Source organism: Pongo abelii, chromosome X (assembly GCF_028885655.2).
Source record: "Pongo abelii isolate AG06213 chromosome X, NHGRI_mPonAbe1-v2.0_pri, whole genome shotgun sequence".
In the NCBI taxonomy this organism is placed as follows: domain Eukaryota; kingdom Metazoa; phylum Chordata; class Mammalia; order Primates; family Hominidae; genus Pongo; species Pongo abelii.
The window spans coordinates 52,774,381-52,917,757 of record NC_072008.2 but is presented as its reverse complement, the minus strand read 5'-3'; the positions used below and the strand labels follow the sequence as shown (position 1 = coordinate 52,917,757).

At 43.6% G+C, this 143,377-nt stretch overlaps 4 protein-coding genes and 3 pseudogenes across 6 annotated transcripts; 4 read left to right on the top strand and 3 right to left on the bottom strand.

The window, feature by feature from the left end:
- Positions 1 to 37,629: 37,629 nt before the first annotated feature.
- LOC112128549 (protein SSX3-like) lies at positions 37,630 to 46,592 on the bottom strand. Of its 2 annotated transcripts, XM_054544225.1 has the most exons (8): positions 46,524 to 46,592; positions 45,970 to 46,084; positions 45,298 to 45,393; positions 43,405 to 43,454; positions 41,172 to 41,307; positions 39,556 to 39,633; positions 38,689 to 38,793; positions 37,630 to 38,226 (listed from the first exon to the last, which is right to left on the bottom strand). In XM_054544225.1, exons 1-7 carry the CDS (start codon positions 46,590 to 46,592, stop codon positions 38,693 to 38,695), a joined length of 645 nt encoding a protein of 214 aa, XP_054400200.1. In that variant the 3' UTR covers positions 37,630 to 38,226; positions 38,689 to 38,692. The 2 variants fall into 2 exon arrangements, with proteins under 2 accessions (XP_054400200.1, XP_024096381.2); XM_024240613.2 differs by lacking the exons at positions 39,556 to 39,633; positions 41,172 to 41,307.
- A 504-nt stretch (positions 46,593 to 47,096) lies between these two features.
- Positions 47,097 to 51,439, top strand: LOC112130727 (ornithine aminotransferase, mitochondrial-like; annotated as a pseudogene).
- A 22,667-nt stretch (positions 51,440 to 74,106) lies between these two features.
- LOC100449851 (sperm protein associated with the nucleus on the X chromosome N2) lies at positions 74,107 to 75,667 on the top strand. The gene is made up of 2 exons (XM_002831668.4): positions 74,107 to 74,533; positions 75,179 to 75,667. The coding sequence occupies exons 1-2, from the start codon at positions 74,459 to 74,461 to the stop codon at positions 75,584 to 75,586; spliced, it is 483 nt and encodes a 160-aa protein (XP_002831714.1). The 5' UTR covers positions 74,107 to 74,458; the 3' UTR covers positions 75,587 to 75,667.
- Positions 75,668 to 82,704: 7,037 nt separating this feature from the next.
- LOC100449492 (protein SSX4) lies at positions 82,705 to 90,970 on the bottom strand. Of its 2 annotated transcripts, XM_024240806.1 has the most exons (8): positions 90,929 to 90,970; positions 90,665 to 90,669; positions 90,067 to 90,203; positions 89,290 to 89,385; positions 87,393 to 87,446; positions 87,254 to 87,261; positions 85,194 to 85,317; positions 82,705 to 82,805 (listed from the first exon to the last, which is right to left on the bottom strand). In XM_024240806.1, the coding sequence occupies exons 1-8, from the start codon at positions 90,968 to 90,970 to the stop codon at positions 82,705 to 82,707; spliced, it is 567 nt and encodes a 188-aa protein (XP_024096574.1). The 2 variants fall into 2 exon arrangements, with proteins under 2 accessions (XP_024096574.1, XP_024096575.1); XM_024240807.1 differs by lacking the exons at positions 87,254 to 87,261; positions 90,665 to 90,669 and adding an exon at positions 90,801 to 90,810 and having other exon boundaries at positions 85,194 to 85,333; positions 87,401 to 87,446; positions 90,067 to 90,181; positions 90,912 to 90,970.
- A 473-nt stretch (positions 90,971 to 91,443) lies between these two features.
- LOC112130728 (ornithine aminotransferase, mitochondrial-like) lies at positions 91,444 to 94,316 on the top strand (annotated as a pseudogene).
- An 8,078-nt stretch (positions 94,317 to 102,394) lies between these two features.
- On the bottom strand, positions 102,395 to 119,318 carry LOC100450586 (ornithine aminotransferase, mitochondrial-like; annotated as a pseudogene).
- A 519-nt stretch (positions 119,319 to 119,837) lies between these two features.
- Positions 119,838 to 128,838, top strand: LOC100451712 (protein SSX3). Its single transcript, XM_054544224.1, has 7 exons — positions 119,838 to 119,906; positions 120,366 to 120,480; positions 121,057 to 121,152; positions 122,998 to 123,047; positions 125,130 to 125,265; positions 127,656 to 127,760; positions 128,223 to 128,838. Exons 1-6 carry the CDS (start codon positions 119,838 to 119,840, stop codon positions 127,754 to 127,756), a joined length of 567 nt encoding a protein of 188 aa, XP_054400199.1. The 3' UTR covers positions 127,757 to 127,760; positions 128,223 to 128,838.
- The last annotated feature ends 14,539 nt before the right edge of the window (positions 128,839 to 143,377 follow it).

Genomic DNA, 143,377 nt, shown 5'->3' with positions numbered 1-143,377 from the left:
CTCTCCCAGGTCATGCCCTGTTTTTTCATCCTTTTAAAAAGATTTCTTGCAGAGCACAAGTTTTAAATTGGATGAAATCTAATTTATTTTTTTCCTTATGGATTATGCTTTTTGAACCGTTCACTATGCCCTAGATCTCAGATGTTTCTCCTATATTTTATTGTAAAAGTTTTCTTTTAGTTTTATATTTTAGATTTAAATCTATGATCCACTCGAGTTACTTTTTTGTATAAAGGTATGAAAATTAGGTCTTTTTTTTTTTTTTTGGCCTATGTCTACAACACCTCCAGCACCATTTGTTAAGCAGACAATCCTTCCTTCTTTTTGTTTCTTGGTAAAAAATCAGTGTGGGGCTATTTCTAGGTTCTCTATTTTGTTCCAGTGATCTATGTGTCTATTCTCCCAGTACTACACAGTCTTGATTCCTGTAGCTATATAAGAAGTATTGAAATATGAAAGAGCCATTCCTCCCACCTTATTCTTCTTTTTCAAAAATTGTCTTAGCTATATAAATATTTTTTGAGATGGAGTCTCACTTGTGTCGCCCAAGCTGGAGATCAGTGGGGTGATCTTGGCTCACTGCAGCCTCCACCTCCCATGTTCAAGTGATCCTCCTGCCTCAGCTTCCCGAGTAGCTGGGATTTCAGGCGCGCACCACCACACCCAGTTAATTTTTGTATTTTTAGTAGAGATGGTGTTTTGTCATGTTGGCCAGGCTGGTCTCGAACTCCTGACCTGAAGCGATCCGCCCATCTCAGCCTTCCAAAGTGCTGGGATTACAGGCGTGAGCCACCACTCCCAGCGTTGTCTTAGCTATTGACAATTTGTTACAGCAACAATCAAAAATGAATATATGTAGAAACAGATTAGTGTAACAAAATAGAAAGTCAAGAAACAGACTAATTTATATACCAACTTCTGCATGCATTTCCAAACAAACAGTGGGCAAAAGATAGGTTGTATAATAAAGGATTGGTGACGTGTCTATCCATTTGAAAAAATGAAGATTAAATCCTTACTCTGAACCACATAAAATAATAAATTCTAAAAGTTCAGAGACATAAATGTGAAAATGTGAAGTCATAAAGAACTAGATGAAAATTCAGGAAAATATTACAGTGTAAGACATCTTGAACTGGCATAAGCAATTCCTGACATTACACCAAGGCTATAAACAATTAATCTGACATAGTTAAAGATGTAAAAATTAAAGTATCATCTAAGTCAAAAGACACCATAAACAACTGTTTAAAAAGGCAAATTTTAGGCTGGGCGCGGTGGCTCACGCCTGTAATCCCAGCACTTTAGGGGGCTGAGGAGGGCGGATCACGAGGTCAGGAGATCAACACCATCTTGGCTACCACGATGAAACCTCGTCTCTAATAAAAATACAAAAAATTAGCCAGGCACGGTAGCACGCGCCTGTAGACTCAGCTACTCGGGAACCTGAGGCAGGAGAATTGCTTGAACACGGGAGGCAGAGGTTGTAAATTTAAGAGGAAGGAGAAGATTTCAATAAGCAATGGTGAGGAGAAAAATACTAGAATTTATTGAAAAGTGTAAAGTTTAGATTGTAAATTAAAAAAATTATGGTCTTGAACTAAATTTGCAGGTATTATAAACATGGAAGATGGGAGGAGGGACAGAAAAGAAAAGAGAAGTTCTTTTGGTGTTCAAGGAATGGATACAGATACTAATGAATGACAGAATGGTAGGATGGTTAAAAACACGAGCATTTTATTTTGTTTTATTTTAGACAGGGCCTCACTGTGTTGCCCAGGCTAGAGTTCCATAGCACAATCATGGCTCAATGTAGCCCCAGCCTCCTCAGCTCAAGTGACCCTCCTGCCTCAGCCTCCCATGTAGCTGGGACTTCAGGTATGAACCACCACCCCTGGCTAATTAATTTTTTTTGGTAGAGACAGGGTCTTGCTATGTTGCCCAGGCTGACCTTGAACTCTTGTCCTCAAGCGATCCTCCCACCTCTGCCTCGCAAAGTGGTGGGATTACAGGAGTGAGTCACTGTGCCCAGTTAACACTAGTATTTTAGAGTACAAACTCTGGAGCCAGACAGCTTGGGTTCAGTTTCTGGCTTCTCAACTTATTAAGCTATGTGACCTTGTGTAAGTCATATAACCTTTCTGTGTGTCAGGCTACTCAAGAGTAAACTGGGAATAACTACATTATCTAACTCACTTGATTACTATGATTAAGTGGGCAAATACATGTAAAGCACTTAGAATAGCGCCTGTCATGTGGTTAAGTGGTATATATCTTTTAGTTGTTGTTAGTAATGACTTCAAATTACTTTTAAAATGTAAAGGCATATCTGGTTCAAGAAGAAGATAGTGAACTAGGAATGGCTGCTGGTTTCCTTCCCAAACCAAACCTTGCAGATGCCACAGAGGAGGTGGGAAGTGGTTGGAGTTCAGAACAGTTCCTGTAACAAAACCCTTGATGGTTTGGCCCCACTGGGGGATGAGACGGCTTAGAGTGGGAAAAGGTCAGAGGCCACAGATGGAGGATCAGCTCAGGTGGAGCTTTCTAAGTTGCATTCTTGTTTTCTCCTTGTTTTCTGGAAGGCTTATTACCTGTTCTGTAAACATATAGAGCAGACATTTGGCAGGGCTGGCCTAGTGCTAGCCCAAAGTGGCGTGATAACATTAAGGAATAGGGGGCTTGGAAAGCTCCTAGAAAGAGTGCAGACTCATCAAAGCTGGCCAGTAACTGAGCATTCCTTTCCTACCTCTTCCTCTGCCCTCTGAGCTAGGCAATTACAACCAATATCACCCACCCGTAGACTCCCTCCACTCTGTAAGGCAGAAATCCCGTAAGTGTCTCTGGGGACTAATAGGCTAGGAACTGGAAAGAACTGGCTCAGCTCAGCTCTAGAGGCTCTGTATCCTATGACCTATCAATCCAGAAACCCTAAAACTCACATGTAGTTTCTGGGGTGACACATTTTTCCCAGGGACAAAGAGTTATATAGAAAAACTATCAGATAGGCCAGGCGCGGTGGCTCATGCCTGTAATCCCAGCACTTTGGAAAGCCAAGGCGGGGGGATCACCTGAGGTCACGAGTTCGAGAACAGCCTGGCCAACACGGTGAAACTCTGTCTCTTATAAAAGTACAAAAATTAGCCCGCTGTGGTGGTGTGCACCGGTAGCCCCAGCTACTCGGGAGGCTGAGACAGTAGAATCGCTTGAACCCGAGAGTCGGAGGTTATAGTGAGCCAGGATTATGCCACTGCACCCCAGCCTGAGTGACAAAGTGAGACTCTGTCTCAAAAAAAAAATCCTTTCTTTCAACACTTTGGAGTTATTACACCATTGTATCCTTGCCTCCAGTGTGGTATTTGAGAGACCCGATGTCAGTTTAATTATTTTTCCTCTGTAAGTAACCTGCTATTTCTCTCTGATCATTTTAAAAACACTTTTTCTTCCTTTCACAATTTTACATTTCACTGATCCTGTGTGTGTGTGTACTTATAAATACCTTTAAATCTTAAGTCATTTTTCTAAATCTGAGAAATTCTCTTTCATTACTTATTTAAGTACACTCTCTTGTTTAATGACTATATTCTCTTCTTATAAGGCTACTATTAGATGTGTTTTGACATTTATTCTTTTATCCTCCCTATTAATTAACTTTTCTTTCATTTACTTCATCTGTGTCCATTACCGATTAGTTTTATGAATTCTTTAGACTCATTTCCTCAGGTCAGCAATTGCCTTTTCAACTATATCCGTTTTAATATCCAACCTATTTCACTGAATTATTTATTTGAGCATTTAATGTTTTCATATCCAATCTATCCAATAAGTTATTTATTTTTTTATTTATTTAGGATGGAGTCTCGCTCTGTCACCCAGGCTGGAGTGCGGTGGCGCGATCTTGGCTCAATGCACCTCGCCTCCCGAGTCCAAGCAATTCTCCTGCCTCGGTAGATAATTTTAAAAAAAAAGCTGCATTTGGTGGTGTGTACCTGTAGTCCCAGCCACTCAGGAGGCTGGTGAAGGAAGATTGCTTGGGCCCTGGAGTTTGAGGCTGCAGTGAGCTAGGATTGGGTCACCGCACTCTAGCCTGAGTGACAAAGTGAGACTTTGTCTATGAAAATTAAAAAAAAAAAAAAGATCGTAGGCACGATTTTACTCAGAAGGGGGAGTACTATGAGATGTACACGGGCCACTGCAATGGGTTTTTGTGGCAGGAGAGATATTGGGATCGACTTGGACTCCACCAAGGACAAGTGGGGATTTATAGTCAAGAGTAGGGTGGCGGGGAGTGGGATCAGAAGATGGGAAATTACTTGGAGGAGACATCAGGTGCAGGGGGATTCTGGCCAAACAGACTTGACAGGAATTTTGCTGAAACAGGCTTAATGGGCAGAGTCCCTGGATGGGGAGGTGTGAGCCACCTCACCTGGCCAACAGGCTTTGTTTAATATGTCAGTTTTCATAAGTAATCTAGGTATAATTGTTAAAAAATGAATAAACGAGGTAAATGTGAGATACAGGTTTATAAATGAACTTTTCATGTAATTGGAAATCTTTTTTCTCTTGCTCTTATCATAGGAAGATGAAATATTAAAGTTATGTTATGTTAGATTAAGTAATAGGTACTCATTAAATGTCGGGATCATTTCCAACTAAGAAAACAGCTGAAACAAATCACTAAACATAAATACAAGTTTGTTCTTGGCCCTTAAGTTTTATAAAACACAAAAGATATTTGGATCCGTTAATAAAACGCCCTGTTCTACATTGAAAATCGTTCTGGCTGGGCGTGGTGGCTCACGCCTGTAATCCCAGCACTTTGGGAGGCCGAGGCCGGTGGATCACAAGGTCAAGAGATCGAGACCATCCTGGCCAACGTGGTGAAACCCCGTCTCTACTAAAAATACAAAAATTAGCCGGGCACGGTGGCGGGCGCCTGTAGTCCCAGCTACTTGGGAGGCTGTGTCAGGAGAATCACTTGAACCCGGGAGGCGGAGGTTGCAGTGAGCCTAGATTGCGCCACTGCACTCCAGCCTGGGCGACAGAGCGAGATTCCATCTCAAAAAAAAAAAAATTTGTTCTATAAAACTATTTTTAAAGATTATAAAATATATATTCATGAGATGTTAATATATAACAGTTCCAAACTACTTTCTAGATATTTACTAAAAATTAAGGTTACAGCCGGGCACAGTGGCTCATGCCTGTAATCTCAGCACTTTGGGAGGCCAAGGTGGATGGATCATGAGGTCAGGAGTTCGAGACCAGCTTTGCCAACATGGTGAAACCCCGTCTCTACTAAAAGTAAAAAAATTAGCCCTGTGTGGTGGCCCGCGCCTGTAATCCCAGCTACTCGGGAGCCTGAGGCAGGAGAATCATTGGAACCCGGGAAGTGGAGGTTGCAGTGAGCCAAGATTGCATCACTATATTCCAGCCTGGGCAACAGAGCAAGACTCCGTCTCAAAAAAAAAAAAAAAAAATTAAGGTTACTAAAAAATAAAAGTTCTTAGTATACGTAGTTCCATATACAAAATGTACAGAAAACAATTTTTATATCAAAAAATTTTGTGTGGTCTGAGTGATAAATATATTTTCATCCTGAAATAAAATGATTGGTTGCCTTAGTATAAAAAAAATAGTTTAGCCCAGGTGCGGTGGCTCAGGCCTGTAATCTCAGCACTTTGCGAGGCAGAGGTGGGCAGTTCCTGATGTCAAGAGATCGAGACCATCCTGAACAACATGGTGGAATTCTGACTCTACTAAAAATACAAAAACGAGCTGGGCGTGGTGACTCTTGCCTGTAGTTCCAGCTATTTGGGAGGCTGAGGCAGGAGAATCGCTTGAACCCAGGAGGCGGAGGTTGCAGCGAGCTGAGATCGCGCCACTGCACTCCAGCCTGAGATCGCGCCACTGCACTCCAGGCAGAGTGAGACTACATCTCAAAAAAAACAGTCTGTGGCCATACCACCTGAATATAATATGCCAAATTTTGTCTGATCTCAGAAGTTAAACAGGGTCAGGCTTGGTTAGTACTTGGATTGGAGTCCAATATAAAAATGAGAAATTATAGGACTAAGACTGGGGGTAAAAACACGATGGAATGTCTACGCACGTTGTTGACGTTTATGAAGGATGAGCCTTGGGAAGGAAGTCTTATATATGATCAGATTGGTTGGGATTGAAAATAGATGGTTCATCAATTTTTCTAAAAATCGAACATTAGTGTCAAGGGTGAACTGAAGCAGGGTGAGTCTGCTCCTCTAGGTTTGAAATAGGTTTTCTTAACAGGTTGATCTATTTTTCTTTATCTTTTAAATAATCAGTCTAAAAAAACAGGGATTTTCTTTTAAGATAGTTTCTTAACTGCATTTATTAGGTTTTTGTTTTTGTTTTTGTTTTGCTTTCTGAGACAGAGTCTCGCTCTGTCGCCCAGGCTGGAGTGCAGTGGTGCAATCCAGCTACTGCAGTGAGCAAGGTTGCTCACTGCAACCTCCATCTCCCAGGTTCAAGTGATTCTACTGCCTCAGCCTCCTGAGTAGCTTGGATTACAGGTGCCCACCACCACGCCCAGCTAATTTTTGTATTTTTAGTACAGACGGGGTTTCACCATGTTGGCCGGGCTGGTCTCGAATTCCTGACCTCAAGTGATCTGCCTGCCTTGGCATCCCAAAGTCCTGGGATTACAGGCCTAAGCCACTGCACTCAGCTATAATTAGCAATTGTATAATAAATTTAGTTTGTACAATGGTTTTGAACGAGGATCCCAAGCCTAGGGGCCACCGGCTAAGCAAATCTAAAGACTGTGGGGCAATTGAATGAGACCTCTTATAGTCTTTGAGTAGCATATTAGGACTGGGTTGAATTAAAGCAGAGTGCCAACTCTATAAAAGGGACCACTAGGTGAAGGAAAGGATTTGGAGATCAGGTTCTGTCAAGTGAAAAATGTAGACATTCAGGGGGTAAGAGTCTCATTGTGATATGAAGACTTATTCTGGCATCTTGGGAAAAACTGTCTATAGTGTGGAAACAACTTCTCATCCTGATTTGTCGTTCGAATGTCTCTGGTTATGGCATTGGACAGTTTGGTGAACTTTTTGTGTGGTCCATACATCAAGCACAAAACTTGTTCTTTAAAATTTATGCAGTTTTACCTTATAGGACTTGTAAATCAAAAATAAAATCCTAAGCTCCCTGCCCCCAACCATCTGAATATATGTCCTCCTAAGCCAGGGCTCTTTTAAAATTCAACTGGAGAGATGGTTTCAGGCCATGACAGGAAGTGGGAGTCAGGCATGCCTCATTATACCTCTCTGGCATCAACATCAACACAGACTTGAAGTGTGATAAGAAACATGTTGGCCGGGCGCGGTGGCTCACCCCTGTAATCCCAGCACTTTAGGGGGCCAAGGAGGGCGGATCACGAGGTCAGGAGATCAACACCATCCTGGCTAAGACAGTGAAACCCCGTCTGTACTAAAAATACAAAAAATTAGCTGGGCGTAGTGGCACGTGCCTGTAGTCTCAGCTACTCAGGAGGCTCAGGCAGGAGAATCGCTTGAACCTGGGAGCCGGAGGTTGAAGTGAGAGGAGAAGGAGCCACTGAACTCTAGCCTGGCAACATAGCAAGACTCTATCTCAAAAAAAAAAAAAAAAAAAAGAAAAGAAAAGTAACAACCTGTTCTCTCTGAAGCGTAGTACCTGAAGGCTTCCTCTGCAAATAAGAACTTAAAAAAAACTAAGAACGACTCACTTCACATAATCAACTTTTACAATGATTAAAGCAGAGTCCCGCTTAGCAATGCACAAAAATTCTCCTTTGTGATCCATTCATTTTACTGCTGTTGACTTTCTTGCTTATGCTTTCAGACAGAGTCCCTCTCCTTTGACCAAACTTGAGTCGGGCTCCTCTGAGTCCTGTTTCTGACTAGGTCCCAACCTCGGGCTCTGTCCTTCATCCAGGAACTCTGCCCATTTAGCCTGTTTCAGCAAAAATCCTGTCAAGTCAGTTTATCCAGAATCCCCCTGCACACCTGAGTTTTCCTCCAAGTAATTTCCCATCTTCTGACCCCCGGCTCCTACTCCCTGACTACAAATCCCCACTTGTCCTTGGTGGAGTTGAAGTCGATCCTCATATCAGTCTCCCACCGTAAGACCCCATTGCAGTGGTCCCTGTGCCTATCACGGTAGTGCCCCCTCTGAGTAAAATCGTCCTTACGATCTTTTTTTTACTTTCAGAGACAAAGTCTCACTCTGTCACTCAGGCTGGAGTGCAGTGACCCAATCCTAGCTCACTGCAGCCTCAAACTCCAGAGCCCAAGCAATCTTCCTGCCCCAGCCTCCTGAGTAGCTGGGACTCCAGGTACGCACCACCATACCCAGGTATTTTTTTTTTTTTAATTATCTACAGAACCAGGAACTTGATACATCCGTCTAATTTTTGTATTTTTTGTAGAGAGGGGGTTTTGCCACATTGTCCAGGTTGGTCTTGAATTCCTGGGCTCAACCAATCCTCTTGCCTCGGGCTCCCAACATGCTGGGATTACAGGCATGAGCCACTGCAGCTGGCCCTTCCTTACAGTCTTTAATAAGTGCAATAAATACTTGCTTGCTTTAACATTTCCCTGTGTCTTCAGTCTCCTGAAGTGTTATATGCCTGACATTGCCTTACTCCACCAAATATAAAAATTCCTTTCTATCGCTGGGTGCAGTGGCTTACCCCTATAATCCCAGCACATTGGGAGGCCAAGGCGGGCAGATCACCTCAGGTCAGGAGTTCGAGATCAGCCTGGCAAACATGTGAAACCCCATCTCTACTAAAACTACAAAAATTAGCCAGGTGTGGTGGTGTGCGCCTGTAGCCACAGCTACTCAGGTGGCTGAGGAGGAGAATCGCTTGAAACTGGGAGGCAGATCATGCCACTGCACTCCAGCCTGAGTGACAAAGCAAGACTCTGTCTCAAAAAAAAAAAAATCCTTTCATTCAACACTTTGGAGTTATTACACTATTGTATCCTTGCCTCCAGTGTGGTGTTTGAGAGACCCGATGAAGGTTTAAATATTTTTCCTTTGTAAGTAACCTGCTATTTCTCTCAGATCATTTTAAAAATATTTTTTCTTTGACTTTCACAATTTTTTATTTCACTGTTCCTGTGTGTGTGTATGTGCATGTGTAGGGTGGCCCTTTTGAATCTTAAGACATTTGTCTAAATCTGAGAAATTCTCATTCATTACTTTTTTAAGTACACTCTCCTTTTTAATGACTATATTCTGTTTTCATAAGGCTACTATTAGATGTGTTCCAACATTTATTCTTCTATCCTCCCTATTAATTAACTTTTCTTTCATTTACTTCATCTATATCCATTACCGATTACTTTTATGAATTCTTTAGACTCACTTCCTCAGCTCAGTAATTGCTTTTTCAACTATATCCATTTTAATATCCAACCTATTTCACTGAATTATTTATTTGAGCAATTAATGTTTTCATATCCAATCTATCCAATAGGTTTTCTTTTTATTTATTTGTTTGAGATGGAGTCTTGTTCTTTCACCCAGGCTGGAGTGCAGTGACTCCATCTTGGCTCACTGCAGCTCTGCCTCCTGAGTCCAAGCAATTCTCCTGCCTCAGCCACTTGAGTAGCTGGGACCACAGGCGTGTGACACTATGCCAGGTGAATTTTGCATTTTTAGTAGAGATGGGGTTTCACCACGTTGGCCAGGCTGGTCTCGAAATCCTGACCTCAGGTGAGCCGCCCGCCTCAGCCTCTCAAAATGCTGAGATTACAGGCGTGAGCCACTGTGCCCGGCCTTTTTTTTTTTTTTTTTTTTTCTTTTACAGTTTCACTATTGTTGCCCAGCCTGAAGTGCAATGGTGTGGTCTCACCTCACTGCAACCTCCGCCTCCCAGGTTCAAGTGATTCTCCTGCCCCAGCCTCCTGAGTAGCTGGGGTTACAGGCATGCACCACGACACACAGCTAATTTTAGTAGAGATGGGGTTTCGCCATGTTGGCCAGGCTGGTCTCAAACTCCTGACCTCAGGTTATCCTCCCGCCTCTGCCTTCCAAAGTACTGGGATTACAGGCGTGAGCCACCGTGCCCGGCCTATCCGATAGTTTTTCTGTATAACTCTTTGTTCCTGGGAAGGTGTGTCAGTCCAGACACTCCACGTGAGTTTCAGGGTTTCTGGATTGATAGGTCGTAGGATACGGAGCCTCTAGAGCTGAGCTGAGCCAATTCTTCTTCCAGTCCCTAGCCTATGAGCCCCCAGAGACCCTTACAGGAGTTCTGCCTTACAGTGTGGAGGAAGTCTACAGGTGGATGATATTGGTTGTAATCGCCCAGCTCAGAGGGCAGAGGGAGAGGTAGGAAAGGAATGTTCAGTTACTGGCCAGCTTTGATGAGTCTGCACTTTTTCTAGGAGCTTCCCAAGCCCCTTATTCTTTAATGTTATCAGGCCACTTTGGGCTAGCACTGGGCCAGCCCTGCCAAGTGTCTGCTCTATGTGTTTACAGAACAGGTAATAAGCCTTCTAGAAAACAAGGAGAAAACAAGAATGCAACTTAGAAAGCTCCACCTGGGCTGATCCTCCATCTGTGGCCTCTGACCTTTTCCCACTCGAAGCCATCTCATCCCCCAGTGGGGCTAAACCATCAAGGGTTTTGTTACTGGGAACTGTTCTGAACTCCAACCACTTCCCACCTCTTCTGTGGCATCTGGCATCTGCAGGGTTTGGTTTGGGAAGGAAGCCAGCAGCTATTCCTGGTTCACCATCTTCTTCTTGAACCAGATATGCCTTTACATTTTAAAAGTAATTTGAAGTCATTACTAACAACAACTAAAAGATATATACTAACTTAACCACATGACAGGCACTATTCTAAGTGCTTTACATGTATTTGCCCATTTAATCATAGCAATCAAATGAGCTAGATAGTGTGGTTATTCCCAGTTTACTCTTGAGTAGCCTGAGACACGGAAAGGTTATATGACTTACACAAAGTCACATAGCTTAATAAGTTGAGAAGCCAGAAACTGAACCCAAGCTGTCTGGCTCCAGAGTTTGTACTCTAAAATACTAGCGTTAACTGGGCACAGTGACTCACTCCTATAATCCCACCACTTTGAGAGGCTGATGTGGGAGGATTGCTTGAGGTCCAGAGTTCGAGGTCAGCCTGGGCAACATAGCAAGACCCTGTCTCTACCAAAAAAAAAAATTTTTTTTTAGTTACCCAGGCATGGTGGTTCACACCTGTAGTCCCAGCTACATGGGAGGCTGAGGCAGGAGGGTCACTTGAGCTGAGGAGGCTGGGGCTGCAGTGAGCCACGATTGTGCTATGGAACTCTAGCCTGGGCATCAGAGTGAGGCCCTGTCTAAAATAAAACGAAATTTAATGCTAGTGCCTTTTACGATTCTACGGTTCTATCATTCATAAACATCTGTATCCATTCCTTGAACACCAAAAGAACTTCTCTTTTTTTTTCCTGTCCCTCCTCCCATCTTCCATGTTTATAATACCTGGAATTTTATTTCAAGACTATAATTTTTTAAGTTTACAATAAAAAGTTCACACTTTTTAATAAATTTTACTAGTTTTCTTCTCATCATTGCTTATTAAAATCACCTCCTTCCTCTTAAATTTACTTTTCTCTTCTCATAGACCTGTATACCAATAATGATTTCTGAAGGGTATATGCGTCACGAATTTTCTGAAATATTTTTTCCCTCATTCCGGATTATCCTGGCTGTATATAGATATCTAGGTTCAACTTTTTTGTTTGTTTTTGTTTTGTTTTGTTTTGTTTTTTGAGACGGTGTCTGGCTCTGTCACCCAGGCTGGAATGCAGTGGCACCATCTCGGCTCACAGCAATCTCCACCTCCCGGACTCAAGCGATTCTCCTGCCTCAGCCTCCCAAGTAGCTGGGACTACAGGCACGTGGCACCACACCTGGCTACTTGTTGTATTTTTTGTAGAGATGGGTTTTGCCTTGTTGGCCAGGCTGGTCTCAATCTCCTGAGTCCAAGCTGTCCTCCCATCTTGGCCTACCGAAGTGCTGGGACTATAGGCGTGAGCCACTGTGCCTGGCCCAAAGTTCTTTTTAATCGGCTCCTTGAAAAACTTCTCCATTGCATTCTCTTTTCTCTCTTTCTCTCTGGGGCCTTTCAGGATTTTATCTTTATCCTAGAAATTTTACTCCTAGAGAGTGTGTGTGTATATGTGTGTGCGCGCGCGCGTGTGTGTGTGTGCGTGCGCGCCTGTGTGTTAATCAGGTTCAGAACTAGGTGACTTTTTCAGTTTGAGGATTCATGTGTTTGTTCAGTTGAGAAAATTCTAGAACATTATTTCTTCAAGTACCGCCTTCTCTACAGTCTTTCTATTCTTTTTTTTTTTTTTTCCTTTTTGAGTCGGAGTTTTGCTCTGTCATCCAGGCTGGAGTGCAGTGGCACAATCTCAGCTCACTGCAACCTCTGCCTCCCGGGTTCAAGTGATTCTCCTGGCTCAGACTTCCACATAGTTGGGATTTCAGGTGCCCACCACCACACCGGGCTAATTTTTATATTTTCACTGGAGACAGCGTTTCGCCATGTTGGCCAGTCTGGTCTCAAACTCCTGACCTTAGGTGATGTGCCTGCCTCAGCCTCCAAAGGGCTGGGATTACAAGCATGAGCCACGGCGCCTGGTCCAGTCTTTCTATTCTCTACCTCTGCAACTTCTATTGGAAGAACGTTGAAACCTCTGGGCTCTATCCTCCATTTCCTTTATTATTTTCATTTCATACTTTCTATTTCATAATCCTTTTCTGCTATACGGTGAAGTAGTGCCAAGCCTGAACACATTTTTTGATTGGGTTGTTCCAGTTTCTCTTACTGATATGCAAAAGCTTTGTTGTATATTACAGATGGTTACTGTTAATTTATTGCGGATGCTTCACTGATTTCCCCAACATTTGCCTTTTTAAACAGTTGTTTGTGGTGTCTTTTGAATTAGATGATACTTTAATTTTTACATCTTTATGTCAGATTCATTGTTCATAGCCTTAGTGTAATATCAGGAAGTGCCTATGACACCTCAAGACGTCTTACACTGTAATATTTTCCTAAATTTTCATCTAGTTCTTTATGACTTCACATTTTCACGTTTAAGTAACTGATTTTTTTAGAATTTATTATTTTATGTGGTTTAAAGTAAGGATTTAATCTTTATTTTTTCAAATAGATAGACACTTGTCAAGCAATCATTTATTATACAACCCGTCATCTTTTGCCCACTGTTTGAAAATGCATGCTGAAATTTGCATATAGATTAGTCTCTTTCTTGACTATTTTGTTTCACTAATAAATGTTTCTATGTGCGTTCATTTTTTATTGCAGCTGTAACAAATTTTCAGTAGTGTAGACAACGCTAGGCGCAGTGGCTCAGGCCTGTAATCCTAGCACTTTTTGGAAATCTTTACCAACAAAGAAAAATTCTGATGTATTCTCTTTCAGTTGAATGTCCTCAGATGACTTTCGGCAGGCTCTAGAGAATCTTCCCGAAGGTGAGTATCTCTCAAATCTAAATGACCAGAGAACCTTTGTCCCTCCATGGATGCGAAAACTGGTAAGAGTGGGAGAATATCAAAAATGCCCTCACTGCCTCCTTCTCCCCATGTCTATCACAACACCTGATGTAGCATTGACGGCTTGATAACACTGACAGTTGTAATCCTTAATACTTCTTTTGTTTTCATAGTGATGCCAGATATTCTAAGCAGGTTACATGGATTAATTTATTTAATCCTTAAGAATACCTCTATGACGCTGTTTCTATTATTATCTCCAAATAATAACGTCTCATACATTTCAGTTGTCATCCACACAAAAGCCATGTGACTTGGTGGAAACCTTCTAAGTTCTCTGAGCTCCAGACTCCTGGTCCACGAAATGCAAGTAAAGAATCATAGTTCATGTTTTAGATCATAGTTATCAGCAAAATAATAATAACATGAGACTATCGGGGTACAGAGATGTTAAAGAATTTTCCTGAGGTGCAGTGGCAGTGGTAGTCTAATCCAGAGCTCCAAGCCATTTAAAGCTCACTCATGTTTGCATTTGTTTATGAAGTTCAGATGTTACTCACTAGGGCTTCACCCCATAGGGCCTGCTGCTGCTTCCAATGAGACACCCACTCTCGCAACAGGAAGGACCAGCTGGCTTCTGATCCGTTACTGGGCCCACTCGCATGGCTTAGGAACCGGTTTGACTGTTGGCCCCTCCCTACTGTGAGCTCCTTGAGGGCTTTGTCTATACCTGGCGCATGCGAGAAGCCCCAGTCCCAGCCCAGGGGATTCCTTGGAGGCCCCTGAATGAGTGACCCCACAAGTGCATATTCAACTCCGGTTTAGAGGGTAAAGGGATCTGGGATTGGGTTGCCAGTATGGAGGCCAAATTCAAAGAAGGATCATGAAAGGTATTAATTGTTATTATTACTACATTTAAACAGTGTTTATAAGCTCAGAGAGGACTTTCCCTTAGCCTATTTTACATGTATTGTTCACTATTTCATAAGTGAGGAAGCTGAATAAATGTAGCTTAAGACTGTTGGTCAGTGACCCATCCCAATGCAACCAGAATTGGTATGGGTACCACCTCACTGAATTCCACATTCAATGTTGGTGCCTCGGTAGGGTGGTATGCCAGATCTGGTACTGCTTTCTTTGCTGCCTGGATTAATTTCAGCAAACCATTTCTTTCCCTCTCCCTTCCCTGTATTCATCTCCCCACACCATCTTTCCCAGCAGTGTTTCGTCCCCTCCCTGTGTTTTTACATTTACTCTCCCAGCAGCTGTCTACAAGCTTATATGGGATCCCTTGTATTTTATAGAAGCTCTTCCTTTTGTAGACCTTGTGAATTCTTAGAATGCTATGCTCCAAATCTTCTGTATATCACATTCTCAATTACATGGAGATTTTTGCTGTTTGCAAGAATGTCAGTCTTAAAAGAGTGTGAAGATAAGCATTCTATCCCTGGCAACCCCATTCATTTAGGCCGTTCCTTTCCCTTCTAACCTCCCCTCCCAGGTTTCTCCTAATTTAGGCAAGTGTAACTCTCCCAGCTTTGTTGAGAACATTGATTAAGGTAATGCATGTGAAGACGCTTTGTAAGGTCTAAAGCACTATAGAAATGTCACCGATACTGTTTATCTGTGACCTTCATATTATAAAGATCATGCCCAAGAAGCCAGCAGAGGAAGGAAATGATTCGAAGGGAGTGCCAGTAGCATCTGCCCCACAAAACGATCAGAAGCAGCTGTGCCCACCCCCCTCCCCCCACCCCCCCGCCGAGGAAAAGCAAATACCTTTAGAAGATTGACAAGAGATCTGGTAAGAGGAAACAATTCGGGAACAAACCCTCTGGCTTTCCTGGCTATGTTCAGGTGTGTGGATTGGGTGTGTGGCATGGACCCCAGACAAGCCTGGGTCCCGGCTGGGCTGAGGAGCTTGCCCAGCTCCAGAAGAGATGTTAGACATGACTTCCAGAGACACAGAGTGGAGTTGTCATCCATATACAAACCACGTGACTTGGGGCAAGTCTTCCAAATTTTCTCAACTCCAGATTCCCAGTCCATAAGATGGAAATAAAGAATCATAGTTCACAAATTCGTTGGAGGTATTAAATTTAATCTAGAAGGCCTGATGACATGAAAGGTGCTCAAGCAATTCTATCTGTAATTACCTGGGATCATGTCTTACGCAGTTCAATGCCTGACACCCAATCAGGTGTACTTCAGAGATATTTCAGGTTCGGTTCCAGACCACTGCAATAAAGTGAGTCACACATTTTTTTGTTATTGTCGTTTCGCAGTGCATGAAAACATTATGTTTACACTATAGTGTACTCTACTAAGTGTGCAATAGCATTGTCTAAAAATGTACATACCTTAATTTTAAAATAATTCATCGATAAAAATGCTAACAATCTTCTGAGCCTTCAGTGAGTCACACTCTTTTTGCTGGTGGAGGGTCTTGCCTTGGTGTTAATGGCTGCTGGCTGATCAAGGTGGTGGTTGCTGAAGACTGGAGTGGCTGTGGCAGTTTCTTAAAAGAACACAACAGTGAAATTTGCCACATTGATTAGCTCTCCCTTTCATGAAAGATTTCCCTGTAGTGTGTGATGCTATTGGATAGCATTTTACCCACAGTAGAACTTCTTTCAAATTTGGAGTCAATCCTCTCTAGCTACGAAAGTCCTAGATGGCATCTCCTTCCAATAGAAGGCTATTTTATCTACATTGAAAATCTGTTGTTTCGTATAGTGATATTAGCTAGATCTCCTGGATAACTTGCTGCAGCTTCTCCATCAGGGTTTGCTGCTTCACCTTGCACTTTTATGTTATGGAGTTGGCTTCTTTCCTTAAACCTCACGAACCAACTTCTACTAGCTTCGCATGTTTCTCCTGCAGCTTCTTCACCTCTCTCAGCTTTCATGGACGTGAAGAGAGTTCAGGTCTTTCTCCGAATTAGACTTTGGCTTAAGGGAATGTTGTGGCTGGTTTCATGTTCTATCCTGACCACGCAATCTTCCTCTATTTGAGCAGTAAGGCTGCTTTACTTTCTTATTCGTGTGTTCACTGGAGTGTTAGTATTATTATTTCCTTCAAGACCTTTCCTTTGCGTTATATGCTATTATTTCCTTCAAGAACTTTTCCTTTGCAATCACACCTTGGCTGTTTGGTGGAAGAGGCCGAGCTTTCAGCCTGTCTTGGCTTTCAGCATGCCTTCCTCACTAAGCTTAGCCATTTCTAGCTTGTGATTTAGAGTGAGAGACATGCGACCCTTCCCTTCCTTTGAACACTTAGTGGCCACTGTAGGGTTGTTCATTGTCCTAATTTCAGTATTGCTGTGTCTCAGGAAATAGGGAGGCCCAAGAAAAGGAAGGTAGGCAAGGAAGAGGTCATCGGTGGAGCAGTCAGAACACACACAACCTTGATCAATTAAGTTTGTCATCTTCTGTGGGTGCAGTTCCTGTTACCCCTAAAACAATTACCCACAACAGGGTGATTATTGTCAATAATAACTTAATTGTACATTTAAAAAAACTAACACAGTGTAAATGGATTGTTTGTAACACAAGGATAAATGGTTGAGGGGATGGATACCCTATTTTCCATGATGTGATTATTACGCATTGCATGCGTGTATCAAAACATCTCACGTACCCCATAAGTATATACGCCTACTGTGTACCCACAAAAATAAAAAAATTATTTTAAAAGACTAAAGAACAACAAAACAATTGCAATCATAATATCAAAGCTCACTGATCACAGATCACTATAACAGATATAATAATAATGGAAAAGTGTAAAATTGGTGAGAATTTCAAAAACAAAATTGCAGTACCTGCGAAGCAGGATAAAAATGAGGTGCCATAAAACAAGGTTTGCCTTGTGCCCTTAACAAATACGTGCAGCATGAAAGGAAGTATGGGTGAATGTTCCCATAAGTGAAGAGGTTGGGAATCTAAACCTGACAACGGAAGGAGCCAGAAGCTAAAACTTTAATTGGTATTTGTCGTGTATTGGTGTGGACCTAAGGCCTCAGCCTCTCTAAGCCAGAGAATGTGAAAAACTGGATAAAGAAGGCCCATGGGCACTTGGAGGTGGGGAGGCATCTCCTTTTTTGAGAAAACAGAGCCTAACACTCTCCAACCCACCCAACCCTCACTTTCCAACTATTCTCCATCATAGGACCCAAAAGGGGGAAACATGCCTGGACCCACAGACTGCGTGAGAGAAAGCAGCTAGTGATTTATGAAGCGATCAGCGACCCTGAGGAAGATGACGAGTAACTCCGTAAGTGAACCTTCGGCTCATCCCCCACATCCCTGCAGATGTGCTATTCTGTTATGATACTGGTATCCCATCTTCTCACTTGTTCCCCAAATAATTCCCTTTTCTAGGGTACAGCATTGAGGCTGAATGATGAGATTTCCCATTCTCTTTCTTTCTTTCTTTCTTTTTTTTTTTTTTTTTTTTTGGAGGGATTCTTGCTCTGTCGCCCAGGCTGGATATGGTGGGGCAATTTCGCCTCACTGCAACTTCTGCATCCGGGTTCAAGTGATTTTCCTGCTTCAGCAACCTGAGTAGCTGGGATTACACGTGTGCACCCCACACACCCGGCTAATTTTTGTATTTTTAGTAGAGACAAACTTTCACCATGTTGGTCAGGCTGGTCTCGAACTCCTGACCTCGGGATCCACCTGCCTCGGTCTCCCAAAGTGCTGGGTTTACAGGCGTGAGCCACCGCACCCGGCCGATTTCCCATGCTCTTTCTACTCCCTACTCTGTATATCCAGGGATGCTCCCTACCCAGGATGCTGTGGGTTCCCAAACCCCAGGTCAGCCCTGATATGCCGGCCACACCTTCCTCTAGCCTAGGAATGGATAAACCAGGTGAGGAAGTCACTGTGGCATGAGCAGAGGGTTCACTTCGAGGAACCGTGGAAGGCATGTGCAGGTCCTGGGGTAGGGCAGAATCAGAGTGTGCAGGGTCTGCAGGTCAGGAGGAGTTGAGATTGAGTTGTCACGTGGTGGGAACTCACTGCCACTTACTTTCCTTCTCTCTTCTTGCCTCAGCCTCGGGGATATGACACATGCCCATGATGAGAAGCAGAATGTGGTGACCTTTCACGAACATCAGCATGGCTGCGGACCCCTCGTCATCAGGTGTATAGCAAGCGAAAGCAAGTGTTCACAACAGTGAAAAGTTGAGCGTCATTTTTCTTAGTGTGCCAAGAGTTCGATGTTAGAGTTTACGTTGTACTTTCTTACAGTGTGCCATTCTGTTAGATATTAACATTTTCACTGATCAGCAAGACATGCTTAATGCATATTTCGGTTTGTGTATCCATGCACCTACCTTAGAAAACAAGTGTAGTCAGGTATTCTCTCCGTAGAACAGCATTACCCTCGTCTCTCCCCAGATGTGACTGCTGAGGGGAGGTCTGAGTGTTTAATTTCAGATTTTTTCCTCTGCATTTACACACCGCACACACACACACAAACACCAAGTAACACGATAAGCATCTCCCTTCTGCTTGTACTCCCCTCATCTGATTCCCCTCTATCAGTCACTGACAGTTAATAAACATTTGCAGACGTTCCCCAGTTGTTTGCTCCTCTCATTATTGTGCACACAGCTCTCTGCATGTGTATGAATATTTCTTTAGGAAAGATTCTTAGAAGTGGAATTGCTGTGTCAAACGAGTCACTTATTCAACAAAAAACTAATGAGTGCATACTCATGCTGAGCGCTGTTCTAGGTGCTGGAGAGACATCAGGGAACAAGGCAGACAGATGTTTCTGACCCCCATTTTAGAGGAAGATGTTTCCGGTTGTTGGGTTTCTTGGTTTGTTTGTTTGTTTCTTCTAGAGATGGGGTCTTGCTCTATCCAGGCTAGAGTGCAGTGGCATGATCATAGCTCAATGCAGCCTTCAACTCCTGGGCTCAAGTGATCCTCCCACAGCAGCCTCCGGAGTAGCTGTGACTACAGGCATGCACCATCACGCCCCACTGATTTTTTCAGGTTTTGTCTAGAGAGTCTCACTATGTAACCCAGGCAGGTTTCCAACTCCTGGGCTCAAGCAATCCTCCCACCTTGGCCTCCTAATATATTGGGATTACAGGTGTAAGTCACCACACCTGGCCTCCAGTTTTTATTTTGATAGAGACTATACACTTCAGTCCTGGAGCAGGATTCTGCAGCAGGTGTTTGGGCATCTTGGCCTTCGCTCTCTGAACCATTTTCGGGTTCTAGGGCTGGGACGGTCCATTTGGGAGTATGTGGGAGGAGACACAGATGAAATCGTCATCTGGGGAACGCGGAGGGATGAGGAAGATGCGTGCACTCTAGACCCCGTGATGCACAGGGAATAGAAGAGTCCGCTTAGTCTCCATGCAGAGGAGCAACGGTGGGAAAGTCCCCTGGACAGAAGCATGAGACTGCCCATCAAGGGTCTCACCAACCAAGGGCCTGGGGGCTGGGGTGGGGACGATGATTTGGGAATGGGAGAATTCTTTCTCACAGGTACCATTGCACGGTACAGAGGGGAAACAATTGTGGGGAAGGAAGGGCAGAGGGGAGTCCATTTTAGAACAAACCAGTGTGTGTGAATGAAGACATTAAACCTCCATCCACACACAACAGACTTGAAACACCAGCCCCAGGTGGAGGCAGGATTGGAGCTGTTTTGACCATTCATACCCCATCACCTTGGCCTCCTGGTTCTCCCCAGCCTTGGAAGGAGGACACTATCATCATTACGCCTATATGACAGATGAGAGACGGAGTCCCAGACAGATGGTAGGCGTCTTGTCACGGGTCCTACAGCTGGCAGGTGCAGGAGGAGCTGAGTTTGGAGCTCACTGACTTCAAAAACATTAAGGAGGAAAGGTGTGTGTGGTGGAGGGAGGGGGAATTGAACAAGCCCCGGGTTCTGTCCCCAATTGCAAGGTAGAGGTTGTGGGTTCATTTTCGAAGACAAGGAGCCCTTAGAGATGGAGAGTGCAGGGAGGGAGAAGCAATCGTGGACATAGTGGGGACAGCGGGAGACAGAGATGTGCAGCCTGGGCAGAAGAAAGGCAGGCAAAGAAGCAGGGGATACCCAAGACCAAATGTGGGCTGTCACAGCCACCAGAGGGAGAGGGTGCCAGGAAGGAGATTGTGGGGCTCCAGGAGCAAGAGGTTCCCCAGATCTGTGAGCATGCCCTGCCTGGCACTGCAGGAAGAGGTGGCTGCCACCCAGGTCAGTGTGGGCGTACCTCTACCTGTGTCTCAGAGGAAACAAATTCTATTTTATCCCAATATAGTTCTGTATTACACAAATGTAACATTCGGCTACTAGATATCGGGTGCCTTATCCTCCACGCAAATAGAGGAGAGGATACCCTAAAAGAGATACTGAAGGATTTGATTTTTCTTTCTCCCTGGGAAGATGGGATCCATAAGTTGAGTCCCCCAGCCCACAAGACAGGTGCAAGGAAGGGTGGCTGGAAGATTGTGAGTCATGATAGGGGACATTTTTCCTTAGGTTCCATGGGTATATAAAGCTCCCGACTATCTGTCTATCATGGATAAAGAGTGAACATGGTCCCCTCTCCACAAATGTGTTTCTCTCCTTCACTATTACAATGAAGGTCTGAAGTTCCGTCAAGTTCTGATACATTACTTTTATTATTATTATTTGTTTTTTTCTTTTTTTTCTGAGACAGAATGTCACTCTGTCGCCCAGGCTGGAGTGCAGTGGCGAGATCTCCCACTGCTCTTCCAAGTTCGAAGGAATGTTGAGTAGGGCACGGGATCTATCTGCCATCTTGCTCCAATCATCTGGTTTTAGATATTTTATGTACTTTTGTCGCTATATATGTGTAGTTTTTCTCAATTTGGATTTCTAAATGGTTATTATTGGTATGTAGAAAAGCTATCTATTACTGTATATAATATTTTGTTACCTGTCTGGGTGCAGCATCCCCTGCATTTTGGCACAAGACTCAATCTGTTTTATTCTAAAAAAAAAAACAAAAAAACAAAAAAAAAACCTGATAGCCTGGATGTGGTGGCTCATGCCTGTAATCCCAGCACTTTGGTAGGCCGAGGTGTGTAGATCACCTGAGGTCAGGAGTTCGAGACCAGCGTGGCCAAGATGGTGAAACCGCATCTCTACTAAAAATACAAAATAAAAAAAAAATTAGCCACGCCTGGTGGCCGCACGCCTGTATTCCCGGCTACTAGGGCAGCTGAGACGGGAGGATCACTTGAACTCGGGAGGCAGAGATTGCAGTGAGCCAAGGTGGCACCACTGCACTCCAGCCTGGGCGACAGAGATTCTATCTCTAAAGAAAAAGAAAAAGAAAAAAAGAAAAATCACTTCACAGGCAATAGATAGTTATAAAAGGATACTTTATGGAAGATTTCATAGAGGAGACTGATGGAAGGAAAGAAGTGTGTATTTTACAGAGCTGAGCAGTTCACAGCAAAAATCACCAGAACTGCCTTTTTCTCCAAAATTATTACCCCTAAGCTATTCTACTACCGGTTCTTCTAGTCCTTCCCTCTATTCCAAATCCTCAAATTGTCCATTTTCTTATTGCAATAATTTTCCTCTGCCCAGATCTAGGTCCTCCACAACACTTAGCACTCTCTTCGAGTGTTTGAATGCCCATTATTTTAGCTCAGGTTCCCAAGGAAACAGAATTTGGGCCATTCTGGACACCTCTAGACAGACTATACTGAGAAACCATGCCTGGAACGGTGCATGAGGAGAGGAGAGGAGAGGAGAGGGAATTTACGTACCTGGTTCTCGCTCCTGGTTCCTTTTCTTAATGGTCAAAATGTATCCCACAGGCACGAGCTCCCCTACACTTCTAGATTGCATCATCTGCCCCCTTGGCAGCTGTCTGGGAAGACAGATGCCACACTTGGAAGTGTAGTTTTTCATACAATCCAAAAGTGGTAGCAGAAGCCAGGTGTGGTGGCTCACGCCTGTAATTCCAGCACTTTGGGAGGCCGATGCAGGCAGATCATGAGGTCAGGAGTTCGAGACCAGCCTCGATAGCATGGTGAAACCCCGTCTATACTAAAAGTACAAATTTAGCTGGGCATGGTGGCGTGCACCCGTAATCCCAGATACTCCAGAGGCTGAGGTGGGAGAATCGCTTGACCTCGAGAGGCAGAAGTTGCACTGAGCTGAGATCTCACCATTACACTCCAGCCTGCACGACAGAGCGAGACTCAATCTCAAAAACAAAACAAAACAAACAAACAAACAAACAAACACAAAAGTGGTAGCAGAAGTCAGAAAGCCCAGGTATGTAGCTACTTTGCCTAGTTGTAAAGCAGCAGCCAAGGGTGAAAACTGAATCCTCCCAGGCAAGTCCTAAGTTCACTGAGTAACTGGAGTACCCACCTGTGTTAGTTAATTGCCTTTATCTGAAGGAAAAGTAAAACTCGTGTCTCTATGACAACCAGCTGCTTACAGCTTGGAGCGAGGCACCTAGGCTAAACTCCTCTGGTGACAGGGAGACAAGGACATCATGTTCCTCAATGTTCACATTTCAAAAAGATGGCTCCAAGGCCCTGAAGAAAGACATTCCTAGGGTACGGGCTTGGTGGCTCATGCCTGTAATCCCAACACTTTGGGAGGCTGAGACTGGAGGCTCACTTGAGGCCTGGAGTTCAAGTTCAAGACATTCCTGGGTTCTAGGATGGCCAGAGGCTTACAGATCAGAGGAAGAATTTACAAATACAAATTTTCTCAAGAAAATGCTCTAAGGAAAGTGAAATGGGGAAAGGTCTCTTTTTCCCTTTTGGCAACAGGAAAAATTCAATTTTATGTTTAGTTACCCTTACGATTTCCCCCTTTTGTTATTGTTTTATAGTAACACTGCAATTTTCTAATTATCTCCACTGCTGTTTCTATCTTTCTCTGCGTAGTTTACAGCCACCTACATATCCAACAAGTCCACAGTAAGATGCAAAGCAAAGCAATTATCAGGATTATAATAGAATGATTTTTTTTTTTTTTTTCAGGACGGAGTTTTGCTCTTGTTGCCCAGGCTGGAGTGCAATGGTGCGATGTCGGCTCACTGCAGCCTCTGTCTCCTGAGTGCAAGCGATTCTCCTGCCTCAGCCTCCTGAGTAGCTGGGATTACAGGCATGTGCCACCACACCCAGCTAATTTTGTATTTTTTGTAGATATGCGGTTTCACCATTTTAGCCAGGCTAGTCTTGAACTCCTTACCCCAGGTGATCCGCCCACCTCGGCCTCCCAAAGTGTTAGGATTACAAATGTGAGCCACCGTGCCCTGCCTAGAAAGAATTCTTAAATTCAGTATGATACTCCCCTTTTTTGGGCGGGGGACCTTTAAACACATCATACTGGTTAATTGTGTCAAAGTCAAAATAAATTATAGAGACAAATCCCTAAATCAAATGCTGTATTTGGGAATCACAAAATTGCAATCCACGGCATATACAAGGACTGGCGCGGTCTTCAGAATGTCCAACGAACAAACAGAAGTTGGAAGCTTTATTAGAAAGAAAAATGTTACATATTGTTTTGAAATGAGGCTCATTGGCCCTGGAGAAGCTGGTTCATTCGCACAATCAGCTTTCACATTCCCTCTTTTGATCAACATCTTTGTTTGAAAACCTCACTGATTAACCATATTAAAGTGAGGCTTCATTGTCACTCCATGCCAGGATGGACATGGGCCGGTTGTCTTTGTCCCACGTCAAGGGAAAGGTAAGGGAGTCTAGATCAGGGACATGGGCCATATTTGAGCCACAAAGAGGCCAGAAGGAAAAACAAAAATTCAGGCAGGTTTGTCTGGAGTTCAGCATCAAATTCCATCTTATTAGTCCCATCTATGTTAGCATTCATCTTGAAGCACTAGGCCAACATTTTCCTGTTGGTAGAACTGGCTTAACAAATATTAGACAGGCAACAAGAATGGAGCTCAAAGATCATAATACAAAAGTAATTGGCTATCGTTTTATTTTATTTTGTTTTGTTTTATTGCAATGCAGTCTTGCTCTGTCGCCCAGGCTAGAGTGCAGTGGCGTGATCCCGGCTCACTGCAACCTCCACCTCCTGGGTTCAAGCGAATCTCCTGCCTCAGCCTCTCGAGTAGTTTGGATTACAAGTGCTCACCACCACGCCCGGCTAATTTTTGTCCTTTCAGTAGAGACGGGGTTTCATCATGTTGGCCAGGCTGGTCTCGAACTCCTGACCTCAAGTGATCCGCCCTCCTTGGCATCCCAAAGTGCTGGGATTACAGGCACAAGCCACTGCACCCAGCTATAATTAGCAATAGTATAATAAATTTAGTTTGTACAATGATTTTGAACTAAGATCCCAAGCCTAAGGGCCACCAGCTAAACAAATCAAAAGACTATGGGGGAATTGAATGAGACCTCTTATAGTCTTTGAGTAGCATTTTAGGACTGGGTTGAATTAAAGCAGAGTGCCAACTCTATAAAAGGGACCACTCTATAAAAAGGATTCACTAGGTGAATCAAAGGATTTGGGAGTCATGGTCCGTCAAGTGAAAAATGTAGACATTAAGGGGATAAGAGTCCCATTATGATATGAAGACTTATTCTGATGTCTTGGGAAAAGCTGTCTACAATGTGGAATCGTCAACTTCTCATCCTGATTTGTCGTTCGAATGTCTCTGGTTATGGCATTCGACAGTTTGGTGAACTCTTTGTGTGGTCCATACATCAGACACGAGACTTGTTCCTTAAAATTTATGCAGTTTGGCTAGGTGCAGTGGTTCATGCCTGTAATCCCAGCATTTTGGGAGGCTGAGGTGAGCAGATCACGAGGTCAGGAGATAGAGACCATCCTGGGTAACTCGGTGAAACCCCGCCTCTACTAAAAATACAAAAAATTAGCCGGGGATGTTGTCACGTGCCTGTAGTCCCAGCTACTCGAGAGGTTTGGGCAGGAGAATCGCTTGAACCCGGGAAGCGGAGGTTGCAGTGAGCCGAGATCTCACCACTGCACTCCAGCCTTGGCGACAGTGTGAGACTCCATCTCAAAAAAAAAAAAAAAAAATTATGCAGTTTTTATCTTAGAGTATTTGTAAACCAAAAACAGCATCCTAAGCACCCCCACCCTTAACCATCTGAATGGACGTCTTCCTCAGCCAGAGCTCTTTTAAAATTAACCTGGGAGACTGTTTTAGGCCATGACAGGACGTGTGGGTCAGGCATGCCTCATTATACCTCTCTGGCATCAATATCAACACAGACTTAAATCTCATAAGAAACATGTTACAACCTAGTCTCTCTGAAGCCCAGTACCTGAAGGCTTCCTCTGCAAATAAGAACCTGGGTCACCACAATCCTTTATCTTAACCCAGACATTCCTTTCTGTTGATCCTAGGCATGTTTGTTTGTTTGTTTGTTTGTTTTTGTTTTGAGACAGAGTCTAGATCTGTTGCCCAGGCTGGAGTACAATGGTGCGTTCTCTGCCAACTGTAACCTCTGCCACCCGGATTCAAGCAATTCTCCTGTCTCAGTCTACCCGGTAGTTGGGGTTACAGGCACCCACCATCACACCCAGCTAAATTTTTTGTATTTTTAGTAGAGACGGGGTTTCACCATGTTGGCCAGGCTGGTCTCCATCTCCTGACCTGAGGTGATTCATCTGCCTCAGCCTCCCAAAGTGCTGGGATTATAGGCATGAGCCACCAGGCCCGGCCGATCCTAGGTTTTTAGAAAACCCAACCAATTGTCAACTAGAAAATTTTTTAATCTACCTATAAGCTGGAAGCCCCTGCTTCGAGTTGTCCTGCCTTTCTGGACCAAACCAATGTATTTCTTAACTGTATTTGCTTGAGTCTCCGTAAAATCTATAAAACCAAGCTGCACCCCAACCTCCTTGGGCAACTCAGGACCTCCTGAGGCTGTGTCATGGGCCATGGTCGCTCCTATTTGGCTCAGAATAAGTCTCTTCAAGTGTTTTCCAGAGTTTGACTCTTTTCATCAGCAGACTTCAGGAACAGAGCAATTTCTGTTTTTAGTAATTTTATGGGAAAAAGTTGGATCTAGTCTAGTCTATATGTAGGTAACAAGAACTCGGCCAGGCGCAGTGGCTCAGGCCTGTATTCCCACCACTTTGGGAGACTGAGGCAGGCAGATCACGTGGTCAAGAGATCGAGACCATCCTGGCCAACATGGTGAAACACCGTCTCTACTGAAAATACAAAAATTAGCTGGGCGTGGTGGCATGCACCTGTAGTCCCAGCTACTCAGGAGGCTGAGGCAGGAGAATCGCTTGAATGCGGGAGGCGGAGGTTGCAGTGAGCCTAGATCCCGCCACTGCACTCCAGCCTGGTGACAGAGCGAGACTCTGTCTCAAAAACAACAACAACAACACAAAAAGAAAAAAAAAAAAACAAGAACTCGAAAAAATGCAGAGAGCTACAATCTAATAACTGGTCTATTAGAGTTTTTCTTTAGCAACATAATTTTTCTCTATACATTGATCACTTAGGAATCTCAGATTTAAAAACCTCTTGAGGATAGAAAGTCAAACCAAGGCCGACTTTAGATTTCACCTACCTTCTTAAGGTTCCTGGGCCTGACAGAAAGTGACCGCTTTTATTCACCCACTCTAAAGCTAAAAACACTTGAAGTCAGGCATTCCATGCATTTTGATGAAAGCCTTGGTAATATAACCAATTTTTTTTTTCTTTTTGAGACAGAGTCTTGCTCTGTCACCCAGACTGGTGAGATCTCAGCTCGCTGCAGCCTCCACCTCCTGGGTTCAAGCAATTCTCCTGCTTCAGCCTCCTGAGTAGCTAGGATTACACATGTACACCACCATGCCCTACTACACTTTTTCTTTATAATTTTTAGTAGAGATGTGGTTTCCCCATGTTGGCCAGGCTGGTCTCAAACTCCTGACCTCAGGTGATCCACCCACCTCAGCCTCCCGAAGTGCTGGGATTACAGGTGTGAGCCACCATGCCCGGCCCTATAACCAATGTTTTTAATTGTATCTGTCTATAAAGAGAGAGCAGATTTATGTGTGTGTGTTTAGCAAAAAGGTGGGTCAGGTGCAATGGCTCACACCTAAAATCCCAGAGCTTTGGGAGGCCACTTGAGCCCAGAAGTTCAAGATCAACCTGGGCAACATAACTAGACCCCCATTGCTAAAAAAAAAATAAAAGAAAAAAAAAAAGAAAAAGAAAAAGAAAAAGAAAAAAAAAGAAAGAAAGATAGAAAAGAGGAAAGAAGTATGGTTTTATAACTACCTGCAGGTAGGGCCTGCATGAGGTGGTGGGTGTACTTGAGAGAAGAGAAGAGGAAAGGAGGAGAGGAGAGGGGAGGGGAGGAAAGTAGGGGAGAAGGGCGAGGGGATGGGGAGGAAGGAGACAGGGGAGGGGGAGCGGTGGAACGGCACGGAGGAGGGAATGGTTTTATTACTACCTGCAGGCAGGGCCTGCATGAGGTGGTGGGTGTGCTGGGCCCAGGGTACATGTGGGCTGTGAGGAGATGGTGATGGTGAGGCTGGAAGGAAAGGAGGTTGCTTGGAAACCAGGCCCAAGGGATCCTCAGATCTGCTTCTTGGAATGGGCAGCCTTGAGAAAAGAGTCATGGTAAGCCACAGTCATGCCACCCATCAGATGCAGACATTCTTGGAAATCTAGCTGCCCATCACTAGTGAGGTCCAGTTTCTTCATCATGTGGTCAAAGACACTGGTGCCCTCTGGTTCTTCATGAAGGCATCCAGTTCTGTATTCATGAAGCTTGGGAACTCCATCTTGGAGTGAATACTATCGTAACCATCCTTTCCAGCCTATTTCTGGAAAATAGCAATCAGGGACTCTCTGTAGGGCTGGAGACTTTTGCCATGTTGGAGTTGAATGCGGCACCAAGAATAGGTTTTTACTAGACCTGTGTAAATAACCCTATTGCCATAGGAATATTTACAAATAGTTTTCGAATTCTGGAGGAATTGAGTAGTAAGAAAAAGCAAACATTTCCATCTCAGTTTACAAAAGTATACTTCACAAAATTATTATAAACTATAGATAGTTTAACAGAGAAAATTTTCTCCTTTTTTTCATTTTTTTGAGAAAGGATTGTGCCCCGTTGCCCATGCTGGAGGACAGTGGTGCAAACACGGCTCCCTGTAACCTCTGCATCCCGACTCAAGTGATCCTCCCACCTCGGCCTTGCAAGTAGCTGGGACCACAGGCGCGTGCCACCATGCCCAGCTAATCTTTTTATTTTTGTTTTTGTTTTTGTAGAGACAGGGTTTTGCCATGTTGCCCAATCTGGTCTTGAACTCCTGGGCTCAAGTGATCCTCCTGCCTTGGCTTCCAAAGTGAGCCACCACATCCTACCAGAAAATTTTCTTAAATGTAGAAAACAAAACATTTAGGTAAAAAACAAATAAAGTTTTATTTTCTTAATTTCTTTCAGAAACCGGGTCTCCTATATTTCCCAGGTTGGTCTTGAACTCCTGCACTCAAGGGATCCTCCCGTTCCGGCCTCCAAAAGTGCTGGGATCAGAGGTGTGAGCCACTGCACCCAGCCAAAGAATAAATCAAGTTTTAAATAAAGGTCACAAAAACATTATTGGTTATTTGGCCTCATATAATTAATATTTGTTCTGCTTGATCTTGATAACCAGTTGCATGAACCCCTCAGTTTTCGTTAGAGTTTTCAAAAATAATTTATTTAGTTCATTGCTCTGAAAGTTATTACAAATCTATATTCAACAGTACTTGTTAAAATATTTTTTATGAATCTGATTCTGGATGCCTTTAGAGAAGAATCAGCACTGTAGATGATAAAGCTTAGAATAGTAACGATTAAAATCTGATGAAAGTTCAATAATTGACAAGAAAATTCAGTTATTTCTATTATAGAGAGCATTTTAAGATAACAACCAGAATCATGACTAATAGCATCACACCAGGGCCATCAGACCTCTGTAAATTTTATATGATCTTCTGAACATTAACATCAATAATATATCTATATAAATGTAAACACCAATTAGCATTTTTTATTATCTGACATTGCTTTTCATATACTCTAACACATCAAATAAGCCTAATGAGAGACACATTCTTTGAGGCTCTCCAGGGGCCTCACTGGTAAATCTCAAAGTCAATTTTAGGTTAAAAAGACTTAAATTAGAATTTGATTAGTTTGTTCAACAGCAGTAGATAAATTAAAAGAGAATTGCATTTTGGGGAAGTTTGTCAAAGATGTTAAAAGGCTCAAAACACTTGTGCAAAACAGGATCACGGGTCACTGTGAAATAATAGTCACTCATTTAACCAGAGTGATAGTCCACAGACTTCAAAAGCAATGCAGAAAGTTACATGGACTTAAAAACTTACCCTTTCAAAGCTCAGTTTTCCTAAGCAAGAAGAAACCTAATTAGTAGGCCGGGCGTGTTGGCTCACGCCTGGAATCCCAGCACTTTGGGAGGCTGAGGCGGACAGATCACTTGAGGCCAGGAGTTCAAGACCAGGCTGAGCGACATGGCAAAACCCCTTTTCTACTAAAAGGACAAAATATTAGCTGGGTGTCGTGGCCCGCGCCTCTGGTCCCAGCTACAGGAGGCAAAATAATTGCTTGAACCCGGGAGACAAAGGTTGCAGTGAGCCAAGATCCCGCCCATTGCACTCCAGCCTGGGCGACAGAGAGAGACTCCATCTCAAAACAAAGCCCTAGGATCAACAGAAAGGAATGCCTGCGTTAAGATAAAGGATTGTGGAGACCCAAGTTCTTATTTGCAGAGGAAGCCTTCGGGTACTAGGCTTCAGAGAGACTAGGTTGACTGAAAGTCTGTGTTGATGTTGATGCCAGAGAGGTATAATGAGGCATGCCTGACCCCCACTTCCTGTCATGGCCTGAAACCGTCTCTCAGGTTAAATTTTAAAAGAGCCCTGGCTGAGGAAGAAGTCCATTCAAACGGTTGCGGGATGGCGGGGGATAGGATTTTATTTTTGATCTACAAGTTCTATAAGATAAAAGTGCATAATTTTAAGGAACAAGTCTTGTGCCTGCTGTATGGACCACACAAAATGTTCACCAAGCTGTCCAATGCCATAACCAGAGACATTCGAATGACAAATCAGGATAAGAAGTTCATGTTTCCACACTGTAGACAGCTTTTCCCAAGACATCAGAATAAGTCTTCATATCATAATGAGACTCTTACCCCCTGAATGTCTACATTTTTCACTTGACAGAACCCGACGCCCAAATCCTTTACTTCACCTAGTGGTCCCTTTAGAGTTGGCACTCTGCTTTAATTCAACCCAGTCCTAAAATGCTACTCAAAGACTACAAGAGGTCTCATTCAATTCCCCCATAGTTTTTTTTATTTGTTTAGCTGGTGGGCCTTAGGCTTGGGATCTTGGTTCAAAACCATTACACAAACTAAGTTTATTATACTATTGCTAATTATAGCTGGGTGTGGTGGCTCACGCCTGTAATCCCAGCACTTTGGGATGCCAAGGAAGGGGGATCATTTGAGGTCAGGAGTTCGAGACCAGCCTGGCCAACACGGTGAAACCCCGTCTCTACTGAAAAGACAAAAATAAGCCAGTCATGTTGGTGGGCACCTGTAGTCCCAGCTACTCGAGAGGCTGAGGCAGGAGAATCGCTTGAACCCGGGAGATGTAGGTTGCAGTGAGCCGGGATCACGCCACTGCACTTCAGCCTGGGCGACAGAGCAAGAATCCATTGCAATAAAATATAAAATAAAATAATAAAATAAAATAAATAAAATAAACAATTGCTAATTATTTTGGAATTATGATCTTTGAGCTCCATACTTGTTGCCTAATATTTGTTAAGCCAGTTCTCCCAAGAAAATAATGTTAGCCCAGTGCGTCAAGATGATTGCTAATATAGATGGGACTAACAGGATGGAACTCGATGCTGAACCCCAGGCAAACCTGCCTGAAATTTTTGTTTCCTTCTGGCCTCTTTGTTGCTCAAATGTGGCCTGTGTCCCTGATCTAGACTCCCTTACCTTTCCCTTGACATGGGATAAAGACAACCGGCACAGGTCCATCCTGGCAAGGAGTGACAATGAAGCCTCACTTTAAGACGGCTGATCAGCGAGGTTTTGAAAAAAAGATGTTGATCACAAGAGGGAATGTGAAAGCTGATTGTGCGAATGAACCAGCTTCTCCAGGGCCAATGAGCCTCGTTTCAAAACAATATGTAACATTTTTCTTTCTAATAAAGCTTCCAACTTCTGTTTGTTCGTTGGACATACTGAAGACCACCCTAGTCTGTGTGTATGCCCTGAATTGCAATTTTGTGATTCCCAAATACAGCATTTGATTTAGGGATTTGTCTCTATAATTTATTTTGACTTTGACACAATTAACCAATATGCTGCGCTTAAAGGTTGCCCCACCCCCTGACAGGGTGAGTATTATACTGAATTTAAAAATTCTTTCTAGGCAGGGCATGGTGGCTCACATCTGTAATCCTAACACTTTGGGAAGCCGAGGTGGGTGGATCACCTAGGGTGAGGAGTTGAAGACCAGCCTGGCTAAAATGGTGAAATCCCATCTCTAAAAAAATACAAAATTAGCTGGGCGTGTGGCACATGCCTGTAATCCCAGCTACTCAGGAGGCTGAGGCAGGAGAATTGCTTGAACTTAGGAGACAGAGGTTACAGTGAGCCGACGTCGCACCATTGCACTCCAGCCTGGGCAACAAGAGCGAAACTCCATCCCGAAAAAAAAAATCATTCTATGACAATCTTGATAATTGCTTTGTTTGCATTTTACTATGGACTTGTTGGATATGTAGGTGGCTGTAAACTATGCAGAGAAAGATAGAAACAGCAGTGGAGATAATTAGAAAATTGCAGTGTTCCTGTAAAACAATTAACAAAAGGGGGAAATCGTAAGGGTAACTAAACATAAAGTTGAATTTTTCCTGTTGCCAAGAGAGAAGAAGAAACCTGTCTCCATTTCACTTTCCTTAGAGCATTTCCTTTAGAAAATTTGTATTTGTAAATTCTTCCTTTGATACGTAAGCCTCTGGCCATCCTAGGACCCAGGAATGTCTTGAACTTGAACTCCAGGCCTCAAGTGATCCTCCAGCCTCAGCCTCCCAAAGTGTTGGGATTACAGGCATGAGCCACCACGCCCGTCCCTTAGGAATGTCTTTCTTCAGGGCCATGGAGCCATCTCTTTGGAATGTGAACATTGAGGAAGATGATGTCCCTGTCTCCCTGTCACCAGGGGAGTTTAACCTAGATGCCTTGCTCTAAGCTGTAAGCACCTGGTTGTCATAGAGACATGAGTTTTATTTTTCCTTCAGATAAAGGCAATTAACTAATACAGATGGGCACTCCAGTTACTTGGTGAACTTAGGACTTGCCTGGGAGCATTTAGTGTTCACCCTTGGCTGCTGCCGTACAGCCAGGCCAATTACCTACATATCTGGACTTTCTGATTTCTGCTACCACTTTTTATTGTTTGTTTGTTTTGCCTTTTTTTTTTTTTTTTTTTTTTTTTTTTTGAGGCAGAGTCGCCCTCTGTTGCCCAGACTGGAGTGCAGTGGTGTGATCTCAGCTCACAGAAACCTCTGCCTCCCAGATTCGAGCGATTCTCCTACCTCAGCTTCCCGAGTAGCTGGGATTACAGGCGCGTACCACCATGCCCAACTAATTTCTGTATTTTTAGTAGAGACGGGGTTTCTCCATTCCGGCCAGGCTGATCTCCAACTCCTGACCTCATGATCCGCCTGCCTTGGCCCCCCAGAGTGCTGGGATTACAGGTGTGAGCCACCACGCCTGGCCTCTGCTACCACTTTTGGATTATATGAAACACTACACTTCCAAGTGTGGGATCTGGCTTCCCAGACAGCTGCCAAAGGGGCGGGTGATGCAATCTAGAAGTGTAGGGGAGTTCGTGCCTGTGGGATATCTACTGCCTGTGAAGTGAATTTTCTTTTTTTTCTTTTTCTTTTTTATTTAGAGACAGAGTCTCTGTCGCCCGGGCTGGAGTGCAGTGGCCCGATCTCGGCTCACTGCAATCTCTGCCTCCTGAGTTTATGTGATCCTCCCTCCTCAGCTGCCCTGGTAGCTGGCACTACAGGCATGCAACACCAATGCCTGGCTAATTTTTTCATTTGTATGTTTAGTAGAGAAGGGGGTTCACCATCTTGGCCAGGCTGGTCTGGAACTCCTGACCTCAGGTGTTCCACCCGCCTCAGTCTCCCAAAGTGCTGGGATTACTGGCGTGAGCCACCGCACCCAGCCTGTCACATTTATTTTGGAGAATTAAACAGGTTGAGTCTTGTGCCAAAATGCAGGGGAAGTTGCACCCAGACGGGTAACAAAATATTATATACATTAATAGATAGGTTTTCTACATACCAGTAATAACCATTTAGAAAACCAAATTGAGAAAAATTACACTTTCATAGTGACAAAAGTACATACAATATCTAAAACCAGATGATTGGAGCAAGATGGCAGATAGATCCCGTGCCCCACTCACCATTCCATTGAACTGGGAAGAAAATGTTTTCAAGGGTCAACTCTTAACAGTAGAGGAAAATAAGAAAACGTGTCAGTGGTCCACCAGAAATCTTGAGGCATTCCTGGGAGATAGAGTAGATGGGATCAGACTGATAGAGAAACCCAAGGAGACAAGACCACAGCTCAAATCACTGTAGGCGAGAGATGCTGTTTGAGACAGAGACTTACTCTGTCTCCCAGGCTGGAGTGCAGTGGCGTGATCTCGGCTCACTGCACCCTCCGTCTCCCAGGTTCAAGGGATTCTTCCGCCTCACTCCCCGCAGTAACTGGAATTCACAGAGGCCAGCCACCACTACTGGCTAATTTTTGTATTTTTAGTAGAGACGGAGGTTTCACCCTGTTGGCCAGGCTGGTCTCAAACTCCTGACATCAAGTGATCTGCCTGCCTCGGCCTCCCAAAGTGCTGATATTACAGAGTGGGTCACCGTGCCCGCCCAGGAGATTCTCTTTGTAACAAAGCCTCTGAAAATCTCCAAACCCTGAATCAAAAAAAAACATGGAGCTGGAAAGGGCCTTAGGATAATCATCATGTAGGTTAATTTAAAAGTTCATTAGAGGAACCAACCCAAATATCCAACAATGATAGACTGGATTAAGAAAATGTGGCACCTATACACCATGGAATACTATGCAGCCATAAAAAAGGATGAGTTCGTGTCCTTTGTAGGGACATGGATGAAGCTGGAAACCATCATTCTCAGCAAACTATCCCAAGGACAAAAAACCAAACACCGCATGTTCTCCCTCATAGGTGGGAGTTGAACAATGAGAACACATGGACCCAGGAAGGGGAACATCACACACCAGGGCCTGTTGTGGGGTGGGGGGAGGGTGGAGGGATAGCATTAGGAGATATACCTCATGTTAAATAACGAGTTAATGGGTGCAGCACAGCAACATGGGACATGTATACATATGTAACAAACCTGCACGTTGTGCACGTGTACCCTAAAACTTAAAGTACAATTAAAAAAAAAAAAGTTCATTAGAAACACCTGAATCAGCCAGATTCCCCTCCAACACCACAGACAGATTGGCTGGCAGTAGCCACTTTTGCCTCTAAGATGAAACTCTGATAATTGTTCATTAAAGAAAGTGAAGGCCTGGAGAGGTGGCTCACACTTGTCATCCCAGCACTTTGGGAGGCTGAGGCAGGAGGATGCCAGAGGCCAGGGGATCCAGACCACCCTGGGCAACATAGTGGATGCCGTCTCTACAAACAAATACAAAAACCAGCTGGGTGTGGTGGCGTGTGCCTGTAGTCCCAGCTAGATCAGAAACTGAAGTGGGAGAATCCCTTGAGCCTGGGAGATCGAGGCTGCAGTGAGCTGTAATTGCATCACTGCACTCCAGCCTCAGCAACAGACTGCGATTCTGTCTCAAAAAAAAAAAAAAAAAAAAAAACCCACGAAAAAGTAATGTATGAGGACTTGGTGTAACTTCAGCCCTTTACAGTAATAATCAAGGAGAGAAACACATTTGTGGAGAGGGGACCATGTTCACTCTTTATCTATCCATGATAGACAGATAGTCCGGAGCTTTATATACCCATGGAACCTAAGGAAAAATGTTCCCTGTCATAACTCACAATCTTCCAGCCACCCTTCCTTGCACCTGTCTTGTGGGCTGGGGGACCCCACTTACGGATCCCATCATCCCAGGGAGAAAGAAAAATCAAATCCTTCAGTATCTCTTTTAGGATATCCTCTCCTCTATTTGCATGGAGGATAAGGCTCTCGATATCTAGTATCGGAATGTTACATTTGTGTAATACAGAACTATATTGGGATAAAATAGAATTTGTTTCCTCTGAGACACAGGTAGAGGTACGCCCACACTGACCTGGGTGGCAGCCACCTCTTCCTGCAGTGCCAGGCAGGGCATGCTCACACATCTGGGGAACCTCTACTGCTCCTGGAGCTCCACAACCTCCTTCCAGGCACCCTCTCCCTCTGGTGACTGTGACAGCCCACATGTGGCTTTGTGTCTCCCCTGCTTCTTTGCCTGCCTCTCTTCTGCCCACCCTGCATATCTCTGTCTCCCACTGTCCCCGCTGTGACCACGACTGCCTGTCCCTCCCTGCACTCTCTCTCCCCTAGGGCTCCTTATCTTTGGTAAATGAACCCACAGCCTTCACATTGTGATTGGGGACAGAACCCGGGGCTTGTTCAATTCCCCCTCCCTCCACCACACACACCTTTCCTCCTTAAAGTTTCTGAAGTCAGTGAGCTCCAAACTCAGCTCCTCCTGCACCTGCCAGCTGTAGGACCTGTGACAAGATGCCTACCATCTGTCTGGGGCTTCATCTCTCATCTATTATATTGGCATAATGATGACAGTGTCCTCCTTCGAAGGCTGGGGAGAACCAGAAGGCCAAGGTGATGGTCCATGGACGGTCAAAACTGCTCCAGTCCTGCCTCCACCTGGGTCTGGTGTTTCAAGTCCATTATGTGTGAATGGAGCTTTGATGTCTTCATTCACACACAATGGTTTGTTCTAAAATAGACTCCCCTCTGCCCTTCCCTTCCCCACAACTGTTTCCCCTCCACACCGTGCAATGGTACATGTGAGAAAGAACTGTCCCATTCCCAAATCATCGTTCCCACCCCAGCCCCCAGGCCCCTGGTTGGTGAGACCCTTGATGGGCAGCCTCATGCTTCTGTCCAGGGGACTTTCGCACCGATTGCTCCCCTGCATGGAGACTAAATGGACTCTTCTATTCCCTGGCCATCACAGGGTCTACAGTGCGCCCATCTTCCTCATTCCTTCATGTTCCCCAGATGACGATTTCATCTGTGTCTCCTCCCACATACTCCCAAATGGACCGTCCCAGATCTTGAACCCGAAAATCATTCAGAGAGCAAAGGCCAAGATGCCTAAACACCTGCTGCAGAATCCTGCTCCAGGACTGAAATGTATAGTCTCTATCAAAATAAAAACTGGGGGCCGGACATGGTGGCTCACTGCTGTAATCCTAGTACTTTAGGAGGCCAAGGTGGGAGGATCGCTTTGGCCCAGGACTTTGAGACCAGCCTGGGTAACGGAGCGAGACTTTCTTGACAAAATCTAAAAAAATTAGTGGATCATGATGGTGCATGCGTGTAGTCACAGCTTCTCTGGAGGCTGAGGAGGGAGGATTGCTTGAGCCCAGGAGTTCAAGGCTGCATTGAGCTATGATTGTGCCACTGCACTCCAGCCTGGACAGAGCAAGACCCCCATCTCTAGAAGAAACAAACAAACAAACAAACAAAACCCAACAACTGGAAACATCCTCCTCTAGAATGGGGGTCAGGAACTTCTGTCTGCCTTGTTTCCTGATGTCGCTCCAGCACCTAGAACAGCGCTCAGTACGAGGACGCACTCATTAGGGTTTTGTTGAATAAATGACTCCTTTGACACAGCAATTCCACTTCTAAGAATCTTTCCTAAAGAAATATTCACACACGTGCACAGAGCTGTGTGCACAATAATGAGAGGAGCAAACAACTGGGGAACATTTGCAAAAGTTTATTAACTATCAGTAACTGATACAGGGGAATCGGATGAGGGGAGTACATGCTGAACAGGAAACAGAATGAGGGGGGCTTGACCAGGACGCATGGCAATGGAGAAAAGCAGATGGGAGATGCTTATACTGGTACTTGGTGTGTCTGTGTGTGTGTGTGTGTGTGTGTGTGTGTGTGTGTGTGGTGTATGGTTTGTGTGTGTGTGGTGTGGTTTGTGTGTGTGTGTAAATGCAGAGGAAAAAATCTGAAATTAAACACTCAGAACTGCCCTCAGTAGTCACATCTGGGGAGAGAGGAGGGTAGTGCTGTTCTATGCAGAGATACCTGACAATACTTGTTTTCTGAGGTAGGTGCATGGATACACAAACCGAAATATGCACTAAGCATGTCTTGCTCATCAATGAAAACGTTAATATCTAACAGAAAGACACAGTGTAAGAAAATACAGCGTAAACGCTAACATCGAACTCTTGGCACACTAAGAAAAATGACGCTCAACTTTTCACTGTTGTGAACACTTGCTTTCACTTGCTATGCACCTGATGACGAGGGGTCCGCAGCCATGCCCATGTTCGTGAAAGGTCACCACGTTCTGCTTCTCATCATGGGCATGTGTCATACCCCTGAGGCTGAGGCAAGAAGAGAGAAGGAAAGTAAGTGGCAGTGAGTTCCCACCATGTGACAACTCAATCTCAACTCCTCCTGACCTGCAGACCCTGCACACTCCGATTCTGCCCTACCTCAGGACCTGGACACGCTTTCCACGGTTCCTCGAAGTGAACCCTCTGTTCATGCCACAGTGACTTCCTTGCCTGGGTTATCAATTCCTAGGCTAGAGGAAGGTGTGGCCCGCATATCAGGGCTGACCTGGGGTTTGGGAACGCACAGCATCCTGGGTAGGGAGGATCCCTGGATATACAGGGCAGGGATTAGAAAGAGCATGGGAAATCTCATCGTTCAGCCTCAATGCTGTACACTAGAAAATTTTAAGAAGGGAATGATTTGGGGAGCAAGTGACAGATGGGATACCAGTATCATAACAGAATAGCACATCTGCAGGGATGTGAGGGATGAGCCGAAGGTTCTCTTACGGAGTTACTCGTCATCTTCCTCAGGATCGCTGATCTCTTCATAAATCACCAGCTGCTTTCTCTCACGCAGTCTGTGGGTCCAGGCATGTTTCCCCCTTTTGGGTCCTATGATGGAGAATAGTTGCAAAGTGAGGGTTGGGTAGGTTGGAGAGTGTTAGGCTCTGTTTACTCAAAAAAAGGAGATGCCTCCTTCCTCCCAAGTGCCCATGGGCCTTCTTTACCCAGTTTTTCACATTCTCTGGCTTAGAAAGGCTGAGACCTTAGACCCACACCAATATAGGCCAAATGCCAATTAAAGTTTTACCTTCTGGCTCCTTCCCTTCTCAGGCTTAGATTCCCAACCTCTTCACTTACGGGAACATTCACCCATACCTCCTTTCATCCAGCACGTATTTGTTAAGGCCATACAGGCATACCTTGTTTTGTTGCACCTCATGCTCATACTGCTTCGCAGATGCTGCAATTTTTTTTTTGGAAATTCTCACCAATTTTACACTTTTCCATTATTATTATATCTGTTATAGTGATCTGTGATCAGTGAGCTTTGATATTATTACTACAATTGTTTTTATTGTTTTTTAGTGTTTTAAAATAATTTCTGTTCTTTATTTTGTGGGTACACAGTAGGTGTATATTCTTATGGGGTACATGAGATGCTTTGATACAGGCATGCAATGCGTAATAATCACATCATGGAAAATAGGGTATCCATCCTCAAGCATTTATCCCTGCCTTACAAACAATCCATTTACACTCTTTTAGTTTTTTTAATGTACAAGTAAGTTATTATTGACTATAATCACCCTGCTGTAATTGTTTTGGGGGTACCATGAACTGCACCCATAGAAGTTGACAAACTTAATCGACCAATGTTGTATGTGTTCTGACTGCTCCACCGATGAGCTGTTCCGCGTCTCTCTTCCTTTTCTTGGGCCTCCCTATTTCCTGAGACACAGCAATACTGAAATGAGGATTATTAACAACCTTACAATGGCCGTTAAGTGTTCAAATGAAAGAGAGAGTCGCATGTCTCTCACTCTAAATCACAAGCTGGAAATGGCTAAGCTTAGTGAGGAATCATGCTGAAAGCCAAGACAGGCTGAAAGCTAGGCCTCTTGTACCAAACAGCCAAGCTGTGAATGCAAAGGAAAAGTTCTTGAAGAAAATAATAGTATGTAATGTAAAGGAAAAGATCTTGAAGGAAATAATAATACTAATACTCCAGTGAACACACGAATAAGAAAGCAAAACAGCCTTACTGCTCAAATAGAGGAAGTTTGAGTGGTCAGGATAGAACATGAAACCAGCCACAACATTCCCTTAAGCCAAAGTCTAATTCAGAGCAAGACCCGAACTCTCTTCAAGTCCATGAAAGCTGAGAGAGGTGAAGAAGCTGCAGGAGAAACGTGTGAAGCTAGCAGAGGTTGGTTCATGAGGTTTAAGGAATGATGCCGTTTCCATAACATAAAAGTGCAAGGTGAAGCAGCAAACCCTGATGGAGAAGCTGCAGCAAGTTATCTGGAAGATCTAGCTAAGATCACTGATGAAGGTGGCTACACGAAACAACAGATTTTCAATGTAGATAAAATAGCCTTCTATTGGAAGGAGATGCCATCTAGGACTTTCATAGCTAAAGAGGATTGATTTCAACTTTGAAAGAAGTTCTACCGTGGGTAAAATGCTATCCAATAGCATCACATACTACAGAGAAATCCTTCATGAAAGGGAGAGCTAACCGACGTGGCAAATTTCATTGTTGCGTTCTTTTAAGAAACTGCCACAGCCACTCCAATCTTCAGCAACCACCACCTTGATCAGCCAGCAGCCATCAACACCGAGGCAAGACCCTCCACCAGCGAAAAGAGTGTGACTCACTGAAGGCTCAGAAGATTGTTAGCATTTTTAACAATGAATTATTTTAAAATTAAGGTATATACATTTTTAGACATAACGCTATTGCACACTTAGTAGACTGCAGTATAGTGTAAACGTAATGTTTTTATGCACTGCAAAACAAAACAAAAATGTGTGTGACTCACTTTATTGCAGTGGTCTGGAACGGAACCTGCAATATCTCTGAAGTACACCTGTATTGGGTAACAGGCATCGAGCTGAGTAAGATATGATCCCAGGTAATCACAGATAGAATTGCTTGAGCACCTTTCATGTCATCAGGGCTTCTAGATTAAGTTTAATGCCTCCAAACAATTTATGAACTATGATTCTTTATTTCCATCTTATGGACTAAGAATCTGGAGCTGAGAAAATCTGAAAGACTTGCCCCAAGACACGTGGTTTTTTCTGTGGGTGACAAATCAAGTCTGTCTCTGGAAGTCATGTCTAACATCTCATCTGGAGCTGGGCGAGCTCCTCAGCCCAGCCTGGACCCAGGGTTATCTGGGATCAATGCCACACACCCAATCCACACACGTGAACATCGCCAGGGGAGCCAGAGGGATTGTTCCTGACTTGCTTCCTCTTACCAGATATCGTGTTAATCTTCCCAGAGGTAGTTGGGTTTCCCGGGGAGCACAGCTGTTTCCCATCGTTTTGTGGGCCAGAGGCTTCTGGCACTTCCTTCGAAACATTTCCTTCCTCTGCTGGCTTCTTGGGCATGATCTTTATAATGTGAAGGTCACAGATAAATAGTATCAGTGACATTTCTATAGTGCTTTAGAGCTTACAAAGGGTCTTCACATGCATTAGCTTATTCAATGTTCTCAAAAACACTGGGAGAGTTACACATGCCTAAATTAGGAGAAACCTGGGAGGGGAGGTTAGAAGGGAAAGGAATGGCCTAAGTGAATATGGTTTCCAGGGATAGAATGCTTATCTTCCCACTCTTTTAGGACTGACATTCTTGCAAACAGCAAAAATCTCCATGTAATTGAGAGTGTGACATACAGATGATTTGGAGAAGAGTAGCATTCTAAGAATTCACAAGGTCTACAAAGGGAAGATGTTCTGTAAAATACAAGGGATGCCATATAAGCTTGTAGACAGCTGCTGGGAGAGTAAATGTAAAAGCATAGGGAGGCGACAAAACACTGCTGGGAAAGATGGTGTGGGGAGATGAATACAAGGAAGGGAGAGGGAAATAAATGGTTTGCTGAAATTAATCTAGGCAGCAAACAAAGCAGTACCAGATATGACATACTACCCTACCGAGGCACCAATTCAATGTGGAATTAAGTGAGGTGGTACCCATACCAACTCTGGTTGCATTGGGATGTGTCACTGACCAACAATCTTAAGCTACTTTTTTTTTCTTTTCTTTTTCTTTTTTTTTTTTTTTTTTTCTGAGACGGAGTCTCGCTGTGTTGCCAGACTGGAGAGCCGTGGCATGATATCGGCTCAAGGCAACATCCGACTCCCGCGTTTAAGCGATTCTCCTTCCTTAGCCTCCAGAGTATCTGGGACTACAGGCAGGCACTACCACGCCCCACTAAGTTTTGTATTTTTAGTAGAGACGAGGTTTCACCATGTTGGGCAGGATGGTCTCGGTCTCTTGACCTCGTGATCTGCCCGCCTCAGCCTCCCAAAGTGCTGGGATTACAGTCATGAGCCACCGCGCCCGGCCCTTAAGCTACTTTTAATTCAGCTTCCTCCCTTATGAAATAGTGAACCATACATGTAAAATAGGCTACAGGAAAGTCCTCTCTGAGCTTGTAAACACTGTTTAAATGTAGTAACAATAACAATTAATACCTTTCACAATCCTTCTTTGAATTCAGTCTCCACACTGTCAACCCAACTCCCAGATCCCTTTACCCTCCAAACCAGAGTTGAATCCGCACTTGTGGGATCACTCATTCAGGGGCCTCCGAGGGATCCCCTGGGCTGGGACTGGGGCTTTCCAGATTCCCCAGGTGCAGACAAGGCACTCAAGGAGCTCACAGTAGGGAGGGGCCAACAATCAAAGCGATCCCTAAGCCATGCAAGTGGCCCCAGTAACACAGCAGAGACCAGGTAGTCCTTCCTGTTGGGAGAGTTGGTGTCTCAATGGAAGCACCAGCAGGCCCTATGGGGTGAAGCCTTAGTGAGCAACATCTGAACTTCATAAACAAGTGCAAACGTGAATGAGCTTTAAATGGCTTGGAGCTCTGGATTAGACTACCACTGCCACTGCACCTCAGGAAAATTCTTTAACATCTCTGTACCCCGCTAGCCTCATTTTATTATTATGTTGCTGATAACTATGATCTAAAACATGAACTATGATTCTTTGCTTCCATTTCATGGACCAGGAATCTGGATCTCAGAGAAGTTAGATTTGCGCCAAGTTACATGGCTTTTATATGGGTGACAATTGAAGTGTGTGGCTCGATAGTATTCGGAGATAGTAATAGAAACATCGTCATAGAGGTCTTCTTTTTTTTTTTTTTTAATGATGAAAAGGTCTTTAATGAGGTTTGAAATACAGTTAGAATATTACAGATAGAAAATCAATTTGAAAAATGCTGTCAGCTTAGGATTAAATAAATTAACCCACGTGAACTGCTTAAAATAGTATCTGGCATCACTATGAAAACAAAAGAAGTATTAAGGATCACAACTGTTAGTATTATCAAGCCGTTGGTGCTACATAAGTTGTTGTGATAGACATGGAGAGAAGGAGGCAGTGAGGGCATTTTTGATATTCTCCCACTCTTACCAGTGTTCGCATTCATGGAGGGACAAAGGTTCTCTGGTCCTTTAGATTTGAGACATACTCACCTTCGGGAAGATTCTCTGGAGCCTGCCAAAAGTCATCTGAGGACGTTCAACTGAAAGAGAATACATCAGAATTTTTCCTTGTTGGTAAACATTTCCAAACTCTAGAGAGACTTCTGTCGCATGAGGGCATTCTACAGCAGAGGTTATGAGTCCACTCATTGTTGAGGAGTTATTTGAGATTTGCTTCTGAATTATGTTTAGTCATGGTCGGTGCATTTATCTGTGGCTTCAATTCAGAATTTTCCGTCTCGTGGTTTATCACACGGGGACTAAACCCCATCATAGTCTCACCTTATTCCATTACATATCTTTTACTTTTTCCCAAATAATTAAATTGATTGGTTAGGAATCTGAACTGTATCCACTCAAGATGTGCAACATCATTGTACAGTTCAAATGGGTGAATCTTATGGTATGTGAATTAAGCTGTTAAATGTGTGATGAACCATGGATGATTTGGTCCAGTGGCTCTGAAATATTTTCAGTGTAAGGACACTCCTTTAACATCAAAAACTTGGCAGATACTCAAGCACTGGCTTTTCAGATCTCTTATAGTGATTGTGGGAGATTGTAGAATCTGGCCTGTTTAGTTGGCGAGTAATAGGTCTATTGGAGACGGTTTGGACATTCTGACCTTGTCTTATAATTATGCTGTCAGAGTAGAAGAGCAAGTAAACACATATGTCCCCTTTATATTCCTGAAACGTACAAAGATCTCTACCCAACAACCTGTCTTTTTTTCACCCTATGTTATCTCTGCTCACTGAGAAGTGGGAAAGCTCTCTGTGTGTTGGATGAGGGATCACTCTTTCAAACTCTCTTCCAAGCTCATCACGGAGAATCAGGGTTCTTTGGGAATGAGAAGACTATTTGGTTTTGATAAAATACAGAGAAACAGCGATCTTTATTGCATAATGTGTTCATCACCCTCACTCCTAAGATACCTATCCAATACCTACATGCTGTTAATGAAACAACCTCTAGAAGTTTTTGGCGGATCTACAGTTTTAGCACTTTCTTTCTTTTTTTTTTTTTTCACTTGTAACATTTTCTTAACTGTCCTTTGATTCATTAACAGTGCTTAGGAAGAACAACATGTCACTTAAAAAAGAAATATTTCAAACACACAGAAAAGTATGGGCAATAATATTGAGTCCAGTCGGATCTCAACATTACCCCACAGCTATGTTAGGTCTGATCTATTTATTCAGAATATTAGAAAAACTGCAAACAGGCCGGGCGTGGTAGCTCACACTTGTAATCCCAGCACTTTGGGAGGCTGAGGCGGGTGGATCACCCGAGGTCAGGAAGTTTGAGACCAGCCTGGCCAACATGGTGAAACCCCGTCTCTACCATAAATTTAAAAATGAGCTGGGCGTGGGGGCACGTGCCTGTAACCCCAGCTACTCGGGAGGCTGAGGTAGGAGAATCACTTGAACCCAGGAGGTGAAAGTTGGAGTGAGCTGAGATTGCCTTGTTGCACTCCACCCTGGCCGAGAAGGGTGAAACTCCATCTCAAAAACAAAAACAAACAAAACACACTATCAACAAGTCACAGCTGAAGCTGTCTGTGCAGCACTCAGCAATCCCTGCCCTCCCTCCCTCCCCCACTTACAGCCAGTCACCTTAATTTGATGGCTTTTTATTCACATTCATGTTTGTATACATTTACCATTTACTTATTATCCATAAAAATATATATTCTTCTTTTGCATGTTTTAAAATTTTATATGAATGACCTCTGTAGTTAACTTTCTGCATGCAATTTTTTTTTTTTTCACTCAGCCCTGATGTGTATGAGGGAACAAATGCCTGAGGATCTTTCTCAGGTAGCTGAGCTGAAAAGCAATTGGGCTTGGGGAGACCCTTTCCAGCCCCTTCCCATCTACTCACCCTGATTCCCACGGTTAGGGTCATTATCAGAATCATTCCCCTGGAAGTCTTCGGCCCGTTTATTACGCATGAAAGGTGGGAGGGTGGCCTTGAAACCTAGAAAGAAGCAAAATGTTTATTCCTTAAGAGACAAGCTTGGGCCTGGTATGGTGGCTCACGTCTATAGTACCAACACTTTGGGAGGCTAAGGCTGGAGGATTGCTTGAGGCCAGGAATTCAAGGCTGCAGTAAGCTATGATTGCACTACTGCCCTCTAGCCTAGGTGACAGACTGAGACTGACTCAAAAAAAAAAAAGAAAAAAAAAGAAAGAAAGAAAAAGAAAGAGACAAGCCGAGAGAAGGTAGGGTGGGTATGTGTGGGGTGGGGGTAGGGGGGTTGCCGGGATGCCACAGAGACAGTTGGGCTCATCAGAACAGAAGCCTAAGGGAGAGAAACGTGCAGGATCCAGGTATAAGCTCCACTGTGGCCAGTCCCTGCCCTCAGCCCTGACAGGATACAGAAGAGCAGAACACCCAGAAGCTGCCTTGCGATTTTTCGCAAGAATGTCTTTCGTAAGGTTCCTGCACAAAAGGAAAATGTGAGGTACTTTCTGCAGCCTAAGAAGTAGCCAAAGCAGGAAAAGGGATGCTCATGTGTCCCCAGACTTGTCTGTACCTAGAACTTTCTGTTACCTAGTTTAGTCATGGCCTCATAGTTTCTCTTCATATACACATAGATGATTTTCTCTGAGGCTTTCATCTTTTCCCACTCTTCCTTAGAGAAGTATTTGGCAATATCATCGAAGGCCTACAAAAAAAAAAAAAAAGGAATTATGGCACGGACTCAGCTAGGCATGTCTGCCATTCAGCTGGAGCCGCTTCCTGTGTGCTGGATCTGGGAAGTGGGGATGATAATCAGTCCTGGTTGATGCCATGGCTAACTGACAGAACACGAGGGACCTTCCCTAGCTTCACCCCTGCCACACAGTAGGGCTTTAATGCTGCTGGCTGGCTCTCTTCCCACCTTCCAGAATGGACTGAGAGTCACCAAACGTAGTGCAAGGTCACAGACTTGTCTCCAGGGATGCTAGGTGATGACAGAGCGAGAGTGGGAGGCTCCCAAGGGTCCAGATCTCCCCCGAGACCCTGCTCCTTGTCTCCAGTATCTCTGTCCTCCCCTCCTCAGAAACCTGGTCACCCCACACTGTCCCCTGGGCCACTACTCTGCTCCCTCCAGGTCACCTCACCTTTTGCATCTTCTCTGGTATTTGAGCACCAACCGTGGGTCTCCTTGCAAAGGCATCGTCTCCGTTCATGGCTCCGGGAGCAGTCTGACCTGCAAGAGAAATAGCCTGAGTCTTTCCGGCCACAGCAGCTTTGATCCTGTGGAGGGAGAAATCAGTGAAGGCTGGCCACACTCAGTCACCTGGAATCAGCTGCTGCGTTTCTCCATCCGGGGCTTATCTGTCCCTGAGTAAGGATATGGGGAGAAATCAGATGAAAACAGGGAACCAGGGGTCTCTGGGAGAAGTGTTGATAGGGGATGACAGGTTTCCTATGGGCAAAGCAGCCTTGAGTCTTTGGGAGGGGGTTGGCTAATGTTGTTAGTAGTTTCCCTGGAGCTAGGCTTACCCTGAAAGATGTACAGACCCTTGTTGGGGAGGCAGGGACATGACTGTGTAATTTTATTCAGTGGGGGCATGCTGACACCCCCACTCAATAAATAAAGGAAGGGAAGTTAGTCCCAGAGATAACATGGTCTCTTTGGTGATGGATCTGATCAGGCAGAGGGATGGGGGGTTCTGTTCTGTCGAAGAGAGATGAGCATCGCTAATATGAAGGTGTTCAGAGGCTATTACTCGGTGATTTGTAAATTATTAGAAGGAAGAGAGCTAGAATTTCTGAGCCTACAAGAGCCCGCCATCACTTAGAGAGAATGTGGGGCATTTCAAGATGCAGCAATCAGCCAGGTGCAGTGGCTCACGCCTGTAATCCCAGCACTTTGGGAGGCCGAGGCGTGCAGGTCGCTTGAGCCCAGGAGGTCGAGACCAGGCTGGGAAACACAGCAAAACTCCCGTCTACAAAATATACAAAAAATTAGCTGGGGTTGGTGGAGCAGGCCTGTACCATCCCAGCACTTTGGAAGGCCAAGGTGGGCGGATCGCCTTAGCCCAAGAGCTTCAGACCAGGCTCGCAAACGTAGCAAAACCATCTCTACTAAAAAAAACAAGCAAACAAAATTTAGCAGAAGCGGGGTGGTGCGCGCCTGTAGTCCCAAGGCCTAGGCGAGAGGATCACTTGAGCCCAGGAGGAAAGATTTGAGTGAGCTCTTTTTTTTTTTTTTTTTTTTTCAGACAGGGTCTCACTCTGTTGCCCAGTCGGGAGTGCACTGGCGTGATCATGGCTCACCACAACCTCCGCCTCTTGGGTTCAGGCGATCCACCAGCTGTGGCTTCCAAAAGTGCAGGGATTACAAGTGTAAGCCACCGTGCCCAGCCCAAATTTCTTAAGTTACTACAGAGCTCCTAGGAAAAATCCCGTACCTGAAAAAGTTAGAAACTGACAGGAAAGATTTGAGATGGCGGCCTGCCTCATATACGCTCCTTATTAAAACTAGATAGCAAATGCACCGCGGAGGAAGGGAGGGGTAGGAAGAACGGAAAAAGAAAATCAGCATATGCTTACTCTGATTTTGGAAGAATCGAAAGAGAAAATCAGACCGTGCGTACTCGGAGTATGGAAGAATCGAAAGAGAGAGAAAGTCAGAGCATGCGTACTCTGAACTTAAAGTAGCCAATCCCAGGGGATGCTTTAGGCGGGAAAATTAGAGTCTCCACCCCCGCTTTGAGAAGGTTCTGTCCCTGGATCCTGGACTGATAGAAGCCACATCCTCTTCGCTTGTTCCGCCTACTGTTCTGACTTCTAATTGGCCAGATGGAGTTCACTAACTGCCCTGATTGGTCCATCATCCTTGGGCAGTGACATAGCAGAATAATGTCTCCTCCTCCAGCCACACTTTGTCGCCACTGCAAAAAAGTGGGTGGTCCTCAGGAGCCGTCAGATTTTGAACTCTCTGAAGACCATTCCTGGATCTTGGGTTAAAAATCTGGATTCTAGTCTGAACTGTGGGAAGAAAAAAAATAGTCAATCTGTGATTTTTCTACTTGAAAGACACAATGTTTTCCAAACTAGCACATTTGCGGAGGTTTGCTATACTTAGTCGTGGAGTTCATTCTTCATTGGCTTCTATATCTGTTGCCACTGAAAAAACAGTCCAAGGCCCTGCAACCTCTGCTTACATTTTTGAAAGGGAATCTAAGTATGGTGCGCACAATTACCATCCTTTACCTGTAGCCCTGAAGAGAGGAAAATGCATTTACTTATGGGATGTGATTGTGGTATGGGTTACATCTGCCTTGGCCAATCCTCCCGCCTCGGTCTCGGGACTACAGGCGGGAACAACCCCACCCCCACTAATATTTTTTATTTTTTGATTTTTTTAATAGAGAAGGTTTCTCTGTGTTGGCCAGGCTGGTCTTGACGTCCTGGGCTCAAGCGATCCTCCCACCTCGGCCTCGGGACTACAGGCATTCACCACCCTGCCCACGCTTTTTTTTTTTTTTTTTTTTTAAGTAGAAACCAGGTTTTGCTATGTTGGCCAGGCTGGTCTCATCGTCCTGGGCTCAAGGGATCCTTCTGCCACGGCCTCGAGACTACAGGCATGCACCACCCTACCCACGCTTTTTTTTTTTTTTTTTTTTTTTTTTTTTTTAGTAGAAACCGTGTTTCCCTATGTTGGCCAGGCCGGCATCAAGCTCCTGGGCTCAAGGGATCCTCCCGCCTCAGGACTACAGCCATGCACCACCCTGCCCAAGCTATTTTTTTGTTTTGTTTTGTTCGTTTTAGTAGAAACCGGGTTTTGATATGTTGCCCAGGCTGGCCTCAATCTCTTAGGCTCAGATGATGCTTCCACCTCGGCCTCAGGACTATATGCGTGTGCCATTCTGCCACGCTCATTTTTATTTTTTTATTTTTTTATTATTTATTTATTTATTTATATTTATTTATTTATTTTTTTAGGAGAGGCAGGCTTTCGCTTTGTTGGCCAGGCTGGTATCAAACTCCTGGGCTCAAGCAATCCTCCCACCTTGGCCTCAAAACTACAGGAGTGAGCCACCCCGCCCACGCTATTTTTTTGTTGTTCTTGTTGTTAGCAGAAATGGGGTTTCGCTATGTTGGCCAGGCTGGCCTCGACCTCCTAGGCTCAAGCAATCATCACGCCTCGGCCTCGGGACTACAGGCTCGCACCACCCCGCCCCCACTAATATTTTTAATTTGTCTTTTTTTTTTCTTTTATTATTATTATTATTATTATTATACTTTAGGCTCTATGGTACATGTGCGCAACGTGCAGGTAAGTTACATATGTATACATGTGCCATGCTGGTGCGCTGCACCCACCAACTCATCATCTAGCATTAGGTATATCTCCCAATGCTATCCCTCCCCCCTCCCCCCACCCCACAACAGTCCCCGAAGTGTGATGTTCCCCTTCCTGTGTCCATGTGTTCTCATTGTTCAATTCCCACCTATGAGTGAGAATATGCGGTGTTTGGTTTTTTGTTCTTGCGATAATTTACTGAGAATGATGATTTCCAATTTCATCCATGTCCCTACAAAGGACATGAACTCATCATTTTTTATGGCTGCATAGTATTCCATGGTGTATATGTGCCACATTTTCTTAATCCAGTCTATCATTGTTGGACATTTGGGTTGGTTCCAAGTCTTTGCTATTGTGAATAATGCTGCAATAAACATACGTGTGCATGTGTCTTTATAGCAGCATGATTTATAGTCCTTTGGGTATATACCCAGTAATGGGATGGCTGGGTCAAATGGAATTTCTAGTTCTAGATCCCTGAGGAATTTTTCTATTAGAGACAGTTTCGCTATGTTGTCCAGGCTGGTCTCTACCTCCGGGACTCAAGTGATTCTCCCGCCTCGGCCTTGGGACTACAGGCATGCACCACCCTGCCTTTTGCTATGTTTCCCAGGTTGGTCTTGACCTCCTGGGCTCACTCAATGATTTGAACCCGGGAAGTGGAGGTTGCATTGAGCTGAGATCACATCACTGCACTCCAGCTTGGGCGACAGAGCAAGACTGAAAAAAAAAAAAAAAAAAAAAAACCAGAAAGAAAGAGCGAGAGAGAGACCAGCTGAATCTCCGTAAGAACAGTGAGCTTTGTAGTATTTTTACTTACCCTCGTCCCATCTCAGGCTCCCAGCTTGGTTCTGTTCATTGCTGATGAAATACAGATAGGATTGGCCAGAACTGGTAGATGACTGGCTGTTGATCATGAAAATGTCGGACCTGACATAGTCTTCCTTGGAAAAGCCCTTTCTGGGGGTTGATACTCTGTGTCTGCAGTGCTGTGGGACGATGGCATAATGCTGACCATTAAGCCAGAGGAACATGGGTCCACATATGGTGGCAATCCACTAGGCTGCTGAGTGACCATCGCAGCCCTTGAGGTTTTAGAACAAGAAAATCTTGCTGAAAATGCAGAAAAAAAATGGGTATTATCTTGAGAAGTGAACCCATGAAGCTGCCTTTCGATGTTGTAACTGCCGTTAAGAGGAACAGAATTATTATTATTGTTATTATTTTGAGTCAGAGGTTCACTCTGATTGCCCAGGATGGAGTGCAATGGTGCGATCTTGGCTCACCGCAACCTCTGCCTCCTGGGTTCTAGCGGTTCTCCTGCCTCAGCCTCCTGAGTAGCTGGGATTACAGGCACGCGCCATTATGCCCGGCTAATTTTTGTATTTTTAGTAGAGACGGGGTTTCGCCATGTTGGCCAGGCTGGTCTCAAACTCCTGACCTCAGGCGATCCACCCGCCTCAGCCTCCCAAAGTGTTGGGATTACAGGCGTGAGCCACTGTGCCCGGGAGGAAAATAATTATTAAATGCTATTGTTATTAAAGAAACCATAGACCGTAATGCTTGGGAGGTGTGTCTATGACTTTGAGATTATGGACTTCTGGCCAAGCCCACCCATGGTGACATCATCAGGTTTCACCTCTGCTGATGATCAAGGAGGATGAGATTCGAGAGTCCAGTGAGATCATTAACAAGACCATCTTGTCCTTCTGGGGGTAGCAGCTGTTTTCAGTGGTCCCTGGGAGCTGGCTGGAGACAGGTGGTCCTGTAAAAGCTCTGCTCTAAATGTAGGCACATTCCACTCCCATGCGCCTTCAAAATCTTTTTGTGTATATATGTTTTTTTTTCAGTTGATACACAATAGAACAATGTTTATGAACCTGCCATTTGCTTTGTAATGTTAAGTAAGAGAATGTAACGGCATCTATATTCAGTGAAAGTGTTTTGATGTGCATGTGTACTTTATAAGGTGAAATGCATCTGTATATACAGACAGCCTTTAAATCACATCCTTCAGTATACTTTATATATATGTTTTTATAATTTCCTTGCTGGTATAAAGGTTTTGTATTTGAAAAAGTTATCTCTAGCGTATTACATAAAAGGCTTCACCTTATAAAGTCAAATCATTGTTTTCATTGAATTTGAGGAAGGATCAATGGTTAAGCATAAAAAAGTACTAGTTTTTCTGTTTTCTTTTGTTTTTTGTTTTTGTTTTTGTTTTGAGACGGAGTCTCGCTCTGTCGCCCAGGCTGGAGTGCAGTGGCTCGATCTCCGCTCACTGCAAGCTCTGCCTCCTGGGTTCACGCCCTTCTCCTGCCTCAGCCTCCCGAGTGGCTGGGACTACAGGTGCCCACCAAAACGCCTGGCTAATTTTTTGTATTCTTAGTAGAGACGGGGTTTCATCGTGTTAGCCAGGATGGTCTCGATCTCCTGACCTCGTGATCCGCCCGCCTCGACCTCCCAAAGTGTTGGGATTACAGGTGTGAGCCACTGCGCCCGGCCTATAAAATACTAATATTAAGTAAACTTTATGTTGACCAACACCAGGATATATTCTATGGATGTCATTATTTTGAATTAAGAATTAGTGTTTAACATCTCTAAATTGTTTTGAGTGCTTGATTATAATTTGTAAAAAAAAGTTTATTTTTAATATTTCTTTACATTTTAAACAAAGCTTATATTTCAGAAAAAAAAAAAAAAAAAAAAAAAAAGAGACAGGACATGGCCGGGTGCAGTGGTTCACGCTTGTAATCCCAGCACTTTGGGAGGCCGAGGTGGGCAGATCACTTGAGGTCAGGAGTTTGAGACCAGCCTGGCCAACATGGAGAAACCCCATCTCTACTAAAAGTACAAAAATTAGCCAGGCATGGTGGCACCCGCCTGTAGTCCCAGCTACATGGGAGGCTGAGACAGGAGGATAGCTCGAACCCGGGAGGCAGAGGTTGCAGTGAGCTCGAGAGCGTGCCACTGCACTATAGCCTAGGAGGCAGAGTGAGAAACCCTCTTGAAAAAAAAAATGTACAGTACATTTTCATCACCACAATGCTATCCCTTCTGCTACTCATTTTTTAGTAATACTCTCCTCCCATCGGCCGTCCCTAATCCCTGGCAACCACAAATCTGTTTTTCGTTTCCACAATTTTGTCTTTTCTACAATGCTGTACAAGTGAAATCTTATAGTATATAATGTTTTACGGGCTTATTTCACTCAGCGTAATTCCATGGAGATTCCTCCAAGATATTGATATTTGTGTATCAATAGTTCATTGTTGTTGCTGTTGTTGTTGTTGTTGTTGTTGAGACAGAGTCTCACTCTGTCACCCAGGCTAGAGTGCAGTGTCTCGGCTCACTGCAACCTCTGCCTCCCGGGTTCAAGCAATTTTCCAGCCTCAGCCTCCTGAGTAGCTGTGACTACAGGTGCGTGCCACCATGCCCGGGTAATTTTTGTATTATTAGTAAAGACGGGGTTTCAACATACTGGCAAGGCTGGTCTTGAACTCCTGACGTCATCATCTGCCCGCCTCGACCTCCCAAAGTGCTGTGATAACAGGGTGAGCCACTGTGCCCTGACAATAGTTCATTTTTATTGCTGAGTAGTATTCCAGGGGATGGATGTACCACAGTTTGATCATTCACTTATTTTAGGACATATTGATTATTTCCAGCTATTGGCTATTACAAGTAAAGCTGCTATGAACAATTATGTACAAGTTTCTGGATGGGCATACATTTTAATTTCTCTGAAGTGTAATTGTTGAATTGTATGGTCACTGCGTTGTTTAGTTTTATAAGAAACTACCAAACTGCTTTCCAGAGTGGCTGTAAGATTTTATCTTCCCAGCAGCACTTAATGAGATGTCCATTTTCTCTGCATCCTTGTCACCATTTGGTGTTGTCACTGTGTCTTTTATTTTAGCTATTGTAATAAGTGTGTAGCGATACCTCATCGTGGTGTTATTTTGCATCTAGTGAAGCAAATGAGTGTTGAACATCTTTTTGTGTGCTTATTTGCTTATTTCCTCTTCAGTGAAATGTATGTTCATATCTTTTCATGATTTTCTAATTGGATTATTTGTTTGTATTTTTTACCTTTGAGGTTTTTATTATTATTTTTTTCTTGAAGCAGAGGCTTGCTCTGTTACCCAGGCTGGAGTGCAGTGGCACGATCTTGGCTCACTCCAACCTCCGCCTCCCAGGTTCAAGTGATTCTTGTGCCTCAGCCTCCAGAGTAGCTGGGATTACAGGCACGCATCATCATGCTTGTCTAATTTTTGTATTTTTAGTAGAGATGGGTTTTTTGCCATGTTGCCCAGGCTGGTCTTGAACTCCTGGCCTCAAGGGATCTGCCCTCCATCCACCTCGACCTTTCAAAGTGCTGGGATTACAAGTGTGAGCCACCACGCTCAGCCTACTGTTGAGTTTTGAGAGTACTATACGTATCCATTACATATTCTGGATGTGAGTCCTTTCTTGGATATGTGGTTTGCAAACATTTTCTTTCAGATCGTACCCTATTTTTTCACCCTTTTAACAAGATTTCTTGCAGAGCAAAAAGTTTTAAATTGGATGAAATCTAATTTATTTTTTTCCTTATGTATTATGCTTTTTGAACCATTCACTATGCCCTAGATCTCAGACGTTTCTCCTATATTTTCTTGTAAAACTTTTTCTTTTAGTTTTGTTTGTTTGTTTGTTTGTTTGTGTTTTGAGATGCAGTCTCGCTCTGTTGGCCAGGATGGAGTGCAGTGGCAGGATCTCGGCTCACTGCAAGCTCCACCTCCCGGGTTCACGCCATTCTCCTGCCTCAGCCTCCCGAGTAGCTGGGACTACAGGCGCCTGCCACCACGCCTGGCTAACTTGTTTGTATTTTTAGTAGAGACAGGGTTTCACTGTGTTAGCCAGGATGGTCTCCATCTCCTGACCTCGTGATCCACCCACTTCGACCTCCCAAAGTGCTGGGATTACAGGGGTGAGCCACCGTGCCCAGCCTTTTTTAGTTTTATATTTTAGATTTAAATCTATGATCCCCTTGACTTACTTTTTTGTATAAAGGTATGAAGATTAGGCCTTTTTTTTTTTTTTTTGGCCTATGGCTCTGCAACTGCCCCAGCACCATTTGTTAAGCAGATGATCTTTCCCTATTTTTGTCTCTTGGTAAAAAATCAGTGTGGGGCTGTTTCTAGGTTGTCTATTTTGTTACGGTGATCTATGTGTCTATTTTTCTCCCAATGGTATATAGTCTTGATTCCTGTAGCTATATAAGAAGTATTGAAATATGGTAGAGCAATTCCTCCCACCTTATTCTTCTTTTTCAAAAATTGTCTTAGCTATGTAAATATTTTTTGAGATGGAGTCTCACTTTTGTCCCCCAAGCTGGAGGGCAGTGGGGTGATCTCGGCTCACCGCAACCTCTGTCTGCTGTGTTCAAGCGGTTCTCCTGTCTCAGCTTCCCGAGTAGCTGGGATTTCAGGTGCACGCCACCACACCCGGCTAATTTTTGTATTTTTAGTAGAGACAGGGTTTCGCCATGTTGGCCAGGCTGGTCTCAAACTCCTGACCTCAAGCGATCTGCCCGTCTCAGCCTCCCAAAGTGCTGGGAATACAGGCGTGAGACACCTGGCCCAGTGTTGTCTTAGCTGTTGACAATTTGTTACAGCAGCAATCAAAAATGAATACACATAGAAATAGATTAATTAGTGAAACAAAATAAAAAGTCAAGAAACAGACTAATTTATATACAAACTTCAGCATGCATTTCCAAAGAGTGGGCAAAAGATGGGTTGTATAATAAAGGATTGTATAATAAAGGATTGTTGTCTATCCATTTGGAAAAATAAACATTAAATCCTTACTTTCAACCACATAAAATAATAAATTCTAAAAATTGAGAGACTTAAATGTGAAAATGTGAAGTCATAAAGAACTAGATGAAATTTTAGGAAAATATTACAGTGTAAGACATCTTGAGTTGGCATAGGCACTTCCTGACATTACACCAAGGCTATAAACAATGAATCTGACATATTTAAAGACGTAAAAATTAAAGTATCATCTAAGTCAAAAGACACCATAAAAAACTGTTTAAAAAGGCAAATTTTAGGCCAGGCACAGTGGCTCATGCCTGTAATCCCAGTACTTTGGGAGGCCAAGGCGGGCAGATCACGAGGTCAGCAGATCAAGACCATCCTGGCTACCACGGTGAAACCCCGTATCTACTAAAAATACAAAAAATTAGCCAGGTGTGGTGGTGGGCGCCTGTAGTCCCAGCTACTCGGGAGGCTGAGGCAGGAGAATGGTATGAACCCGGCAGGAGAATGGCGTGAACCTGGGAGGCGGAGCTTGCGGTGAGCCGAGATTGCACCACTGCACTCCATCCTGGGCAATAGAGTGAGACTCTGTCTCAAAAAAAAAAAAAAAAAAAAAAAAAAAAAGGCAAATTTTGGGGAAAATGAAGCATCCCCAGTAAATTAACAGTAACCATCTCTAATATGTAACAAATAAGAGAAACTGGAACAACCAAATGAAAAAATGTGTTCAGGCATGGCACTACTTTATCGTATAGCAGAAAAGGATTACAGAATAGAACTTACGAAAGGAAAATAATAAAGGAAATGGAGAAGAGCTCCAAGAACTTTCAACGTTCATCCAATAGAAGATCCAGAGGTAGAGAATAGAAAGACTGGGACAGGCACGGTGGCTCACGCCTGTTATTACAACACTTTGGGAGGCCAAGGCAGGCAGATTACCTGAGGTCAGGAGTTCGAGACCAGCCTGTCCAACATGGTGAAACCCCGTCTGTACTAAAAATACAAAAATTAGCCCAGTGTGGTGGTGGGCGCCTGAAATCCCAGCTACTCGGGAGGCTGAAGCAGGAGAATCACTTGAACCCAGGAAACAGATGTTGCAGTGAGCTGAGGTCCTGCCACAGCACTCCAACCTCGGTGTCAGAGCAAAACTCCATCTCAAAAATGAAAAAAAAAAACAACAATAGAAAGACTGGAGAGAAGGCACTACTTGAAGAAATAATGTTCTAGAATTTTCCCAACTGAACAAAGACATGAATCTTCAAACTGAAAAGAGCTACCTAGTTCTGAGCCTGATTAACACACATGTGCACACACACCTGCGAACGCACGAGCGCACACACACACACACCCGCTCGGGGTAAAATTTCTAGGATAAAGATAAAATCCTGAAAGGTCCCAGAGAGAAAAAGAGAAGAGAGAATGCAATGGAGAAGTTTTTCAAGGAGCTGATTTAAAATAACTTTGGGCCAGGCGCAGTGGCTCATGCCTGTAGTCCCAGCGCTTTGGGCGCCAACACCGGATGCTCGCTTGAGCTCAGGAGTTTGAGACCAGCCTGGCCAACAAGGCGAAACCCACTTCTACAAAAAATACAAGTAACCAGGTGTGGTGCCACATGCCTGTAGTCCCAGCTACTTGGGAGGCTGAGGCAGGAGAATTGCTTGAGTCCGGGAGGTGGAGATTGCAGTGAGCCGAGATTGTGCCATTGCATTCCAGCCTGGGTGACAGAGCCAGGCACTGTCTCAAAAAAACAAAACAACAACAAACAATAAAAAAGTTGAACCTAGATATCTATATACAGCCAGGATAATCCAGAATGAGGGGAAAAATATTTCAGAAAATTCATGACGCATATACCCTTCAGAAATAATTATTGGTATACAGTCCTGTGAGAAGGGAAAACTAAATTTAGGAGGAAGGAGGTGATTTCAGTAAGCAGTGGTGAGGAGAAAAATAGTAAAATTTACTAAAAAGTGTAAACTTTAGATTGAAAAGTTTAAAAATTACAGTCTTGAACTAAAATTCCCAGTATTATAAACCTGGAAGACGGGAGCAGGGACAGGAAAGAAAAGATAAGTTCTTTGGGTGTTCAAGGAACGGATACAGATGCTAATGAATGATAGAATGCGGTGGTGCACGCCTGTAACCCGAGATACTCAGGAGGCTGGGGCAGGAGAATCACTTGAACCTGGCAGGTGGAGGTTGCATTGAGGTGAGATCACACCATTGCACTCCAGCCTGGGAAACAAGAGTGAAACTCTGGAAGACAAAAAAAAAAAAAAAAAAAAAAAAAAAAAAAAGGCCAGGCACAGTGGCTCAAGCCTGCAATCCCAGCACTTTGGGAGGCCGAGACAGGTGGATCCCTTGAGTTCAGGAGTTCGAGACCAGTCTGGCCAACAAGGTGAAACTCCATCTCTACTAAAAATACAAAAATTAGCCTGGCACAGTGTCACATGCCTGTGGTTCCAGCTACTCAAGAAGCTGAGGCAGGAGAATTGTTTGGACTCGGGAGGCAGAGGTTCAGTGAGCCAAGATCGTGCCACTGTGCTCCAACCTGGGCGACAGAGGAAGACTCTGTCTCAAATAAATAAATAAATAAATAAAAAAGTAAATAGAAAACCTATTGGATAGATTGGATATGAAAACATTAACTGCTCAAATAAATAATTCAGCGGAATAGATTGGATGTTAAAACTGATATAGTTGAAAAAGCGATTACTGAGCTGAGGAAATGCGTCTAAAGAATTCATAAAAGTAATCAGTAATGGATAGAGAAGAAGTAAATGAAAGAAAAGTTAATTAATAGAGAGGATAGAAGAATAAATGTCAAAACACATCTAATAGTAGCCTTATAAGAGGAGAATATAGTTATTAAAAGGGAGAGTGTACTTAAATAAGTAATCAATGAGAATTTCTCAGATTTAAAAAAATGACTTAAGGTTTAAAGATATTATAGTACACACACACACACACACACAGGAAAAGTGAAATGTAAAATTGTGAAAGACAAAGAAAAAAATATTTTAAAAACGATCAGAGAGAAATAGCAGGTTACTTACAGAGGAAAAATAATTAAACTGACATCGGATCTCTCAAATACCACACTGGAAGCAAGGATACAATGGTGTAATAACTCCGAGGTGTTGAAAAAAACTGATTTTTTTTTTTTTTTTGAGACAGAGTCTCGCTTTCTCACCCAGGCTGGAGTGCAGTGGCATGATCTCAGCTCACTGCAACCTCTGCTTCCTGGGTTCAAGCAAATCTCCTGCCTCAGCCTCCTGAGTAGCTGGGGCTACAGGCGCACACCACCACACCCGGCTAATTTTTGTACTTTTAGTAGAGATGGGGTCTTGCCATGTTGGCCAGGCTGGTCTGGAACTCCTGACCTCAGGTTATCTGCCTGCCTCGGCCTCCCAAAGCGCTGGGATTACAGGCGTAAGCCACTGCACCCGACGAAAGAAAGGAATTTTTATACTGGGTGGAGTAAAGACGATGTCAGCCACATGACTTCAGGAGATTGAAGACACAGGGAAATGTGAAAGCAAACAAGTATTTATTGCACTTATTAGAGACTGTAAGGAAGGGCCAGCTGCAGTGGCTCATGCCTGTAATCCCAGCACTTTGGGAGCCTGAGGCAAGAGGATTGATTGAGCCCAGGAGTTCAAGACCAGCCTGGGCAACATGGCAAAACCCCGTCTCTACAAAAAATTCAAAAATTAGATGGGCATATCAAGTTCCTGGGTCTGTAGAGAATTTAAAATATATATATATGGCTGGATTTGGTGGTGCGTACCTGTAGTCCCAGCTATTCGGGAGGCTGGGGCAGGAAGATTGCTTGGGCCCTGGAGTTTGAGGCTGCAGTGAGCTAGGATTGGGTCACTGCACTCCAGCCTGAGTTACAGAGTGAGACTTTGTCTCTGAAAATTAAAAAAAAAAAAAAGATCGCAAGGACGATTTTACTCAGAGGAGGGACTACTGTGATAGTTACAGGGAGCACCGCAATGGGGTCTTGCGGTGGGAGAGTGATATTGGGATCGACTTCAACTCCACCAAGGACAAGTGGGGATTTGTAGTCAAGGAGTAGGGTCGGGGTGGGGGTCAGAAGATGGGAAATTACTTGGAGGAAACCTCAGGTGCAGGGGGATTCTGGCTAAACTGACTTGACAGGATTTTTGCTGAAACAGGCTAAATGGGCAGAGTCCCCGGATGAAGGACAGAGCCTGAAGTTGAGACCTAGTCAGAAACGGGACTCAGAGGAGCCCGATTCAAGTTTGGTCAAAGGAGAGTGTCTCTGTCTGAAAGCAAAAGCAAGAAAGTCAACAGCAGTAAAATGAATGGATCACAAAGGAGAATTTTTGTGCATTGCTAAGCAGGACTCTGCTTTAACCATTGTGAAAGTTGGTTATGTGAAGTGAGTCGCTCTTAGTTGTTTTTTTGTTTGTTTTGTTTGGTTTTTTTTTTTTTTTTTTTTTTTTTTTGGTTTTTTTTTGAGATGAAGTCTCTCTGTGTCACCCAGGCTGGAGTGCCGTGCGTGATCTCGGCTCACTGAAACCTCAGCTTCCTGGGTTGAAGCGATTCTCCCGCCTCAGCCTCCCCAGTAGCTGGGACTACAGCCACGTGCCACCACACCCGACTAATTTTGTATTTTTTCTAGAGACAGGGTTTTGCCGTGTTGACCAGGCTGGTCTCAAACTCCTGGCCTCAAGCCATCTGTCCGCCTTGGCCTCCCAAAATGCTGTGATTACAGGCGTGCTCCACCGCAACCCATCCGAACTGAATCGTTTCCGACATCCACAACTATGTCAGAGTTGAGTGGCCAGGGGAAAAAGCACTCAGGGCACATTGCACCTGCCCCAAGAATTGAATTTTCCATAAGGCTGGTGGCTGAAATGGCCTGCTGCCACCCTAAGACCACTTTTACCTAGTAACTGCTGCAACAACCTGCAATGACTCTAAGGCTTGTTTTACCTATTGTCCGCACTCACCAATCAGAGCTTCCAGCTCCTGAAAGCTTCTCTGGTGCCAACGGACTTGCTTTAAAAACTATAGGTAACATTTCTGTTTCTAATAAAACTCTCAACTTTCTCTCTGTTCTTTGGACATACCAAAGACCAGCCAGTTTGGGTGTATGCCTCAGATCACAATTCTATGATTCCCAAATAAAATGTTTAGAGATTCATGGCTTGGCGTGGTGGCTCACCCTGTAATCCCAGCCCTTTGGGAGGCTGAGGCCGGTGGATCGCTTGAGCCCAGGGGTTCGTGACCTGCCTGGACAACGTGGTGAAACCCTGTCACCACAAAAAAATACAAAAATTAGCTGGATGTGGTGGTGCATGCCTGTAATCCCAGCTATTCCAGAGGCTGAGTCGGGGAGGCAGAGGTTCCAGTGAGCCGAGATTGTGCCACTGCACTCCAGGGTGGGCGACAGAGTGAGACCCGGTCTTAAAACAAAAAACAAAAACAAAAATATAATATAACATCCTTAATATTGTAGTTAAAAAAAGAGATTCATCTCCACAGTCTTTGGTTTTGCTATTTGTGGTGTCAGAAATCGGGTCCGAAGCTGACTCACCTTGGAGATATCAATGACCTCTGGAACTATGGCGTGAGGTCTGCACACTTGGTCCCCTTGAGCTTTTGCTTTTCTGGTTGCCTCTTTCCCCCCGGTGAGTCTTTCTTGGATCAAACTGCCATTTGTTGGGGAGTTGAGTTCAGTTTTATTTGGGAATTTGTTAGGAAGGGTCTTTCTCTCTCTCCTGGTTATGAAACCTCCTCTTTTCTTTTCTTTTCCTTTCTTTTCTTGTCTTGTCTTTTTTATCTTGTCTTTCTCTTTTCTTCTTTTTTTGAGACAGTGTTTTGCTCTGTCGCCCAGGCTGCATTGCAGTGGTGTGATCTGGGCTCACTGCAACCTTCACCTCCCAGGCTCAAGGGATTCTCGTGCATCGTCCTCCCGAGTAACTGGGATTACAGGTGTGCACCATTACGCCTGGATAATTTTTGTGTTTTTTCGTAGACATGTGGTTTCACCCTGTTAGCCAGGCTGGTCTTGAAGTCCTGAGCTCAAGTGATCTGCCCGCCTCGGCCTCCCAAAGTGCTGGGATTACAGGCATGAGCCACTACACTCATCCAGAGACGGCCTGTTTAAGAGGGATTTTCTCCCTCCTGGTTATGAGGCCTGGTTACAGAGATTTTTCTGTTAGAGAAGGCTTCTCATGCTTCCTGGTAAGTTTGTACTTTATTTTCTGAATCGTTTGCATGCTCAGAGTTTAATTTGGCTTTTGTGTATTAGGCATTAGACCGAATCACCTAGATTAATTTATTTACACACAGGCTCTCAAAGTTCAAAGGCATGCCAACGTAGTTCCCTCTTTCTGGGACGCCAGCTGGTAACATGTGCCAACATTATGCAGATCACTCACGCAGTCTGTTTTCCTCAAACTGAACTAAAATAATACAGTCCAAATGGGACTCCTATCTCAGTTGGTATCTTGAGGCTCCAGAACACATTCAAGACTCAAAGGCTGCCTCACTGCAAGATACTGTCTAAAGCTAGCTGAGATTTTCTTCTCCAAAGCCTTCCCCTCTCCTTCGTTTACCTCTTCCTCTTTATCCTTCTTTAAGCAAAACTCTTTTTCCAAAACTCCTCAGCTACTCTGGCACACGGACTATTAAAATAAAGACAGTTGAAAGACATCAGATACAAATAAACTAAAATCACTGACCTTTGTAGTGTTTCTTAAAAGCAAAAGATGAAATTCCCATGTAAAAGCTCTCCTTCCTATACTAAAAGGAAAGACAACAACAGTCTTATCTTCAAGGATGAGGAATTGAGACCGAGAGAACACTATAGAAAGCTTATTGGAATACCACTTATCTTTTGGGCCTCCTCACATAATTCAGTCACATTTTTACAGTTAACAATTCTTTGTCTAATTCAACATGTTGGTAACTGACTCAAACTGCTTTACCCAAAATTTGGGTCACCACCTTCATAAGATTACCTATTGAGGAGAAAAATCTTAAATAAAGTTTAGCCTTCTTCCATTTTGTCAGAAATATAATTTAGATCCAACGTCTTTTATAAATCGGTGAGTTTGTATGTTTTACTGTCCCATAATCAAAATCCTAAAATGAAAGATATCTTTGTTTATGTACGTATCTGTGTTTGGGCGTATTCATGCATATGTACATGTGTTATGTTAAATGTGTCTACATGGTAAAATCTGGAATCGCTGGCAAACAATTATTTAAAGAATCCTATTCGGATTGGCTTAAATAGGTGCTCATATAAATATACAGTAATTAACTAAAACGCATTTAGATCATGCAACTTAATTAAGTAGTTGAAAAATAAGCTGGTTTTAAAATTGTTGGTGAAATAAAATGAGAAATGTTTTCAAAATTGTGAGCACACGTTTTTGGCTGGGTTTACTGGTTCTATATTTGTCTCTGTTGGATGTTTTAAGGTTATGAAACATAAACCTAACCTAAGAACAGAATGGTCTTTTATGTGCAATTCTTTGGTAAGTAAGACTAATTTAATATTGTGGGTGTAATAAAACAGCTGTATTTTCTGAGTTATTGGCAAAATACTCATATATTTAAGGTTTTTGCTCAGGTGGATACCTGATATTTACAGGCTATAAAAATGTTTTAATAGGAAAATAACTCCAAATGACTAGCTTTATTTATTTATTATTTATTTATTTATTTATTTATTTATTTAGAGCAGAGTCTCCCCCTGTCGCCCAGGCTGGAGTGCAGTGGTGCTATCTCGGCTCGCTGCAGCCTCTGCCTCCCAGGTTCAAGAGATTGCCCTGTCTCAGCCTCCCAAGTAGCTGGGACTCTAGGCGTGCGCCCCCATGCCTGGATAATTTTTGTATTTTTAGTAGAGATGGGGTTTTACCTTGTTGGCCAGGCTGGTCTTGAACTCCTGACCTCAAGCGATCTGCCCTTCTTGGCCTCCCTAAGTGCTAGGATTGCAGGCGTGAGCCACCGACCCCGGCCGACTGGCTTTGTTTAATATGTCAGTTTTCATAAGTAATCTAGGTACAATTGTTAAAATGAATAAATGAGGTAACTGTGAGATACATGTTTATAAGTGAACTTTTCATGTAATTTGAAATGCTTTTTTCTCTTGCTCTTACCATGTGGAGATGAAATATTAAAGTTATGTTACGTTAGATTAAGTAATAGGTACTCGCTAAATGCCGGGATCGTTTCCAACTAAGAAAACAACGGATACAAATCGCTGAACATAAATACAAGTTTGTTCTTGGCCCTTAAGTTTTATAAAAGACAAAAGGTATTTGGATCTGTTAATAAAATGCCACATTGAAAACTGTTCTATAGAAATATTTTTAAAGATTATAAAATATATATTCATGAGATGTTAATATATAACAGTTCCAAACTACTTCCTAGGTTTCTACTAAAAATTAAGGGTACTAAAAATTGAAAGTTCTTAGTATACGTAATTCTATATACAAAATGTGCCAAAAGTAATTTTTATATGACAAAATTGTGTGGTCTGAGTGACAATACATTTTTATCCTAAAATAAAATGATTGGTTGTTTTAATATAAAGAATAGTCTATGGCCATACCACCCAGAATGCGCCAAATCTTGTCTCATCTCAGAAGTTAAACAGGGTTGGGCTTGGTTAGTACTTGGAATGGAGTCCAATATAAAAATAAAAATTGATACAGCTAAGACTGGGGGTAAAAAAATGATGGAATGTCTAGGCAAGTTGCTAAGGGTTTATGAAGGATGAGCCTTGGGAAGGGGGTCTTATATATCATCAGATAGGTTGGGATTGAAAAGAAATTGTTTATCAGTTTTTCTAAAAATTGAACATTAGTGTCAAGGGTGAACTGAAGCAGGGCGAGTCTGCTCCTCTATGTTTGAAAAAGGTTTTCTTAATATGTTGATCTGTTTTTCTTTACCTTTTAAATAATCCGTCTTTAAAAATGGAGATTTTGCATTTTAAGTTAGTTTCTTAACTGTATTTATTAAGTTTTTGTTTTTGTTTTTGTTTTTGTTTTCTGAAGTCTCGCTCTGTCACCCAGGCTGGAGTGCAGTGGTGTGATACAGCCACTGCAGTGAGCAAGGTTGCTCGATGCAACCTCCACCTCCCGGGTTCAAGCAGTTCTCCTGTCTCAGCTTCCCAAGTAGCTGGGATTACAGGGGCCCACCACCATGCCCTGCTAATTTTTGTCTTTTTAGTAGAGACGGGGTTTTACCAAGTTGGCCAGGCTGGTCTCGAACTCCTGACCTCAAGTGATTTGCCTGCCTTGGCATCCCAAAGTGCTGGGATTACAGGCGTGAGCCACTGCACTCAGCTATAATTAGCAATAGTATAATAAATTTAGTTTGTACCATGGTTTTGAACCAAGATCCCAAGCCACCAGCTAAACAAATCAAAAGACTGTGGGGGAATTGAATGAGACCTTTTATAGTCTTTGAGTAGCATTTTAGGACTGGGTTGAATTAAAGCAGAGTGCCAACTCTATAAAAGGGACCACTAGGTGAATTAAAGGATTTGGGAATTAGGTTCTGTCAAGTGAAAAATGCAGACATTAAGCGGGTAAGAGTCTCATTATGATATGAAGACTTATTCTGACGTCTTGGGAAAAGCTGTCTACAGTGTGGAAATACCATCTTCTCACCCTGATTTGTCGTTCGAATGTCTCTGGTTATGGCACTGGACAGTTTGGTGAACTTTTTGTATGGTCCATACATCAGGCAGAAGACTTGTTCCTTAAAATTTATCTTATAGGACTTGTAAACCAAAAGTAAAATCCTAAGCCCCCATGCCCCTGCAACCATCTGAATGGACTTCCTCCTAAGCCACGACTCTTTTAAAATTTAACCTGAGAGATGGTTTCAGGCCATGACAGGAAGTGGGGGTCAGACATACCTCATTATACCTCTGGCATCAACATCAACACAGAATTTCAGTCTGATAAGAAACATGTTATGGCCGGGTGCGGTGGCTCACGACTGTAATCCTAGCACTTTGGGAAGCTGAGGTGGGTCGATCACCTGAAGTCAGGAGTTCGAGACCAGCCTGACCAATATGGTGACACCTCCGTCTCTACCAAAAATACAAAAATTAGCTGGGTGCGGTGGCGGGCACCTGTAATCCCAGCTACTCAGGAGGTTGAGACAGGAGAATCGCTTGAACCCGGGAGGCGGAGGTTGCAGTGAGCTGAGATCACGCTGCTGCATTCCGGCCTGGGCAACAGAGTGAGACTCCATCTGAAGAAAAAAAAAAAAAAAAGAAAGAAAAAAACCTGTTACAACCTATTCTCTCTGAAGCCTAGTACCTGAAGGTTTCCTCTGCAAATAAGAACTTGTGTCTCCACAATCCTTTATGTTAACTCTGGCATTCCTTTCTGTTGATCCTAGGGTTTTGTTTTGTTTTGTTTTTGTTTTGAGACAGAGTGTCTCTCTGTCATGCAGGCTGGAGTGCAATGGCGCGATCTTGGCCCACTGCAACTTCCATCTCCCGGGTTCAAGCAATTCTCCTGCTCCAGAGTAGCTGAAACCACAGGCACAGGCCACCGCGCACAGCTAACTTTTTGTCCTTTTAAGAGAGACGGGGTTTTACTATGTTGCTCAGGCTGGTCTTGAACTCCTGACCTCAAGTGATCTGCCTGCCTCGGCCTCCCAAAGTGCTGGGATTCCAGACGTGAGCTGACACGCCCGGCCTATTAATTAGGTTTCTGATTTCTTAGGAAAACTGAGCTTTGGAAGGGTTATGTTTTTAAGTCCATGTAACTTTCTGTATTGCTGTTGAAGTCTGTTGACTATCACTCTGGTTAAATGAGTGACTATTTTCTTTTTTCCCTTTTTCTTTCCTTTTTTTTTAGAATTTATTTTTGGCCTGTGACACAGCCCTCAGGAGGTCTTGAGAACATGTGCTCCTAAATGATTGACTATTATTTCACAGTGACCCATGATCCTGTTTTAAGCAAATGTTTTGAGCCTTTTAACATCTTTGACAAACTTCCCCCAAATCAAATTGTTTTAATTTATCTATTGCTATTGAACAAAATAACCAAATTCTAATTTAAGTCTTTTTAACCTGAAATTGACTTTGAGCTTTACCAGTGAGGCCGCTGGAGAGCCTCAAAGAATGTGTCTCTCATTAGGCTTATTTGATATGTTAGATTATATGAAAAGCAATTTCAAATAATAAAATAATACGAATTGCTGTTTACATTTATATAGATATGATATTGATGTTAATGTTATATGTTTACACTTATATAGATATGTTATTTATATTAATATTTATATGTTCTGAAGATCATATAAAATTTACAGAGGTCTGATGGTCCTGGTGTGATGCTATCAGTCATGATTCTGGTTGTTATCTTAAAATGCTCTATATAATAGAAATAGCTGAACTTTCTTGTCAAATATTGAACTTTCATCAGATTTTAGTCATCACTATTCTAACTTTTTCATCTACAGTGCTGATTCTTCTCTAAAGGCATCTAGAATCAGATTCATAAAAAAGATTCTAACAAGTACTGTTGAATATAGATTTCTAATAAATAACTTTCAGATCAATGAACTAAATAATTTTTTTTCAAAACTCTAGCAGAAACTCATGGGCTCATGCAACTGATCATCAAGATCGAGCAGAACAAAAATTAATTACATGAGGCTAAATAACTGATAAAGTTAATGTATTTTTGACCTTTATTTAAAACTTTATTTGTTCTTGGGCTGGGCGAGGTGGCTCACACCTGTAATCCCAGCAGTTTGGGAGGCCGAGACAGGAGGATCCCTTGAGTGCAGGAGTTCAAGACCAACCTGGGAAACATAGGCGACCCGAATTCTAGAAAAAAATTAAGAAAATAAAAAGTTTGTTTTTTACTTAAATGTTTTGTTTTCCACATATAAGAAAATTTTCTGGTGAGATGTGGTAGCTCAGTTTGGAAGGCCAAGGTGGGAAGATCGCTTGAGCCCAGGAGTTCAAGACCAGTTTGGGCAACATGGCAAAACCCTGTCTCTACAAAAAAAATACAAAAAAATTAGCTGGGCATGGTGGCACACGCCTGTGGTCCCAGCTACTTGGGAGGCTGAGGTGGGAGGATCACTTGAGCCAGGAGGCAGAGGTTGCAGGGAGCCGTGTTTGTACCACTGCACTCCAGCCTGTGCAACAGAGCACAGCCCTTTCTCAAAAAAGTGAAAAAAAAAAAGAAAATTTTCTCTGTTAAACTATCTATAGTTTATAATAATTTTGTAAAGTATACTTTTGTAAACTAAGATGGAAATGTTTGCTTTTTCTTTCTACTCGATTCCTACAGAATTCGAAAACTATTTGCAAATATTCTTATGGCAATATGGTTATTTACACAGGTCCAGTAAAAACCTGCTTTTGGTGCCTCATTCAACTCCAACATGGCAAAAATCTCCAGCCCTTCAGAGAGGGAGCAGTGCATTAAGGCCCTGATTGCTGTTTTCCAGAAATAGGCTGGAAAGGATGGTTACAACAGCATTCACCCCAAGACGGAGTTCCCAAGCTTCATGAATAGAGAACTGGATGCCTTCATGAAGAACCAGAGGGCCCCAGTGTCCTTGACCACATGATGAAGAAACTGGACCTCACTAGTGACGGGCAGCTAGATTTCCAAGAATGTCTGCATCTAATGGATGACATGACTGTGGCTTACCATGACTCTTTTTTAAAGGCTGCCCATTCCAAGAAGCCGATCTGAGGATCCCTTGGGCCTGGTTTCCAAGCCACCCCCTTTCCTTCTAGCCTCGCCATCACCATCTCCTCACAGCCCACATGTCTTCTGAGCCCAGCACACCCACCATCTCATGCAGGCCCTGCCTGCAGGTAGTAATAAAACCATTCCCTCCCCCTCCCTCTTTTCCCCTCCCCTCCCCTTATCTCCTCTCCTCTCCTCTCTTCTCTGAAGCATACACACCACCTCATGCAGGCCCTGCATGCAGGTATACAGGTAGTAATAAAACCATACTTTTCTTCACTTCTTTTCTATTCTCTTTTCTTTCTTTTCTTTTCTTTTTTTTTGAGATGGGGGTCTCCTTATTTTGGCCAGGCTGGTCTTGAACTCCTGGGCTCAAGTGACCTCCCAAAGTTCTGGGATTACAGGTGTGAGCCATTGAACCTAGCCCACCTTTTTTTTAAACACACACACACAGACAGACACCTCTGCTCAATATCTCTACAGGGATACAATTAAAAACATTGGTTATAGGGCCGGGCACAGTGGCTTGCACCTGTAATCCCAGCACTTTGGGAGGCTGAGGAGGGTGGATCACCTGAGGTCAGGAGTTTGAGACCAGCCTGGCCAACATGGTGAAACCACATATCTACTAAAAATACAAAAAAAATTTTAGCCAGACATGGTGACACACACCTATAATCCTGGCTACTCAGGAGGCTGAGGCAGGATAATTGGTTGAACCGAGGAGGTGGAGGCTGCAGTGAGCTGAGATCTCGCCACTGCACATCAGCCTGGGCAACAGAGCAAGACCCTGCCTGTCTCAAAAAGAAAAAAATAAAACATTGGTTATATTACCAAGGCTTTCATCAAAACGCATGGAATGGCTAACCTCAAGTGTTTTTAGCTTTACAGTGAGTACATAAAAACGGTCACTTTTACTATTTTGAGATACGTCCCATCAATACCTAGTTTATTGAGAGTTTTTAGCATGAAGGGCTGTTGAATTTTGTTGAAGGCCTTTTCTATATCTAGTGAGATAATCATGTGGTTTTGGTCTTTGGTTCTGTTTATGTGATGGATTACGTTTATTGATTTGCATATGTTGAACCAGCCTTGCACCCCAGGGATGAAGCCAACTTGACCATTGTGGATAAGCTTTTTGATGTGCTGCTGGATTCAGTTTGCCAGTATTTTATTGAGGATTTTCACATCGATGTTCATCAGGGCTATTGGTCTAAAATTCTCTTTTTTTTGTTGTGTCTCTGCCAGGCTTTGGTGTCAGGATGAAGCTGGCCTGATAAAATGAAGGAATGGTACCAGCTCCTCTTTGTACCTCTGGTAGAATTTGGCTGTGAATCTGTCTGGTCCTGGACTTTTTTGATTGCTATGCTATTAATTATTGCCTCAATTTCAGAGCCTGTTATTGGTCTATTCAGGGATTCAACTTCTTTCTGGTTTAGTCTTGGGAGGGTGTATGTGTCCAGGAATTTATCCATTTCTTCTAGATTTTCTAGTTTATTTGCATAGAGGTGTTTATAGTATTCTCTGATGGTAGTTTGTATTTCTGTGGGATCAGTGGTGATATCCCCTTTATCATTTTTTATTGCGTCTATTTGATTCTTCTCTCTTTTCTTCTTTATTATTCTTGCTAGCAGTCTATCTATTTTGTTGATCTTTTCAAAAAACCAGCGTCTGGATTCACTGATTTTTGAAAGGTTTTTTGTGTCTCTATCTCCTTCAGTTCTTCTCTGATCTTAGTTATTTCTTGCCTTCTGCTAGCTTTTGAATGTGTTTGCTCTTGCTTCTCTAGTTCTTTTAATTGTGATGTTAGGGTGTCGATTTTAGATCTTTCCTGCTTTCTCTTGTGGGCATTTAGTGCTATAAATTTCCCTCTACACACTGCTTTAAATGTGTCCCAGAGATTTTGATATGTTGTGTCTTTGTTCACTTTGGTTTCAAAGAACATCTTTATCTCTGCCTTCATTTCGTTATGTACCCAGGAGTCATTCAGGAGCAGGTTGTTCAGTTTCCATGTAGTTGTATGGTTTTGAGTAAGTTTCTTAATCCTGAATTCTAATATGATTGCACTGTGGTCTGAGAGACAGTCTGTTGTGACTTCTGTTCTTCTACATTTGCTGAGGAGTGCTTTACTTCCAACTATGTGGTCAATTTTGGAATAAGTGTGATGTGATGCCGAGAAGAATGTATATTCTGTTGATTTGGGGTGGGGAGTTCTGTAGAAGTCTATTAGGTCCGCTTGGCATTATATGCTCAGGGAGAGGAAGAATCAATATTGTGAAAATGGCCATACTGCCCAAGGTAATTCATAGATTCAGTGCCATCCCCATCAAGCTGCCAATGACTTTCTTCACAGAAGTGGAAAAAACTGCTTTAAAGTTCATATGGAACCAAAAAAGAGCCCGCATTGCCAAGTCAATCCTAAGCCTAAAGAATAAAGCTAGAGGCATTGCACTACCTGACTTCAAACTATGCTACAAGTCTACAGTAAACAAAACAGCGTGGTACTGGTACCAAAACAGAGATATAGACCAATGGGACAGAACAGAGCCCTCAGAAATAATGCCACATATCTACAACCATCTGACCTTTGACAAACCTGACAAAAACAAGAAATGGGGAAATGATTCCCTATTTAATAAATGGTGCTGGGAAAACTGGCTAGCCATATGTAGAAAGCTGAAACTGGATCCCTTCCTTACACCTTATACAAAAATTAATTCAACATGGATTAAAGACTTAAATGTTAGACCTAAAACCATAAAAACCCTAGAAGAAAACCTAGGCAATACCATTCAGGACATAGGCATGGGCAAGGACTTCATGTCTAAAACACCAAAAGCAATGGCAACAAAAGCCAAAATTGACAAATGGGATCTAATTAAACTCAAGAGCTTCTGCACAGCAAAAGAAACTACCATCAGAGTGAACAGGAAACCTACAAAATGGGAGAAAATTTTTGCAATCTACTCATCTGACAAAGGGCCAATATCCAGAATCTACAAAGAACTCCAACAAATTTACAAGAAAAAAACAAACAACCCCATCAAAAAGTGGGCGAAGGATATGAACAGACACTTCTCAAAAGAAGACATTTATGCAGCCAAAAGACATGAAAAAATGCTCATCATCACTGGCCATCAGAGAAATGCAAATAAAAACCATAATGAGATACCATCTCACACCAGTTAGAATGGCAATCATTAAAAAGTCAGGAAACAACAGGTGCTGGAGAGGATGTGGAGAAATAGGAACACTTTTACACTGTTGGTGGGACTGGAAACTAGTTCAACCATTGTGGAAGTCAGTGTGGCGATTCCTCAGGGATCTGGAACTAGAAATACCATTTGACCCAGCCATCCCATTACTGGGTATATACCCAGAGGATTATAAATCATGCTGCTATAAAGACACATGCACACATATGTTTATTGTGGCAGTATTCACAACAGCAAAGACTTGGAACCAACCCAAATGTCCAACAATGATAGACTGGATCAAGAAAATGTGGCACATATACACCATGGAATACTATGCAGCCATAAAAAATGATGAGTTCATGTCCTTTGTAGGGACATGGATGAAGGTCATTCTCAGCAAACTATCGCAAGGACAAAAAACCAAACACCGCATATTCTTACTCATAGGTGGGAATTGAACAATGAGAATACATGGCCACAGGAAGGGGAACATCACACACCGGGGCCTGTTGTGGGGTGGGGGGAGGGGGGAGGGATAGCATTGGGAGATATACCTAATGTTAAATGAAGAGTTAATGGGTGCAGCACACCAACATGGCACATGTTTACATATGTAACAAATCTGCACGTTGTGCACATGTACCCTAAAACTTAAAGTATAATAAAAAAATTTTTTTGGGTAAACAAATTCAGAAAACAATTTTAAAAGATAATAAGGTAATTGAAAAGTGTTATTTTCAGCAATTGTAATCAGTTTCTGACCTACTCTATTTGATGTGGCCTTTTAGTGTTTTGTTTGTTATTTTTTCTTTCTATAACATGACATGACAGGGTTTTATTCTCACTGTTAATTGCAGACCAGAGTACAAAAAATCATTAAAAGTTTGGTTGTGAGCATTTAATAAATGGAATTGTTGAACTCTAGACAACATCTGGGGTTCACTAAAAAAATTATATACGTTAATACCAATCTTCTTTTGTTTCGTTTGTGTTTAGATGACAGTCACGGGAATACAATAAATTGGTTGTGTCTGGAGGTCAGCAGGGTATTTCGCTAGGCCTCTCTTGATTTTAGGGTGTATGAAGTAAAGATATGTGAGCCTGATGAACACTGAAACAAAATCCCAGGGTCTGTTTCTCTTGTGTTTTATTTTTTAAATTTATTTTCCATTATCGAGTTTTGTTACTTCCTATAGAGGATGAGACAAGTGTCAACCAGTGAGAAGAATCTAGGGCCATGCCTTCTCTGTATTTGGCCCTCTCTCTTATTGCCTTTTAAAATATTTTTAGCTTTTTATTTTGAAACAATTATAAGTTCACAAGAAGTTTCAAAGATATGTACATGGAGTCTTTATGTACCTTTCAACCAGTCTCTCCCAATACTACACTCTTCAGTACGCTACCACATTACACTATTAAAACTAGAACACTGACATTAATATAATCCAGAGCTTTTTCAGATTCAACACTTGTCTTTTGGGTATTCTAGGCACTTTACATTTCCATGTGGATGTTGTAATTATCTTGTCAATTTCTATTAAAAACTATTTTAGGATTTTGGTTAGATTGAGTTGAAACTATAGATGAATTTGGAAATAACTGGCATCTTACAATATTGAATATTCCAACCAAAAATCAAAAATACATTTTAATTTTTTCTTATGCCACTAATTTATCTTTGCACTTTTTTTGTAGTTTTCAGTGTACAAGTCATTTACATCTTTGTTCAGATTTGTCCCTAAGCCTGACTATTTTTAGTGATATTTTAAGTTGCACTGTTCTTAGTTTCAACTTTCAGTTGTTGAAATTAACTTCCAGTCCACCCTAGGACTACCATTGGCTGAAACACTGTCTCTTCTAATATATAAATTTCTAATATATAACTTCTAATAGATAAACATACAATTGATTTACATGTTGATCGCTTACTCTGCAATCTTGCTAGCCTCAATTATTGTAGAAGCATTATTTTTTAGATTGACTTTTCTATATACACTCTCATGTAGTCTTTGACAAAAGATACTTTTACTCGTCCCTTCCAATCTGAATGCATTTTTTTTTTGGCACTGGACACAATCTCCAGTACAAAGCTTAACTATGCCCACATTCTTGCACATGTTAGTCTTAGATTGTAGTATCCTGCAGGTAAATACTCAGAACAACTTCCAGCACTTGAATATTTACTCCTTCCCCCACCCCACATACTGGTAGAATTCATGTTGGGATACTACATTTACTATGAACATGCACCCCTGATTTGAAACAAGACTAGGATACATGGCGAAGAATATTTATTCACTAAAGTTTTGACAGACTGAAGGCCATTGTTTCAGATTGGAAATAGGAAATTTAAAAGAACTACATGGACATTGAGTAAAAGAACATGGATTGAAATTAGCCTGGCAGTAGCCCAAAAGTAAATGGTCTTCAAGGTGCATATGAAGGAACTGTAAGAGGGAAATGGGATAATTCACATCTCCACCAATAATTAAATGTAGCCACACTAGCTTGGGGGATTTGAGGTGAGACATCTAAAATACTAAGTCATGGTGAGGGCTGGAAGACAAAACAATGAATCACTTAATAGGAATGGCTGTGGGGAAGGGCTTGAAGGAATCATCCTGTCACTTCCATGTGAACCATGAACATTAAACATGGAGAAATGAGGAGCGGCAGCAGATCAGTTTGGGATGCATCTTCAGGGGATGCTGAAACAACAACAGCATTTGGTTTCCTCTACACCCCTGTCACCCCTCCCCCACAAGCCCAGGGAGTGGTCAGCAGTGGTGCTTTGTGATGTCTAAGCCACCCTAGGACTGTTATTGGCTGGGACACTGCCTGTATGATCAAACACAGCTCAAGGGTGTGGCTTTGCCTTGTCACCAGCAGGGTATATATAGGGAGGGCAAGAGCTCTGGGCCACTGGGAAGCTTCAATATAGCTGTGGAAGTCTGGACTCCACAAGATCCTGCTGTGGACATTCAACAACCAACCAGAATCATGGAAAAGCCCACTTCAAGCACCAATGGGGAGAAGAGGAAGAGCCCCTGCGACTCCAACAACAGAAATGATGAGGTAAGATTGTTAGGTTTTGAAGCGAAGGCGAGGATGAAAGAAAGACACACAGAGAGGGGGCAGCTCAAACAGCAACACAGGAATACTGCAGACGCTTGTGGAAGTGGGGGACCAGCTTAATGCCAGATCCCACCACCGCTTACAGCCTGGGGTACTTACAGGTATGGGTGGGAGGGATCTGGGCAGTATGGCTTGCTGCCCGGCAGGATATTGATAAGATGTTCTTATGATCAGGTGGTTTGGCCCTTTTTCTGGTGGAATATCATCGTGGTGTTCCTTAGAACTTTGCCAAGCAAGATACGATAGGGATGTTTCTTTAGCTGGGCCTTTGTCTGCCTTGTGGACAGGTGGTTAGGCAGGATGTTTCTCATGGCCTGAACCCCCATGGGATGTTTCACTTTGACCAAGGTCTGCAAAATAGCAAAGAACTTACAAAATGGTGCAGTTTGGACTAACAGACGACCCTACCCATGCTCCTCTTCTTCTTCCCCATAGATCCCTACCCTGTGATTCAACCTTGTTGTTCTCTGGATCAAACCCCTTCCTCAACCTGCATTCCTTCTCATAAAGCCCCCCTTGCTATCCAGTCTCTATCCTATTCACCCACAATAATGTCTTTCTGGCCTCTCCCTGTTTTCTTAACAGATGCAGGAGACACCAAACAGGGACTTAGCCCTCGAACCGAGTTTGAAAAAGATGAAAACATCAGAATATTCAACAGTATTAGTATTGTGCTACAGGAAGACTAAGAAAATACATTCAAATCAACTGGAGAATGACCAGTCCCAAGAGAACTCCGTCAATCCAGTCCAAGAGGAGGAGGACGAAGGATCCTCACAGGAGGACGAAGACCTAGACTCATCTGCAGAATCTTCAAAGCAGGATGAAGACCTACAATTACCTGAAGGATCTTTCCAGGAGGATAAAGACCTAGGGTTATCTGAAGGATCTTCACAAGAGGACGAAGACCTAGACTCATCTGAAAGATCTTCACAGGAGGAAAAAGACCCAGACGCATCTGAAGGATCGTCAGAGGAGGGTGAGGAAGACTAATTAAACATGGAGAAACCAAATTGGACAAATCCTCACCACCAATGGCGATGATTACAATAAAATCAAGTTTGAGAAGCTGATGGCTGTGTATATCTCTGCCTGTTTTCTGATGGTGGCGGGGAAGGGAAGGGAAGAGGTAGGCATTTGAGAAGGGAGGGATATGAGGTCCTGTAGGGTTGGTGGACAGACTCACAGGTTGACAGTAGGCCAGACATTGTAAATAAGGCCTGGGGGAGCACTGATTCCTAAAGAAAATTTTCTTCTTAAAATTTTATCTCACAGGAAGTGGAGATGTGTATATGTTCATGCGACTGTACCTGGCAGCACATAGTTCTGCTGAAGGTACATATCAAAGGTATTCCCATCCCTTTTCCATTTGATATTTTCCTAGGTTAGAAATATATGCTTTATAAAGAGTAAATGTTCTGTAAAACACAAAGCACAATACAGACATACACAGACCCCTCTGCTCACTCTCTCTAGAGGGATACACAATTAAAAACATTGGTTATAGGGCCGGGCACAGTGGCTTGTGCCTGTAATCCCAGCACTTTGGGAGGCTGAGGCGGGTGGATCACCTGAGGTTTGTGAGGTTTTCAAAGAAAGATCTTGATCAAAAGAGGGAATGTGAAAGCTGACTGTGCGAATGAAACAGCTTCTCCAGTGCCACTGAGCCTCATTTCAAAGCAGTGGAGATAATTAGAAAATTGTACTGTTACTATAAAAGAATAACAAAAGGGGGAAATTGTAAGGGTAACTAAACATAAAATTGAGATTTTCCTGTTGCCAAAAGAGCAAGAAGAGACCTTCCCCATTGCACTTTCCTTAGAGCATTTCCTTGAGAAAATTTGTATTTATAAATTCTTCCTTTGATATGTAAGCCTCTGGCCACCCTACAACCCAGGAATGTCTTGAAGTTGAACTCCAGGCCTCAAGTGATCCTCCAGCCTCAGCCTCCCAAAGTGTTGGGATTACAGGCTTGAGCCACCACACCCGGCCCCTGGAAATGTCTTTCTTCAAGGCTTTGGAGCCATCTTTGAAATGTGAACACTGAGGAAGATGATGTCCTTTTCTCGCTGTCACCAGGGTAGTTTAGCCTAGGTGACTTGCTCTAAGCTGTAAGCACCTGTTTGCCATGGAGATAGGAGTTTTATTTTTCCTTCAGATAAAGGCAATTAATTATCACAGATAGGTACTGCAATTACTTGGTGAACTTAGGACTTCTGTGGGAATATTCAGTTTTCCCCCTTGGCTGCTGCTATACAACCAGGCAAAGTAGCTACATACCTGGACTTTCTGATTCCTGCTACCACTTTGGTTTGTTTGTTTGTTTTTGAGAAGGAGCCTTGCTCTGTCGCCCAGGCTGAAGTGCAGTGGTGCAATCTCAGCTCACTGCAGCCTCTGCTCCTGGGGTCAGGTGATTCTTCTACCTCAGCCTCCCCAGTAGCTGAGATTAGAGGAATGCACCACCATGCCTGGCTAATTGTTGTATATTTGCTAGAGACGGGGTTTCACCATGCTGGCCAGGCTGGTCTCAAACTCCTGACCTCATGATCCGCCTGCCTCGGCCTCCCAAATTGCTGGGATTATAGACGTGAGGCACCATGCCTGGCCTCTGCTACCACTTTCGGATTGTATGAAACACTACACTTCAAAGTGTGGGATCTGGCTTCCCAGACAGCTGTGAAAGGGGCAGATGATGCAATCTAGTAGTGTGGGTGAGTTCGTGCCTGTGGGGTAAATTTTGACTAATAAGAAAAGGAACCAGGAGTGAGAGTCAGGTACATAAATTCCCTCTCCTCTCCTCTCCCCCTGCACCGTTCCAGGTAAGGTTTCTCAGTATAGTCTGCCTAGATGTGTCCTGTATGGCCCAAAGCCTGTTTCCTTGGGAACCTGAGCTAAAACAATGGGCATTCAAACACCCAAAGACAGTGTTAAGTGTTGTGGAGGACCCAGATCTGGGCAGAGGAAAATTATCCCAATAAGGAAATGGACAATTTGAGGATTTGGAATAGGGGGGAGGACTAGAAGAACCAGTAGTAATATAGCTTAGGGGTACTATTTTTGGAGAAAAAGGCAGTTCTGTTGATTTTTGCAGTGAACTGCTTAGCTCTGTAAAATATATACTTCTTTCTTTCCATCAGTCTTTCCTGTGAAATCTTTCATAAAGTATCCTTTTATAACTATCTATTGCCTGTGATGTGAACTTTCTTTTTCTTTTCTTTTCTTTTTTTTTTTTTTTTTTTTAGAGATAGAATTGCTGTCGCCCAGGCTGGAGTGCAGTGGGGCGATCTTGGCTCACTGCAATCTCCACCTCCTGAGTTCAAGCGATCCTCTTGCCTCAGCTGCCCCAGTAGCTGGGACTACAGGCGTGCGCCAACAACGCTTGGCTAATTTTTTTTTTTGTATTTTTAGTAGAGATGGGGTTTCACCATTTTGGCCAGGCTGGTCTCGAACTCCTGACCTCAGGTGTTCCACCCTCCTTAGTCTCCCAAAGTGCTGGGATTACAGGCGTGAACCACCACGCCCAGCCTGTCAGTTTTCTTTTGGAGAATAAAACAGATTGAGTCTTGTGCCAAAATGCAGGGGAAGCTGTACCCAGACAGGTAACAAAATATTATATACAGTAATAGATAGGTTTTCTACATACCAATAATAACCATTTAGAAAACTAAATTGAGAAAAATTACACGTATATAGTGACAAAAGTACATAAAATATCTAAAACCAGATGATTGGAGCAAGATGGCAGATAGATCCTGTGCCCCACTCAACATTCTATTGAACTGGGAAGAATCAATTCTTAACAGTAGAGGAAAATAGGAAAGCGTGTCAGTGGTCCACCAGAAATATTGAGGCATTCCTGGGAGATAGAGTAGATGGGGTCAGACTGATAGAGAAGCCCAAGAAAACAAGACCACAGCTCAAATCACTGTAGGTGAGAGATGCTGTTTGTTTTTTGAGATGGAGACTTACTCTGTCGCCCAGGCTGGAGTGCAGTGGTGTGATCTCAGCTCACTGCACCCTGCGTCTCCCAGGTTCAAGGGTTTCTCCTGCCTCAGCCCCTGCAGTAACTGGAATTCACAGGAGCCTGCCACCATGGCTGGCTAATTTTCGTATTTTTAGTAGAGACGGGGGTTTCACCCTGTTGGCCAGGCTGGTCTCAAACTCCTGACCTCAAGTGATCTGCCTGCCTCGGCCTCCCAAAGTGCTGGCACTACAGTGTGAGTCACTGTGCCCAACCAGGAGATGCTCTTTGTAACAAAGCCTCTGAAAAACTCCAAACCCTGAATGAAAAAAAACACGGAGCAGGAAACGGCCTTAGGATAATCATCATGTAGGTTAATTTAAAAGTTCATTAGAAACATCTGAATCAGCCAGATTCCCCTCCAACACCACAGACAGATTGGCTGGCATAGTCACTTTTGCCTCTAAGATGAAACTCTGATAATTGTTCATTAAAGAAAGTGAAGGCCTGGAGAGGTGGCTCACACTTGTCATCCCAGCACTTTGGGAGGCTGAGGCAGGAGGATTGCCTGAGGCCAGGAGATCGAGACCAGCCTGGGCAACATAGTGGATGCCGTCTCTACCAAAAATACAAAAATTAGCTGAGTGTGTGGCGTGTGCCTGTAGTCCCAGCTAGTTCAGAAGCTGAAGTGGGTGAATCCTTTAAGCCTGGGAGATCGAGGCTGCAGTGAGCTGTAATTGCATCACTGCACTCCAGCCTGGGTTACAGACTGTAATCCTGTCTCAAAAATAACACAAAAAAGTAATGTATCAGAACTTGGTGTAACTTCAGCCCTTTACAGTAATAATCGAGGAGAGAAACACATTTGTGGAGAGGGGACCATGCTCACTCTTTATCCAAGATATGCAGATAGTCGGGAGCTTTATATACCCATGTAACCTAAGAGGTAATGTTCCCTGTCATAACTCACAAATCTTCCAGCCACCCTTCCTTGCACCTGTCTTGTGGGCTGGGGGACCCAACTATGGATCCCATCATCCCAGGGAGAAAGAAAAATCAAATTCTTCAGTATCTCTTTTAGGGTATCCTCTGCTGTATTTACATGGAGGATAAGGCACTCGATATCTAGTAGCCGAATGTTACATTTGTGTAATACAGAACTATATTGGGATGAAATAGAATTTGTTTCCTCTGAGACACAGGTAGAGGTACGTCCACACTGACCTGGGTGGCAGCCACCTCTTCCTGCAGTGCCAGGCAGGGCATGCTCACAGATCTGGGGAACCTCTGTTGCTCCTGGAGCCCCACAACCTCCTTCCAGGCACCCTCTCCCTCTGGTGACTGTGACAGCCCACACGTGGCCTTGGGTGTCCCCTGCTTCTTTGCCTGCCCCTCTTCTGCCCACCCTGCATATCTCTGTCTCCCACTGTCCCTGCTGTGACCACGACTGCCTCTCCCTCCCTGCACTCTCTCTCCCCTAGGGCTCCTTGTCTTGGGAAAATGAACCCACGACCTCTACCTTGTGACTGGGGACAGAAGCTGAGACTTGTTCAATTCTCCCTCCCTCCACCACACACACCTGTCCTCCTTAATGTTTCTGAAGTCAGTGAGCTCCAAACTCAGCCCCTCCTGTACCTGCCAGCTGTGGGACCTCAGACAAGATGCCTACCATCAGTCTGGGACTCCGTCTCTCATCTAACATATAAGCATAAAGATGATAGTGCCCTCCTTCCAAGGCTGGGGAGAACCGGGAGGCCTTGATGTCTCCATTCACACACAATGGTTTGTTCGAAAATAGACTCCCATCTGCGCTCCCCTTCTGCAGACCTGTTTCCCCTCCACACTGTGCAATGGTACATGTGAGAAAGAACTGGCCCCTTCTGAAATCATCGTCCCCACCCCCGCCCCCAGGCCCCTGGTTGGTGAGACCCTTGATGGGCAGCCTCATGCTTCTGTCCAGGGAACTTTCCCACCGTTGCTCCCCTGCATGGAGACTAAGTGGACTCTTCTATTCCCTGTCCATCACAGGGTCTACAGCGCACGCATCTTCCTCATTCATTCATGTTCCCCAGATGACGATTTCATGTGTGTCTCCTCCCACATACTCCCAAATGGACCGTCCCAGATCTTGAACCCGAAAATCATTCAGAGAGCAAAGGCCAAGATGCCCAACCACCTGCTGCAGAATCCTGCTCCAGGACTGAAGTGTATAGTCTCTATCAAAATAAAAACTGGAGGCCAGGTGCAGCGGCTCACTCCTGTAATCCCAGCACTTTAGGAGGCCAAGGTGGGAGGATTACTTTGGCCCAGGAGTTTGAGACCAGCCTGGGTAACATAGCGAGACTTTCTTGACAAAAGCTAAAAAAAACTAGTGGGTCATGTTGGTGCGTGGCTGTAGTCACAGCTTCTCTGGAGGCTGAGGTGGGAGGATCCCTTGAGCCTACAAGTTCAAGGCTGCATTAAGCTATGATCATGCCACTCCACTCTAGCCTGGACAGAGCAAGACCCCATCTCTAGAAGAAACAAAGAAACAAACAATACCAACAACTGGAAATATCCTCCTCTAGAATGGTGGTCAGGAACTTCTGTCTGCCTTGTTCCCTGATGTCTCTCCAGCACCTCCAACAGTGCTCAGCACTAGTACACACACATTATTTTTTGTTGAATAAATGACTCCTTTGACACAGCAATTCCACTTCTAAGAATCTTTCCTAAAGAAATATTCACACAGGTGCACACAGCTGTGTGCACAATAATAAGAGGAGCAAACAACTGGGGAATGTTTGCAAAGGTTTATTACCTGTCAGTGACTGAGAGAGGGAAATCAGATGAGGGAAGTGCATGCTGAACAGGAAACAGAGTGAGGGGGGCTTGACCAGGATGCATGGCAATGGAGAAAAGCATATGGGAGATGCTTATACCGGTACTTGGTGTGTGTGCATGCGTTTGTGGTGTGTGTGTAAATGCAGAGGAAAAAATCGGAAATTAAACACTCAGATCTCCCCTCAGTAGTCACATCTGGGGAGAGAGGAGGGTAGTACTGTTCTATGGAGAGAATACCTGACAATAGTTGTTTTCTGAGGTAGGTGCATGGATACACAAACCGAAATATGCATTAAGCAGGTCTTGCTCATCAATGAAAACGCTAATGTCTAACAGAACGGCACATTGTAAGAAAATACAACAGAAATGCTAACATTGAACTCTTGTCACACTAAGAAAAATGACGCTCAACTTTTCACTGTTGTGAACACTTGCTTTCACTTGCTATACACCTGATGACGAGGGGTCCACAGCCATGCCCATGTTCATGAAAGGTCACCACGTTCTGCTTCTCATTATGGGCATGTGTCATATCCCTGAGGCTGAGGCAAGAAGAGAGAAGGAAAGTAAGTGGCAGTGAGTTCCCACTGCCTGATAACTCAATCTCAACTCCTCCTGACCTGCAGACCCTGCACACTCCGATTCTGCCCTACCCCAGGACCTGCACACGCCTTCCACAGTTCCTCGAAGTGAACCATCTGTTCATGCCACAGTGACTTCCTCGCCTGGGTTATCAATTCCTAGGCTAGAGAAAGGTGTGGCCTGCATATCAGGGCTGACCTGGGGTTTGGGAACCCACAGCATCCTGGGTAGGGAGCAACCTTGGATATCCAGGGCAGGGAGCAGAAAGAGCATAGGAAATTGGCTGGGCATGGTGGCTCATGCCTGTAAACCCAGCACTTTGGGAGGCCGAGGCAGGTGAATCACGAGGTCAGGAGTTCAAGACCAGCCTGACCAACATGGTGAAACCCCGTCTCTACTAAAAATACAAAAGTTACCCTGGTGTGGTGGTGTGCACCTGTAATCCCAGCTACTCAGGAGGCTGAGGCAGGAGAATTGCTTGAACCTGAGAGGCACAAGTTGCAGTGAGCCAAGATCGCGCCACTACACTCCAGCGTAGGCGACAGAGCAATACTCCCTCTCAAAAAGGAAAAAAAAATAGAAAGAAAGCATGGGAAATCTCATCATTCAGCCTCAATGCTGTACCCTAGAAAATTATGAGAAGGGAATGATTTGGGGAACAAGTGATAAGATGGGATACCAGTACCATAAAAGAATAGCACATCTGCAAGGATGTGGAGGATGGTCTGAAAGTTCACTTATGGAGTTACTCGTCGTCTTCCTCAGGGTCGCTGATCTCTTCATAAATCACCAGCTGCTTTCTCTCACGCAGTCTGTGGGTCCAGGCATGTTTCCCCCTTTTGGGTCCTATGATGGGGAAGAGTTGGAAAATGAGGGTTGGGTAGATTGGAGAGTGTTAGGCTCTGTTTTCTCAAAAGAAGGAGATGCCTCCCCCCCTCCCAAGTGCTTCAGACCTTCTTTATCCAGTTTTTCACATTCCCTTGTTTAGAGAGGCTGAGACCTTAAATCCACACCAATACAGGACAAATGCAAATTAAAATTTTAGCTTCTGGCTCCTTCCATTGTCAGGTTAAGTTCCCAACCTCTTCACTTACGGGAACATTCACCAATACCTCCTTTCATTCAGTATGTATTTGTTAAGGGCACACAGGCATACCTTATTTTATTGCACTTCATTTTTATAGTGCTTCACAGATACTGCAATTTGGGGGGGAATTCTCACCAATTTTATACTTTTCCATTATTAATATATCTGTTATAGTGATCGGTCATTATTGAGCTTTGATATTATTATTGCAATTGCTTTGTTGTTCTTTAGTCTTTTAAAATAATTTTTGTTTTTTTATGTTAGTGGGTACACAGTAGGTGTATATACCTATGGGGTACGTAAGATGTTTTGATACATGCATGCAATGCGTAATAATCACATCGTGGAAAATAGGGTATCCATCCCCTCAAACATTTATCCTTGTGTTACAAACAATTCACTTACACTCTTTTAGTTTTTTTAAATGTGTGATTAAGTTATTATTGACTATAAACATCCTGTTGTATGTAATTGTTTTGGGGGTACCATGAACTGCACCTATAGAAGAGGACAAACTTAATCGATTAATGTTGTTTGTGTTCTGACTGCTCCACTGATGAGCTCTTCCTCATCTCTCCTCCTTTTCTTGGGCTTCCCTGTTTCCTGAGACACAGCAACACTGAAATTAGGATGATTAAGAACCCTGCAATGGCTGCTAAGTGTTCAAATGAAAGGAAGAGTTGCAAGTTTCTCACTTTAAATCAGAAGCTAGAAATAGCTAAGCTTAGTGAGGAAGCATGCTGAAAGCCAAGATAGGCTGAAAGCTCGGACTCTTGCATCAAACAGCCAAGTTGTGCATGCAAAAGAAAAGTTCATGAAGGAAATAATACTATATAATGCAAAGGAAAAGTTCTTGAAGGAAATAATAATACTAATACTCCAGTGAACACACGAATAAGAAAGCAAAACTGCCTTACTGCTCAAATAGAGAAAGTTTGAGTGGTCAGGATAAAACATGAAACCAGCCACAACATTCCCTTAAGCCAAAGTCTAATTCAGAGCAACACCCAAACTCTCTTCAAGTCCATGAAAGCTGAGAGAGGTGAAGAAGCTGCAGGAGAAAGATGTGAAGCTAGCAGAGGTTGGTTCATGAGGTTTAAGGAAAGAAGCTGTCTCTATAACATTAAACTGCAAGGTGAAGCAGCAAACCCTGATGGAGAAGCTGCAGCAAGTTATCTGGAAGATCTAGCTAAGATCACTGAAGAAGGTGGCTACACGAAACAACAGATTTTCAATGTAGATAAAATAGCCTTCTATTGGAAGGAGATGCCATCTAGGACTTTCATAGCTAGAGAGAATTGACTCCAACTTTGAAAGAAGTTCTACTGTGGGTAAAATGCTATCCAATAGGATCACATACTACAGAGAAATCCTTCATGAAAGGGAGAGCTAATCGATGTGGCAAATTTCATTGTTGCGTTCTTTTAAGAAACGGCCACAGCTACTCCAATCTTCAGCAACCACCACCTTGATCAGCCAGCAGCCATCAACACCGAGGCAAGACCCTCCACCAGCAAAAAGAGTGTGACTCACTGAAGGCTCAGAAGATTGTTAACATTTTTTATCGATGAATTATTTTGAAATAAAGGTATGTACATTTTCAGACATAATGCTAATGCACACTTAGTAGACTGCAGTATAGTGTAAACGTAATGTTTTTATGCACTGCAAAACAAACAAACAAAAATGTGTGTGACTCACTTTATTGTAGTGGTCTGGAACTGAACCTGCAATATCTCTGAAGTACACCTGTATTGGGTAACAGGCATTGAGCTGAGTAAGATATGATCCCAGGTTATCACAAATAGAATTGCTTGAGCACCTTTCATGTCATCAGGTCTTCTAGGTTAAATTTAATGTCTACAAACAATTTATGAACTATGATTATTTATTTCCATCTTATGGACTAGGAACCTGGAGCTGAGGAAATTTGGAAGACTTGCCCCAAGTCACCTGGTTTTTTCTATGGATGACAACTCAAATCTGTGTCTCTGAAAGTCATGTCTAACATGTCATCTGAAGCTGGGCGAGCTCCTCAGCCCAGCCTGGACCCAGGCTTGTCTGGGATCCATGCCACACACCCAGTCCACACACCTGAACATAGCCAGGGAAGCCAGAGGGATTGTTCCCGAATTCTTTCCTCTTACCAGATGTCTTGTTAATCTTCTCAGAGGTACTTGTATTTCCTGGGGGGCACAGCTGTTTCCCATCATTCTGTGGGCCAGATGCCTCTGACACTCCCTTCAAATCATTTCCTTCCTCTGCTGGCTTCTTGGGCATGATTTTTATAATGTGAAGGTCACAAATAAACAGTATCAATGACATTTCTATAGTGCTTTAGAGCTTACAAAGGGTCTTCACATGCATTAGCTTATTGAATGTTCTCAACAAGACTGGGAGAGTTACACAGGCCTAAATTAGGAGAAACCTGGCAGGTTAGAAGGGAAAGGAATGGCCTAAATGAATGGGCTTTCCAGGGCTAGAATGCTTATCTTCACACTCCTTTAAGACTCACATTCTTGCAAACAGCAAAAATCTCCATTTAATTGAGAGTTTGGTATACAGAAGACTTGGAGAATAGCACTCTAAGAATTCACAAGGTCTAGAAAAGGAAGAGCTTCTATAAAATACAAGGGATCCCATATAAGCTTGTAGACAACTGCTGGGAGAGTAAATGTAAAAACAGAGAGGCGATAAAACACTGCTGGGAAAAATGGTGTGGGGAGATGAATACAGGGACAGGAGAGGTAAAGAAATGGTTTGCTGAAATTAATCTAGGCAGCAAAGAAAGCAGTACCAGATCTGGCATACCACCCTACCGAGGCACCAACATTGAATGTGGAATTCAGTGAGGTGGTACCATACCAATTCTGGTTGCACTGGGATGTGTCACTGACCAACAATCTTAAGCTACTTTTTTTTCCTTTTTTTTTTTTTGACACAGAGTCTTGCTCTGTTGCCAGGCTTGAGTACAGTGGCACAATCTCAGCTCACTGTAACCTCCGTCTCCCAGGTTCAACTATTCTCCTGCCTCAGTCCCCAGAGTATCTGGGACTACAGGCAGGCTCTAACACGCACCGCTGAGTTTTCTATTTTTAGTAGAGACGAGGTTTCACTATGTTGGGCAGGATGGTCTCGATCTCTTCACCTCGTGATCCACCTGCCTCAGCCTCCCAAAGTGCTGGGATTACAGTCGTGAGACACCGCGCCCGGCCCTTAAGCTACTTTTTATTCAGCTTCCTCCCTTATGAAATAGTCAACAATACATGTAAAGTAGGCTAAGGGAAAGTGCTCTCTGAGCTTGCAAACACTGTTTAAATGTAGTAATAATAAAAAAACTAATACTTTTCATGATCCTTCTTTGAATTTGGTCTCCACACTGTCAACCCAACTCCCAGATCCCTTTACCCTCCAAACCAGAGTTGGATCTGCAGTTGTGGGATCCCTCATTCAGGGGCCTTCGAGGGATCCCCTGGGCTGGGGTGGGGGCTTCCCGGATGCCCCTGGTGCACACAAGGCCATCAAGGAGCTCACAGTAGGGAGGGGCCAACAGTCAAACCGATTCCTAAGCCATGTGAGTGGCCCCCGTAACAGAGCAGAGGTCAGCTGGTCCTTCCTGTTGCAAGAGTGGGTGTCTCAATGGAAGCACCAGCAGGCCCTATGGGGTGAAGCCCTAGTGAGCAACATCTGAACTTCATAAACAAATGCAAACGTGAATGAGCTTTAAATGGCTCGGAGCTCTGGATTAGACTACCACTGCCACTGCACCTCAGGAAAATTCTTTAACATCTCTGTATCCCGATAGTCTCATTTTATTATTATGTTGCTGATAACTATGATCTAAAACATGAACTATGATTCTTTGCTTCCATTTCATGGACCAGGAATCTGGATCTCAGAGAAGTTAGATTTGCGCCAAGTTACATGGCTTTTATATGGGTGACAATTGAAGTGTGTGGCTCGATAGTATTCGGAGATAGTAATAGAAACATCGTCATAGAGGTCTTCTTTTTTTTTTTTAATGATGAAAAGGTCTTTAATGAGGTTTGAAATACAGTTAGAATATTACAGATAGAAAATCAATTTGAAAAATGCTGTCAGCTTAGGATTAAATAAATTAACCCATGTGAACTGCTTAAAATAGTATCTGGCATCACTATGAAAACAAAAGAAGTATTAAGGATCACAACTGTTAGTATTATCAAGCCGTTGGTGCTACATAAGTTGTTGTGATAGACATGGGGAGAAGGAGGCAGTGAGGGCATTTTTGATATTCTCCCACTCTTACCAGTGTTCGCATCCATGGAGGGACAAAGGTTCTCTGGTCCTTTAGATTTGAGACATACTCACCTTCGGGAAGATTCTCTGGAGCCTGCCGAAAGTCATCTGAGGACGTTCAACTGAAAGAGAATACATCAGAATTTTTCCTTGTTGGTAAACATTTCCAAACTCTAGAGAGACTTCTGTCGCATGAGGGCATTCTGCAGCAGAGGTTATGAGTCCACTCACTGTTGAGGAGTTATTTGAGATTTGCTTCTGAATTATGTTTAGTCATGGTCGGTGCATTTATCTGTGGCTTCAATTCAGAATTTTCCGTCTTGTGGTTTATCACACGGGGACTAAACCCCATCACAGTCTCACCTTATTCCATTACATATCTTTTACTTTTTCCCAAATAATTAAATTGATTGGTTAGGAATCTGAACTGTATCCACTCAAGATGTGCAACATCATTGTACAGTTCAAATGGGTGAATCTTATGGTATGTGAATTAAGCTGTTAAATGTGTGATGAACCATGGATGATTTGGTCCAGTGGCTCTGAAATATTTTCAGTGTAAAGACACTCCTTTAACGTCAAAAACTTGGCAGATACTCAAGCACTGGCTTTTCAGATCTCTTATAGTGATTGTGGGAGATTGTAGAATCTGGCCTGTTTAGTTGGCGAGTAATAGGTCTATTGGAGACGGTTTGGACATTCTGACCTTGTCTTATAATTATGCTGTCAGAGTAGAAGAGCAAGTAAACACATATGTCCCCTTTATATTCCTGAAATGCTCAAAGATCTCTACACAAAACTTGTCTTTTTTTCACCCTATATTATCTCTGCTCACTGAGAAGTGGGAAAGCTCTCTGTGTGTTGGATAAGGGATCACTCTTTCAAACTCTCTTCCAAGGTCATCACGGAGAATTGGGGTTGTTGGGGAATGTGAGGACTATTTGGTTTTGATAAAATACAGAGAAACGGCGATCTTTATTACATAATGTGTTCATCACCCTCACTCCTAGGATACTTATCCAATACCTACATGTTGTTAATGAAACAAACTCTGGAAGTTTTTGGCGGATCTGCAGTTTTAACATTTTCTTTTTTTTTTTCACTTTTAACATTTTCTTAAATGTCCTTTGATTCATTAACAGTGCTTAGGAAGAACAACATGTCATTTAAAAAAGAAATATTTCAAAAACATAGAAAATTATGGGGAACAAAATTGAGTACAGTCGGGTCTCAACATTACCCCCACAGTTATCTTAGATCTGATTTATTTATTCAGAATATTAGCAATAGTATAAACAGTCCAGGAGTGGTAGGTCATGCCTGTAATCCCAGCACTTTGGGAGGCTGAGGCGAGTGGATCACCTGAGGTCAGGTAGTTTGAGGCTAGACTGGCCAACATGGTGAAACCCTGTCTCTACCAAAAATACAAAAATTACCTGGGTGTGGGGGCGAGCACCTGTAATCCCAGCTACTCTGGAGGCTGAGGCAGGAGAATCACTTGAACCTGGGAGGTGCAAGTTGCAGTGAGTTCAGATTTTGCTATTGCACTCCAGGCTGGGTGACAAGAGAGAAATTCCGTCTCAAAAAAAATAACAATAACAAAAAACACAAAACATACTATCAACAAGTTACAGCTGAAGCTGTCTGTGCAACACTCAGTAGTCCCTGCCCTCCCTCCCTCCTCCACTTAGAGTCAGTCACCTTAATTTGATGGTTTTTTATTCACATTCATGTTTGTATACATTTATCATTTACTTATTATCCATAAAAATATATTTTCTTGTTTTGCATGTTTTAGAATTTTATGTGATTGGCCTCTGTAGTTAACTTTCTGCATGCAATTTTTTTTTCACTCAGCCCCGATGTGTATGAGGGAACAAATGCCTGAGGATCTTTCCCAGGTAGCTGAGCTGAAAAGCAATTGGGCTTGGGGAGACCCTTTCCAGCCCCTTCCAATGTACTCGCCCTGATTCCTGAGGTTTCGATCATTATCAAAATCATTCCCTTGGAAGTCTGCAGCTCTTTTACTACACATGAAAGGTGGGAGGGTGACCTTGAAACCTAGAAAGAAGCAAAATGTTTATTTCTTAAGAGACAAGCTTAGGCCCGGCATGGTGGCTCATGTCTGTAGTACCAGCCCTTTGGGAGGCTGAGGCTGGAGGATTGCTTGAGGCGAGGCGCTCAACACTAGCCTGGGCAACATAGAGAGACCCACATATCTACAAAATATAAAATAAAATTAGTTGGGCATAGTGGCACGTGCCTGTAGCCTCAGCTACTCCATAGGCTGGGCAGGAGGATTGCTAGAGCCCAGGAGTTTGAGGCTGCCGCGAGCTATGATTGCACTACTGCACTCTAGCCTAGGTGACAGAGTGAGACTCTAACAAAAAAAAAAAAAAAAAAAAGGAGAGAGAGAGAGAGACAAGTCAAGAGAAGGAAGGGAGGGTGTGCGTGTTGGGTGGGGGGAGGGTGCCGGGATGCCACAGAGACAGTTGGGCTCACCAGAAAAGACGCCTAAGGGAGAGAAACGTGCAGGATCCAGGTATGAGCTCCACTGTGGCCAGTCCCTGCCCTCAGCCCTGACAGGATACAGAAGAGCAGAACACCCAGAAGCTGCCTTGTGATTTTTCCCTGCACAAAAGGAAAATGTGGGGTACTTTCTGCAGCCTAAGAAGTAGCCAAAGCAGGAAAAGGGATGCTCATGTGTCCCTAGACTTGTCTGTACCTAGAACTTTCTGTTACCTAGTTTAGTCATGACCTCATAGTTTATCTTCATAAACACATAGATTATTTTCTCCAAAGATTTCATCTTTTCCCGCTCTTTCTTAGAGAAGTATTTGGCAATATCATCGAAGGCCTGGAAAAAAAAAAAAGGAATTCTGGCAGTGACTCAGCTAGACATGTCTGCCATTCAGCTGGAGCTGCTTCCTGTGTGCCGGATCTGGGAAGTGGGGATGATAGTCCGTCCTGGCTGATGCCATGGCTAACTGACAGAACATGAGGACCTTCCCTAGCTTCTCCCCTGCCACACAGTAGGGCTTTAATGCTGCGGGAGGCTTGAAGGGAGATTAATATAGTGAGGTAGAGTTTTTTTCGTGACGAGGGCTCGTTGGATAGGTGGCGCTGGCTTGCTATGATTATGAGAGGTAGAAGTCAGGTTGTTAGTATTAGAAGGGGGGTCGTTAGGGGGTCGGAGGAGAAGAGTAGGGAGTAGCTAGATAGATTGTTGTTGGTTTGATTGAAAAATAGTAGAGGGATTGAGCTGATAATTAGGCTGTGGGTGGTTGTGTTAATTCAGATTCTGTGGTTTTTAGAGAATCATGTTAGTGGTAATAGTAACTGGCTCTCTTCCCACCTTCCAGAATGGAGGGGGAGTCACCAAATGAAGTGCAAGATCAGAGACTTGTCTCCAGGGATGCTAGGTGATGACAGAGTGAGGGTGGGAGGCTCCCAAGGGTCCAGATCTCCCCTGAGACCCTGCTCCTTGTCACCAGTATCTCTTTCCTCCCCTCCTCAGAAACCTGGTCACCCCACACTGTCCCCTGGGCCACTACTCTGCCGCCTCCAGGTCACCTCACCTTTCGTATCTTCTCTGATATTTGACATCATCCCTGGGTCTCCTCACAAAGGCGTCGTCTCCGTTCATGGCACTGGGAGCAGTCTGACCTGCAAGAGAAACAGCCTGAGTCTTTCCAGCCTCAGGACCTTTGGTGCTCTGGGCGGGGTGGTGCGTGCCTGTAGTCCTGGGGCCGAGGCGAGAGGATCGCTTGAGCCCAGGAGGAATGATTTGAGTGAGCTTTTTTTTTTTTTTTTTTGAGACAGGGTCTCGCTCTGTTGCCCAGGCTGTGTTGCAGTGGCACCATCGTGGCTCACTGCAACCTCCGCCTCCCAGGTTCAAGTGATCCACCACCTGTGGCCTCCAAAGTTCTGGGATTACAAGCGTGAGCCACCATGCCCAGCCCAAATTTCTTAAGTTACAACAGAGTTCCTGGGAAAAATCCCATACCTGAAAAAGTTAGAAACTGACAGGAAGGATTTGAGATGGCGGCCTGCCTCACATAAATACATTATTAAAATTAGATAAGAAATGCACCACAGGGGAGGGGAGGGGTAGGAAGAATGGAAAGAGAAAATCAGCACATGCTTACCCTGATTTTGGAAGAAACAGAAGAGCAAATCAGAACGTGCGTACTCTGAACTTAAAGTAGCCAATCCAAGGGGATGCTTTTGGTGGGAAAATCAGAGTCTCCGCCGCCCCCCCCGCCCCACCTTTGAGAAGGTTCTGTCCCTGGAGCCCAGACTGATAGATGCCACATCAGCTTCACTTGTTCCGCCTACTGTTCTGACTTCTAATTGACCAGATGGACTTCACTAACTGCCCTGATTGGTCCATCATCCTTGGGCAGTGACATTGCAGAATATTGTCGCCTCCTCCAGCCACACTTTGTGCCACAAAGTGGGTGGTCCTCAGGCACCATCAGGGGATTATGAACTCTCTGAAGACCATCCCTGGATCTTGGGTTAAACATCTGGATTCTAGTCTGAACCGTGGGAAGAAAAAATAGTCGATCTGTGATTTTTCTATTTGAAAGACACAATGTTTTCCAAACTAGCACATTTGCGAAGGTTTGCTGTACTTAGTCATGGAGTTCATTCTTTAGTGGCTTCTACATCTGTTGGAACTAAAAAAAAACAGTCCAAGGCCCTCCAACCTCTGATTGCATTTTTGGAAGGGAATCTAAGTATGGTGCGCACAATTACCATCCTTTACCTGTAGCCCTGGAGAGAGGAAAATGTATTTACTTATGGGATGTGATTGTGGTATGGGTTACATCTGCCTTGGCCAATCCTCCCGCCTCGTTCTCGGGACTACAGGCATGCACCACCCTGCCCAGGTTGTGTTTTGTTTTGTTTTAGTTGAAACCGGGTTTCTCTATGTTGGCCAGGCTGGCCTGAACCTCCTGGGCTCAAGGAATCCTCCCGCCTCCTCAGCCTGGGGACTACAGGCGTGCACCATCCTGCCCACGGTTTTTTTTTTGTTTTTTTTTTTTCAGTAGAAACCGGGTTTTGCTATGCTGCACAGACTGGCCTCAACCTCCTGGGCTCAAGCAATGCTTCCGCCTTGGCCTCAGGACTACAGGCGTGTGCCATTCTGCCCTGAAAATTTTTTTTGGGAGAGACAGGCTTTCACTATGTTGACCAGGCTGGTATCGACCTTCTGGGCTCAAGCAATCCTCCCACCTCAGCCTGGGAACTACAGGGGTGAGCCACCCCACCCACACTATTTTTTGTCGTTCTTGTTGTTAGTAGAAATGGGGTTTCACTATGTTGGCCAGGCTGGCCTTGACCTCCTGGGTTCAAGCAATCCTCCTGCCTCGGCCTTGGGACCACTGGCACACACCACCCAGCCCCTACTAATATTTTTAATTTTTCTAGTAGAGACAGTTTTCTCTATGTTGTCCAGGCTAGTCTCCACCTCCTGGGCTCAAGTGATCCTCCTGCCTCGGCCTCGGGACTGCAGGCCTGCACCACCCTGCCTTTTGCTATGTTTCCCAGGCTGGTCTCGACCTCCTGGGTTCACTCAATGATTTGAACCCGGGAAGGGGAGGTTGCATTGAGCTGAGATCCCACCACTGAACTCCAGCCTGGGCGACAGAGAAAAACTGTTGAAAAGAAAAGGAAGGGAAGGGAGAAGGGATGGGAGAAGGGATGGGAGAAGGGAAGGAAGAAGGGAAGGGAAAGGAGAAGGGAAGGGAAGGGAAGGGAGAAGGGAAGCGAAAGGAGAAGGGAAAGGAAGGGAAGGGAGAACGGAAGGGAAGAAGGAAGGGAAGAAAGGGAAGGGAAGATTGGAAGGGAAGACAGGAAGGGAAGATGGGAAGGGAAGAAGGGAAGAGAAGAAGGAAGGGAAGGGAAGGAAAGGAAAGGGAAGGAAAGGGAAGAAGGAAGGGAAGGGAAGAAGGAAGGGAGGGAGGGAGGAAGGAAGGAAGGAAGGAAGGAAGGAAAGAAAGAAAGAAATAAAGAAAGAAAGAAAGAAAGAAAGAAAGAAAGACAGACCAGCTGAATCTCCATAAGAACAGTAAGCTTTGTGGTATTTTAACTTACCCTCGTCCCACCTTGTGATCCCAGCTTGGTTCTGTTTATTGTTGATGAAATACAGACAGGAGTGGCCAGAACTGGTAGATGGCTAGCTGTTGATCATGAAAATGTTAGGCCTGATATAGTGCTCCTTGGAAAGGCCCTTTCTGGGGGCTGATACTCTGTGTCTGTGGTGCTGTGGAATGATAACATAATGCTGACCATTAAGCCAGGGGAACATGGGTCCACATACGGTGGCAATCCACTAGGCTGCCAAGTGGCCATCGCAGCCCTTGAAGTTTTAGAAGAAGAAAACCTTGCTGAAAATGCAGAAAAAATGGGTATTCTCTTGAGAAATGAACCCATGAAGCTACCTTCTGATGTTGTAACTGCTGTAAGAAGAAAAGAATTATTTTATTTATGTATTTATTTACTTAAGTCACAGGTTCACTCTGGTTGCCCAGGCTGGATTGCAATGGCGCAATCTTGGCTCACTGCAACCTCCGCCTCCTGGGTTCAAGTGATTCTCCTGCCTCAGCCTCCTGAGTAGCTAGGATTACAGGCATGCACCACTGTGCCCAGCTAACTTTTGTATTTTTAGTAGAGACGGGGTTTCATCATGTTGGCCAGGCCGGTCTTGAACTGCTGACCTCAGGTGATCCACCCACCTTGGCCTCCCAAAGTGTTGGGATTACAGGTGTGAGTGAGCCACCACGCCCGGCGTGGAAAAGAATTATTAAACACTATTGTTATTAAAGAAACCAAAGATTGTGATGCTTGGAAAGACTTCGAGATAATGGACTTCTGGCCAAGCCAACCCATGGCGACATCATCAGGTTTCACCTCCGCTGGTGGTCAAGGAGGATGAGATTCCAGGGTCAATTGTTATCATTAACAACACCATCTTGTCTTTCTGAGGGTAGCAGCTGTTTTCAGTGGTCGCTGGGAGCTGGCTGGAGACAGGTGGTCCTGTAAAAGCTCTGCTCTTAATGTGGGCACATTCCACTCCCATGTGTCTTCAAAACCTTTTTGTGGAATATGTGTTTTTTGCAGTTGATACATACTAGAACAACATTTATCAACCTGCCCTTTGCTTTGTAACGTAAGTAAGAGAATTTAATGGCGTCTATATTCAATGAATGTTTTGATGTGCATGTGTACTTTCTAAGGTAAAATGCATCTATGTATACGGACAGCCTTTAAATCACATCCTTCAGTATAATTTATATATGTTTTTATAATTTCCATGCTAGTATAAATGTTTTGTATTCGAAAATGTTATCTCTGGGGTATTACATAAATGGCTTCACCTTATAAAGTCAAATCATTGTTATCATTGAATTTTAGGAAGGATGAATGGTTAAGCATGTATAAAATACTAATATTAAGTAAACTTCATGTTGGCTAACACTAGGATGTATTCTATGGATGTCATTATTTTCAATTAAGAATTAGTGTTTAACATTCCTAAATTGCTTTGAGTGCTTGATTAAAATTTGTAGAAAAATGTTTATTTTTTATTTTTATTTTTATTTTTTTTTTGAGATGGAGTCTCCTCTGTCGCCCAGGCTGGAGTGCAGGGGGGTGGTCTCGGCGCACTGCAAGCTCCACCTCCTGGTTTCATGCATTCTCCTGCCTCAGCCTCCTGAGTAGCTGGGACTACAGGCGCCCGCCACCATGCCCAGCTAATTTTTTGTATTTTTAGTAGAGACGGGGTTTCACCATGGTCTTGATCTCCTGACCTCATGATCCACCCGCCTCGGCCTCCCAAAGTGCTGTGATTACAGGCATGAGCCACCGCACCTGGCTGAAAAATGTTTATTTTTATTATTTCTTTAAATTTTAAATAAAGCTTATATTTCAGAAAAAAAAAAAAAAAAGATACAGGCCATGGCCAGGTGTGGTGGTTCACACCTGTAATCCCAGCACTTTGGGAGCCCGAGGTGGGTGGATCTCTTGAGGTCAGGAGTTTGAGACCAGCCTGGCTAACATGGAGAAACCCTGTCTCTACTAAAAATACAAAACTTACCAGGCATGGTGGCACGCACCTGTAATCCCAGCTATATGGGAGGCTGAGACAGGAGAATGGCTTGAACCAGGGAGACAGAGGTTGCAGTGAGCCGAGATCGTGTCACTGCCCTCCAGCCTAGGTGACATAGTGAAAATCCCTCTCGGTGGGCGGGGGGGAGGGGAAGGTACAGAACATTTCCATCACCAAAGTGCTATCCCTTGTGCTACTCATTTTTAGTAATACCCACTATCCTCCCATCCACCATCCCTAACCCCTGGCAACTACTAATCTTCTTCATTTCTACAATTTTGTCTTTTCTACAATGCTGTACAAATGAAATCTTATAGTATATAACATTTTACGGGCTTATTTCACTCAGCATAATTCCATGGAGATTCATCCAAGATATTAATATTTTTGTATCAATAGTTCATTGTTGTTGTTTTTGTTGTTGAGACGGAGTCTCACTCTGCTGCCCAGGCTGGAGTGCAGTGGTGCGATCTCGGCTCACTGCAACCTCTGCCTCCCAGGTTCAAGAGATTTTACTGCCTCAGCCTCCCGAGTAGCTGTGACTACAGGCGCGTGCCACCACGACCGGGTAATTTTTTTTTTTTTTTTTTGAGACAGAGTCTTGCTCTGTGGCCCAGGCTGGAGTGCAGTGGCGCCATCACTGCTCACTGCAAGCTCCGTCTCCTGGGTTCACGCCATTCTCCTGCCTCAGTCTTCTGAGTAGCTGGGACTACAGGCACCCGCCACCACTCCCGGCTAATTTTTTGTATTTTTTAGTAGAGATGGGGTTTCACAGTGTTAGCCAGGATGGTCTCGATCTTCTGACTGTGTGATCTGCCTGCCTCAGCCTCCCAAAGTGCTGGGATTACATGTGTGAGCCACTGCACCTGGCCAATTGTTCATTTTTATTACTGAGTAGTATTCCATAGGATGGATGTCCCACAGTTCAACCATTCGCTTATTGTAGGACATATTGATTATTTCCAGCTTTTGGCTATTACAAGTAAAGCTGCTATGAACAATCGTGTACAAGTTTCTGGATGGGCATACATTTTAACTTCTCTGAAGTGTAATTGTTGAATTGTATGGTCATTGCATGTTTAGTTTTATAAGAAACTACCAAACTGCTTTTACCTTCCCAGCAGCACTTAATGAGGTGTCCAGTTTCTCTGCATCCTTGTCACCATTTGGTGTTGTCACTATGTCTTTTAATTTAGATATTTTAACAAGTGTGTAGTGATACCTCATCATGTTCTTAATTTGCGTCTAATGAAGCAAATGAGTGTTGAACATCTTTTCATGTGCTTATTTGCTTATTTCCTCTTCAATGAAATGTATGTTCATATCTTTTCATAATTTTCTAATTGGATTATTTGGGTTTTTTTTTACCGTTGAGAAGTTATTATTATTATTATTATTGTTATTATTATTTTTAAGAAAGAGTCTCTCTCTGTTACCCAGGCTGGAGTGCAGTGGCATGATCTTGGCTCACTCCAACCTCTGCCTTCCAGGTTCAAGCGATTCTTGTGCCTCAGCCTCCCGCAGAGCTGGGATTACAGGCACGCATCATCATGCCTGTCTAATTTTTGTATTTTTAGTAGAGGTGGGTTTTTGCTATGTTGCTTAGGCTGGTCTCAAATTCCTGGCCTCAAGGGATCTGCCTTCCATCCACCTCGACCTTTCAAAGTGCTCGGATTACACAACTGAGCCACCACGCCCAGCCTACGGTTGAGTTTTGAGAGTACTATACATATCCATTATATATTCTGGATGTGAGTCCTTTCTTGGATATGTGGTTTGCAAACATTTTCTCCCAGTCCACACTTTGTTTTTTCATCCTTTTAACGGGGTTTCTTGCAGAGCAAAACTTTTAAATTGGATGAAATCTAATTTACTTTTTTTCCTTATGGATTATGCTTTTTGAACTGTTCACTATGCCCTAGATCTCAGACGTTTCTCCTATGTTTTCTTGTAAAAGCTTTTTTTTTAGTTTTATATTTCAGATTTAAATATATGATCCACTTGAGTTACTTTTTTGTATAAAGTTATGAAGATTAGATCTTTTTTTTTTTTTTTTTAAGCCTATGGATATGCAATTGCTCCAGCACTATTTGTTAAGCAGACAATCCTTCCTTCTTTTGGTCTCTTTGTAAAAAATCAGTGTGGGGCTATTTCTGGGTTCTCTATTTTGTTCCAGTGATCTATGTGTCTATTCTTCTCCCAATACTATACAGTCTTGATTCCTGTAGCTATATAAGAAGAATTGAAATATGAAAGAGCCATTCCTCCCACCTTATTCTTCTTTTTCAAAAATTGTCTTAGCTATATAAATTTTTTTTGATATGGAGTCTCACTTGTGTCACCCAAGCTGGAGGGCAGTGGGGTGATCTTGGCTCACTGCAACCTCCGCCTCCCTGGTTCAAGCGATTCTCCTGTCTCAGCTTCCCGAATAGCTGGGATTACAGGCGTGCACCTCCACACCCGGCTAATTTTTATATTTTTAGTAAAGACGGGGTTTCACCATGTTGGCAAGGCTGGTCTCAAACTCCTGACTTCAACAAGTGATCCTCCCATCTCGGCCTCCCAAAGTGCTGGGATTACAGGCATGAGCCACCGTGTCCAGCCAAGTGTTGTCTTAGCTATTGACAATTTGTTACAGCAACAATAAAAAATGAATACATATAGAAACAGATTAGTGAAAAAAAAAGAAAGTCAAGAAACAGACTAAGTTATGTGTAAAATTCAGCATGCATTTCTAAACACTGGGCAAAAGATGAGTTGTATAATAAATGATTGCTTGACAAGTGTCTATCCATTTGAAAAAATAAAGATTAAAATACTTACTTTAAACCACATAAAATAATAAATTCTAAAAATTCACTGACTTAAATGTGAAAACGTGAAGTCATAAAGAACTAGATGAAAATTTAGGAAAATATTACAGTGTAAGACATCTTGAGTTGGCATAGGCACTTCCTGACATCACACCAAGGCTATGAACAGTGAATCTGACATACTTAAAGATGTAAAACTTAAAGTATCATCTAAGTCAAAAGACACCATAAACAACTGTGTAAAAAGGCAAATTTTGGAGAAAATGGTGAAGCATCTGCAGTAAAAGTAATCATCTCTAATATACAACAAAGCTTTTGCATATCATAAGAGAAATTGGAACAACCCAATGAAAAAATTTAGGCACAGCACTACTTCACCGTATAGTAGAAAAGGATTACGAAAGAGAAAGTATGGAAGTAAAATAATAAAGGAAACGGAGAATAGATCCCAGAAGTTTCACTGTTCATCCAATAGAAGTTCCAGACTTACAGAATAGAAAGACTAGGCCGGGCACAGTGGCTCACGCCTGTAATCCCAGCACTTCGGGAGGCCGAGGCAGGCAGATTACCTGAGGTCAGGAGTTCGAGACCAGCCTGTCCAACATGGCAAAACCCTGTTTCTACTAAAAATACAAACATTAGCCCGGTGTGGTGGTGGGCATCTGAAATCCCAGCTACTTGGGAGGCTGAGGCAAGAGAATCAATTGAACCTGGGAAGCGGAGGTTGCAGTGAGCTGAGGTCTTGCCACTGCACTACACCCTGGGTGACAGAGCAAAACTATGTCACAAAAATGAAAAAAAAAAGAATATTAAGACTGGGGAGAAGGCAGTACTTGAAGAAATAATGTTCTAGAATTTTCTGAACTGAACAAAGACACTTTGGGAGGCCGAAATGGGCGGATCACTTGAGGTCAGGAGTTTGAGACCAGCCTGGTTAATATGGCGAAACCCCGTCTCTACTAAAAATACAAAAATTAGCCGGTGTGGTGACAGGTACCTGAAATTCCAGCTACTTGGGAAGCTGAGACAGGAGAATCACTTGAACCAGGGAGGCAGAGATAGCAATGAGCCGAGATTACCCCACTGCCCTCCAGCTTGGGCGACAAAAGTGAGACTCCTTCTCAAAAAATGTATATGTAGCTAAGACAATTTTTGAAAAAGAAGAATAAGGTGGGAGGAATGGCTCTACCATATTTCAATACTTCTTATATAGCTACAGGAATCAAGACTGTGTAGTACTGGGAGAAGAATAGACACATAGATCACTGGAACAAAATAGAGAACATAGAAATAGCCCCACACTGATTTTTCCAAAGAGACAAAAATAAGGAAGGATCGTCTGCTTAACAAATAGTGCTGGAGCAGTTGCATATCCATAGACAAAAAAAGACAACAACAACAAAAAACAACGACAACAACAAAACCTAATCTTCACATATATATACATATATATATGTATATATATATATAAAACTCAAGTGGATCATAGATTTAAATCTAAAATATAACACTAAAAAACCTTTTACAAGAAAGCGTAGGAGAAACATCTGAGATCTAGGCATAGTGAATGGTTCAAAAAACATAATCCATAAGGAAAAAAATAAATTAGATTTCATCCAATTTAAAACTTTTGCTCTGTAGAAACCGTGTTAAAAGGATGAAAACACAGGGTGTAAACTGGGAGAAAATGTTTGCAAAACACATATCCAAGAAAGGACTCACATCCAGAATATATAACGGATATGTATAGTACTCTCAAAACTCAACAGTATGCCAGGAGTGGTGGCTTACGCTTGTAATCCCAGCACTTTGAGAGGTCGAGGTGGACGGAGGGTAGATCCCTTGAGGCCAGGAATTCAAGACCAGCCTGGGCAACATGGCAAAACCCATCTCTACTAAACATACAAAAATTAGACAGGCGTGATGGTTCCCACCTGTAATCCCAGCTACATGGGAGGCTGAGGCACAAGAATCGCTTGAATCTGGGAGGCAGAGGTTGGAGTGAGCCAAGATCATGCCACTGTATTCCAGCCTCGGTAACAGAGTGAGACTCTGTCTCAAAAACAAAACAAAACAATGGTAAAAACAAACAAACAAACAAATAATTCAATTATAAAATTATGAAAATATATGAACATAAATTTCACTGAAGAGGAAATAAGCAAATAAGCACATGAAAGGCTGTTCAACACTTATTTGCTTCACTAGATGCAAATTAAGACCACGATGAGGCATCACTACACACTTATTACAACAGCTAAAATAAAAGACATAGTGACCATACGAAATGCTGGAAACGATGCAGAGAAACTGGACATCTAGTAAAATGCTACTGGGAAGGTAAAATCTTACAGCCACTTTGGAAAGCAGTTTGGTAGTTTCTTATAAAACTAAACATGCAGTGACCATACAATTCATCAATTACACTTCAGAGAAATTAAAATGTATGCCCATCCAGAAACTTGTACATAATTGTTCATAGCAGCTTTACTTGTAATAGCCAAATAGGCGGATATAATCAATATGTCCTACAATAGGTGAATGGTCAAACTGTGGTACATCCATACCATGGAATACTACTCGGTAATAAAAATGAACCATTGGCCATGCACAGTGGCTCACACTTGTAATCCTGGTATTTTGGGAAGCCGAGGCAGGCAGATCATGAAGTCAGGAGGCAAGTAGATCATGAGGTCAGGAGTTTGAGACCAGCCTGGCTAATATGGTGAAACCCTGTCTCTACTAATAATACAAAAATTAACTGGGTGTGGTGGCGTGCACCTGTAGTCCCAGCTACTTGGGAGGTTGAGGCACGAGAATCGCTTAAATCCGGCAGGCAGAGGTTGCAGTGAGCCAAAACCGCGCCACTGTGCTCCAGCCTGGGTGACATAGTGAGACTCCATCTCAACAACAACAACAACAAAAATATGAACTATTGATACACAAATATTAATAGCCTGGATGAATCTCCAGGGAATTATGCTGAGTGAAATAAGCCTGAGTGAAATGTTATATACCATGAGATTTCATTTGTACAGCATTGTAGAAAATATAAAATAGTAGAAATGAAAAATAGATTAGTGGTTCTCAGGGGTTAGGGATAGTGGATGGGAGGAGAGTGAGTATCACTAAAAATGAGTAGCACAAGGGATGGCATTGTGGTGATGGAAATGGTCTGTACCTTTTTTTTTTTTTTTTAATTCCAAGACTGAGTCTCACTTTGTCACCCAGGCTGCAATGCAGTGGCAGGATCTCGGCTCACTGCAACCTCTGCCTCCCAGGTTTGAGCCATTCACCTGTCTCAGACTCCCATGGAGCTGGGTATACAGGCATGCGCCACCACGCCTGGCTAATTTTTGTATTTTTAGTAGAGACGGGGTTTCACCATCTTACAGGCTGGTCTCGAACTCCTGACCTCAAGTGATCTGCCTACCTTGGCCTACCAATGTGCTGGGATTACAGGTGTGAACCACTGCACCTGGCCATGTTCTGTATCTTTTTGTTTCTGAAATATAAGCCTTATTTTAAATTTAAAGAAATATTAAAAATAAACTTTTTTTACAAATTATAATCAAGCACTCAAAACAATTTAGGAATTTTAAACACTAATTCTTAATTCAAAATAATGACAACCATAGAATACATTCTGGTATTGGCCAATATGAAGTTTACTTAATATTAGTATTTTACATATGACTAACCATTCACCCTTCCTAAAATTCAATGATAACAGTGATTTGACTTTACAAGGTGAAACCTTTTATGCAATACCCCAGAGATAACTTTTTCAAATACAAAACATTTATACGAGCAAGGAAATTATAAAAACATATATAAAGTATACTGAAGAACGTGATTTAAAGGCTGTCTGTATACATAGATATGTTTTACCTTAGAAAGTACAGATGCACATCAAAACACTTTCACTGAATATAGATGCCATTACATTCTCTTAAGTTATGAAGCAAAAGGCAGGTTCATAAACGTTGTTCTATTATGTATCAACTGAAAAAAATGGATATTCCACACAAAGGCTTTGCAGACACATGGGAGTGGAATGTGCCTACATTTAGAGCAGAGCTTTTACAAGACCACCTGTCTCCAGCCGGCTCCCAGGGACCACTGAAAACAGCTGCTACCCTCAGAACGACAAAATGGTCTTGTTAATGATCTCACTGGACTCTCGAATCTCATCCTCCTTGATCACCAGTGTAGGCTCAAAGCTGATGATGTCACCATGGGTTGGCTTGGCCAGAAGTCCATTATCTTGAGTCTTAGAATCACCTTTCAAGCATCACGATCTTCGGTTTCTTTAATAACAATAGCATTTAATACTTCTTTTCCTCACTGGATATGGTGGCTCACGCCTGTAATCCCAGCATTTTGGAAGGCCTAGGCAGGTGAATCCATTGTTTTCTTAGTTGGAAACGATCCCGGCATTTAGCGAGTACTTATTACTTAATCTAACGTAACATAACTTTAATATTTCATCTCCATATGGTAAGAGCAAGAGAAAAAAACATTTCAAATTACATGAAAAGTTCACTTATAAACATGTATCTCACAGTTACCTCATTTATTCATTTTAACAATTGTACCTAGATTACTTATGAAAACTGACATATTAAACAAAGCCAGTCGGCCGGGGTCGGTGGCTCACGCCTGCAATCCTAGCACTTAGGGAGGCCAAGAAGGGCAGATCACTTGAGGTCAGGAGTTCAAGACCAGCCTGGCCAACAAGGTAAAACCCCATCTCTACTAAAAATACAAAAATTATCCAGGCATGGGGGCGCACGCCTAGAGTCCCAGCTACTTGGGAGGCTGAGACAGGGCAATCTCTTGAACCTGGGAGGCAGAGGCTGCAGCGAGCCGAGATAGCACCACTGCACTCCAGCCTGGGCGACAGGGGGAGACTCTGCTCTAAATAAATAAATAAATAAATAAATAAATAAATAATAAATAAATAAAGCTAGTCATTTGGAGTTATTTTCCTATTAAAACATTTTTATAGCCTGTAAATATCAGGTATCCACCTGAGCAAAAACCTTAAGTATATGAGTATTTTGCCAATAACTCAGAAAATACAGCTGTTTTATTACACCCACAATATTAAATTAGTCTTACTTACCAAAGAATTGCACATAAAAGACCATTCTGTTCTTAGGTTAGGTTTATGTTTCATAACCTTAAAACATCCAACAGAGACAAATATAGAACCAGTAAACCCAGCCAAAAACGTGTGCTCACAATTTTGAAAACATTTCTCATTTTATTTCACCAACAATTTTAAAACCAGCTTATTTTTCAACTACTTAATTAAGTTGCATGAACTAAATGCGTTTTAGTTAATTACTGTATATTTATATGAGCACCTATTTAAGCCAATCCGAATAGGATTCTTTAAATAATTGTTTGCCAGCGATTCCAGATTTTACCATGTAGACACATTTAACATAACACATATACATATGCATGAATACGCCCAAACACAGATACGTACATAAACAAAGATATCTTTCATTTTAGGATTTTGATTATGGGACAGTAAAACATACAAACTCACCGATTTATAAAAGACGTTGGATCTAAATTATATTTCTGACAAAATGGAAGAAGGCTAAACTTTATTTAAGATTTTTCTCCTCAATAGGTAATCTTATGAAGGTGGTGACCCAAATTTTGGGTAAAGCAGTTTGAGTCAGTTACCAACATGTTGAATTAGACAAAGAATTGTTAACTGTAAAAATGTGACTGAATTATGTGAGGAGGCCCAAAAGATAAGTGGTATTCCAATAAGCTTTCTATAGTGTTCTCTCGGTCTCAATTCCTCATCCTTGAAGATAAGAGTGTTGTTGTCTTTCCTTTTAGTATAGGAAGGAGAGCTTTTACATGGGAATTTCATCTTTTGCTTTTAAGAAACACTACAAAGGTCAGTGATTTTAGTTTATTTGTATCTGATGTCTTTCAACTGTCTTTATTTTAATAGTCCGTATGCCAGAGTAGCTGAGGAGTTTTGGAAAAAGAGTTTTGCTTAAAGAAGGATAAAGAGGAAGAGGTAAACGAAGGAGAGGGGAAGGCTTTGGAGAAGAAAATCTCAGCTAGCTTTAGACAGTATGTTGCAGTGAGGCAGCCTTTGAGTCTTGAATGTGTTCTGGAGCCTCAAGATACCAACTGAGATAGGAGTCCCATTTGGACTGTATTATTTTAGTTCAGTTTGAGGAAAACAGACTGCGTGAGTGATCTGCATAATGTTGGCACATGTTACCAGCTGGCGTCCCAGAAAGAGGGAACTACGTTGGCATGCCTTTGAACTTTGAGAGCCTGTGTGTAAATAAATTAATCTAGGTGATTCGGTTTAATGCCTAATACACAAAAGCCAAATTAAACTCTGAGCATGCAAACGATTCAGAAAATAAAGTACAAACTTACCAGGAAGCATGAGAAGCCTTCTCTAACAGAAAAATCTCTGTAACCAGGCCTCATAACCAGGAGGGAGAAAATCCCTCTCAAACAGGCCGTCTCTGGATGGGTGTAGTGGCTCATGCCTGTAATCCCAGCACTTTGGGAGGCCGAGGCGGGCAGATCACTTGAGCTCAGGACTTCAAGACCAGCCTGGCTAACAGGGTGAAACCACATGTCTACTAAAAAACACAAAAATTATCCAGGCGTAATGGTGCACACCTGTAATCCCAGTTACTCGGGAGGACGATGCACGAGAATCACTTGAGCCTGGGAGGTGAAGGTTGCAGTGAGCCCAGATCACACCACTGCAATGCAGCCTGGGCGACAGAGCGAAACACTGTCTCAAAAAAAGAAGAAAAGAGAAAGACAAGATGAGAAAGACAAGATAAAAAAGACAAGACAAGAAAAGAAAGGAAAAGAAAAGAAAAGAGGAGGTTTCATAACCAGGAGAGAGAGAAAGACCCTTCCTAACAAATTCCCAAATAAAACTGAACTCAACTCCCCAACAAATGGCAGTTTGATCCAAGAAAGACTCACCGGGGGGAAAGAGGCAACCAGAAAACCAAAAGCTCAAGGGGACCAAGTGTGCAGACCTCACGCCATAGTTCCAGAGGTCATTGATATCTCCAAGGTGAGTCAGCTTCGGACCCGATTTCTGACACCACAAATAGCAAAACCAAAGACTGTGGAGATGAATCTCTTTTTTTAACTACAATACTAAGGATGTTATATTATGTTTTTGTTTTTGTTTTTTGTTTTAAGACCGGGTCTCACTCTGTCGCCCACCCTGGAGTGCAGTGGCACAATCTCGGCTCACTGGAACCTCTGCCTCCCCGACTCAGCCTCTGGAATAGCTGGGATTACAGGCATGCACCACCACATCCAGCTAATTTTTGTATTTTTTTGTGGTGACAGGGTTTCACCACGTTGTCCAGGCAGGTCATGAACCCCTGGGCTCAAGCGATCCACCGGCCTCAGCCTCCCAAAGGGCTGGGATTACAGGGTGAGCCACCACGCCAAGCCATGAATCTCTAAACATTTTATTTGGGAATCATAGAATTGTGATCTGAGGCATACACCCAAACTGGCTGGTCTTTGGTATGTCCAAAGAACAGAGAGAAAGTTGAGAGTTTTATTAGAAACAGAAATGTTACCTATAGTTTTTAAAGCAAGTCCGTTGGCACCAGAGAAGCTTTCAGGAGCTGGAAGCTCTGATTGGTGAGTGCGGACAATAGGTAAAACAAGCCTTAGAGTCATTGCAGGTTGTTGCAGCAGTTACTAGGTAAAAGTGGTCTTAGGGTGGCAGCAGGCCATTTCAGCCACCAGCCTTATGGAAAATTCAATTCTTGGGGCAGGTGCAATGTGCCCTGAGTGCTTTTTCCCCTGGCCACTCAACTCTGACATAGTTGTGGATGTCGGAAACGATTCAATTCGGATGGGTTGCGGTGGAGCACGCCTGTAATCACAGCACTTTGGGAGGCCAAGGCGGACAGATGGCTTGAGGCCAGGAGTTTGAGACCAGCCTGGTCAACACGGCAAAACCCTGTCTCTAGAAAAAATACAAAATTAGTCGGGTGTGGTGGCACGTGGCTGTAGTCCCAGCTACTGGGGAGGCTGAGGCGGGAGAATCGCTTCAGCCCAGGAAGCTGAGGTTTCAGTGAGCCGAGATCACGCACGGCACTCCAGCCTGGGTGACACAGAGAGACTTCATCTCAAAAAAAAACCAAAAAAAAAAAAAAAAAACAAACAAACAAAAAACAAAACAAAACAAACAAAAAAACAACTAAGAGCGACTCACTTCACATAACCAACTTTCACAATGTTTAAAGCAGAGTCCGGTTTAGCAATGCACAAAAATTCTCCTTTGTGACCCATTCATTTTACTGCTGTTGACTTTCTTGCTTTTGCTTTCAGACAGAGACACTCTCCTTTGACCAAACTTGAATCGGGCTCCTCTGAGTCCCGTTTCTGACTAGGTCTCAACTTCAGGCTCTGTCCTTCATCCGGGGACTCTGCCCATTTAGCCTGTTTCAGCAAAAATCCTGTCAAGTCAGTTTAGCCAGAATCCCCCTGCACCTGAGGTTTCCTCCAAGTAATTTCCCATCTTCTGACCCCCACCCCGACCCTACTCCTTGACTACAAATCCCCACTTGTCCTTGGTGGAGTTGAAGTCGATCCCAATATCACTCTCCCACCGCAAGACCCCATTGCGGTGGTCCCTGTACCTATCACAGTAGTCCCTCCTCTGAGTAAAATCGTCCTTGCGATCTTTTTTTTTTTTTTAAATTTTCAGAGACAAAGTCTCACTCTGTAACTCAGGCTGGAGTGCAGTGACCCAATCCTAGCTCACTGCAGCCTCAAATTCCAGGGCCCAAGCAATCTTCCTGCCCCAGCCTCCCGAATAGCTGGGACTACAGGTACGCACCACCAAATCCAGCCATATATATATATTTTAAATTCTCTACAGACCCAGGAACTTGATATGCCCATCTAATTTTTGAATTTTTTGTAGAGACGGGGTTTTGCCATGTTGCCCAGGCTGGTCTTGAACTCCTGGGCTCAATCAATCCTCTTGCCTCAGGCTCCCAAAGTGCTGGGATTACAGGCATGAGCCACTGCAGCTGGCCCTTCCTTACAGTCTCTAATAAGTGCAATAAATACTTGTTTGCTTTCACATTTCCCTGTGTCTTCAATCTCCTGAAGTCATGTGGCTGACATCGTCTTTACTCCACCCAGTATAAAAATTCCTTTCTTTCGTCGGGTGCAGTGGCTTACGCCTGTAATCCCAGCGCTTTGGGAGGCCGAGGCAGGCAGATAACCTGAGGTCAGGAGTTCCAGACCAGCCTGGCCAACATGGCAAGACCCCATCTCTACTAAAAGTACAAAAATTAGCCGGGTGTGGTGGTGTGCGCCTGTAGCCCCAGCTACTCAGGAGGCTGAGGCAGGAGATTTGCTTGAACCCAGGAAGCAGAGGTTGCAGTGAGCTGAGATCATGCCACTGCACTCCAGCCTGGGTGAGAAAGCGAGACTCTGTCTCAAAAAAAAAAAAAATCAGTTTTTTTCAACACCTCGGAGTTATTACACCATTGTATCCTTGCTTCCAGTGTGGTATTTGAGATATCCGATGTCAGTTTAATTATTTTTCCTCTGTAAGTAACCTGCTATTTCTCTCTGATCGTTTTTAAAATATTTTTTTCTTTGTCTTTCACAATTTTACATTTCACTTTTCCTGTGTGTGTGTGTGTGTGTGTGTACTATAATATCTTTAAACCTTAAGTCATTTTTTTAAATCTGAGAAATTCTCATTGATTACTTATTTAAGTACACTCTCCCTTTTAATAACTATATTCTCCTCTTATAAGGCTACTATTAGATGTGTTTTGACATTTATTCTTCTATCCTCTCTATTAATTAACTTTTCTTTCATTTACTTCTTCTCTATCCATTACTGATTACTTTTATGAATTCTTTAGACGCATTTCCTCAGCTCAGTAATTGCTTTTTCAACTATATCAGTTTTAACATCCAATCTATTCCGCTGAATTATTTATTTGAGCAGTTAATGTTTTCATATCCAATCTATCCAATAGGTTTTCTATTTACTTTTTTATTTATTTATTTATTTATTTGAGACAGAGTCTTCCTCTGTCGCCCAGGTTGGAGCACAGTGGCACGATCTTGGCTCACTGAACCTCTGCCTCCCGAGTCCAAACAATTCTCCTGCCTCAGCTTCTTGAGTAGCTGGAACCACAGGCATGTGACACTGTGCCAGGCTAATTTTTGTATTTTTAGTAGAGATGGAGTTTCACCTTGTTGGCCAGACTGGTCTCGAACTCCTGAACTCAAGGGATCCACCTGTCTCGGCCTCCCAAAGTGCTGGGATTGCAGGCTTGAGCCACTGTGCCTGGCCTTTTTTTTTTTTTTTTTTTTTTGTCTTCCAGAGTTTCACTCTTGTTTCCCAGGCTGGAGTGCAATGGTGTGATCTCACCTCAATGCAACCTCCACCTGCCAGGTTCAAGTGATTCTCCTGCCCCAGCCTCCTGAGTATCTCGGGTTACAGGCGTGCACCACCGCATTCTATCATTCATTAGCATCTGTATCCGTTCCTTGAACACCCAAAGAACTTATCTTTTCTTTCCTGTCCCTGCTCCCGTCTTCCAAGTTTATAATACTGGGAATTTTAGTTCAAGACTGTAATTTTTAAACTTTTCAATCTAAAGTTTACACTTTTTAGTAAATTTTACTATTTTTCTCCTCACCACTGCTTACTGAAATCACCTCCTTCCTCCTAAATTTAGTTTTCCCTTCTCACAGGACTGTATACCAATAATTATTTCTGAAGGGTATATGCGTCATGAATTTTCTGAAATATTTTTCCCCTCATTCTGGATTATCCTGGCTGTATATAGATATCTAGGTTCAACTTTTTTATTGTTTGTTGTTGTTTTGTTTTTTTGAGACAGTGCCTGGCTCTGTCACCCAGGCTGGAATGCAATGGCACAATCTCGGCTCACTGCAATCTCCACCTCCCGGACTCAAGCAATTCTCCTGCCTCAGCCTCCCAAGTAGCTGGGACTACAGGCATGTGGCACCACACCTGGTTACTTGTGTTTTTTGTAGAAGTGGGTTTCGCCTTGTTGGCCAGGCTGGTCTCAAACTCCTGAGCTCAAGCGAGCATCCGGTGTTGGCGCCCAAAGCGCTGGGACTACAGGCATGAGCCACTGCGCCTGGCCCAAAGTTATTTTAAATCAGCTCCTTGAAAAACTTCTCCATTGCATTCTCTCTTCTCTTTTTCTCTCTGGGACCTTTCAGGATTTTATCTTTATCCTAGAAATTTTACCCCGAGCGGGTGTGTGTGTGTGTGCGCTCGTGCGTTCGCAGGTGTGTGTGCACATGTGTGTTAATCAGGCTCAGAACTAGGTAGCTCTTTTCAGTTTGAAGATTCATGTCTTTGTTCAGTTGGGAAAATTCTAGAACATTATTTCTTCAAGTAGTGCCTTCTCTCCAGTCTTTCTATTGTTGTTTTTTTTTTTCATTTTTGAGATGGAGTTTTGCTCTGACACCGAGGTTGGAGTGCTGTGGCAGGACCTCAGCTCACTGCAACATCTGTTTCCTGGGTTCAAGTGATTCTCCTGCTTCAGCCTCCCGAGTAGCTGGGATTTCAGGCGCCCACCACCACACTGGGCTAATTTTTGTATTTTTAGTACAGACGGGGTTTCACCATGTTGGACAGGCTGGTCTCGAACTCCTGACCTCAGGTAATCTGCCTGCCTTGGCCTCCCAAAGTGTTGTAATAACAGGCGTGAGCCACCGTGCCTGTCCCAGTCTTTCTATTCTCTACCTCTGGATCTTCTATTGGATGAACGTTGAAAGTTCTTGGAGCTCTTCTCCATTTCCTTTATTATTTTCCTTTCGTAAGTTCTATTCTGTAATCCTTTTCTGCTATACGATAAAGTAGTGCCATGCCTGAACACATTTTTTCATTTGGTTGTTCCAGTTTCTCTTATTTGTTACATATTAGAGATGGTTACTGTTAATTTACTGGGGATGCTTCATTTTCCCCAAAATTTGCCTTTTTTTTTTTTTTTTTTTTTTTGAGACAGAGTCTCACTCTATTGCCCAGGATGGAGTGCAGTGGTGCAATCTCGGCTCACCGCAAGCTCCGCCTCCCAGGTTCACGCCATTCTCCTGCCGGGTTCATACCATTCTCCTGCCTCAGCCTCCCGAGTAGCTGGGACTACAGGCGCCCACCACCACACCTGGCTAATTTTTTGTATTTTTAGTAGATACGGGGTTTCACCGTGGTAGCCAGGATGGTCTTGATCTGCTGACCTCGTGATCTGCCCGCCTTGGCCTCCCAAAGTACTGGGATTACAGGCATGAGCCACTGTGCCTGGCCTAAAATTTGCCTTTTTAAACAGTTTTTTATGGTGTCTTTTGACTTAGATGATACTTTAATTTTTACGTCTTTAAATATGTCAGATTCATTGTTTATAGCCTTGGTGTAATGTCAGGAAGTGCCTATGCCAACTCAAGATGTCTTACACTGTAATATTTTCCTAAAATTTCATCTAGTTCTTTATGACTTCACATTTTCACATTTAAGTCTCTCAATTTTTAGAATTTATTATTTTATGTGGTTGAAAGTAAGGATTTAATGTTTATTTTTCCAAATGGATAGACAACAATCCTTTATTATACAATCCTTTATTATACAACCCATCTTTTGCCCACTCTTTGGAAATGCATGCTGAAGTTTGTATATAAATTAGTCTGTTTCTTGACTTTTTATTTTGTTTCACTAATTAATCTATTTCTATGTGTATTCATTTTTGATTGCTGCTGTAACAAATTGTCAACAGCTAAGACAACACTGGGCCAGGTGTCTCACGCCTGTATTCCCAGCACTTTGGGAGGCTGAGACGGGCAGATCGCTTGAGGTCAGGAGTTTGAGACCAGCCTGGCCAACATGGCGAAACCCTGTCTCTACTAAAAATACAAAAATTAGCCGGGTGTGGTGGCGTGCACCTGAAATCCCAGCTACTCGGGAAGCTGAGACAGGAGAACCGCTTGAACACAGCAGACAGAGGTTGCGGTGAGCCGAGATCACCCCACTGCCCTCCAGCTTGGGGGACAAAAGTGAGACTCCATCTCAAAAAATATTTACATAGCTAAGACAATTTTTGAAAAAGAAGAATAAGGTGGGAGGAATTGCTCTACCATATTTCAATACTTCTTATATAGCTACAGGAATCAAGACTATATACCATTGGGAGAAAAATAGACACATAGATCACCGTAACAAAATAGACAACCTAGAAACAGCCCCACACTGATTTTTTACCAAGAGACAAAAATAGGGAAAGATCATCTGCTTAACAAATGGTGCTGGGGCAGTTGCAGAGCCATAGGCCAAAAAAAAAAAAAAAAAAAGGCCTAATCTTCATACCTTTATACAAAAAAGTAAGTCAAGGGGATCATAGATTTAAATCTAAAATATAAAACTAAAAAAGGCTGGGCACGGTGGCTCACCCCTGTAATCCCAGCACTTTGGGAGGTCGAAGTGGGTGGATCACGAGGTCAGGAGATGGAGACCATCCTGGCTAACACAGTGAAACCCTGTCTCTACTAAAAATACAAACAAGTTAGCCAGGCGTGGTGGCAGGCGCCTGTAGTCCCAGCTACTCGGGAGGCTGAGGCAGGAGAATGGCGTGAACCCAGGAGGTGGAGCTTGCAGTGAGCCGAGATCCTGCCACTGCACTCCATCCTGGGCAACAGAGCGAGACTGCATCTCAAAACACAAACAAACAAACAAACAAACAAAACTAAAAGAAAAAGTTTTACAAGAAAATATAGGAGAAACGTCTGAGATCTAGGGCATAGTGAATGGTTCAAAAAGCATAATACATAAGGAAAAAAATAAATTAGATTTCATCCAATTTAAAACTTTTTGCTCTGCAAGAAATCTTGTTAAAAGGGTGAAAAAATAGGGTACGATCTGAAAGAAAATGTTTGCAAACCACATATCCAAGAAAGGACTCACATCCAGAATATGTAATGGATACGTATAGTACTCTCAAAACTCAACAGTAGGCTGAGCGTGGTGGCTCACACTTGTAATCCCAGCACTTTGAAAGGTCGAGGTGGATGGAGGGCAGATCCCTTGAGGCCAGGAGTTCAAGACCAGCCTGGGCAACATGGCAAAAAACCCATCTCTACTAAAAATACAAAAATTAGACAAGCATGATGATGCGTGCCTGTAATCCCAGCTACTCTGGAGGCTGAGGCACAAGAATCACTTGAACCTGGGAGGCGGAGGTTGGAGTGAGCCAAGATCGTGCCACTGCACTCCAGCCTGGGTAACAGAGCAAGCCTCTGCTTCAAGAAAAAAATAATAATAAAAACCTCAAAGGTAAAAAATACAAACAAATAATCCAATTAGAAAATCATGAAAAGATATGAACATACATTTCACTGAAGAGGAAATAAGCAAATAAGCACACGAAAAGATGTTCAACACTCATTTGCTTCACTAGATGCAAAATAACACCACGATGAGGTATCGCTACACACTTATTACAATAGCTAAAATAAAAGACACAGTGACAACACCAAATGGTGACAAGGATGCAGAAAAAATGGACATCTCATTAAGTGCTGCTGGGAAGATAAAATCTTACAGCCACTCTGGAAAGCAGTTTGGTAGTTTCTTATAAAACTAAACAACGCAGTGACCATACAATTCAACAATTACACTTCAGAGAAATTGAAATGTATGCCCATCCAGAAACTTGTACATAATTGTTCATAGCAGCTTTACTTGTAATAGCCAATAGCTGGAAATAATCAATATGTCCTAAAATAAGTGAATGATCAAACTGTGGTACATCCATCCCCTGGAATACTACTCAGCAATAAAAATGAACTATTGTCAGGGCACAGTGGCTCACCCTGTTATCACAGCACTTTGGGAGGTCGAGGCGGGCAGATGATGACGTCAGGAGTTCAAGACCAGCCTTGCCAGTATGTTGAAACCCCGTCTTTACTAATAATACAAAAATTACCCGGGCATGGTGGCACGCACCTGTAGTCACAGCTACTCAGGAGGCTGAGGCTGGAAAATTGCTTGAACCCGGGAGGCAGAGGTTGCAGTGAGCCGAGACACTGCACTCTAGCCTGGGTGACAGAGTGAGACTCTGTCTCAACAACAACAACAACAACAACAGCAACAACAATGAACTATTGATACACAAATATCAATATCTTGGAGGAATCTCCATGGAATTACGCTGAGTGAAATAAGCCCGTAAAACATTATATACTATAAGATTTCACTTGTACAGCATTGTAGAAAAGACAAAATTGTGGAAACGAAAAACAGATTTGTGGTTGCCAGGGATTAGGGACGGCCGATGGGAGGAGAGTATTACTAAAAAATGAGTAGCAGAAGGGATAGCATTGTGGTGATGAAAATGTACTGTACATTTTTTTTTTCAAGAGGGTTTCTCACTCTGCCTCCTAGGCTATAGTGCAGTGGCACGCTCTCGAGCTCACTGCAACCTCTGCCTCCCGGGTTCAAGCTATCCTCCTGTCTCAGCCTCCCATGTAGCTGGGACTACAGGCGGGTGCCACCATGCCTGGCTAATTTTTGTACTTTTAGTAGAGATGGGGTTTCTCCATGTTGGCCAGGCTGGTCTCAAACTCCTGACCTCAAGTGATCTGCCCACCTCGGCCTCCCAAAGTGCTGGGATTACAAGCGTGAACCACTGCACCTGGCCATGTCCTGTCTCTTTTTTTTTTTTTTTCTGAAATATAAGCTTTGTTTAAAATGTAAAGAAATATTAAAAATAAACTTTTTTTTACAAATTATAATCAAGCACTCAAAACAATTTAGAGATGTTAAACACTAATTCTTAATTCAAAATAATGACATCCATAGAATATATCCTGGTGTTGGTCAACATAAAGTTTACTTAATATTAGTATTTTATAGGCCGGGCGCAGTGGCTCACACCTGTAATCCCAACACTTTGGGAGGTCGAGGCGGGCGGATCACGAGGTCAGGAGATCGAGACCATCCTGGCTAACACGATGAAACCCCGTCTCTACTAAGAATACAAAAAATTAGCCAGGCGTTTTGGTGGGCACCTGTAGTCCCAGCCACTCGGGAGGCTGAGGCAGGAGAACGGCGTGAACCCAGGAGGCAGAGCTTGCAGTGAGCGGAGATCGAGCCACTGCACTCCAGCCTGGGCGACAGAGCGAGACTCCGTCTCAAAACAAAAACAAAAACAAAAAACAAAAGAAAACAGAAAAACTAGTACTTTTTTATGCTTAACCATTGATCCTTCCTCAAATTCAATGAAAACAATGATTTGACTTTATAAGGTGAAGCCTTTCATGTAATACGCTAGAGATAACTTTTTCAAATACAAAACCTTTATACCAGCAAGGAAATTATAAAAACATATATATAAAGTATACTGAAGGATGTGATTTAAAGGCTGTCTGTATATACAGATGCATTTCACCTTATAAAGTACACATGCACATCAAAACACTTTCACTGAATATAGATGCCGTTACATTCTCTTACTTAACATTACAAAGCAAATGGCAGGTTCATAAACATTGTTCTATTGTGTATCAACTGAAAAAAAAACATATATACACAAAAAGATTTTGAAGGCGCATGGGAGTGGAATGTGCCTACATTTAGAGCAGAGCTTTTACAGGACCACCTGTCTCCAGCCAGCTCCCAGGGACCACTGAAAACAGCTGCTACCCCCAGAAGGACAAGATGGTCTTGTTAATGATCTCACTGGACTCTCGAATCTCATCCTCCTTGATCATCAGCAGAGGTGAAACCTGATGATGTCACCATGGGTGGGCTTGGCCAGAAGTCCATAATCTCAAAGTCATAGACACACCTCCCAAGCATTACGGTCTATGGTTCCTTTAATAACAATAGCATTTAATAATTATTTTCCTCCCGGGCACAGTGGCTCACGCCTGTAATCCCAACACTTTGGGAGGCTGAGGTGGGTGGATCGCCTGAGGTCAGGAGTTTGAGACCAGCCTGGCCAACATGGCGAAACCCCGTCTCTACTAAAAATACAAAAATTAGCCGGGCATAATGGCGCGTGCCTGTAATCCCAGCTACTCAGGAGGCTGAGGCAGGAGAACCGCTAGAACCCAGGAGGCAGAGGTTGCAGTGAGCCAAGATCGCACCATTGCACTCCATCCTGGGCAACCAGAGTGAACCTCTGACTCAAAATAATAACAATAATAATAATTCTGTTCCTCTTAACGGCAGTTACAACATCGAAAGGCAGCTTCATGGGTTCACTTCTCAAGATAATACCCATTTTTTTTCTGCATTTTCAGCAAGATTTTCTTGTTCTAAAACCTCAAGGGCTGCGATGGTCACTCAGCAGCCTAGTGGATTGCCACCATATGTGGACCCATGTTCCTCTGGCTTAATGGTCAGCATTATGCCATCGTCCCACAGCACTGCAGACACAGAGTATCAACCCCCAGAAAGGGCTTTTCCAAGGAAGACTATATCAGGTCCGACATTTTCATGATCAACAGCCAGTCGTCTACCAGTTCTGGCCAATCCTATCTGTATTTCATCAGCAATGAACAGAACCAAGCTGGGAGCCTGAGATGGGACGAGGGTAAGTAAAAATACTACAAAGCTCACTGTTCTTACGGAGATTCAGCTGGTCTCTCTCTCGCTCTTTCTTTCTGGGTTTTTTTTTTTTTTTTTTTCAGTCTTGCTCTGTCGCCCAAGCTGGAGTGCAGTGGTGTGATCTCAGCTCAATGCAACCTCCACTTCCCGGGTTCAAATCATTGAGTGAGCCCAGGAGGTCAAGACCAACCTGGGAAACATAGCAAAAGGCAGGGTGGTGCATGCCTGTAGTCCCAAGGCCGAGGCGGGAGAATCACTTGAGTCCCGGAGGTAGAGACCAGCCTGGACAACATAGCAAAACTGTCTCTAATAGAAAAATTCCTCAGGGATCTAGAACTAGAAATTCCATTTGACCCAGCCATCCCATTACTGGGTATATACCCAAAGGACTATAAATCATGCTGCTATAAAGACACATGCACACGTATGTTTATTGCAGCATTATTCACAATAGCAAAGACTTGGAACCAACCCAAATGTCCAACAATGATAGACTGGATTAAGAAAATGTGGCACATATACACCATGGAATACTATGCAGCCATAAAAAATGATGAGTTCATGTCCTTTGTAGGGACATGGATGAAATTGGAAATCATCATTCTCAGTAAACTATCGCAAGAACAAAAAACCAAACACCGCATATTCTCGCTCATAGGTGGGAATTCAACAATGAGAACACATGGACACAGGAAGGGGAACATCACACTTCGGGGACTGTTGTGGGGTGGGGGGAGGGGGGAGGGATAGCATTGGGAGATATACCTAATGCTAGATGACGAGTTGGTGGGTGCAGCGCACCAGCATGGCACATGTATACATATGTAACTTACCTGCACGTTGCACACATGTACCATAGAGCCTAAAGTATAATAATAATAATAATAATAATAAAAGAAAAAAAAAAGAAAAATTAAAAATATTAGTGGGGGCGGGGTGGTGCGAGCCTGTAGTCCCGAGGCCGAGGCGGGATGATTGCTTGAGCCTAGGAGGTCGAGGCCAGCCTGGCCAACATAGCGAAACCCCATTTCTGCTAACAACAAGAACAACAAAAAAATAGCGTGGGCGGGGTGGCTCACTCCTGTAGTTTTGAGGCCAAGGTGGGAGGATTGCTTGAGCCCAGGAGTTTGATACCAGCCTGGCCAACAAAGCGAAAGCCTGCCTCTCCTAAAAAAAAAAATAAATAAATATAAATAAATAAATAATAAAAAAATAAAAAAATAAAAATGAGCATGGCAGAATGGCACACGCATATAGTCCTGAGGCCGAGGTGGAAGCATCATCTGAGCCTAAGAGATTGAGGCCAGCCTGGGCAACATATCAAAACCCGGTTTCTACTAAAACGAACAAAACAAAACAAAAAAATAGCTTGGGCAGGGTGGTGCATGGCTGTAGTCCTGAGGCGGGAGGATCCCTTGAGCCCAGGAGCTTGATGCCGGCCTGGCCAACATAGGGAAACACGGTTTCTACTAAAAAAAAAAAAAAAAAAAAAAAAGCCTGGGTAGTGTGGTGCATGCCTGTAGTCTCGAGGCCGTGGCAGAAGGATCCCTTGAGCCCAGGACGATGAGACCAGCCTGGCCAACATAGCAAAACCTGGTTTCTACTTAAAAAAAAAAAAAAAAAAAAAAAAAAAAAAAAGCGTGGGCAGGGTGGTGAATGCCTGTAGTCCCGAGGCCGAGGTGGGAGGATCGCTTGAGCCCAGGACATCAAGACCAGCCTGGCCAACACAGAGAAACCTTCTCTATTAAAAAAATCAAAAAATAAAAAATATTAGTGGGGGTGAGGTTGTTCCCGCCTGTAGTCCCGAGACCGAGGCGGGAGGATTGGCCAAGGCAGATGTAACCCATACCACAATCACATCCCATAAGTAAATGCATTTTCCTCTCTTCAGGGCTACAGGTAAAGGATGGTAATTGTGCGCACCATACTTAGATTCCCTTTCAAAAATGTAAGCAGAGGTTGCAGGGCCTTGGACTGTTTTTTCAGTGGCAACAGATATAGGAGCCAATGAAGAATGAACTCCACGACTAAGTATAGCAAACCTCCGCAAATGTGCTAGTTTGGAAAACATTGTGTCTTTCAAGTAGAAAAATCACAGATTGACTATTTTTTTTCTTCCCACAGTTCAGACTAGAATCCAGATTTTTAACCCAAGATCCAGGAATGGTCTTCAGAGAGTTCAAAATCTGATGGCTCCTGAGGACCACCCACTTTTTTGCAGTGGCGACAAAGTGTGGCTGGAGGAGGAGACATTATTCTGCTATGTCACTGCCCAAGGATGATGGACCAATCAGGGCAGTTAGTGAACTCCATCTGGCCAATTAGAAGTCAGAACAGTAGGCGGAACAAGCGAAGAGGATGTGGCTTCTATCAGTCCAGGCTCCAGGGACAGAACCTTCTCAAAGCGGGGGTGGAGACTCTAATTTTCCCGCCTAAAGCATCCCCTGGGATTGGCTACTTTAAGTTCAGAGTACGCATGCTCTGACTTTCTCTCTCTTTCGATTCTTCCATGCTCCGAGTACGCACGGTCTGATTTTCTCTTTCGATTCTTCCAAAATCAGAGTAAGCATATGCTGATTTTCTTTTTCCGTTCTTCCTACCCCTCCCCTCCTCCGCGGTGCATTTGCTATCTAGTTTTAATAAGGAGCGTATATGAGGCAGGCCGCCATCTCAAATCTTTCCTGTCAGTTTCTAACTTTTTCAGGTACGGGATTTTTCCTAGGAGCTCTGTAGTAACTTAAGAAATTTGGGCTGGGCGCGGTGGCTTACACTTGTAATCCCTGCACTTTTGGAAGCCACAGCTGGTGGATCGCCTGAACCCAAGAGGCGGAGGTTGTGGTGAGCCATGATCACGCCAGTGCACTCCCGACTGGGCAACAGAGTGAGACCCTGTCTGAAAAAAAAAAAAAAAAAAAAAGAGCTCACTCAAATCTTTCCTCCTGGGCTCAAGTGTTCCTCTCGCCTAGGCCTTGGGACTACAGGCGCGCACCACCCCGCTTCTGCTAAATTTTGTTTGCTTGTTTTTTTTAGTAGAGATGGTTTTGCTACGTTTGCGAGCCTGGTCTGAAGCTCTTGGGCTAAGGCGATCCGCCCACCTTGGCCTTCCAAAGTGCTGGGATGGTACAGGCCTGCTCCACCAACCCCAGCTAATTTTTTGTATATTTTGTAGACGGGAGTTTTGCTGTGTTTCCCAGCCTGGTCTCGACCTCCTGGGCTCAAGCGACCTGCCCGCCTCGGCCTCCCAAAGTGCTGGGATTACAGGCGTGAGCCACTGCGCCTGGCTGATTGCTGCATCTTGAAATGCCCCACATTCTCTCTAAGTGATGGCGGGCTCTTGTAGTCTCAGAAATTCTAGCTCTCTTCCTTCTAATAATTTACAAATCACCGAGTAATAGCCTCTGAACACGTTCATATTAGCGATGCTCATTTCTCTTCGACAGAACAGAACCCCCCATCCCTCTGCCTGATCAGATCCATCACCAAAGAGACCATGTTATCTCTGGGACTAACTTCCCTTCCTTTATTTATTGAGTGGGGGTGTCAGCATGCCCCCACTGAATAAAATTACACAGTCATGTCCCTGCCTCCCCAACAAGGGTCTGTACATCTTTCAGGGTAAGCCTAGCTCCAGGGAAACTACTAACAACATTAGCCAACCCCCTCCCAAAGACTCAAGGCTGCTTTGCCCATAGGAAACCTGTCATCCCCTATCAACACTTCTCCCAGAGACCCCTGGTTCCCTGTTTTCATCTGATTTCTCCCCATATCCTTACTCAGGGACAGATAAGCCCCGGATGGAGAAACGCAGCAGCTGATTCCAGGTGACTGAGTGTGGCCAGCCTTCACTGATTTCTCCCTCCACAGGATCAAAGCTGCTGTGGCCGGAAAGACTCAGGCTATTTCTCTTGCAGGTCAGACTGCTCCCGGAGCCATGAACGGAGACGATGCCTTTGCAAGGAGACCCACGGTTGGTGCTCAAATACCAGAGAAGATGCAAAAGGTGAGGTGACCTGGAGGGAGCAGAGTAGTGGCCCAGGGGACAGTGTGGGGTGACCAGTTTCTGAGGAGGGGAGGACAGAGATACTGGAGACAAGGAGCAGGGTCTCGGGGGAGATCTGGACCCTTGGGAGCCTCCCACTCTCGCTCTGTCATCACCTAGCATCCCTGGAGACAAGTCTGTGACCTTGCACTACGTTTGGTGACTCTCAGTCCATTCTGGAAGGTGGGAAGAGAGCCAGCCAGCAGCATTAAAGCCCTACTGTGTGGCAGGGGTGAAGCTAGGGAAGGTCCCCCATGTTCTGTCAGTTAGCCATGGCATCAACCAGGATGGAATATCATCCCCACTTCCCAGATCCAGCACACAGGAAGCGGCTCCAGCTGAATGGCAGACATGCCTAGCTGAGTCCCTGCCATAATTCCTTTTTTTTTTTTTTTTTTTTTTTTTTTTTTTTTTTTGTAGGCCTTCGATGATATTGCCAAATACTTCTCTAAGGAAGAGTGGGAAAAGATGAAAGCCTCGGAGAAAATCATCTATGTGTATATGAAGAGAAACTATGAGGCCATGACTAAACTAGGTAACAGAAAGTTCTAGGTACAGACAAGTCTGGGGACACATGAGCATCCCTTTTCCTGCTTTGGCTACTTCTTAGGCTGCAGAAAGTACCTCACATTTTCCTTTTGTGCAGGAACCTTACGAAAGACATTCTTGAGAAAAATCGCAAGGCAGCTTCTGGGTGTTCTGCTCTTCTGTATCCTGTCAGGGCTGAGGGCAGGGACTGGCCACAGTGGAGCTTATACCTGGATCCTGCACGTTTCTCTCCCTTAGGCTTCTGTTCTGATGAGCCCAACTGTCTCTGTGGCATCCCGGCAACCCCCCTACCCCCACCCCACACATACCCACCCTACCTTCTCTCGGCTTGTCTCTTTCTTTTTCTTTCTTTCTTTTTTTTTTTTTTTTTTTTTTGAGTCAGTCTCAGTCTGTCACCTAGGCTAGAGGGCAGTAGTGCAATCATAGCTTACTGCAGCCTTGAATTCCTGGCCTCAAGCAATCCTCCAGCCTTAGCCTCCCAAAGTGTTTGTACTATAGACGTGAGCCACCATACCAGGCCCAAGCTTGTCTCTTAAGGAATAAACATTTTGCTTCTTTCTAGGTTTCAAGGCCACCCTCCCACCTTTCATGCGTAATAAACGGGCCGAAGACTTCCAGGGGAATGATTCTGATAATGACCCTAACCGTGGGAATCAGGGTGAGTAGATGGGAAGGGGCTGGAAAGGGTCTCCCCAAGCCCAACTGCTTTTCAGCTCAGCTACCTGAGAAAGATCCTCAGGCATTTGTTCCCTCATACACATCAGGGCTGAGTGAAAAAAAAAAAAAAATTGCATGCAGAAAGTTAACTACAGAGGTCATTCATATAAAATTTTAAAACATGCAAAAGAAGAATATATATTTTTATGGATAATAAGTAAATGGTAAATGTATACAAACATGAATGTGAATAAAAAGCCATCAAATTAAGGTGACTGGCTGTAAGTGGGGGAGGGAGGGAGGGCAGGGATTGCTGAGTGCTGCACAGACAGCTTCAGCTGTGACTTGTCGATAGTGTGTTTTGTTTGTTTTTGTTTTTGAGATGGAGTTTCACTCTTCTCGGCCAGGGTGGAGTGCAATAAGGCAATCTCAGCTCACTCCAACTTTCACCTCCTGGGTTCAAGTGATTCTCCTACCTCAGCCTCCCGAGTAGCTGGGGTTACAGGCACGTGCCCCCACGCCCAGCTCATTTTTAAATTTATGGTAGAGACGGGGTTTCACCATGTTGGCCAGGCTGGTCTCAAACTTCCTGACCTCGGGTGATCCACCCGCCTCAGCCTCCCAAAGTGCTGGGATTACAAGTGTGAGCTACCACGCCCGGCCTGTTTGCAGTTTTTCTAATATTCTGAATAAATAGATCAGACCTAACATAGCTGTGGGGTAATGTTGAGATCCGACTGGACTCAATATTATTCCCCATACTTTTCTGTGTGTTTGAAATATTTCTTTTTTAAGTGACATGTTGTTCTTCCTAAGCACTGTTAATGAATCAAAGGACAGTTAAGAAAATGTTACAAGTGAAAAAAAAAAAAAAGAAAGAAAGTGCTAAAACTGTAGATCCGCCAAAAACTTCCAGAGGTTGTTTCATTAACAGCATGTAGGTATTGGATAGGTATCTTAGGAGTGAGGGTGATGAACACATTATGCAATAAAGATCGCTGTTTCTCTGTATTTTATCAAAACCAAATAGTCTTCTCATTCCCAAAGAACCCTGATTCTCCGTGATGAGCTTGGAAGAGAGTTTGAAAGAGTGATCCCTCATCCAACACACAGAGAGCTTTCCCACTTCTCAGTGAGCAGAGATAACATAGGGTGAAAAAAAGACAGGTTGTTGGGTAGAGATCTTTGTACATTTCAGGAATATAAAGGGGACATATGTGTTTACTTGCTCTTCTACTCTGACAGCATAATTATAAGACAAGGTCAGAATGTCCAAACCGTCTCCAATAGACCTATTACTCGCCAACTAAACAGGCCAGATTCTACAATCTCCCACAATCACTATAAGAGATCTGAAAAGCCAGTGCTTGAGTATCTGCCAAGTTTTTGACGTTAAAGGAGTGTCTTTACACTGAAAATATTTCAGAGCCACTGGACCAAATCATCCATGGTTCATCACACATTTAACAGCTTAATTCACATACCATAAGATTCACCCATTTGAACTGTACAATGATGTTGCACATCTTGAGTGGATACAGTTCAGATTCCTAACCAATCAATTTAATTATTTGGGAAAAAGTAAAAGATATGTAATGGAATAAGGTGAGACTGTGATGGGGTTTAGTCCCCATGTGATAAACCACGAGACGGAAAATTCTGAATTGAAGCCACAGATAAATGCACCGACCATGACTAAACATAATTCAGAAGCAAATCTCAAATAACTCCTCAACAATGAGTGGACTCATAACCTCTGCTGCAGAATGCCCTCGTGCGACAGAAGTCTCTCTAGAGTTTGGAAATGTTTACCAACAAAGAAAAATTCTGATGTATTCTCTTTCAGTTGAACGTCCTCAGATGACTTTCGGCAGGCTCCAGAGAATCTTCCCGAAGGTGAGTATCTCTCAAATCTAAAGGACCAGAGAACCTTTGTCCCTCCACGGATGCGAACACTGGTAAGAGTGGGAGAATATCAAAAATGCCCTCACTGCATCCTTCTCTCCATGTCTATCACAACAACTTATGTAGCACCAACGGCTTGATAATACTAACAGTTGTGATCCTTAATACTTCTTTTGTTTTCATAGTGATGCCAGATACTATTTTAAGCAGTTCACATGGGTTAATTTATTTAATCCTAAGCTGACAGCATTTTTCAAATTGATTTTCTATCTGTAATATTCTAACTGTATTTCAAACCTCATTAAAGACCTTTTCATCATTAAAAAAAAAAAAAAGAAGACCTCTATGACGATGTTTCTATTACTATCTCTGAATACTATCGAGCCACACACTTCAATTGTCACCCATATAAAAGCCATGTAACTTGGCGCAAATCTAACTTCTCTGAGATCCAGATTCCTGGTCCATGAAATGGAAGTAAAGAATCATAGTTATCAGCAACATAATAATAAAATGAGACTATTGGGGTACAGAGATGTTAAAGAATTTTCCTGGGGTGCAGTGGCAGTGGTAGTCTAATCCAGAGCTCCAAGCCATTTAAAGCTCATTCACGTTTGCATTTGTTTATGAAGTTCAGATGTTGCTCACTAAGGCTTCACCCCATAGGGCCTGCTGGTGCTTCCATTGAGACACCAACTCTCCCAACAGGAAGGACTACCTGGTCTCTGCTGTGTTACTGGGGCCACTCGCATGGCTTAGGGATCGCTTTGATTGTTGGCCCCTCCCTACTGTGAGCTCCTTGAGTGCCTTGTCTGCACCTGGGGAATCTGGAAAGCCCCGGTCCCAGCCCAGGGGATCCCTCGGAGGCCCCTGAATGACTGATCCCACAAGTGCAGATTCAACTCTGGTTTGGAGGGTAAAGGGATCTGGGAGTTGGGTTGACAGTGTGGAGACTGAATTCAAAGAAGGATTGTGAAAGGTATTAATTGTTATTGTTACTACATTTAAACAGTGTTTACAAGCTCAGAGAGGACTTTCCTGTAGCCTATTTTACATGTATGGTTCACTATTTCATAAGGGAGGAAGCTGAATTAAAAGTAGGTTAAGGGCCAGGCGCGGTGGCTCATGACTGTAATCCCAGCACTTTGGGAGGCTGAGGCGGGCAGATCACGAGGTCAAGAGACCGAGACCATCCTGCCCAACATGGTGAAACCTCGTCTCTACTAAAAATACAAAACTTAGTGGGGCGTGGTAGTGCCTGCCTGTAGTCCCAGATACTCTGGAGGCTAAGGAAGGAGAATCGCTTAAACGCGGGAGTCGGATGTTGCCTTGAGCCGATATCATGCCACGGCTCTCCAGTCTGGCAACACAGCGAGACTCCGTCTCAGAAAAAAAAAAAAAAAAAAAAAAAAGAAAAAGAAAAGAAAAAAAAAGTAGCTTAAGATTGTTGGTCAGTGACACATCCCAATGCAACCAGAGTTGGTATGGGTACCACCTCACTTAATTCCACATTGAATTGGTGCCTCGGTAGGGTAGTATGTCATATCTGGTACTGCTTTGTTTGCTGCCTAGATTAATTTCAGCAAACCATTTATTTCCCTCTCGCTTCCTTGTATTCATCTCCCCACACCATCTTTCCCAGCAGTGTTTTGTCGCCTCCCTATGCTTTTACATTTACTCTCCCAGCAGCTGTCTACAAGCTTATATGGCATCCCTTGTATTTTACAGAACATCTTCCCTTTGTAGACCTTGTGAATTCTTAGAATGCTACTCTTCTCCAAATCATCTGTATGTCACACTCTCAATTACATGGAGATTTTTGCTGTTTGCAAGAATGTCAGTCCTAAAAGAGTGGGAAGATAAGCATTCTATCCCTGGAAACCATATTCACTTAGGCCATTCCTTTCCCTTCTAACCTCCCCTCCCAGGTTTCTCCTAATTTAGGCATGTGTAACTCTCCCAGTGTTTTTGAGAACATTGAATAAGCTAATGCATGTGAAGACCCTTTGTAAGCTCTAAAGCACTATAGAAATGTCACTGATACCATTTATCTGTGACCTTCACATTATAAAGATCATGCCCAAGAAGCCAGCAGAGGAAGGAAATGTTTCGAAGGAAGTGCCAGAAGCCTCTGGCCCACAAAACGATGGGAAACAGCTGTGCTCCCCGGGAAACCCAACTACCTCTGGGAAGATTAACACGATATCTGGTAAGAGGAAGCAAGTCAGGAACAATCCCTCTGGCTCCCCTGGCGATGTTCACGTGTGTGGACTGGGTGTGTGGCATTGATCCCAGATAACCCTGGGTCCAGGCTGGGCTGAGGAGCTCGCCCAGCTCCAGATGAGATGTTAGACATGACTTCCAGAGACAGACTTGATTTGTCACCCATAGAAAAAACCACGTGTCTTGGGGCAAGTCTTTCAGATTTTCTCAGCTCCAGATTCTTAGTCCATAAGATGGAAATAAAGAATCATAGTTCATAAATTGTTTGGAGGCATTAAACTTAATCTAGATGATGACATGAAAGGCCTGATGACATGAAAGGTGCTCAAGCAATTCTATCTGTGATTACCTGGGATCATATCTTACTCAGCTCGATGCCTGTTACCCAATACAGGTGTACTTCAGAGATATTGCAGGTTCCGTTCCAGACCACTGCAATAAAGTGAGTCACACACATTTTTGTTTTGTTTTGCAGTGCATAAAAACATTACGTTTACACTATACTGCAGTCTACTAAGTGTGCAATAGCGTTATGTCTAAAAATGTATATACTTTAATTTTAAAATAATTCATTGTTAAAAATGCTAACAATCTTCTGAGCCTTCAGTGAGTCACACTCTTTTCGCTGGTGGAGGGTCTTGCCTCGGTGTTGATGGCTGCTGGCTGATCAAGGTGGTGGTTGCTGAAGATTGGAGTGGCTGTGGCAGTTTCTTAAAAGAACGCAACAATGAAATTTGCCACGTCGGTTAGCTCTCCCTTTCATGAAGGATTTCTCTGTAGTATGTGATGCTATTGGATAGCATTTTACCCACGGTAGAACTTCTTTCAAAGTTGAAATCAATCCTCTTTAGCTATGAAAGTCCTAGATGGCATCTCCTTCCAATAGAAGGCTATTTTATCTACATTGAAAATCTGTTGTTTCGTGTAGCCACCTTCATCAGTGATCTTAGCTAGATCTTCCAGATAACTTGCTGCAGCTTCTCCATCAGGGTTTGCTGCTTCACCTTGCACTTTTATGTTATGGAAACGGCATCATTCCTTAAACCTCATGAACCAACCTCTGCTAGCTTCACACGTTTCTCCTGCAGCTTCTTCACCTCTCTCAGCTTTCATGGACTTGAAGAGAGTTCAGGTCTTGCTCTGAATTAGACTTTGGCTTAAGGGAATGTTGTGGCTGGTTTCATGTTCTATCCTGACCACTCAAACTTCCTCTATTTGAGCAGTAAGGCTGTTTTGCTTTCTTATTCGTGTGTTCACTGGAGTATTAGTATTATTATTTCCTTCAAGAACTTTTCCTTTACATTACATACTATTATTTCCTTCAAGAACTTTTCCTTTGCATTCACAGCTTGGCTGTTTGGTACAAGAGGCCTAGCTTTCAGCCTGTCTTGGCTTTCAGCATGATTCCTCACTAAGCTTAGCCATTTCCAGCTTGTGATTTAGAGTGAGAGACATGCGACTCTCTCTTTCATTTGAACACTTAACGGCCATTGTAAGGTTGTTAATAATCCTCATTTCAGTATTGCTGTGTCCCAGGAAATAGGGAGGCCCAAGAAAAGGAAGAGAGACGCGGAACAGCTCATCGGTGGAGCAGTCAGAACACATACAACATTGGTCGATTAAGTTTGTCAACTTCTATGGGTGCAGTTCATGGTACCCCTAAAACAATTACAGCAGGGTGATTATAGTCAATTATAACTTACTTGTACATTAAAAAAACTAAAAGAGTGTAAATGGATTGTTTGTAAGGCAGGGATAAATGCTTGAGGATGGATACCCTATTTTCCATGATGTGATTATTACGCATTGCATGCCTGTATCAAAGCATCTCATGTACCCCATAAGAATATACACCTACTGTGTACCCACAAAATAAAGAACAGAAATTATTTTAAAACGCTAAAAAACAATAAAAACAATTGTAGTAATAATATCAAAGCTCACTGATCACAGATCACTATAACAGATATAATAATAATGGAAAACTGTAAAATTGGTGAGAATTTCCAAAAAAAAAATTGCAGCATCTGCGAAGCAGTATGAGCATGAGGTGCAACAAAACAAGGTATGCCTGTATGGCCTTAAAAAATACGTGCTGGATGAAAGGAGGTATGGGTGAATGTTCCCGTAAGTGAAGAGGTTGGGAATCTAAGCCTGAGAAGGGAAGGAGCCAGAAGCTAAAACTTTGATTGGCATTTGGCCTATACTGGTGTGGGTCTAAGGTCTCAGCCTTTCTAAGCCAGAGAATGTGAAAAACTGGGTAAAGAAGGCCCATGGGCACTTGGGAGGAAGGAGGCATCTCCTTTTTTTGAGTAAACAGAGCCTAACACTCTCCAACCTACCCAACCCTCACTTTGCAACTATTCTCCATCATAGGACCCAAAAGGGGGAAACATGCCTGGACCCACAGACTGCGTGAGAGAAAGCAGCTGGTGATTTATGAAGAGATCAGCGATCCTGAGGAAGATGACGAGTAACTCCGTAAGAGAACCTTCGGCTCATCCCCCACATCCCTGCAGATGTGCTATTCTGTTATGATACTGGTATCCCATCTGTCACTTGCTCCCCAAATCATTCCCTTCTTAAAATTTTCTAGTGTACAGCATTGAGGCTGAACGATGAGATTTCCCATGCTCTTTCTACTCCCTGCCCTGTATATCCAGGGATCCTCCCTACCCAGGATGCTGTGCGTTCCCAAACCCCAGGTCAGCCCTGATATGCGGGCCACACCTTCCTCTAGCCTAGGAATTGATAACCCAGGCAAGGAAGTCACTGTGGCATGAACAGAGGGTTCACTTCGAGGAACCGTGGAAAGTGTGTCCAGGTCCTGAGGTAGGGCAGAATCGGAGTGTGCAGGGTCTGCAGGTCAGGAGGAGTTGAGATTGAGTTGTCACATGGTGGGAACTCACTGCCACTTACTTTCCTTCTCTCTTCTTGCCTCAGCCTCAGGGGTATGACACATGCCCATGATGAGAAGCAGAACGTGGTGACCTTTCACGAACATGGGCATGGCTGCGGACCCCTCGTCATCAGGTGCATAGCAAGTGAAAGCAAGTGTTCACAACAGTGAAAAGTTGAGCGTCATTTTTCTTAGTGTGCCAAGAGTTCGATGTTAGCATTTATGCTGTATTTTCTTACACTGTGTCTTTCTGTTAGATATTAACGTTTTCATTGATGAGCAAGACATGCTTAGTGCATATTTCGGTTTGTGTATCCATGCACCTACCTCAGAAAACAAGTATTGTCAGGTATCTCTGCATAGAACAGCACTACCCTCCTCTCTCCCCAGATGTGACTACTGAGGGCAGTTCTGAGTGTTTAATTTCAGATTTTTTCCTCTGCATTTACACACACACACAAACCACACCACACACACACAAACCATACACCACACACACACACACACACACACCAAGTACCAGTATAAGCATCTCCCATCTGCTTTTCTCCATTGCCATGCGTCCTGGTCAAGCCCCCCTCATTCTGTTTCCTGTTCAGCATGTACTCCCCTCATCCAATTCCCCTGTATCAGTTACTGATAGTTAATAAACTTTTGCAAACGTTCCCCAGTTGTTTGCTCCTCTCATTATTGTGCACACAGCTCTGTGCACGTGTGTGAATATTTCTTTAGGAAAGATTCTTAGAAGTGGAATTGCTGTGTCAAAGGAGTCATTTATTCAACAAAACCCTAATGAGTGCGTCCTCGTACTGAGCGCTGTTCTAGGTGCTGGAGCGACATCAGGAAACAAGGCAGACAGAAGTTCCTGACCCCCATTCTAGAGGAGGATGTTTCCAGTTGTTGGGTTTTCTTTGTTTGTTTGTTTGTTTCTTCTAGAGATGGGGGTCTTGCTCTGTCCAGGCTGGAGTGCAGTGGCACAATCATAGCTCAATGCAGCCTTGAACTCCTGGGCTCAAGCAATCCTCCCTCCTCAGCCTCCAGAGAAGCTGTGACTACACGCATGCACCATCATGATCCACTAATTTTTTTAGGTTTTGTCAAGAAAGTCTCGCTCCGTTACCCAGGCTGGTCTCAAAGTCCTGGGCCAAAGCGATCCTCCCACCTTGGCCTCCTAAAGTACTAGGATTACAGCAGTGAGCCACCATGTCCGGCCCTCAGTTTTTATTTTGATAGAGACTATACATTTCAGTCCTGGAGCAGGATTCTGCAGCAGGTGTTTAGGCATCTTGGCCTTTGCTCTCTGAATGATTTTCGGGTTCAAGATCTGGGACGGTCCATTTGGGAGTATGTGGGAGGAGACACAGATGAAATCGTCATCTGGGGAACATGAAGGAATGAGGAAGATGGGCGCACTGTAGACCCTGTGATGGCCAGGGAATAGAAGAGTCCATTTAGTCTCCATGCAGGGGAGCAATCGGTGCGAAAGTCCCCAGGACAGAAGCATGAGGCTGCCCATCAAGGGTCTCACCAACCAGGGGCCTGGGGGCTGGGGTGGGAACGATGATTTGGGAATGGGACAGTTCTTTCTCACATGTACCATTGCACGGTGTGGAGGGGAAACAGTTGTGGGGAAGGGAAGGGCAGAGGGGAGTCTATTTTAGAACAAACCATTGTGTGTGAATGAAGACATCAAAGCTCCATTCACACATAATGGACTTGAAACACCAGACCCAGGTGGAGGCAGGACTGGAGCAGTTTTGACCGTCCATGGACCATCACCTTGGCCTTCTGGTTCTCCCCAGCCTTCGAAGGAGGACACTGTCATCATTATGCCAATATAATAGATGAGAGATGAAGTCCCAGACAGATGGTAGGCATCTTGTCACAGGTCCTACAGCTGGCAGGTGCAGGAGGAGCTGAGTTTGGAGCTCACTGACTTCAGAAACTTTAAGGAGGAAAGGTGTGTGTGGTGGAGGGAGGGGGAATTGAACAAGCCCCGGGTTCTGTCCCCAATCACAATGTGAAGGCTGTGGGTTCATTTACCAAAGATAAGGAGCCCTAGGGGAGAGAGAGTGCAGGGAGGGACAGGCAGTCGTGGTCACAGCGGGGACAGTGGGAGACAGAGATATGCAGGGTGGACAGAAGAGAGGCAGGCAAAGAAGCAGGGGAGACACAAAGCCACATGTGGGCTGTCACAGTCACCAGAGGGAGAGGGTGCCTGGAAGGAGGTTGTGGAGCTCCAGGAGCAGTAGAGGTTCCCCAGATGTGTGAGCATGCCCTGCCTGGCACTGCAGGAAGAGGTGGCTGCCACCCAGGTCAGTGTGGACGTACCTCTACCTGTGTCTCAGAGGAAACAAATTCTATTTTATCCCAATATAGTTCTGTATTACACAAATGTAACATTCCGATACTAGATATCGAGAGCCTTATCCTCCATGCAAATAGAGGAGAGGATATCCTAAAAGAGATACTGAAGGATTTGATTTTTCTTTCTCCCTGGGATGATGGGATCCGTAAGTGGGGTCCCCCAGCCCACAAGACAGGTGCAAGGAAGGGTGGCTGGAAGATTGTGAGTTATGACAGGGAACATTTTTCCTTAGGTTCCATGGGTATATAAAGCTCCGGACTATCTGTCTATCATGGATAGATAAAGAGTGAACATGGTCCCCTCTCCACAAATGTGTTTCTCTCCTCGATTATTACTGTAAAGGGCTGAAGTTACACCAAGTCCTCATACATTACTTTTTCGTGAGTTTTTTTTTTTTTTTTTTTTTTTGAGACAGAATCGCAGTCTGTCGCTGAGGCTGGAGTGCAGTGATGCAATTACAGCTCACTGCAGCCTCGATCTCCCAGGCTCAAGGGATCCTCCCACTTCAGTTTCCGATCTAGCTGGGACTACAGGCACACGCCGCCACCACACCCAGCTAGTTTTTGTATTTGTTTGTAGAGACGGCATCCACTATGTTGCCCAGGGTGGTCTGGATCCCCTGGCCTCTGGCATCCTCCTGCCTCAGCCTCCCAAAGTGCTGGGATGACAAGTGTGAGCCACCTCTCCAGGCCTTCACTTTCTTTAATGAACAATTATCAGAGTTTCATCTTACAGGCAAAAGTGGCTACTGCCAGCCAATCTGTCTGTGGTGTTGGAGGGGAATCTGGCTGATTCAGGTGTTTCTAATGAACTTTTTTTTTTATTGTACTTTAAGTTTTAGGGTACATGTGCACAACGTGCAGGTTTGTTACATATGTATACATGTCCCATGTTGCTGTGCTGCACCCATTAACTCGTTATTTAACATGAGGTATATCTCCTAATGCTATCCCTCCACCCTCCCCCCACCCCACAACAGGCCCTGGTGTGTGATGTTCCCCTTCCTGGGTCCATGTGTTCTCATTGTTCAACTCCCACCTATGAGGGAGAACATGCGGTGTTTGGTTTTTTGTCCTTGGGATAGTTTGCTGAGAATGATGGTTTCCAGCTTCATCCATGTCCCTACAAAGGACACGAACTCATCCTTTTTTATGGCTGCATAGTATTCCATGGTGTATAGGTGCCACATTTTCTTAATCCAGTCTATCATTGTTGGATATTTGGGTTGGTTCCTCTAATGAACTTTTAAATTAACCTACATGATGATTATCCTAAGGCCCTTTCCAGCTCCATGTTTTTTTTTGATTCAGGGTTTGGAGATTTTCAGAGGCTTTGTTACAAAGAGAATCTCCTGGGCGGGCACGGTGACCCACTCTGTAATATCAGCACTTTGGGAGGCCGAGGCAGGCAGATCACTTGATGTCAGGAGTTTGAGACCAGCCTGGCCAACAGGGTGAAACCTCCGTCTCTACTAAAAATACAAAAATTAGCCAGTAGTGGTGGCTGGCCTCTGTGAATTCCAGTTACTGCGGGGAGTGAGGCGGAAGAATCCCTTGAACCTGGGAGACGGAGGGTGCAGTGAGCCGAGATCACGCCACTGCACTCCAGCCTGGGAGACAGAGTAAGTCTCTGTCTCAAACAGCATCTCTCGCCTACAGTGATTTGAGCTGTGGTCTTGTCTCCTTGGGTTTCTCTATCAGTCTGATCCCATCTACTCTATCTCCCAGGAATGCCTCAATATTTCTGGTGGACCACTGACACGTTTTCTTATTTTCCTCTACTGTTAAGAGTTGACCCTTGAAAACATTTTCTTCCCAGTTCAATGGAATGGTGAGTGGGGCACGGGATCTATCTGCCATCTTGCTCCAATCATCTGGTTTTAGATATTGTATGTACTTTTGTCACTATGAAAGTGTAATTTTTCTCAATTTGGTTTTCTAAATGGTTATTACTGGTATGTAGAAAACCTATCTATTAATGTATATAATATTTTGTTACCCGTCTGGGTGCAACTTCCCCTGCATTTTGGCACAAGACTCAACCTGTGTAATTCTCCAAAATTAATGTGACAGGCTGGGTGCGGTGGCTCACGCCTGTAATCCCAGCACTTTGGGAGACTGAGGCGGGTGGAACACCTGAGGTCAGGAGTTCCAGACCAGCCTGGCCAAGATGGTGAACCCCCTTCTCTACTAAACATACAAATGAAAAAATTAGCCAGGCATTGGTGTTGCATGCCTGTAGTGCCAGCTACCAGGGCAGCTGAGGAGGGAGGATCACATAAACTCAGGAGGCAGAGATTGCAGTGAGCCGAGATCGGGCCACTGCACTCCAGCCCGGGCGACAGAGACTCTGTCTCTAAATAAAAAAGAAAAAGAAAAAAAAGAAAATTCACTTCACAGGCAGTAGATATCCCACAGGCACGAACTCCCCTACACTTCTAGATTGCATCACCCGCCCCTTTGGCAGCTGTCTGGGAAGCCAGATCCCACACTTGGAAGTGTAGTGTTTCATATAATCCAAAAGTGGTAGCAGAGGCCAGGCGTGGTGGCTCACACCTGTAATCCCAGCACTCTGGGGGGCCAAGGCAGGCGGATCATGAGGTCAGGAGTTGGAGATCAGCCTGGCCGGAATGGAGAAACCCCGTCTCTACTAAAAATACAGAAGTTAGTTGGGCATGGTGGTACGCGCCTGTAATCCCAGCTACTCGGGAAGCTGAGGTAGGAGAATCGCTCGAATCTGGGAGGCAGAGGTTTCTGTGAGCTGAGATCACACCACTGCACTCCAGTCTGGGCAACAGAGGGCGACTCTGCCTCAAAAAAAAAAAAAAAAAAAAAAAAAAAAGGCAAAACAAACAAACAATAAAAAGTGGTAGCAGAAATCAGAAAGTCCAGATATGTAGGTAATTGGCCTGGCTGTACGGCAGCAGCCAAGGGTGAACACTAAATGCTCCCAGGCAAGTCCTAAGTTCACCAAGTAACTGGAGTGCCCATCTGTATTAGTTAATTGCCTTTATCTGAAGGAAAAATAAAACTCATGTCTCTATGACAACCAGGTGCTTACAGCTTAGAGCAAGGCATCTAGGTTAAACTCCCCTGGTGACAGGGAGACAGGGACATCATCTTCCTCGATGTTCACATTCCAAAGAGATGGCTCCATGGCCCTGAAGAAAGACATTCCTAAGGGACGGGCGTGGTGGCTCATGCCTGTAATCCCAACACTTTGGGAGGCTGAGGCTGGAGGATCACTTGAGGCCTGGAGTTCAAGTTCAAGACATTCCTGGGTCCTAGGATGGCCAGAGGCTTACGTATCAAAGGAAGAATTTACAAATACAAATTTTCTAAAGGAAATGCTCTAAGGAAAGTGAAATGGAGACAGGTTTCTTCTTCTCTCTTGGCAACAGGAAAAATTCAACTTTATGTTTAGTTACCCTTACGATTTCCCCCTTTTGTTAATTGTTTTACAGGAACACTGCAATTTTCTAATTATCTCCACTGCTGTTTCTATCTTTCTCTGCGTAGTTTACAGCCACCTACATATCCAACAAGTCCATAGTAAAATGCAAACAAAGCAATTATCAAGATTGTCATAGAATGATTTTTTTTTCGGGATGGAGTTTCGCTCTTGTCGCTCAGGCTGGAGTGCAATGGTGCGACGTCGGCTCACTGTAACCTCTGTCTCCTAAGTTCAAGCAATTCTCCTGCCTCAGCCTCCTGAGTAGCTGGGATTACAGGCATGTGCCACACGCCCAGCTAATTTTGTATTTTTTTAGAGATGGGATTTCACCATTTTAGCCAGGCTGGTCTTCAACTCCTCACCCTAGGTGATCCACCCACCTCGGCTTCCCAAAGTGTTAGGATTACAGATGTGAGCCACCATGCCCTGCCTAGAAAGAATTTTTAAATTCAGTATAATACTCACCCTGTCAGGGGGTGGGGCAACCTTTAAGCGCAGCATATTGGTTAATTGTGTCAAAGTCAAAATAAATTATAGAGACAAATCCCTAAATCAAATGCTGTATTTGGGAATCACAAAATTGCAATTCAGGGCATACACACAGACTAGGGTGGTCTTCAGTATGTCCAACGAACAAACAGAAGTTGGAAGCTTTATTAGAAAGAAAAATGTTACATATTGTTTTGAAACGAGGCTCATTGGCCCTGGAGAAGCTGGTTCATTCGCACAATCAGCTTTCACATTCCCTCTTGTGATCAACATCTTTTTTTCAAAACCTCGCTGATCAGCCGTCTTAAAGTGAGGCTTCATTGTCACTCCTTGCCAGGATGGACCTGTGCCGGTTGTCTTTATCCCATGTCAAGGGAAAGGTAAGGGAGTCTAGATCAGGGACACAGGCCACATTTGAGCAACAAAGAGGCCAGAAGGAAACAAAAATTTCAGGCAGGTTTGCCTGGGGTTCAGCATCGAGTTCCATCCTGTTAGTCCCATCTATATTAGCAATCATCTTGACGCACTGGGCTAACATTATTTTCTTGGGAGAACTGGCTTAACAAATATTAGGCAACAAGTATGGAGCTCAAAGATCATAATTCCAAAATAATTAGCAATTGTTTATTTTATTTATTTTATTTTATTATTTTATTTTATATTTTATTGCAATGGATTCTTGCTCTGTCGCCCAGGCTGAAGTGCAGTGGCGTGATCCCGGCTCACTGCAACCTACATCTCCCGGGTTCAAGCGATTCTCCTGCCTCAGCCTCTCGAGTAGCTGGGACTACAGGTGCCCACCAACATGACTGGCTTATTTTTGTCTTTTCAGTAGAGACGGGGTTTCACCGTGTTGGCCAGGCTGGTCTCGAACTCCTGACCTCAAATGATCCCCCTTCCTTGGCATCCCAAAGTGCTGGGATTACAGGCGTGAGCCACCACACCCAGCTATAATTAGCAATAGTATAATAAACTTAGTTTGTGTAATGGTTTTGAACCAAGATCCCAAGCCTAAGGCCCACCAGCTAAACAAATAAAAAAAACTATGGGGGAATTGAATGAGACCTCTTGTAGTCTTTGAGTAGCATTTTAGGACTGGGTTGAATTAAAGCAGAGTGCCAACTCTAAAGGGACCACTAGGTGAAGTAAAGGATTTGGGCGTCGGGTTCTGTCAAGTGAAAAATGTAGACATTCAGGGGGTAAGAGTCTCATTATGATATGAAGACTTATTCTGATGTCTTGGGAAAAGCTGTCTACAGTGTGGAAACATGAACTTCTTATCCTGATTTGTCATTCGAATGTCTCTGGTTATGGCATTGGACAGCTTGGTGAACATTTTGTGTGGTCCATACAGCAGGCACAAGACTTGTTCCTTAAAATTATGCACTTTTATCTTATAGAACTTGTAGATCAAAAATAAAATCCTATCCCCCGCCATCCCGCAACCGTTTGAATGGACTTCTTCCTCAGCCAGGGCTCTTTTAAAATTTAACCTGAGAGACGGTTTCAGGCCATGACAGGAAGTGGGGGTCAGGCATGCCTCATTATACCTCTCTGGCATCAACATCAACACAGACTTTCAGTCAACCTAGTCTCTCTGAAGCCTAGTACCCGAAGGCTTCCTCTGCAAATAAGAACTTGGGTCTCCACAATCCTTTATCTTAACCCAGGCATTCCTTTCTGTTGATCCTAGGGCTTTGTTTTGAGATGGAGTCTCTCTCTGTCGCCCAGGCTGGAGTGCAATGGGCGGGATCTTGGCTCACTGCAACCTTTGTCTCCCGGGTTCAAGCAATTATTTTGCCTCCTGTAGCTGGGACCAGAGGCGCGGGCCACGACACCCAGCTAATATTTTGTCCTTTTAGTAGAAAAGGGGTTTTGCCATGTCGCTCAGCCTGGTCTTGAACTCCTGGCCTCAAGTGATCTGTCCGCCTCAGCCTCCCAAAGTGCTGGGATTCCAGGCGTGAGCCAACACGCCCGGCCTACTAATTAGGTTTCTTCTTGCTTAGGAAAACTGAGCTTTGAAAGGGTAAGTTTTTAAGTCCATGTAACTTTCTGCATTGCTTTTGAAGTCTGTGGACTATCACTCTGGTTAAATGAGTGACTATTATTTCACAGTGACCCGTGATCCTGTTTTGCACAAGTGTTTTGAGCCTTTTAACATCTTTGACAAACTTCCCCAAAATGCAATTCTCTTTTAATTTATCTACTGCTGTTGAACAAACTAATCAAATTCTAATTTAAGTCTTTTTAACCTAAAATTGACTTTGAGATTTACCAGTGAGGCCCCTGGAGAGCCTCAAAGAATGTGTCTCTCATTAGGCTTATTTGATGTGTTAGAGTATATGAAAAGCAATGTCAGATAATAAAAAATACTAATTGGTGTTTACATTTATATAGATATATTATTGATGTTAATGTTCAGAAGATCATATAAAATTTACAGAGGTCTGATGGCCCTGGTGTGATGCTATTAGTCATGATTCTGGTTGTTATCTTAAAATGCTCTCTATAATAGAAATAACTGAATTTTCTTGTCAATTATTGAACTTTCATCAGATTTTAATCGTTACTATTCTAAGCTTTATCATCTACAGTGCTGATTCTTCTCTAAAGGCATCCAGAATCAGATTCATAAAAAATATTTTAACAAGTACTGTTGAATATAGATTTGTAATAACTTTCAGAGCAATGAACTAAATAAATTATTTTTGAAAACTCTAACGAAAACTGAGGGGTTCATGCAACTGGTTATCAAGATCAAGCAGAACAAACATTAATTATATGAGGCCAAATAACCAATAATGTTTTTGTGACCTTTATTTAAAACTTGATTTATTCTTGGGCTGGGTGCAGTGGCTCACACCTCTGATCCCAGCACTTTTGGAGGCCGGAACGGGAGGATCCCTTGAGTGCAGGAGTTCAAGACCAACCTGGGAAATATAGGAGACCCGGTTTCTGAAAGAAATTAAGAAAATAAAACTTTATTTGTTTTTTACCTAAATGTTTTGTTTTCTACATTTAAGAAAATTTTCTGGTAGGATGTGGTGGCTCACTTTGGAAGCCAAGGCAGGAGGATCACTTGAGCCCAGGAGTTCAAGACCAGATTGGGCAACATGGCAAAACCCTGTCTCTACAAAAACAAAAACAAAAATAAAAAGATTAGCTGGGCATGGTGGCACGCGCCTGTGGTCCCAGCTACTTGCAAGGCCGAGGTGGGAGGATCACTTGAGTCGGGATGCAGAGGTTACAGGGAGCCGTGTTTGCACCACTGTCCTCCAGCATGGGCAACGGGGCACAATCCTTTCTCAAAAAAATGAAAAAAAGGAGAAAATTTTCTCTGTTAAACTATCTATAGTTTATAATAATTTTGTGAAGTATACTTTTGTAAACTGAGATGGAAATGTTTGCTTTTTCTTACTACTCAATTCCTCCAGAATTCGAAAACTATTTGTAAATATTCCTATGGCAATAGGGTTATTTACACAGGTCTAGTAAAAACCTATTCTTGGTGCCGCATTCAACTCCAACATGGCAAAAGTCTCCAGCCCTACAGAGAGTCCCTGATTGCTATTTTCCAGAAATAGGCTGGAAAGGATGGTTACGATAGTATTCACTCCAAGACGGAGTTCCCAAGCTTCATGAATACAGAACTGGATGCCTTCACGAAGAACCAGAGGGCCCCAGTGTCTTTGACCACATGATGAAGAAACTGGACCTCACCAGTGATGGGCAGCTAGATTTCCAAGAATGTCTGCATCTGATGGGTGGCATGACTGTGGCTTACCATGACTCTTTTCTCAAGGCTGCCCATTCCAAGAAGCAGATCTGAGGATCCCTTGGGCCTGGTTTCCAAGCAACCTCCTTTCCTTCCAGCCTCACCATCACCATCTCCTCACAGCCCACATGTACCCTGGGCCCAGCACACCCACCACCTCATGCAGGCCCTGCCTGCAGGTAGTAATAAAACCATTCCCTCCTCCGTGCCGTTCCACCGCTCCCCCTCCCCTGTCTCCTTCCTCCCCATCCCCTCGCCCTTCTCCCCTACTTTCCTCCCCTCCCCTCTCCTCTCCTCCTTTCCTCTTCTCTTCTCTCAAGTACACCCACCACCTCATGCAGGCCCTACCTGCAGGTAGTTATAAAACCATACTTCCTTCCTCTTTTCTATCTTTCTTTCTTTTTTTTTCTTTTTCTTTTTCTTTTTTTTTTTTTTTCTTTTATTTTTTTTTTAGCAGTGGGGGTCTAGTTATGTTGCCCAGGTTGATCTTGAACTTCTGGGCTCAAGTGGCCTCCCAAAGCTCTGGGATTTTAGGTGTGAGCCATTGCACCTGACCCACCTTTTTGCTAAACACACACACATAAATCTGCTCTCTCTTTATAGACAGTTACAATTAAAAACATTGGTTATAGGGCCGGGCATGGTGGCTCACACCTGTAATCCCAGCACTTCGGGAGGCTGAGGTGGGTGGATCACCTGAGGTCAGGAGTTTGAGACCAGCCTGGCCAACATGGGGAAACCACATCTCTACTAAAAATTATAAAGAAAAAGTGTAGTAGGGCATGGTGGTGTACATGTGTAATCCTAGCTACTCAGGAGGCTGAAGCAGGAGAATTGCTTGAACCCAGGAGGTGGAGGCTGCAGCGAGCTGAGATCTCACCAGTCTGGGTGACAGAGCAAGACTCTGTCTCAAAAAGAAAAAAAATAATTGGTTATATTACCAAGGCTTTCATCAAAATGCATGGAATGCCTGACTTCAAGTGTTTTTAGCTTTAGAGTGGGTGAATAAAAATGGTCACTTTCTGTCAGGCCCAGGAACCTTAAGAAGGTAGGTGAAATCTAAAGTCGGCCTTGGTTTGACTTTCTATCCTCAAGAGGTTTTTAAATCTGAGATTCCTAAGTGATCAATGTATAGAGAAAAATTATGTTGCTAAAGAAAAACTCTAATAGACCAGTTATTAGATTGTAGCTCTCTGCATTTTTTCGAGTTCTTGTTTTTTTTTTTTTTCTTTTTGTGTTGTTGTTGTTGTTTTTGAGACAGAGTCTCGCTCTGTCACCAGGCTGGAGTGCAGTGGCGGGATCTAGGCTCACTGCAACCTCCGCCTCCCGCATTCAAGCGATTCTCCTGCCTCAGCCTCCTGAGTAGCTGGGACTACAGGTGCATGCCACCACGCCCAGCTAATTTTTGTATTTTCAGTAGAGACGGTGTTTCACCATGTTGGCCAGGATGGTCTCGATCTCTTGACCACGTGATCTGCCTGCCTCAGTCTCCCAAAGTGGTGGGAATACAGGCCTGAGCCACTGCGCCTGGCCGAGTTCTTGTTACCTACATATAGACTAGACTAGATCCAACTTTTTCCCATAAAATTACTAAAAACAGAAATTGCTCTGTTCCTGAAGTCTGCTGATGAAAAGAGTCAAACTCTGGAAAACACTTGAAGAGACTTATTCTGAGCCAAATAGGAGCGACCATGGCCCATGACACAGCCTCAGGAGGTCCTGAGTTGCCCAAGGAGGTTGGGGTGCAGCCTTGGTTTTATAGATTTTACGGAGACTCAAGCAAATACAGTTAAGAAATACATTGGTTTGGTCCAGAAAGGCAGGACAACTCGAAGCAGGGGCTTCCAGCTTATAGGTAGATTAAAAAATTTTCTAGTTGACAATTGGTTGGGTTTTCTAAAAACCTAGGATCGGCCGGGCCTGGTGGCTCATGCCTATAATCCCAGCACTTTGGGAGGCTGAGGCAGATGAATCACCTCAGGTCAGGAGATGGAGACCAGCCTGGCCAACATGGTGAAACCCCGTCTCTACTAAAAATACAAAAAATTTAGCTGGGTGTGATGGTGGGTGCCTGTAACCCCAACTACCGGGTAGACTGAGACAGGAGAATTGCTTGAATCCGGGTGGCAGAGGTTACAGTTGGCAGAGAACGCACCATTGTACTCCAGCCTGGGCAACAGATCTAGACTCTGTCTCAAAACAAAAACAAACAAACAAACAAACAAACATGCCTAGGATCAACAGAAAGGAATGTCTGGGTTAAGATAAAGGATTGTGGTGACCCAGGTTCTTATTTGCAGAGGAAGCCTTCAGGTACTGGGCTTCAGAGAGACTAGGTTGTAACATGTTTCTTATGAGATTTAAGTCTGTGTTGATATTGATGCCAGAGAGGTATAATGAGGCATGTCTGACCCACACGTCCTGTCATGGCCTAAAACAGTCTCCCAGGTTAATTTTAAAAGAGCTCTGGCTGAGGAAGACGTCCATTCAGATGGTTAAGGGTGGGGGTGCTTAGGATGCTGTTTTTGGTTTACAAATACTCTAAGATAAAAACTGCATAATTTTTTTTTTTTTTTTTTGAGATGGAGTCTCACACTGTCGCCAAGGCTGGAGTGCAGTGGTGAGATCTCGGCTCACTGCAACCTCCGCTTCCCGGGTTCAAGCGATTCTCCTGCCCAAACCTCTCGAGTAGCTGGGACTACAGGCACGTGACAACATCCCCGGCTAATTTTTTGTATTTTTAGTAGAGGCGGGGTTTCACCGAGTTACCCAGGATGGTCTCTATCTCCTGACCTCGTGATCTGCTCACCTCAGCCTCCCAAAATGCTGGGATTACAGGCATGAACCACTGCACCTAGCCAAACTGCATAAATTTTAAGGAACAAGTCTCGTGTCTGATGTATGGACCACACAAAGAGTTCACCAAACTGTCGAATGCCATAACCAGAGACATTCGAACGACAAATCAGGATGAGAAGTTGACGATTCCACATTGTAGACAGCTTTTCCCAAGACATCAGAATAAGTCTTCATATCATAATGGGACTCTTATCCCCTTAATGTCTACATTTTTCACTTGACGGACCATGACTCCCAAATCCTTTGATTCACCTAGTGAATCCTTTTTATAGAGTGGTCCCTTTTATAGAGTTGGCACTCTGCTTTAATTCAACCCAGTCCTAAAATGCTACTCAAAGACTATAAGAGGTCTCATTCAATTCCCCCATAGTCTTTTGATTTGTTTAGCTGGTGGCCCTTAGGCTTGGGATCTTAGTTCAAAATCATTGTACAAACTAAATTTATTATACTATTGCTAATTATAGCTGGGTGCAGTGGCTTGTGCCTGTAATCCCAGCACTTTGGGATGCCAAGGAGGGCGGATCACTTGAGGTCAGGAGTTCGAGACCAGCCTGGCCAACATGATGAAACCCCGTCTCTACTGAAAGGACAAAAATTAGCCGGGCGTGGTGGTGAGCACTTGTAATCCAAACTACTCGAGAGGCTGAGGCAGGAGATTCGCTTGAACCCAGGAGGTGGAGGTTGCAGTGAGCCGGGATCACGCCACTGCACTCTAGCCTGGGCGACAGAGCAAGACTGCATTGCAATAAAACAAAACAAAATAAAATAAAATAAAACGATAGCCAATTACTTTTGTATTATGATCTTTGAGCTCCATTCTTGTTGCCTGTCTAATATTTGTTAAGCCAGTTCTACCAACAGGAAAATGTTGGCCTAGTGCTTCAAGATGAATGCTAACATAGATGGGACTAATAAGATGGAATTTGATGCTGAACTCCAGACAAACCTGCCTGAATTTTTGTTTTTCCTTCTGGCCTCTTTGTGGCTCAAATATGGCCCATGTCCCTGATCTAGACTCCCTTACCTTTCCCTTGACGTGGGACAAAGACAACCGGCCCATGTCCATCCTGGCATGGAGTGACAATGAAGCCTCACTTTAATATGGTTAATCAGTGAGGTTTTCAAACAAAGATGTTGATCAAAAGAGGGAATGTGAAAGCTGATTGTGCGAATGAACCAGCTTCTCCAGGGCCAATGAGCCTCATTTCAAAACAATATGTAACATTTTTCTTTCTAATAAAGCTTCCAACTTCTGTTTGTTCGTTGGACATTCTGAAGACCGCGCCAGTCCTTGTATATGCCGTGGATTGCAATTTTGTGATTCCCAAATACAGCATTTGATTTAGGGATTTGTCTCTATAATTTATTTTGACTTTGACACAATTAACCAGTATGATGTGTTTAAAGGTCCCCCCGCCCAAAAAAGGGGAGTATCATACTGAATTTAAGAATTCTTTCTAGGCAGGGCACGGTGGCTCACATTTGTAATCCTAACACTTTGGGAGGCCGAGGTGGGCGGATCACCTGGGGTAAGGAGTTCAAGACTAGCCTGGCTAAAATGGTGAAACCGCATATCTACAAAAAATACAAAATTAGCTGGGTGTGGTGGCACATGCCTGTAATCCCAGCTACTCAGGAGGCTGAGGCAGGAAAATCGCTTGCACTCAGGAGACAGAGGCTGCAGTGAGCCGACATCGCACCATTGCACTCCAGCCTGGGCAACAAGAGCAAAACTCCATCCCGAAAAAAAAAAAATCATTCTATTATAATCCTGATAATCGCTTTGCTTTGCATCTTACTGTGGACTTGTTGGATATGTAGGTGGCTGTAAACTACGCAGAGAAAGATAGAAACAGCAGTGGAGATAATTAGAAAATTGCAGTGTTACTATAAAACAATAACAAAAGGGGGAAATCGTAAGGGTAACTAAACATAAAATTGAATTTTTCCTGTTGCCAAAAGGGAAAAAGAGACCTTTCCCCATTTCACTTTCCTTAGAGCATTTTCTTGAGAAAATTTGTATTTGTAAATTCTTCCTCTGATCTGTAAGCCTCTGGCCATCCTAGAACCCAGGAATGTCTTGAACTTGAACTCCAGGCCTCAAGTGAGCCTCCAGTCTCAGCCTCCCAAAGTGTTGGGATTACAGGCATGAGCCACCACGCCCGTACCCTAGGAATGTCTTTCTTCAGGGCCTTGGAGCCATCTTTTTGAAATGTGAACATTGAGGAAGATGACGTCCTTGTCTCCCTGTCACC

What these genes read in the sequence shown, in the direction of transcription:
- LOC112128549 (XM_054544225.1), bottom strand. Translation starts at nt 46,592, where the DNA reads ATGAACGGAGACGATGCCTTTGCAAGGAGACCCACGGTTGGTGCTCAA. An exon ending in TCCAGAGAATCTTCCCGAAG is followed by an intron (nt 41,308 to 43,404) that starts GTGAGTATGTCT and finishes CACATTATAAAG; the next exon opens with ATCATGCCCAAGAAGCCAGC. An exon ending in TCAGAACACATACAACATTG is followed by an intron (nt 38,794 to 39,555) that starts GTCGATTAAGTT and finishes TCTCCATCATAG; the next exon opens with GACCCAAAAGGGGGAAACAT.
- LOC100449851 (XM_002831668.4), top strand. Translation starts at nt 74,459, where the DNA reads ATGGAAAAGCCCACTTCAAGCACCAATGGGGAGAAGAGGAAGAGCCCC. An exon ending in CCAACAACAGAAATGATGAG is followed by an intron (nt 74,534 to 75,178) that starts GTAAGATTGTTA and finishes TTTTCTTAACAG; the next exon opens with ATGCAGGAGACACCAAACAG.
- LOC100449492 (XM_024240807.1), bottom strand. Translation starts at nt 90,970, where the DNA reads ATGAACGGAGACGACGCCTTTGTGAGGAGACCCAGGGATGATGTCAAA. An exon ending in TCGAAACCTCAGGAATCAGG is followed by an intron (nt 87,447 to 89,289) that starts GCGAGTACATTG and finishes ATTCTCTTTCAG; the next exon opens with TTGAACGTCCTCAGATGACT. An exon ending in AGGCTCCAGAGAATCTTCCC is followed by an intron (nt 85,334 to 87,400) that starts GAAGGTGAGTAT and finishes CCTTCACATTAT; the next exon opens with AAAAATCATGCCCAAGAAGC.
- LOC100451712 (XM_054544224.1), top strand. Translation starts at nt 119,838, where the DNA reads ATGAACGGAGACGATGCCTTTGCAAGGAGACCCACGGTTGGTGCTCAA. An exon ending in TACCAGAGAAGATGCAAAAG is followed by an intron (nt 119,907 to 120,365) that starts GTGAGGTGACCT and finishes TTTTTTTTGTAG; the next exon opens with GCCTTCGATGATATTGCCAA. An exon ending in TCCAGAGAATCTTCCCGAAG is followed by an intron (nt 123,048 to 125,129) that starts GTGAGTATCTCT and finishes CACATTATAAAG; the next exon opens with ATCATGCCCAAGAAGCCAGC.